Here is a 144179-nt window from a genome sequence, read left to right as displayed (position 1 = left end):
AGAAAATGCCCTACAACTGGACCTCATGGAGGCACTTCCCCAACGGAAGCTCCTTTCTCTGTAATAACTCCAGCCTGTGTCAAGTTGACACACAAAACCAGCCAGTACAGTATCGAATTTAGATGGATGGGGCTGGGAGGCGGTTCAGCACTGTCTTCTAGGGCAGTGGCTCTCAAGCCTCCTAATGCTGTGACTCTTTAACACCCATGTGGTGGTGACCTCCCCACCCCCAACCATAAATTATTTCACTGCTACTTCATTACTGTCATTTTGTTGTTAGGAATAAAATGCATGATGTGTAGGATATCTGATAGGTGACCCCTGTGAAACGGTTCTTTGACCCCCCAAAGGGGTTGTGACCCACAGGTTCGAAGCACTGCTCCAGAGTGAGGGGATGTGAGTCTGAATCCTTAGAACCTTGCACAAGTTGGACCAAGATGCTGCGTCTATAATCCCAATGTGGGTGTGGTGACATGGGAGGTGGAGACAGAAGAATCTTTGGAAGCTCCAGGTAAAGGAGCTGGGTTGTTAGGGTCAAGAACTGCCAGAGAATGATACCTCAGACTCAGATAGTATGCAAAGACAAAGAGCGTTTATTCAGCAGAATAACCTGTATGCAGGGGTCTCCCCATTGGGAATGGAGACTCCAAATGGACTCTCTTATTGTCAGTGAGGGGAATTCCAGGGAGGGGTGTGTGACCTTTTGCCTTGATTGGTTAGCTCTGTCTCTAGGGGTCTGAGTAATTCTACAATTGGTTAGACTCTGGAGTCCTCCCTGGAGCGGGGCGGGGGCGGGGGGTGTCTCTTATTCATTCCAACTACCTATTCTTACTTCCGGTCAGATGACAAAGTGTCCTTGGGTTGGCTGCCTGCAGCTCTGGTTCGCTGACCATAGGTTCCTGGATCCAGGTTCTTATTTCTGGGAAACGGAAACTTTAGGCCGAGTTTCCCAAACGGTCAGTTTGTACCCTGTCATGGAGTTAGCCTGGCTCTGAGCTTAGGCCCTTCAGGTGAACACAGTAGCAAACAGCTAGATTTGGCAAAGTGCAAGGCAAGGGGCAACACCCGGGCCTGTCTTCTGACTGTGACACGTGATGAGCATGCATGTGCAGACACACACACACATACACACACACACACACACACACACACACACACACACACACACACAGAGAGAGAGAGAGAGACAGAGAGACAGAGAGACAGAGAGACAGACAGAGACAGAGACAGACAGAGAATGTTAAAAACAAATCAGAACAATTCATTCTTGCTTTTAAAAGAATGACCATCCTTGGAAAAGCCTCTATTGTTCAAGGTGCATAGCAGTGCTGGGCAATGTCATGGTTCTTTTGTTTGTTTTGTTTTGTAGATGTCTTTTCTCCACTTAAAGAAAGAAATTGTTCTATGCTTTTTTTAAGTTTAGATTTTTTCTAAGTCATGAATTTGTGTTTGATTTTTGTCAAGGGCTTTCCAATGTTTACATGAAAGTAGGCCTTCCCTTCTTTACTCTGCTAGTACCTTGTACTAATCTTTCAGATGTCTAATGAACCTACCTTCTTCAAATAAATTGCACATGGTCATGGTGCTTATCCTTTTTATGTGTGTCTGGGTTCTGTTTTTTTTTCTTAAATAAAGATTCTCATGTCTATATTCACTACAAATATAATCTTTTCATGATATTTTATCTAATTTTAATTTTAAAGTACTCATGTAATGAATTTTTTTACTTTCAGATCTTTTATTTAAAAAAACTTTAAATTTTTTTTAAATATTTTATTTTATTAGATATTGTCTTTATTTACATTTCAAATGATATTCCCTTTTCTCATTACCCCTCCGAAAACTCCCTATCCCACCCCCTCCCCCTGCTTACAAAACCCCCTCCCACTTTCTTGACCTGGAATTCCCCTACACTGGGGCATCGAGCCTTCATAGGACCAATGGCCTATCCTCTGATTGATGTCTGGAAAGGCCATTCTCTGCTACATATGAAGCTGGAGCCATGGATCCCTCCATGTGAACTCTTTGGTTGGTGATTTAGTCCCTGGAAGTTCTAGGGGTACTGGTTGGTACATATTATTTTTCCTCCTATGGGCTACAAACCTCTTCATGTCCTTGGCTCCTTTCTCTAGCTCTACCATTGGGGATGCCATGCTCAGTCTATTGGTTGGCTGTGAGCCATGGGTATTTGGATAATCCTTCTAAGAAGCAAATCACTTTGGTCTTCCTTCTTCTTGAGCTTCATGTGGTCCATGAGTTATATCTTGGGTATTCTGAGCTTTTGGGCTAATATCCATTTATCAGCTAATGCATATCATGTGTGTTCTTTTGAGATTGGGTTATCTCACTCAGGGCTTAGGGAGGGGGATTAAGAGAGTAGTAGAGAAAGAACTCAAGAAGTCTCCAGAGAGTCAAATAACCCTATTAAAAATGGGGTCCAGGGCTAAACAGGGAATTCTTAGCTGAGGAAACCAGAATGGCTCTAAAGCACCTAAAGAAATGTTGAGTATCCTTAGTTATCAGGGAAATGCAAATCAAAACAACACTGAGATTCTACCTTACACCAGTCAGAAAGGCTAAGATGAAAAACTCAGGGGACAGTAGATGCTGGAGCGGGTGTGGGGAAAAAGGAACACTTCTCCATTGTTGGTGGGATTGCAAGCTAGTAAAACCACTCTGGAAATCAGTTTGGCGATTCCTCAGAAAATTAGACATAGTACTACCTGCGGACCCAGCTATACCACTCCTGGGCATATACCCAGAAGATGCTCCTACATGTAATAAGGACACATGCTCCACTATGTACATAGCTGCCTTATTTATAATAGCCAGAAACTGGAAAGAACCCAGATGTTCCTAACAGAGGAATAGATACAGAAACTGTGATATATATACACAATGGAGTACTGTTCAGCTATTAAAGACAATGAATTCATGAAATTCTTAGGCAAATGGATGGAACTAGAAAGTGTCATACTGAGCGGGGTAACCCAATCACAAAAGAACTCACATGGTATGCACTCACTAATAAGCGGATGTTAACCCAAAAACTGAAAATAAACAAGTTACAATTCACCCAGCACAGGAAGCTCAAGAAGGAGGACTTAAGTGAGGGTGCTTTGGTTCCTCTGAGAAAGGGAACAAAATACTCACAGGAGCAATAAGGGAGACAATGTGTGGAGCAGAGACTGAAGTAAAAGCCACCCAGAGACTGCCCTACCTGGGGATTCATCCTATAAACAGTCACTGAACCCTGACACTACTATGGACAAGAAGTGTATACCAAAAGGAGCATGCCATGGTTGTCTCTGGAGGGGCCCTGCCAGAGCCTTACAAATACAGAGGCAGATGCTAGCAACCAACTATTGGACTGGGTGTGGGGTCCCCAGTGGAGGAGCTGGAGGGTGGTTCAGAGGAGCTGAAGGGGTTTACAGCCCCATGGGAAGAACAATGATGTCAGACGCCCCAAGACTCCCAGGGACTGAACCATCAACCAAGGGGTACACATGGTTCTAGCCAAAAATGTGGCAGAGGAATGCCTTGTCAGTCATCAGTGGGAAGAGTGGTCCTTGGTCAGGTAAAGGCTCAATAGAGGCCCCAACAAAGGGAAACTGAGGTGAATGGGAGTGGATTGGGTGGAGGGGCATATTTGTGGAGGCAGGGAGTGGGAGGAGGGGTTAGGGTCTTTGGGGAGGAGGGAAATAGGGAAAGGTTTTATCATTGGGAATATAAATGAAGATGATATTCAATTAAAAAGAGAGAGAGAGAGTAGTAGAGGCAGAGAAAGGTGGAGAGAGGGAGAGAGGAGAGAGGGAGAGGCTGTGACCATGTGGAGAGATGGGGGAAGGGACTGGGGAGAGAGGGAGCAAAGGGGCGAGAGGCAAGAGAGTAAGAGAACAAGAGAGTAAGAGTAAGAGCAGGAGCCTGGGTTTTCATCTTAGTCATTCTGACTGGTGTGAGGTGGACTCTCAGGGTTGATTTGCATTTCCCTGATGACTAAAGGATGTCGAATATTTCTTTAGGTGTTTCTCAGCTATCTGGTTCTCAGCCATCAGTTGAGAATTCTTTGTTTCGCTCTGTACCCCATTTTTAATAGGGTTATTTAGTTCTCTGGGGTCTAACTTCCTGAGTTCTTTGCATATGTTGGATATTAGCCCTCTATCAGATGCAGGATTGGTAAAGATCTTTTCCCAATCTGTTGGTTGCTGTTTGGTCCTATTGACAGTGTCCTTTGATTTGCAGAAGCTTCCCAATTTTATGAGGTCCCATTTGTCAATTCTTGATCTTAGAGCATAAGCTATTGGTGTTCTGTTCAGGAAAATATCCTCTGTGCCCATGTCCTCCAGGTTCTTGCCCACTTTCTCTTCTATTGGACTCAGTGTATCACGTTTTATGTGTAGGTCCTTAATCAACTTGGACTGAGCTTTGTACAGGGAAATAAGAATGGATCAATTTGCATCCTTCTGCATGCTGACCTCCAGTTGAACCAGCACCATTTGTTGAAAAGGCTGTCTTTTTCCACTGGATGGTTTTAGCTCCTTTGTCAAAGATCAAGTGACCATATGTATAGGTTCATTTCTGGGTCTTCAATTCTATTCCATTGATCTACCTGCCTGTCATTGTACCAATACAATGCAGGTTTTTTTTTTTGTTTTTTGTTTGTTTTGTTTTGTTTTGGTTTTGGTTTTTTGGATTTGGTTTTTTCAAGACAGGGTTTCTCTGTGTAGCCCTGGCTGTTCTGGAACTCACTCTGTAGACCAGGCTGGTCTCGAACTCAGAAATCTGCCTGCCTCTGCCTCCCAGAATGCTGAGATTACAGGTGTGTGCCACCACCACCCTTACAATGCAGTTTTTATCACTAATGTTCTGTAATATAGTTTGAGGTCAGGGATGGTGATTCCACCAGAGGTTCTTTTATTGTTGAGAATGGTTTTCGCTATCCTGTTTTTGTTTTTTTTTGTTTTTTTTTTGTTTTTTTTTTGTTATTCCAGATAAATTTGGAAATTGTTCTTTCTAACTCTATGAATAATTGAGTTGGATTGCATTGAATCTGTAGATTGCTTTAGGCAAGATGACCATTTTTACTATATTAACCGTGCCAATCCATGAGCATGGGAGATCTTCCATCTTCTGAGATCCTTTTAAATTTCTTTCTTCAGAGACTTAAAGTTCTTTCATTTGCTTGGTTAGAATCACAGTAAGGTATTTTATAATATTTGTGACTATTGTGAAGAGTGTTGTTTCCCTAATTTCCTTCTCAGCTTCTTTATCCTTTGAGTATAGGAAGGCTACTGCTTTGTTTGAGTTAATTTTATATCCAGCCACTTTGCTGGAGTTGTCTTTCAGGTTTAGGAGTTTTCTGGTGAAGTTTTTGGGGTCACTTAAGTATACTATAATATCATCTGCAAATAATGATACTTTGACTTTTTTCTTTCTAATGTCTATCCCTTTGACTTCCTTTTGTGGCCTAATTGCTCTGGCTAGGACTTCGAATACTATATTGGACAGGTAGGGAGATAGTGGACAGCCTTGTCTAGTCCCTGATTTCAGTGGGATTGCTTCAAATTTCTCTCCATTTAGTTTGATGTTGGCTACTGGTTTGCTTTATATTGCTTTTACTATGTTTAGGTATGGGCTTTGAATTCCTGATCTTTTCAAGACTTTTTTATCATGAATAGGTGTTGGATTTTGTCAAATGCTTTCTCAGCATCTAATGAAATGATCATGTGGTTTTTGAGTTTGCTTATATAGTGGATTACATTTATGGATTTCCATATATTGAACCATCCCTACATCCCTGGGATGAAAGCCTACTTGATCATGTTGGATGATAATTTTGATGTGTTCTTGGATTCAATTGGCAAGAATTTTATTGAGTATTTTTGCATTGATATTCATAAGAGAAATTGGTCTAAAGTTCTCTTTCTTTGTTGGGTCTTTGTGTGGTTTAAGTATCAGGGTAATTGTGGCTTCATGGAATGAATTGGGTAGTGTTCCTTCTGTTTCAAGTTTGTGAAATAGTTTGAAGAGTATTGGTATTAGGTCTTCTTTGAAGGTCTGATAGAACTTTGCATTAAACCTATCTGGTCCTGGGCTTTTTTGGTTAGGAGACTATTAATGACTGCTTCTATTTCTTTAGGGGCTATGTGATTGTTTAGATAATTTAAAAAGATCAATCTGATCCTGATTTAACTTTGGTACTTGGTATCTGTTTAGAAAATTGTCTGTTTCATCTAGATTTTCCAGTTTTGTTGAGTATAGGCTTTTGTAGTAGAATCTGATGTTTTTGTTTTTGTTTTTTTCTTTTTGGATTTCCTCAGTATCTGCTGTTATGTCTCCCTTTTCATTTCTGATTTTGTTGATTTGGATACGGTCTCTCTGCCCTCTGGTTAGTTTGGCTAAGAGTTTATCTATCTTTTTTTTTTTTTTCAAAGAACAAGCTCCTGGTTTAGTTGATTCTTTGTATAGTTCTTTTTGTTTCTACTTGGTTGATTTCAGCCCTGAGTTTGATTATGAATGTGGGTGCTCTTGCATTTGGAGCATACATGTCAGAATTGAGAGTTCATCTTGGTAGATTTTTCCTTTGATGAGTATGAAGTGTCCTTCCTTATCTTTTTTGATTACTTTAGGTTGAAAGTCAGTTTTATTCAATATTAGAATGGCTACACCAACTTGTTTCTTGGGACTATTTCCTTGGAAAATTGTTTTCCAGTCTTTTACTCTGAGGTAGTGTCTGTCTTTGTGCCGGAGGTGAGTTTCCTGTATGCAGCAAAATGTTGGGTCCTGTTTATGAATCCAGTCTGTTAGTTTATGTATTTTAATTGGAGAATCGAGACCATTGATATTAATAGATATTAAGGAAAAGTGATTGTAGCTTTCCTATTATTTTGTGGAGTTATGTTTGTGTGGCTCTCTTCTTTCTGATTTGATAAAAGAAGATTATTTTCTAGGGTGTAGTTTCCCTCCTTTTGTTGGTGTTTTCCATTCTTTATCCTTTGAAGGGCTGAATTTGTGGAAAGATATTGTGTAAAGCTGTTTTTGTCATGGAATACCTTGGTTTCTCCATCTATGGTAATTGAGAGTTTTGCTGGGTATAGTAGCCTGGATTGGCATTTGTGTTCTCTTAGGGTCTGTATGAGATCTCCCCAGAATCTTCTGACTTTCATAGTCTCTGGTGAAAAGTCTGCTGTAATTCTGATATGTCAGCCTTTCTATGTTTCTTGACCTTTTTCCTTTACTGCTTTTAATATCCTTTCTTTGTTTAGTGTTTCTTGGTGTTTTGATTATTATGTGATGGGAGGAATATATTTTCTCATCCAATGTATTTGGAGTTCTGTAGGCTTTTTATATGTTCATGGGCATCTATTTCTTTAGGTTAGGTAAGTTTTCTTCTATAATTTTGTTGAAGACATTTACTGGCCCTTTAAGTATGTGGAAATCTTCACATTCTTCTATACCTATATTCCTTAGGTTCGGTTTTCTCATTGTGTCCCGTATTTCCTGGATGTTTTGGGTTAGGAGCTTTTGGCATTTTGCATTTTCTTTGACTATTGTGTCAATGTTTTCTATGGTATCTTCTGCACCTAAGATTCTCTCTTCTATCTCTTGTATTCTGTTGTTGATGCTTGCATCTATGACTCCTGACTTCTTTCCTAGGTTTTCTATCTCCAGAGTTGTTTCCCTTTGTGATTTCTTTATTGTTTTTACTTCTATTTTTAGATCCTGGATGGTTTTGTTCAATTCCTTCACCTGTTTGGTTGTGTTTTCCCGTATTTCTTTAAGGGAGTTATTTATGTCCTTCTTGAAGTCCTCTATTAGCATCATGAGCTGTAATTTTAAATACAGATCTTGTTTTTCCAGTGTGTTGGGTATCCAGGACTTGCTGTTGTGGAAGAACTGGGTTGGTACGGTGCTATGTCACATTGGTTTCTGTTGGTAATGTTATCGAGTTTGCCTTTCACCATCTGGTTATTTCTGGGTGTTAGTTGGTCCTGCTGTCTCTGGCTGGAACGTGTCCCTCCTATGGACCTGCAAACCTGTCTCAGCACCCCTGGGAGACCAGCTCTACCCTGACACAGAGGGCTGTGGCTCAGCCTAGCTCCTAGGTGCAGATTGAGCCCTGAAGGCTCCTGTCCCAGCTGCTCTGCCACTCCTGTGTTCCCTGTGCTCCTGGTCATACCCACCTTACACAGAGAGTCTCGTGTAATGAATTTTAAATTTTTTCTCTCTCTACTTATTACACTTCTTTTCTCTCTCTTACTTACCTGTGAAGCATTGATATTCTTTCCTATTATTTATTTGTTTGGGCCATAATGACATAGTAGAGATGAAACCCAAAGCTTCACATGTACTAAGCTTGTGCTCGGTCAGTGAACTGATTCTCCATCCTATTTCGTTTTCAAATGTTTGGTAGAACTCACTAGTGAGGCCATCCTGCCTGTATCCTTTCTCTGTGCACAGATTTTAGTTGCTCATCCCTTAAAGAGATATACAAGGATGGATAAACATTACCCCTGAGTTTAGTCATGCATGCCCTCTCTCTGTATCAATTAATCTTTTATTTTTATAGATATGATTCCATCCATGTTAGGGCAATACAGATCTTTCTCTTATTTTTTCTTTTTTTAAAGCTAATAGATTACTTTAGAGAAGTTTTATTTATAGAAAAATGAGGAGAAAGCACATTTTCACATATTCTCCATATGCACACCACTCGTGTCCCTGTTATCACCACCTTGCTGTACTGTCACATAAGGTCAACAGTTTCCGAGAAGGCTAATTCTTGGTGCACATTCTGCGTTAGACAGGTGTTTAATGACGCGCGTGCTTACCATTGCAGTGCCACACATAGAAGTTTCACTGTTAGGCAGGGATGAACCTGATTAATGAGCCAGAGTTTCTCTGCACAACCAGAGGATTACAATCCCAGAGTCATCCTCTGTACTCTGACATCCTCCCTAATTTTCAGTCCATCACTTTTGATCTTTTAACTGTCTCCATTTTAAAAAAAAGTAGATTTATTTTATTCTATGTGTATGGGTGCTTTCCTTCGTTCTTTAATGTACTCCACATACATTCCTGGCATCCCAAAGGCCAGGAGAGGGTGTCAGATCCCGTGGAACTGGAGTTACAGATGGCTGTGAGCTGCCATGTGTGCGCTGGGAACAGCCAGTGCTCTTAACCAGTGGGCTTTCTCTCTAGCCCCCCCCAACTTTTTCCATTTTTAATATGTTAAATTTATTGAGACTTTCATATGTGCATATAATGTATTTCTATCACATTCACCTCCTGCCCTCCCCCACTGACTTCTCTTGGATTCCTCTCTTCGCACCCCCTTCCAAACTCCTGTCTTTTCTTCTTTGTTTTTATAACTTACTGTGTGACCCCTCCTTTTCTTTTCCAGAATGTCATGTAGTTGGGACTATATGCTATGTATCCTTCTGGGTTGATTAGTTTTATTTCACTTTAAGCTAAATCCAATTCTTCCTGTGGTTTGATGGCTTCTCTCTCTCTCTCCCTCTCTCTCTCTCTCTTTCTTAAAGGTTTACTTAATTTTTTATATATGGGAGTTCAATGTAGCTGTCTTCAGACATCCCAGAAGAAGACATCAGATCTTATTACAGATGGTTGTGAGCCACCATGTGGTTGCTGGGAATTGAACTCAGGACCTCTGGAAGAGCAGTCAGTGCTCTTAACTGCTGATATTGACTAGTATTCCAATGGCTGCATATAACCCAATGTACTTATTTGTTAGCCTCCTGAAGGACTCATTCTTCGAGTCCAGGTTTTGCAACTGTGAACAAAACTTCTAATAAATATCCAGGTACAGGCTTGCATTTGGATGTTTTCAACTCATTAGAATAAACACCCAAGGCCGCAGTTGCTGGGAGGTTTGGTAAGGATGCGTTTAGCCTTAGAGCTGCATAAACAAAGAGACCCGATTCCAGATTCCTCAGAATCCATGAACATGTCAGGTTAGTGTGTGTGTGGGGAGTCTTCCTGTAATCACAGCCTCAGAAGGTGGAGACATGGGAGATCCCAAAGAGCTGGCTAGCAAGACCGGCCCTATTAGTGAGCTCTGGCCTTGGCTCAGAGACCGTGCCTTAGCGAATAAGGGGGTCTTTAATGTCACCACTGTAAGGTTTTTCTAGTCAACAATAAATAAAGTGTGAACCTGTAGCCTCCTGCAGCTAAGGGAACCAAGGTCCCCCGGAAGGAGAGCTTGGGGCTGAGATAAAAGGACAGGCGGGCAAGAGGAATACCGCGCTAAGACAAGATTTCCGATCAAAGCTCAAAGTTTAATGGGGGGTCTCCAAATATATAGGGGGTGGGGCGAGGAACCCTTTCCACAGAGGCTGGAAACTGATCTGCAGACTGGTCGTTGCTCAGCAGGTGGCTAGGGCCTCTCAGGAAACTGCAGGTCCCTGAAGAACGATGGGCTAGAGCTCCACCCTGGGTGGGAAGTAGTGGCTAGCACCGAGGTCTGAAATTCCTGCTCAAAGGCTGAGGGGAGGGCACATAAACTGACTCTTTAAAAAAAGAAGGTAAAACAAGGCAGAAGGATGATCAAGGGAGATTCTGTGTATCAACCTCAGACTGCTGCACACGTACACGTGAACCCATACAGACATGAGAACACACCCACGCACACATGCATGCACAATTCACACATACTCAGACAGACAGACACGTGTGCGCGTGTGCACACACACACACACACACACACACACACACACACAAGACAAGAAAAAAGCTTAGGTTTAATTTCACACGCAGTGGATACATGTCCCTGTGTGCACATCCTCTGCCAGAATTTGGCCATCCTAACAGATGCTACAGGTGTCTCTATTGTCCTCGGGTGGACACGGCATTCTGATGACCTGATGTCATCGCCCTTTAGAGTGTTTCCTTGCGGTCTTTATTAGTTGTCTGATTCCAAACTCACTGATTTCCCCAGATCCCGTTTTGCTCTCAGTCCGTTGATTTCCACTCCAGCCTTCACTGTCTTCTCCCCCCCACCCCAACCCCCAGGTATAAATGTTTATCTGTCTGAGGTTTCTTTTCCTTTTAACAGTTTGTGTACACATGTGTGTGTTTGTGTGGGTACAGGGCCATGCATCCATGGCATGAGTGTGGAGGTCAGAGGACAACCATGGATGTCTGTCTTCAGGTTATCTGTTATTTGATCTGGGGGTCTCTTATTATCCTGTAGCTTTGCCTACTAGCAAGCTTCAGAAAGCCTGTTGCCATCTCCTGTCTCACCCTCACCAGAATTATAAGGGCTGCCGCCACACCCAGCTTTTCAATGTGGAGTCTAGAGATCAGAACTGCAATCCTCACATTTTGGAGGTGAGTACTCTACATTGGTGCCATCTCACCTATCCATTCATCTTTTTTTCTGATATGGGCATTTATAGTTCTAATCCTCTCCCCTAGCATTGTTCAACAATATGTTGTGGGTGGTCCTCATTTGATTAAATTTATTTGGCTAATTTCCTTTGTGATAACTTTGAATTGTAAGTTACCTAGAAGTAGCTTTTAAATGTTTGGATTTTATAAATTTCCTCCTGTTATTGATTTGTGGTTTAATCTTATTGAAGTCAGAGGATGTGATTTTAAATCCCTTTGCAGTTACTGAAGTCTATTCCATGTCTTAGCCTATCCTGAAGAGTATTTATATACATAAAAATAAAATACATCTAAATGAATAAGAATTAATCAGCAGAAAAAAAATAATTAATCAGCAGAGTATTGTTTTCAAAACTGAGATTTGGTGGGGGTAGTCAAAATAGGGTTTTTCTGTGTAACCTTGACTGTCCTGGAACTCACTCTGTAGACCAGGCTGGCCTCAAACTCACAGAGATCCACCTGCCTCTGCCTCCTGAGTACTGGAATTAAAGGTATCCGCCACCACTGTCCAGTTAAAAATGAGAATTTTTAATATTTTATAGGATCTCTCCTCTCCTCTAGCTTTGATCCTGAAATAGGCTGTGACCATCTTTTTCTTTGATCTAGAATTCTGCCATGATTGGAGAGATGGTCGAAGAAGGAACCATGAAAGCAGATGGTTGAGAAAAGTAAGATTTTTTTTCCTCCTCTAAGTTTTTCTTAGTTTTCTATTTATTTTAACATCTTCTTAAATGATTTTCCTTGCTTTTAAATTTTAACTAAAGCAGCCTGTTCATTTGTGACCTTCAATGACACTGGTTAAAACTTTCAGTATAGTGAGGAAAAGGAACTGCAACCACAGGGTCAAGTGTCTCTCCAGAGAGGGACGAGGAAAGCCAAGTTCTTTGTAGTTAGCCTTTCTATTTTTCTCAGACCCTCATGAATTGGATTAACATAATCATAAAACACAAAAACAGCTAAATTACAGTACTAAATTACAGTTTTCCCTTCCAATCATTTCCTCTTTTTGTCAAATTAGACAACGGAGAGATAAAACACCAAACACACAAACAAAACAGATACCTCAAACCACTTATTGAAAGCAACAAAATGGCACCCAAATACATCTGAAAATCAAGCTCAGAATAAACCAATGGACCATCAGCAAAAGCAAGAAGGTCCCATCCCAGAAAGAGCTTCCTAACCATCCACTTGGGGAGGCAATGTTAGAGGGCTGGGCACAAGGACCCATGCTGCTATCTCGTGTCTATCTGTGTGACTCCTTTGGTGAACATAGATTGTTTTGGGGGCCTAGATTTGTCCACACAGAACTGTCAACACAAAAATGAAACTCTCAACTCAAAGGGAATATTATTATGGAGTCAAATATGAGTGATCACTACCTGGGAACAGAGATTCCAATTATCTCAAATTATGTGTTCTACTGTAGATGTGTAGTCACATGTGATTTTATTAGTTGTAGAACAAAGAAAGCAAAAAAATATCAAGACAAACACATTGGTGGAGTACAATAGGTAGGTACAAACTAAGTAAATCTCTATTAGATGACCCAAGTGTTTTCTGGTGACCATCTTTGGCTTTCAGACTGCTGAAGGCTAGTGTTTTTCTAAGAGAATTGGATAGTAACAGAGACATTAGATCAGACATGGAAAAATGGCTTCTAAAGGAACTGAAATTAGCCCAAAGTAATTGGCTTTAGTCTATTATATTCTAACTCTACAACCATGAGGTTCAGTCACTTGGCCTGGTGGAATCCTTAAGATATGGGGCTCCTTAGTAAGTGTTTATGAGGTAGAGCCCAAAGGGCAGAGATTCATTCAGGTCATGTAAAGGCAAATGGATCAATATTTAGTTGAGCCAAGCCCTCCGTGGGGATGATGGGAAGATGCTTAGGGGTCCATGGCAATGCCTCAGGATGAAGAGGCAAACCTGATCACAGAGAACATCTGTGGATAATCTAAACAAAGCAGTGCCTTCCCGTCCTTGCACTGAACTCAACGTTGTTCTTTTGAGGAAGCATGTGATGGACTCTTTCCATCATGTATTGGTCCTTGCAAACATTTTACTTTAGTATTGCTTTCATTGCTGATTCCTGATACTATTTTGGACAGGCATTTGTGGGCTTTCAGAGATCCTGCCCTTCCTCTGTGGAAAAAAAAAAACCACAAAGATTTTATCACATGGGTGATACATCACTATCCTCTGAATGCTTACAGATTTGGAAAAACATCAGAATTTTAAAGTAGTATCCTACCTGCATGAAAAAGGGCTTAACCCCTGCCCGATACAAAAGGGCATCAAATGAAAATTTCAGTGCAAGAGGTGGGGTAGCTCCTTGTGAATCATTGTTCAGGAAGACACAGAGGCCCCTAAAATGACAAGGAGTATCACTAATGTATTGCTTAAGACACTGTAGTATATGAGGAAATCAACCTGGGACTGAGTTGAAAGCTCCCTTCTGGAAGGGTGACTTTTATTGTCACTGGGAGGTACTATCCAAGATGCTGAAGGAGCATTTCTGATAACTGGTTCCATGCAGATATGAACCTTATCAATATGTCAGATAAGATTTGCCATCTAGTGCAATAGTGGTGTGGCTACAATGGTTATGAACACAGCAACAGATTCCTGGTTGGATTTAAGAACTGCTGCACCAAGGAAATTCTGGTCCAGGACAAGCTTGTGATTTGGGGACTCATAGGCCCCATGATGGAAGCAAGTGCTACTGTCCGGTTGAGTAGAGCACCTGTCAAATTGCCCTCTCTCTAAACATTTGTGCTGATACCTTTAGAGTACTGCTGCTGTTTCACATTTGTTGTGGAAAAAAGTTTCTTGGGTGGTGGTTGCTGATAGATTGATTCCTCACTGGCTAAAATCTCAAGAACAGATGAAGGCTGGGGTGGCATCATCGTCCAATATTCAAAGAGGGATTATGAATACATCACCCCTTCCAAGGTTCAAGGAACCCTATAGAAGAAAGGATAGAGAGAATGTAAGAGGTGAAGAAAAGGGGACAAAATCTCCATCTGGTAGCCATGGCAACTAATTATTAGTGGAGCAGAAGGACAGACAGAATAATAGAGAGCAGTCAGATCTATGGCGATAGTCATGGGGCTATTTTGTAGATGAGTGCGGTAAACTCAAAGGATCTTCACTTGGGATTTAAGCCATTTGTCCTTTCTGTCTTTCCCACTTGTACCAGCTTCAAATGATCTTGGAAAACGCTAGAGCATTTAAGAAGTAGAAGGTTAATTGAAGGAGCACTCCATGATACAGCTTCCACGAGGACTACAAATTGACTCAGCTATTTTGAGGCACCCAAATTCTTGTCAGATACCCTTGCCCCATGATCCATAAAGGAATGGACATCGAGCCACCAGCCTGGTTTCTGGTGGAACCACACTTTAGTCTGTCATTGGTGTCCTATCTCAGACAAACAGGCATTTGTTTTCATCCTGCCTGTTACTGTAATAGTTATATTTTCACAATATATCCAAGTGATAAATGAGGAACAAACACCCTGTGTACACAGAACACATCAATAATCAATTTGTTGGTCCATAAATATGCATTTTCTTGTCCCAGGACCCAGAAAGTCAGCTGTCGAGGGAAGAAAGTCCACTCTGGGCTTCCTGGGCTTCCATCTTATTGTCTCTCTGTCTCGCTCTAGTTTCTGTCTTTCTTTCTGTCTCTGTTTCTCTCTCTCTCTGCATGTCCATGTCCATGTGTTTGGAGGCCAGATGGTGGTATTGTTGCCTTCAACTGTTCACCTCTCTGCCTTATTTATTGAGGCATGATCTGTCGCTGGGCCTGACGCTCAGTGACTTGGTTAGGGAGGTCAGCCAATGTGTGCCCGATGCCCTCCCCTCCCCTCCCCTCCGCCCAGCACTGTTACCAGGGTTACAGGAGCTCACTGCTGCACTTGGCTTGTTAGCTGGATGCAGGGGATTGGTGTTCTTGCAGGACAGACACTTTACTGACTGAACCCCTTCTTTAGCCCCTAAACTGTCCCTTTTCTAAATCTACACCCCCAGCTCCCCACCTCAGGAGGAAGTCAGGTTAGTATGACTTATTGAGAATGTCCCCAGGGATTCAAGATAGTTCCTTTGACTTGCTATAAAAATTCCAGGTCAAGTGTTCTTTGAAACTATTTTTTAAAATGTGTGTGTGTGTGTGTGTGTATTTATTACCCTGAGGAACAACTTGCCCTTATATTTCTTTCTAGGTGATTTTACTCTCCGTGACTGAAAGGTAACTTTCTACTATGTAGCTATGATTAGAACACTTTATCCCTATAGAAATCAAGATAAAGATAATTGTTGAGTATGAAAAAAGTTGCACAAACAAGGGAGGAGGAACTAAAAGAGCTTAGTATTGATGTAAGTCACCTGCAACAAAGCACACAAAGCCAGGATTTACTTGGCAGCAGTGTTAGTATTTCAGTGAATTAAACAAAGGAAGAAAACAATGTAGGCATAAGGAGCAAGGGCTCGTCAACGTTCAGATGGGGTTAACAAAGATGATGGGTTAACAAACTTTGTTAAATAGTTCTTTACGCAACGTGTTGAATGACAGAATGGGGCTGCACAAGGTTGGGTTCACTGAAGAATCTGTTTTCATCTGGTATCACTTAACACAATCGTGTTGTAATGACTAGTTTATGCCAACTCAATACAAGCTAGAGTCATCAGAGAGGAGGAAGACTCAATTGAGAAAATGCCTCCATAAAATCAGGCTGTAGGGCATTTTAAAATTAGTGATTGACGCGGGAGAACCCAGACCATTATGAGTGGTGCCATCCCTGGGCTGGTGGTCTTGGGTTCTATAAGAAAGCAGGTTGAGAAAGCCGCCATAAACAAGCCAGTATGCAGCACCCTCCACGGCCTCTGCATCAGCTCCTGCCTGCAGGTCTCTGCCCTGCTTTGCTTCCTGTCCTGAGTTCCTTTGACGATGAACTGTATTGTGGAAGGATAAGCTAAATAAACCCTTTCCTCCCCAAGTTTCTTTGATGTTTTATCACAGCAATAGTTTCATTACATTGTGTTTGTTACATAACTATTGGATATAGAAATTCTCAGACCGTTTCAGCGGTACCCATGTGTTGTACAGGTCCCATTAACATGATACCAGTTGATTGACATTGTACTAAGAATGATAGCTCTTTCTCCTTATCTATAGAACATATTTTCCCATTTATAAAGTGACCTGAAGTATAAACTTGTCCTTCCTTTGCAAAACAAATGAAGAAGAAGTGAAGAGCTGACCAGTTGTTCTTCTACCTTATTTTGAGGCAGGGTCTTTCTTCTTACACACTAGTTTCCTGCTAAGTCCTGCCTTTGCCCCTGTGCCACCCGAGGAATGCTGAGATTATAGCTGTGTGCCACTGCATCCAAGCACTGAAGCCAGCTCATCAGACTCATATGGCTTTTACCTGCAGAACCACTCCCCAGTCCCTATGCATCGTCTTTAAAAGCGGATGCGTAGTTTGCACCGGGTGGCCTACCTTTGTGTTCATTCCCCGGCCCAGCCTTGAATGCTTTTCATGGCAAGACCGCCTTTGGCCCTTTGCATTTGGATCAGAAAGATCCGATGGCAGTGTGGTTTAGTAGACACCATTTGAACATGTAGCAGAATGTTTGAAATATTTCCAGAAGGGAAGTATTCAGCATTAGCACTTGGCAGAAAAATAGATGCTTCTTGGAACTGGAGAGATGACTCAGTGGTTAAGAACACTGGCTTCTCTTTCAGAGGACCTGGGTTCAATTTCTAGCACCCACTTGGCAGCTCACAATGCTCTGTAATTCCAGTTCTAAGGAATCTAATAGGCTTACACAGACATACGTGATGGAAAAACACCAGTACAAATAAGTAGTAAACTTAGTTAAAACTTTGAGATATTTTTGCAGGTCTTTTTTTTTTTTTTTTTTTTGCTTTTATGTAATTTGGCCATCAGTTCTCTAATGTTAACTTTGTAGATATCAAACTGTTGTAAAGGCTGAAAGGCTGCTAAAGAGTGGCAAAAGGTAACTAAGAAACAAAGTTTTACTGGGTGTGGTGGTCCATGTTCGTTATCCTAGCACTGGGGAGAACGGCAAGAGGACCAGAAATTTAAAGCCATTCTTGCCGGACATATGATCATAACAGACTCAGAGATGGGGAAATGGAGCATCCCTAGAGTTCTACAGAAAGGGATGCCAGCAGAGAGAAAAGGCAACATGGCTGGTGTGATGATCTGATGCGAAACAGTGGTTTACGTGTTCTTTTCCTCCATAAGCCAGGACTTGCCCCCTTCCCAAATCTCACATTTCCTTGGTGTAGGACCCAGAGGCTTATCTAGTTAATAAATTGAGCCTTTGGGATTGTCCTCTTTTCTGATCATGGGGGCTCAATCACTCAGCAGCTGACCTGGAGCTTCCCACGTCCCTGAGTTCTGAGAGTCGTGTACCAGCAGCTGTGGCTGTAGTCGAGAGGGGCCTAGAGCCTCCTACTTATCCACCACTCTAATGAACTCAAAGCACACTTCATATTGGAGATGGACCATCTCAGTCTGTTTCTTACAGTCTCCAGCTATCATGGGGCTAGCCTGGGATACATGAAACTCTGTCTGAAATGCACACATGCACACATGCTCCTATATACGTAAAACTCAACATGTCCGGTCTATCTTAGGATGCTGATATAAGCAATTCAATTGATTTTAGCACACATATTTACTTATCTTTCTAAACTTATAATTTCTTTTGCCTTATTAATAGCTAGATTAATAGCTGGATGTCAGTATAACTGGCCAAACTCCCATGAGGAGATAGCTAGCTCCTCAGAATCAGAGAAGCTAACTTATTAAAATTTGTATTCAGGGGCAGTGAGGTTCCTCACCCATCAAAGCACTTGCCACCAAGTGCTTGATGACCTGAGTTTGGTCCTCAGAACATGAATGATAGGAAAAAAACATATTTCCAAAGACAATTACCAATTGTCCTCTGATGTCCATATGAGTTAACACATAGATACACTAACTAGCAAGCTAACTAAATGGAAGGAAAAGAAAGACCCAGAGCTAATGGATGGTAAAAGCCAAAGGTTAGGGTTTGAAGTCGATTCCGTGGACTTGTTGGCTAAACTTGACTGCCTCAAGCAATGGGTAGTATGAATTTCACTGAAGTTCCTCTGAGGACTGTTTCCAAAACCACGTGCATGCCTTAGGATGCCCTTATGCCATGATCATGTTGTAAATGTCATAAACTCCGAAGATGCTTGTGATGGCTTGTATATGCGCATCCCAGGGAGTGGCATTATTAGGTGTGGCCTTGTTGGAGGAAGTGTGTCACTGTGGGGATAGGCTTGGAGATCTTCCTCCTAGATGCCTGATATCCCTTGGCTTAGTTTTGATGAAGGGACTTTTAAGGCTTAGAGAAATTGCAATGCTAGAGTAGAAACGTTGTGTAAAACCTAATCCTCCACAATGGGAAGGTCCAGAAGGTATGTCCTTCACCAGTCCTATAAGACTCAAACTGGTGAGAGGGGCACCAGCACATTTGAAGAATTTTGTTGTTTCCCTTTTCCATGTGTCAGACCTTAGGGTTGGAGATGCTGCTGAATTAAATGAATTAAATGCAATTAGATGAATTAAATCCAATGGGTTTAATTGGGCCCTGAGGTATCAAGGGCCAAGTGGCAACATTGAATTACCAGAGACAAGGTGATCGTAGTTATTATAATGGACAAGGTAGACAAAACAATGTTTATAATGACATACCCTGTAATGGTCAACACAGGAGAGGTGAAATTTATAATGGCATGAGTCATTTGGACTTTTGGTGCTGGCTAATCAATCATGGTGTTTCCAGTCATGAAATAGATAGGAAGCCTATTGCATATCTGTTTGATCTGTATAAGCAGAAAAATTCTCAAACAAATGAAAGAAAAGTCTACATTGGATTGTGGCAAAAGGCAATCTTGGCCAGGGAATCAATTTCCAGACTTGAGCCAGTTGCAGATCCAGAACCCCTTGAATGAAGGGGTGACCAGGTTTTAGGTGTCTTATCAAGATCCACCTTGAGGATAGATCTTGATAAGACACCTAAAAGTTTTGCTGTTAGTCTTTCTCCAATTCTTCCCCAGAAGGACTTATAGCCTTTTACAAGGGTAATTGTACACTGGGGTAAAGGAAATGATCAGACTTTCTGGGGTCTATTGGATGCTGGTTCTGAATTGACACTGATCCCAGGAGATCCCAAGAAACATTGTGGCCCTCCATTTAAATTAGGGGCTTATGGAGGACAGGTGATTAATGGAGTTTTGATTGATGAGCAACTCACAGTAGGTCCAGTGGGTCCCCGAACACATTCTGTGGTCATTTCCCCAGTTCCAGAATGTATAATTGGGATAGATATATTCAGAAATTGGCAGAATTCTCACATTGGTTCCCTGACCTGTGGAGTGAGGGATATTATAGTTGGAAAGGTGAAATGGAGGCCTTTAGAGTTGCCTCTGCCAAAGAAAATAGTAAATCAAAAACAGTATCGTATTCCTGGAGGAATTGCAGAAATTACTGCCACGATCAAGGACTTGAAAGATGCAGAGGTGTTGGTTCCCACCACATCTCCCTTTAACTCCCATATCTGGCCAGTGCAGAAGACAGAGGGATCATGGAGGATGACAGTTGACTATCGAAAATTAAATCAGGTAGTAACTCCAATTGCAGCTGCTGTACCAGATGTAGTTTTGTTACTTGAGCAAATTAACACATCTCCTGGAACCTGGTATGCAGCTATTGACCTGGCAAATGCCTTCTTCTCAGTGCCTGTCCATAAGGACCACCAGAAGCCGTTTGCTTTCAGTTGGCAAGACCAGCAGTATACCTTTACAGCTTTGCCTCAAGGATATAATAACTCTCCTGCCCTGTGTCATAACTTAGTTAGAAGGGATCTTGATCGTTTGTCTCTTCCATAAAATATCACATTGGTGCACTATATTGATGACATTATGCTGAGTGGAGCAAGTGAGCAACCACTTTAGACTCATTGGTAACACACGTGCGTATCAGAGGATGGGAAATAAATCCAACCAAAATTCAAGGACCTTCTATTTCAGTGAAATTCTCAGGAATACAGTGGTGTGGGGCATGCAGAGATATTCCTTCTAAGATGAAAGATACGTTATTGTACCTGGCCCCTCCCACTACCAAGAAAGAAGCACAATGCTTAGTGGGTCTATTTGGATTCTGGAGACAGCACATTCCTCACTTGGGCGTGTTACTCGGGCCTACTACCCAAGTGACTTGGAAAGCTGCTAGCTTTGTGTGGGGCCCGGAACAGGAGAAGGCTTTTCAACAGGTCCAGGCTGCTGTGCAGGCTGCACTACCACTTGGACCAAATGAGCAAGCAGACCCAATGGTACTTGAGGTGTCAGATGCTGCTTTGAGCCTCTGGCAGGCCCCTGTAGGTGAATCACAGAAGAAACATTTGGGATTTTGGAGCAAAGCTCTACCATCATCTGCAGACAACTGTTTTCCCTTTGAAAAACAGCTCTTGGCCTGCTATTGGGCCTTAGTGGAAACTGAATGTTTGACAATAGGACACCAAGTTACTATGAGACCTGAACTGCCCATCATGAGCAGGGTGTTATCAGACCTTCCAAGTCATAAAGTAGGGCGTGCACAACAGCAGTCTATTATCAAATGGAAGTGGTATATACGTGATCGGGCCAGAGCAGGTCCTGGAGGCAGTACATATGGTATTACAGTTTGTTTGGAAGAAGAAATGGCCAGATGTACGATTGTTCACTGACTCATGGGATGTAGCTATGGATTGGGTGGATGGTCAGGGACGTGGAAAGATCCCAATTAGAAAATAGGTGAAAAAGACATCTGGGGAAGAAGTATGTGGATAGAACTCTCCAAATGGGCAAAGGGTCTGAAGATATTTGTGTCCCATGTAAATGCTCACCAAAAGGTGATTTCAGCTGAGGAGGAGTTCAATAATCAAGTGGATAAGATGACCCGTTCTGTGGACAGTCAGCCTCTTTACCCAGCCATCCCTGTTATTGCCCAGTGGGCACATGAACAAAGTGGCCATGGTGGTCAAGACAGAGGTTATGCTTGGGCTCAGCAACATGAACTTCTACTCACCAAAGATGACCTGGTTACAGCTGCTGCTGAATGCCAGATCTGCCAACCGCAGAAACCAACACCGAGCCCCAGATATGGCACCATTCTTCAAGATCATCAGCCAGCAATCTGGTAGCAGGTTGACTACATTGGACCACTTCCCCCATGGAAAGGACAACATTTTGTTCTTACTGGAGTAGATACTTATTCTGGTTATGAATTTGCCTTTCCTGCACATAATGCTTCTGCCAAAACCACCATTGGTGGACTCACAGAATGCCTTATCTATCATCATGGTGTTCCACACAGTATTGCTTCTGACCAAGGAACTCATTTCACAGCCAGAGAAATGTGACAGTGGGCCCACGATCATAGAATTCACTGGTCTTACCATGTTCCCCATCATCCTGAAGCAGCTGGTCTCATAGAAAGATGGAATGGCTTTCTGAAGATATAGTTACAGTGCCAATTAGGTGGCAACAGCATGGAGGGCAGGGCAGAGTTCTTCGATGGCAGTATATGCTTTGAATCAGTGTCCGATATATGGTACAGTTTCTTCCATAGCCAGGATCCATGGGTCCAGGAGTCAAGCGGTGGAAAAGGTGCCACAGACAGACCCAGTCAGGCCTCCTCCCATGGGAGAAGCAGGGTCCCAATACTCAGGTAGGTAAGGAGTCGGCTGAGTGACAGACAGACACAACACACCAAAAAGCGGTTTGAATATGCTGAAAAAATTTTTTTTGTTTTTTTGGATTTTTTTTTTTTTGAGACAGGGTTTCTCTGTATAGCCCTGGCTGTCCTGGAACTCACTCTGTAGACCAGGCTGGCCTCGAACTCAGAAATTTGCCTGCCTCTGCCTCCCAGAGTGCTGGGATTACAGGTGTGCACCATCACTGCCTGGCGCAATTTTACTTCTATAAACATCTCAGATATGTACACATGATTTAGGAACTACTTTTTTACTTCATGCCAGATTACATCAGGTGATGATCAAATGGGGACTTACATATTTACAACTTGAAACTAAAAAGCACAGAGCCAGAAGTGGTTTTTGGGAATCTTTTGGTACCCAGACAGTGGTTAATCAACCCAGACTTGAGATCACTCTATACTTAGAATTCTGCCAAGCTGTAGTCTGAGCAAATTTGCTGTAGCTAGTAAATTTTATTAACATTTTATGGCCACTCAGGCCAATTTGGAACTGTTGTCCTGAGTCTTTGTGGAATTTCCCTGTTTACTGGAGGAGCCCACCTACACCCTCTGAGTAAGTAATGCTTCCTACCATATATTACAGTTGTTGGAATTCCCAGACTACTCTCCTTGACTTCTGACACACCTTCCTGGTCTTTCCCTACCAGCTGTTGAACTTTGATCCTTTCACTATCCACTGTATCTGGATTTCTCACAAACAACTCTTCCTGTTGTAACTGATTCCTTACATCTCCAAATATCTTATTCTCTTTCCTCTTAACTCTGAGTAAAGCTTGGAAAAATGGGGGATCTTGTGTTGAACAGTTCAGGAATCTTCTTTAACCCAAGTCTGGTATTACCTGGTGCTGATCATCAGGTTCATTGGCATCAGTCTTTGTAGGCCCTGGAGTGATCATGCTATCAGAAATGTTTCCTGGAACATCCCTTGGGCCCTTGATCTACCATGATCTGGCCAGGTTGCATTATGTTAACTATTATCATAAAAATCAAGAAAGACAAGGCACAGAACCCAAATTCACAGAATTTGATCAATGCACTGTAACAGTTCACAGAAGCAGGATGCCAGGGACCTCCGGGAGGCTAAGTTCCGAGGAACACACGTCTTAGGTCTGAAAGCACGACTTTTCGCCATGTCACATAGACTCCACTGGAGTTGGTATGGCAAAAAGGTAATAGTTCCACTCACTATCACTCCTAGTTATCCTCTAGGAAAATTTTTATTTCCTGTCCCCACAACTCTAGGGGTTCTGCTGGTCTAGAGGTTTTGGTTCCAGAGGGGGTAGTGCTCCTACCAGGAGCCACAACAAACATTCCATTGAACTGGAAGCTCAGACTTCCCCCTGGCCATTTTGGGCTTCTAAAGCCCTTAAACCAACAGGCTAAGAAAGGAATAACACTGTTAGGAGGGGTGATAGATCTAGATTACGTTGGGGAAGTTGGATTGCCTTTCCACAAGGGAGGTAAGCAGGATTATGTCTGGAGTGCAAGAGATCCCTCAAGGGATCCCTTAGTCTCTTAGTACCACCATGTCCTGTGATTAAAGTCAATAGGAAAGTACAACAGCCTAATTCAAGCAGGATGACAAAGGACACAGACCCATCAGGAATGGGTCAATCCTCTAGGAAAAGAGCTAAGACCTGCTGAGGTACTTGCTGAGGGTGAAGGAAATACAGAATGGGTAGCAGAGGAAGATATTTATAAATACCAGCTAAGGTCATGTAACCAGTTGCAGAAATGAGGATTATAAAGTAACACGAATGCTTCTGTCGTATTTTGTTAAGAGTACAGTGTGTGGTGGCGCACGCCTTTAATCCCAACACTTAGGAGGCAGAGGCAGGCAGATTTCTGAGTTCGAGGCCAGCCTGGTCTACAGAGTGAGTTCCAGGACAGCCAGGACCACATAGAGAAACCCTGTCTTGAAAAACCAAACCAAACAAACAAACAAACAACAAAAAAAGAATACATTTGTCTTTCTTCCAATTTCTTTAACATCAATTGGTATTTAAGTAGAGACACTAAAAGAATGTTCCCAAGGGACATTGCCCCATTGTAAATTTACAAATGCGTTTGTGATTGTATGAGGAATAGTTATATCATGTTGGGCATATTCACGACCTTGTTATTGTTTCATGTGGATCTGAGATATTATTTATGTCAAGTTGACAAGGGGTGGATTGTAGTGGCTATTCCTGGTTGTTAACTTGACTATATGTGAAATGAAACTACAATGCAGAATTGGAAGGCTCACCAGTTTTCCTAATCTGGAAGCTGGGAGATACAAGAAGTTTCTGACCTGGATCTTGGCATGGACATCTTGAGGCATAGTGGCTATGAATTCCAGAAGATTAAGACGAGATCTCTGAGTTCAAGGTCATCTGGGTGGTGGCACACACCTTTAATCTGGGCCACACCTTCTGCTGGAGACCTACATAAGGACATTGGAAGAAGGAAGGTTCGCTCTCTCTTTGCCTGCTTGCCTTGTGGGACTGAGCAACTGGAAGTCCTTGGACTTCCATTCACAGCTACTGCTGACCATTTTGGGAGTTGGACTACAGACTGTAAGTCATCAACAAATTCCCTTACTATATACAGACTAAGCATAAGTTCTGTGACCCTAGAGATCCCTAATACAATGCATTGGCCAGAGGCATAAACATCCCAAGATTTTAAAAAAGAAAAGTGGCTTTCAGGCTAGATAAGACAGGCTTGTGAATTGTCCCTTTCTCTCTTCTGAAGGTAACTTTATGGGCTGTGTGCAATACTGTCAGGAAACGGCAGTGCGGTATTATTTGTGAAGACAGGTGGAGAGACAGCTTTGCCTAACAAGGGTCCAAAGCCAAGAAGGGGTGGCTCAGACCAGATCCCAGGTCCGTCCCACCTCCTCAGTCAACAGTTTATGTTTAAAACACTTGGCTTCCCCCCTTTCTTTCTTCTTATTAACAGTTTCTGAGCTGTTACTATGAACAGGTTCTGGGCACAGTTTGAAAAAAATCTCTAATAAAAGCTATGAGTTTGAGAGCCACCATAGTGATTTCTGCTTGGACTTAAGGGGTCTTTGGATTCTGAAGTGTGATTGCTAGGGCCTTTTAGAACAATGCCCAATTTCTTTCAAAATTCTTAGGTTACTATTGCTGTGAAGAGATACATGACCACCACAACTTTTTTTTTTTTTTTTTTTTTTTTTTTTTTTTTTTTTTTGGTTTTTCGAGACAGGGTTTCTCTTTGTAGCCCTGGCTGTCTTGGAACTCACTCTGTAGACCAGGCTGACCTCGAACTCAGAAATCCGCTTGCCTCTGCCTCCTAGAGTGCTAGCATCACAGGCATGCGCCACCACCGCCTGGCAACTAAAGTCTTTTTTTTTTTTTCTTGCTTCAACTTCTCACTTTAGGGTTTAGACCTGTGTTCTGAGGGTTAAATAGTAGGCTTTTATTTACTTGGTGTCAGTCATGTTAGCTTGTCACCCTATCTAATTATTTTTAATGAGTATTGGTTTGAGCAATAGACACTATGGGAAAAGAACTTGGTTGGAGTCTGTGATATATTGTTCTTTTTATAGAGATAACTTTGTTTTGAGGTAGTTCCATGCTGGGTCTAACTTCCTGTGAGAACCAGCATACTCTTGCTCCTCTAGGATCTAATCCTGGGATTCCAAGCCAATCCAGCACTCTCAGAAGGACTGCTGACCTTGGTGTCTCTATCCTTATGTGTCAAGCACCACACTCTTTTTTCCAGCCTCTCTGTTCCTTTCATTGAATCAGGCTATGCACCATAAAAAAGTCAGCATAGCCTGATTCGTCTTCTCTGGAGTTTGGTCCAGTGGCTTTTAGAGCTCCTCAATTCCTAGAGACTGTTCTAGGCTGGAGAGATTCTATCTCATTGCCCAGAGTAGGCGAGCCTAGCACACTGTGGGCAGCACCAACCCTATGCAGGTGGGCCTGGGTTTTGTAGAACAGGTAGCTGAACACAAGCTAGGGAATAGTCCAGAAAGCAGGATTCCTCCATGCTTCAAGCTCCGGCCTGTGTACAGAGGCTTTCTACAGAGGTGCGACCCAGCCAGGTGAGAGAATTCTGCCAGAGGGAAGAGGGTGGAAGCAGGGAGGAAAGTCACTTCTGCTGCCACAGCTTGGTCTTCGCCATGTCATCATCTTGGTTACCCAAGACGTCCTGTTCTGAGTCGGGTCGGGCTGGGCCCGTGAAAGGCCAACTAGCTAGCCTGGGAGGAGTGCAGCAGAGTAGACCTCTTCCCAAGTGTTACAGCTCTTATGACAGAAGCTCTCGGACGACGAGTAGTTCTCGCACACCTTTAATAATAATCTATAGGATTCAAGATTGGACTTATATACTGTTTTGGGAGTGAGTCAGGGTTTGACAGCAGGTACTTCTCATTGGCTTGGACTGAGAACTTGGGGAAACCTTATTTACATGTGGGAAGGCTTGGTGCTGCTCCTACAGTGACCGATAGCCACATGCCTCTCCTGCAGGGGGCTGTGGGGCTGTAACTGGAGCCAGGGGCCCAGGGGACATGACCAAACTCCTTCAGTCCCATGTAGGCAGAAGTCACCTATCAGGTCACCGGGGTTCAAGGTCAGTGCTCGACCTGGGACCAGGCTACTTGTGCACAGCTCACCTCCTGACACCTTATCATCCCTCAGTGATGGACTACACTTACTCTGGCCTCCATCTTCAATGGCCTGTTTTTGAAGTTCAAGTCATTGTAGTCAAGTGCTTATATATACTTTCTGTTTCTGGCTTCTACGCTAGAGTGGTCTGTCACACTATTATGTTACATACTTGTTCTTTTCATTGCTTGATATCAGCTCATCATAAGCATCAGGAAGGATCGACTCACTCATTGTAGCTGTATAGCTGGGATGTCACAGGCTAGTAGGAGCTCAGAGGACAGATAGGGCCAGGGAGATGGTCCCATCTCAGATGGTAAAGTGTTTGTTGTTATGTAAGCATGAAGACCTGAATCTGGATCCCCAGTACCCAGGTAAACGCCAGGAGTGGTGGTGCATGTCTGCAACCCCAGCACTAGGGGGTGTGTCATGGGGTTCTGTGTGGAGTCAGTCTAGCCAATTGCTAAGTTCTGGATTCAGTGAGAAACCTTGCTTCAATGAGTAAGGTGGCTTGTGATAGATGAAAGACATCTGACATCAAGCTCTGACTTCTACACATAGGTAGGTGTACACATGCAGAGAGACATAGACAGATGGAAGGGCTTGCAGTATTCAACCTATTTAAAGGTAGTGTGACTGCTGGGAATGGTGGGACACATCTTTGATCCTAACCCTTAGGAGGCAGAGGGAGGCCCTCTATGGAGATCAACCTGTTCTCCACAGCATGTTCTAGGACAGTACTACATAGAGAAGGAGGTTAATAAGAGAACCTAGGGGAGATCTAGTTTCTCAGAGAATGACTAGGCCACTGATTTCCTGACTCAAGAAAAATGCCAGTGGGTTTTCATCATGAGGGCCAGAGTCTGAATATGAGCCAAGATTAAGAAATGGAAATCAAGCCAATCTTCCAGGTAAGACTCTCATCAGACTGGACTTGAATACGAACTTTTTCTGCATTGCAACACATACCAATCAGGGCAGTACAGTTTTATATCCTGCCATTATACGGTAAGGTTGATCTCTACAATTTTAGATTTATTTTGCTTTGTTTTCTCACACAGGCTCTCATTTGTAGGCCTACCTGGCCTGGAATTCTCCGAGTTCTGCCTCTGCCATCTGGGACTGGTACTGGGCACCACGCCCAGCCTATCCACTGCTTTCTGAGGCAGGCTCACTCACTGAACCTGGAGCTCTTTGATTTGGTTAGGCTGGCTGGCCAATCAGCTCCAGAAATCCACTTTGCTTGCCCTCAGTCAGCACTGGATTCAAGATACATGTTTAAATACCTAGCTATTACACAGGTGCCTGGGATCCAAACCCTAGACCTCATGATTATCAGCAAGCACTTTATGGATGGAATCATGTCTCCGGCCCCTCCACAGCTCATCTCTTTCTAGCATGGAATATTTGTCTAAATGCTCCAGACTGTTCATTGATCCGATTTTATGAACATAACAGATTTCTATGCTAAAATTTTAATTTGGGAATCTAGGTGGATAATAAATCTAGCATAAAGGCTGTGAAGGTGGAGGAGATGGCTCAGGGGGCATACTCTCTCGCTGTGAGGACGAACAGAGTTCAAACCCCCTGCACCCATGTGAAAGCTGAGTGTGATTCTCTTGTCCCAGTAATGCCAGCATCAGGGACAAGGCTAGGCAGATCTGAGGCGCTCACTAGCCAGCAAGCCTACCTTCAGGTTCAGGGAGAACCCGCCTCAGAAAGTGAGGTGAGGAGGAACTGAGTAAGGCTCCTAACTTCCTGCTCTATAGTCCTCACATGTATGGCATCCAGGCGCACATATGCATACATACTGAGAGGACTGAATTAGCCAGAGCAGGCCGACTCCATGGTAGGCTGCAAACTGGCAGTTTGGGGGGCTAGGCTTAAGTTTCTGTTTCCCAGAAATGAGAACCCAGATCCAGGAACCTGTGGTCAGACAGCCACAGCCCCCAGCAGCCAATCTGAGGAAGACACTTTATCATTTGGCCTGAAATAAGAATAGGTAGCTATGAAGAGTAAGCAACCCCCTGGGAGGTCTCCAGTGTCTAACCAACTATAGAGTCAGGCCCCTAGAGACTGAGCTAAAGGTAAAATGTCACACACCCCTCCCTGGAATTCCCCTGACAATAAGAGCTGGGCCTGAGAGTCCACCAGGGGTCTCTCTCCCAAATGGGGAGACCCTGCATACAGGAAATTCAGTTGAATAAACACCCTTCACTTTTGCATGCTATTTGAGTCTGGGGTGTCATTCTCTGGTGATTCTTAAGCCTTAACAATACCATATATATGAATATAAAAATTCAAGGCAGAAAGCTGTTTCTCAGGATATACACGTATAATATGCTCAAATTCATTATGTAAAAAGTACATCCTTTGCCTTTAATCCCAGCACTGGGAGGCAGAGGCAGGAGGATTTCTGAGTTTGAGGCTAGCCTGGTCTACAGAGTGAGTTCCAGGACAGCCAGGGCTATACAGAGAAACTGCCTAAAAAAACTAAAAAAAAAACCTAAAAAACAATGGTAACTCAATCTCTGGGCACAGCAACTAGAATGCTAATCTTCTAAGCCATATTAAAGCTAAAAATAAAAGCAAAAACCTTTTTAAAAAATACAGTTTACCTTTGCAAGGCATTCAAGACATGTCTTCCTATGCATAAGATTTCTATCACTTGAACCCTGGTGAGGGTCCAACCAGCATCTCCAAGGACAACTTCCACTAGGAGTCTTTATAGGTGTGTCCTGCTAGCCACTGTTCCCACCCCCATCCAGTGGTGTAAGGAATCCAATGAACAACTAAACACTTTAACTAACACATCTACGTTACAGTCCTAAGGTCAGAGGTAGCTATGTTTTGGGAGAGGGATACAGTTACTTATTTTAAAAGATGCTGGTGCTAAGGAATTTACTGGGCCCAGCTATTTGTACAGATTATGTCCTCACAGCAGTCCAGCAATACCACATTATCCGACACTTGCACTTACAGAATCCCAAGCTATAGTTTGAGACTACTGTTCAATGGAACAGCCACTAGCTATATAAAGCTACTGGGAGCTAATCATGTGTAGTCAGCCAATTTCTAGAAAATAAAACTACAAGTATTTTAACTATGTTAAAGGTATATAGCATTTATCATGTTTAAGATACAACACACAGATTAACCATTATATCCAGATATTAACAAGCCAGACAATATTAAAATAATTCATTTTTAATTTTCAATAAATACTTACTACACAGTCATATCCCCAATGATAAATCAACTGTTCTGAGTTAGCAAGAAATTAGAAAATTTTTATAAGAAAAAAATGATCTATTATACAGCATTAAGAATAAAGCTGTCGGTCGGGTGGTGGTGGCGGCGGCGCACGCCTGTAATCCCAGCACTTGGGAGGCAGAGGCGGGTGGATTTCTGAGTTAGAGGCCAGCCTGGTCTACAGAGTGAGTTCCAGGACAGTCAGGGCTACACAGAGAAACCCTGTCTTGAAAAACCAACCCCCCCCCCCAAAAAAAGAATAAAGCTGTCTGAAGAACTCAGATTTGACACACCTGTGGCAAGTTTAAAAGAACATGAATCAAAACACAGTATCAATAGATGCATATTCTATAACCTCAGTCTTTACATATGCCTGTTCCGGGACACCAACCTTAGCACTGACTCCTCTAAAGTGAGCCCGTCATGGCGCCCTTGGCACCACCCATCACAATTTTGGTTGTTGCTGGGCACGTGGCCCACATCTTTAATTCCAGTTCTTTGGAGACAGAGGAAGGTGGATCTCTGAGTTCTGAGGCTAGCCTGGTCTACAGATTGAGTTCTAGGATAGCCAGGGCTACAGAGAAACACTCCTCCCCATTCCTCCCCAGTTTTTTTTCTTCTTTTGGTTGTCTTGACAAAGGGGTGCTAATGCTACTAAACACCTAACACAAGCCAGACCCCTACAACAAGATGACCCAGGCCCAGCTGTGGTAGCATCAAAGGTTTTCTCAACTCTTTTAAGGTGGAACTCACGCCCATCTTTGTCACCATGACTGTAAACAGATTTTGCTGAATAGCTCATCAGTTGCCATAACCATCAAAAGTAACAGTTACCTTTAAGTAGTAAAATAATAATTTCAGGATGGTTAAAGCACAAAATCAACTGGAAATGACAAAAATTAGTATACAGAACTGGCCTTGTATTCAGATCTGTGAGTCAAACAGCCAAGGGCTCAAAGCAACTGTATATTAACATTTGATCTGTACTGCACATGCAGACTTCTTATCATAAAGCACAGTTCCACAATCATTTACAGTAGCATTTACACTGTGTTCAGTGCCACAACCGCGCCAGAGATGAGGTGAAGTGTGGGGGAAGACTGTATAAGTTATATGTAAATACAGTATCATCGTCTTCAGACTTGAGCATCCAGAGTATTGGTTATTCAGGATTCCTGAGATTAATCATCCTATATGAAGACTGAAGGAACCACTTACTTTCCTCTGAGCCTGCTCTGTCTGTTATAATTGTTGTTACAGTTATCTTTAGGATTAGGGACTCAACAACCCATGACATCATGCCTGTAAGGCAATCATGGTATCACTGAGCTGTATCCTGAGCCCTGCCCATTTAATCTTGTAGCGCTGTTTCAAAGCAGCTAAGCAGTGTCTTCTGCTCAATTTCCTGCCATATGATAAAAATCTAATGCTATAAAAAACACTAGGCAATTAGCAAAGTGTTCTGAAAGTGTTTGTCAAAATGTAAAAAATGAATTCTCATTATTTCCTCAATCCCGTCATTGCCAGGTATCTGGACAGGCTAGATTAAGTTTTACTCATGGCATAATTTTGCAGTAACCCCTCCTAAAAGTCTTTTACAAACATCAGTGTATATATGTGTGTATATATATATATATATATATATACACACATAGACACATGTATATATATATATATAATATAAAGCTGTAAATCAGCTGAGTTCTTCTTTTCTCAAAACAAATTCTGATTCTAAAATACCTATGTATAATACAAGGGAGCCCAATTTAAAACCAAACCAAACCATTCTTACTAGGTAGAAAAATTGTCAAATCATTAACACATTCACATTCTATGTATTTTCTCATGGTCAACAAATGGACTCAAATGGTTTAAGTTATCCCACCATTTAAAGAGGAAGGTATCTGAAATAATCTTAAACCACGGAGTTAACTTAATTTCATCACTGGCTGCCTTCTTCAAAATTTCTTTGAGTTCTTCCTTTGATACATAGCAATAGCTTTTAATCTCGTTGGGATCCGGATTCAAGGTTACATTCTTCCTCAGAAACAAAATGTAATCGATTTCATGTTCGCCCCAGATACCATCAGATTGGGCCTTGTAGTAAATTCTTGTCAGATAATTCATTTCGTTTAGATCAACCTACAACATGAAAAGAAAAATCAGATAATACTACTACTGATGAGGTCAGAGGGGTGCATGTCTTTAATCCCAGTACTCAGGAGGCAGAGGTAGGTGGTTCTTTGAGTTTAAGGCACAGTGAGTTCCATGCTAGCCAGGGATGTACAGTGAGACATGTCTCAAAAACAAACAAACAAACAAACAAACAAACAAACATCAAGAATCAAAGAGAAGGAAAAACTGACTAGTGACAGATGCTAACCTAAAATTAACACATGCCAAGAATATCTTATTACTGTCTTGAGTGTCTCAGTTTTTTATTCCTGAGACCAAACATAAGTTAACTTGTTTTCAACATTTTAAAAAGCAGTTATTCAAACTAGAATGCAGCACCTGTACTTTAAAGTCGCTATTACAGAAAAGCATTTGCCGTCCAGCTGCATAGGAGCCACTGTGTCTCCCTCTTCAGAGGATGGTTCAGTCAGCATGGTGGCACACTCCTTTAGTCCTAGCTTGCTGGCTGGAAGCAGAAGCAGGCAGATCGCTAGGATTCAGGACTAGACTGGTCTAGACAGTGAGCTTTAGGCTAGCTAGCCCTAAAATTTGCTTCTTAAAATCACAGACATAGTTTTGTTCAAGTATACAAGGTAGGCTATTATAATTGATCAAATCAGAGACGAATGTTTTCTTGTGGACATCCTTAGGACCATGAGCCATGGGTCTGAATGAACTGATCTCCCTGGAATTGTTCCATTCCTTCTAAAACCATTTTCTATCTATCTCTCTCTCTGTGTGTGTGTGTGTCTACCTAACCTATTTTTGAGGCAAAGTATTTTTTTTTTGGTTTTTGGTATTTTTCGAGACACGGTTTCTCTGTGTAGCACTGGCTGTCTTAGAACTCACTTTGTATACCAGGCTGGCCTTGAGGCGAAGTTTTACCATGTAGCCCTGGCTAGCTAGAACTCTCTACGTAGATACAACTGGCCTGAAACTCTGACCATCTACCTCTGCCTCCCAAGTGCTGGGACTTAGCTCCCGAGGGCTTGCAAAGCACGGATGAAGGACAGCTTCCATCCCCAGCACCATGGTGTGTTTCTGTGTTCTTAGTACTAGGAAAACGAATGCGGGCAGATCATCAGATCAAGGTCATCTTCAGATACAGCTTAAGTCTAAGGTCAGCCTGAGCCACATGAGATCCATGGAATCTCATAAATAAATAAATAATAAAATAAAATAGAGCCGGTGGCCCGACGGTGGTGGTGCACACTTGTATGTATCCCAGCACTCTGGGAGGCAGAGGCAGGCGGATTTCTGAGTTCGAGGCCAGCCTGGTCTACAGAGTGAGTTCCAGGACAGCCAGGGCCAGACAGAGAAACCTGTCTTGGGAGGGGTGGGGGAAGGCGGGTGGCCAGAAAGAAAGCTCAAGAGTTAAAAGTGCTGTCTTGTCCTTCCATAGCACTAAGGTTTGAGTCCTAGCACTCACACTGCAGCTAATACCTGGCCTTAACTCTAGTTCCAAGGGATTCAACTTCCTCTTTTGGCTTGCTCTGGTACTGCATGTAGGGAAAAATAAACATAAAGTAAAAATAGTTATTATTATTATTTTTAAAAAGAGGCTGAATAGATGTCTCAGCAGTACCTACCAGAAGATTCAGATTTGATTCCCAGCACCCGTGTGCATGTGTGTGTGTGTGTGTGTGTGTGTGTGTGTGTGTTGATCTAAAATCCTCTTTTCTAGTGTCCTTGGGCACCAGGCATATATATGGTACACATAAATGTTGGCAAAATGCATACATATAAAATAAAATAAACAAATCTAGGAAGCTTTTTTTTTTAAGAGTGAAATAAAAATTTAGCTGGATTTGGAATGTGTACCAATAATCCCAGCATTTAGGAGGCAAAACCAAGCAAATTGCTGGTTGGCCAGCAAGAGCTGTGCAGTAAGGCACTGCCTGAAAAAAACCAAGACACTAGAAATGCACATATTATTCCTTCTTGAAGGGCTGATTCCATAAATCAGGAAGTTAGAAAACACAGACCATGCACTACTGTAATCCCAGCGACTGGGAGGCTGAGGCAGGAGGATCAAGAATTTAGGGCAAGCTTGGACTACATGGTTAAATTCTATCTCAACGTTATTGGCCTGGAACTTAAAGAAGAGCACTCGCCAAGAACTTACATAACTCTGGGCTCCACTCAAAGCATTGCTGAAACTTTCTTTGGTAATTTTGCAGTGTTAAGATGCTCAGGCCTGCGCTGGAGGCCTGCCTGGAGGCTGTCTGATAGTGAGGAGAGTGAGTACCTCTTCCAAGGGAATCCCCAGCTCAGCCTTTAAGCGCCTCTGTGCGGCTCGCTTCACCCCGATGGCGTTGTTCTCTTCCAGCTCACCAGGGTTACTCAAGGGATGACTACAGCAACTGTTGGTGAAACAACCTGGGAAACAGTAATAAGAACAAAGAAGAAGTTTTCCAAGTCCTTGAGAGACCAAGGAAAAACTTTTATGGGTAAGTTTTAAAGCTTTCTTAATCAAGATCAAAGTATACAGATAGTTCAGATATTAAGATTACACTCATTAGACAGGATTATTTAATATGAAACAGAAGTTAAGCCACGTGCCTGGCTGTTCCTTTGGGACCTTGGCCTTCAGTCAGGTTAAATAGTTCCCAGCAAAACCTACATTACTCATTATGTATACTAACCTGGAAAGGTGATTTTAGCATCTGATCTCTGCTGTAACAGGAGCTTGTTTTCAGTATTAAACAAGAAGACACTAAAAGCTCGATGTAGTAATCCTAAAAGCAAAACAAATACGATTGGTCAGATTTTGCTAGCTATTTGTACAGTTTTCCCTCCTGCAGTTGAGAGTATGATTAACACTTGCTGATGGTTCTGCTGTTTTCCAGTCTTCTGACAGGAAGTTCTCTGTGGCTGTTATGGAGAACAGTTCTAGAAAACCAGCACCAGAGTGAGTTCTAGAAACTCTGTCACCAAGGGAAAGGAACGGCAACTTTGATGCATGTCAAATGCTCTTTCTTTAACCCAGACTATTTGGTATCCTGCTCTGTGTGTGTGTGTGTGTGTGTATAGGTTCATATTTCCCTTCAATACCTACTCCTCTTCAGAAAGACAGACTTGAGAACTACAATAGTAGTCTATTCCTTACGATCCAAAATAATTCTGAAGCAGCATAGTGGAGGGAAATATGACAGGAGAGGTAGAGAGGTAGATCTTATTTCTATACCATTTAACTGGGATGAAAGGTTAAGGGAGCATTCAGAAATGGCTCCCCCAATACTTGTGGGGCAGATTTCTGTGACAACCAGCCAGTCAGAGCTAACCCTCTCCAAACCCCAAAAGAGAAAGTATTCCTTTTATCTCAATATTTTTCTCAGCTAAATGTCTAGACAATTCACTTTATAACAAAGTATGCTTTAAGACGGTACCTTTGTTGATGTTTTCATTCAGGTGACAATTTTTCTTAGTATCAGCCCCAATTTTATTGTCATTTTCATCAATAAGAATACACATCTCTGCTAGAAGCTGAACCTGTTTTTCATCAAGATGGCTGGTGTTTATTTCAGGCATTGTGACAGAATGTCTGATCTGACCTAGAACACTAATATAGAGAAAAGTCAGTGTATTACAGTTTTCTAAACGGCATAGAAATGTAGTACAGACATTCTAACACAAGCACTGTTAGAAGTGAAAGTGGACTTCAACTCACAGGACTTATCTACAACATTCATAAACTAATTTAAAATCTTCTCTAGGGTAGTTTTCAAACGTGCGCAATTACTAAATTCTCTGAAATAACATCTTTAACTCATAACACCAGGATATAAAGAATGAACTTCACGACCACAGAATATAAAGTGACATTTTCTCACCCATTTAAAGTACAAATGTACATCATCAAACTCAAGAAAAAGATCAAGGAACACACAGGAGAAGCGCTTCCGTCTCTTTATAAAACCCACGCGGACATTTGCCAACCACAACACCTGCAAATCTCTCTTAAACTTAGAAAAAAAGCTTAGGAGCAGACCTATTTATTCATTTTTGGAAGGAGACAAGTGCTCCACACTGGAGGGAAGAACAGATTTTTCTCAAGTCCCTTTTTATAACTCAACTCCCCAAGGGTTATGAACCACACTACATTTCTCGACTGCTGGATCGCTCCTCAGGGCGTTTCCATAGACAACCCTGAAAACGCGAGGGGACTCGGTCGGCCATCCAACGCTTTCTAGGACCAGGCACCCAGGCCCGAACGACAAAGGCCACCATGGCGAGCCAAGCTGGGAAACCGTGCCACTTCAGCTTCATACAACCACCCCACCTGTGGTCCCCTCTCGCCATCCTTCCCCAAATAGAAGGGAGGCTTACCAGAGATTCCAGCTAGAGGTGCAGAGAAGCTGTGCGGAGCTCAGTACTTCAACTCTCTCCGCAGCATGCTCCGCCCCCAGGCCCCGCCCCCTAACAGCATATCCAATCGCTCGCACCAGTGCCCGTCCGCGCCACATGCCTCCAGCCAATTGCCAGTCTAGCGTAAGCCTGACGTCACGACCGCGCCAGGTTGGCGCGTGGTGGCACCACTTTCCCTGCGCGTGGCTCTGAGAGACACACTGGAGTTGTCCTGGAGTGATTGCGGCCCTGGGACCCGAGCGAGGGTGTTGGCGACTCCCGGTGGAGGGCCGAGACGGTCCGCACGTCTAGCTGCCTCGCGGTGGGGAAGCTTCCTTACTGGGGAGGGTTCTTGAGGAGGGTTCGACTCGGTCGGTCGCCAGCCAATGGCACCTTCAACCATGCCCGGGCACGCCAATCAGCTGGAGACAAGGCTAGGGCGGGCCCCTGACTCTGCTTAGGTGTATGTGCGTGATGACGTCAGACGCCTTGAGGCGCGTGCTCCGATAACTACTGTTTTCTTACTGGAAATCCCTGTGTGTTGGTCTTGATGGAAATTAAGAAAAGTCAAGAAATCATTGTTAACGTGTTAGTTTGGAAGCTTTACTCCTGCCTGCCTAACATACTCTTCCAGTCTGTTTCCAGTAAGAAGATTCTGTAGATCTGCAGTATCGATAATTCCTAAGGCGCTTTGCAATGCGGAATAGTTGTTCAGCAAAGTTAAATGAAGTAGTGGCTGATTGGGGAAACAGCGTTTGGATTGCATTAATTTGACCGTCATTAGTCCATCATGTGACAGTCTATTCTTAATAAATTCAGTGACTCAAGGGATACTACAGATTATATGTGAAGTTTTGTAAATTTGGTGGCACACTATTAAACCCCAGCACTCAAGAGGCAGAGGCAGGTAGATCTCCTGAGTTTGAGGCCAATCTGGTCTACAAACTGAGTTCCATGACAGCCAGGGCTACACAGAGAAACCCTGTCTGGAAAAAACAAATTAATTATTGCATATGCAATTGGGGGAACGTTCATGTCTCAAACAACCAAGTAAATAAATGAACAAATAAAATAATAATTATTATTAGTTATAGTAATAATAGTTGTTATAAGATGTAGTATGATTGTGAAAAAGTTCATTTAATCTATTATACCAGAAGTATTATTTTTGTAGTGTTTATGTGTAGTGTGTGCATTATGTTCAAGTGTGTGTTCAAGTACATAATGTCTACCTCTTTTGCTTTTTATTAACATTTTATTTTCGAGTGGATGTGGGCATAGCACAATGCTCAGAGGCTAGTGGAGGTTAGAGGACAACTAAGAGTGTCAGTTCTTCTTCCAGCAAGCAAGCTCAGGTCGTCAGGGTTGGGGGAAGGCATCTTTACCCTCTAAGCTATCTCACCAGCCCCTCCATCTTACCTTTTGAGAGAGGGAATCTCACTGAATTTGGACCTCATTGATTTAGCTAGATTGTATGGCCAGCAAGTCCTCACACCTCTGCTCCCAGTTTGGGGTTGCAGATACTAATGACATGCCTGGCTTTTTCCATGGGTGCAGGGGATTCAAGCTCAGTCTTCACACTTTCACCTTTTACCCGAACCCTCTTCCCAGCCCAGTGCCTATGGAACTCAAGTGCATATTTCCTATGTATGATTTTGTAATATGCTTGGCCATTTGGAAAATATTGAGTTACTGAATTAAGCAAGTCTTCCAAATGTTGACACATTTCATTATTCATTATCACCAATAATCTTGAGACACATTAGGCCACCTTCCCCTAGCATGGGGGGCGTCTAAGGAGTGAAGCACTGTTGAAACACTGCTAAATACTATTAAGTCATTGATAATGGTAATAATAATCCTTTCTTCTAAATATTTCTTTTAATGTTATTTTTCGTTTATGTGAGCTGAAATCCGAAGTGGGGGTTGATTGCCTAATTGGCAGATAGCCCCTCTCCTAGGATGTTCCTATCAAGATGGGGAGAGGGCCACATGAGAGAAAAGACTTAGCCATGAAGTACTGGCTGTTCTTTCAGAGGACCGCCCCCACACTGCAGATCATAACCATTTGTAACTCAAATTCTGGGGGTTCTGAGACCTCTTGCCTTCAGTAACAACAGGCTCATACATAAATTCAGGCAAACATTCATTCATATAAAAATTTTAAAATCTTAAAAAAAAAAGTGGGAGCATTTTCTCAAATGACCAAACTAAAGGCCTGTGACTGGAATTTTTGAATACAAGATCTTGTGCTATACACTGTAGGCTAAGCTGAAAGGATATAAGTAATCCGGATTAGCCTTGAACTAATGGTTCTTTGTCGAGGACAGTGATTGAAATATCATGTAGCCTCAGGCTGGCTTTAAACTAGTAGTGTGTCTCTCTTGCTGACGAAAGTATTTGAGATGTGGTATAGCCTTAGGCTTCTCTCGTATTTCCCAGTTTGCTACCTGGGCTTCCTAAGTGCTGTGATTTCGGGCATACACCATGTTTGGCTTGACATATTTTAGCCTACTATGTTTGTTTTTATTTAATATAAAGAATGCTAGAGAAAGGGGAAGCATTACAAAGATAGAAGCCCAAGAATAGGTACTTTAGCTGTGTTTATTGTTGAAGGTTAGAAGGAAGATAGTTCTAGACTCTGATACTTCAGTGAAACTCAGCAACATTTCATAACTTCAAACTGGATTACTGGCCTTTAAGTTCTCAATACTTCATGGTTATAGTTTCCTGGGGATTCCTTGGCTTTTCAGGTCCTTTCAACTTTAATCCCAATTGTTAGATACTCTATTTTATTTGAACTTTGTAGAGGGCTTATTTGGAGAGTCCTGCACTCTTTTTGAATTGGCCTTTGTGATATAGTACTTGCTTTAGATTTGTATTTCTGCTTTTGTGTCGGAATCCCATTCTGGCCCCATCAACAGCATTAAGAACACGAGTCTAAGGTTCAAAGGATAAGCAGAGGTGAACAATATAGGGGTTTAGAAATATAATCCTTACCTTTTTTCCTAATTACATGATTGCAGCGTGTAGGCCTTGAACCTTAGGCATTATCTCAGGTCTTTTCTTCAACTATTGCAATTACACTATGGTTTTGTAAGCAGTTTTATGTTTTTTTTAAATGTATTTATGGGTGATGAAGCAAGAAGCAAAGTGGCAGAATAATCCAACCAATAGACGGAGTTTTAAAAATCTTAAAAAAGAAATACACATTTATGGAAATTCTTTTTTCTTCTTGTTCATGGTTTGGATAGAGAATTTCCCACAATGGCCATGTGTTAAGGCTTGTTCCCCAGTACAGCAACACAGCCGGGAGTCAGAGGTTGAACCTGGGGTCATGTTATCATGAGCATTATGATCTTATCAATGGGTTAATCCCCCTGTACTGGCAAATGATGGAATTGTTAGGAGCTAATGGAAAGTTTTAGGCCAGGGCCTAGTTGGAGGAACTTACTTCTTGAGTCCATATTCTTGAAGATTATGATTGGTTTCTGCCTATGCCCTTCTGGCTTCAGCAAGGTGGTCGGTTTTGCTCTGTCCTGCCCTATATGTCATGATGACTATCTTCCTGTTTACAGACTCAAGGTCAACACAGTGTCATGACCACAGACTGGTACTTTTGAAATGAGGAACCAAAGTCAATATCTCCTCCTGTTTGTGTTCACCACAGTGGAAAGCTCATGAGCACACTCAGTTTGAAAACTAGTTAGTGAGTGTAACAGTAAAATTTTAAGCCCCTCAGAGGTGTTATTATAGCCATTGTTAAAGACTGAGCCTGGGGCCTCACGCGTTAGGTGAGCAGTCACCACTAGGCTTGGCACCCATCCCTTTATTTTCACTTTAAAACCTTTGAGATAGATTCTCACCAAGTTTCCCAGGATTGTCTTCAACTCACTCTAGTCCAGACAGTCACTGGACTTGTGGTTCTCCCATCTCAGGCTCCTAAGTAGTGTGATACAGACCTGAGCCCCAGGCTCATAGATGCTTCTATTACCTTATGACCTCACTTTATATTTTTTGAATATTTGGAATCCTTTAGGAAGAGGGGGAACAATGAAACATGTGAGTGAGAATATTCTTGAAATATGAAGGTTGGGGAGATGGCTTAGGTGTTGAAGTGCAAGCATGAGGACTTGACCTTTATTCTCAGAACCCACATTTAAACAGATGAGCATGAACTGGATCTGGTGATACACACCTTAATCTCAGCAGTCAGGAGGCACAGAGACAATTGACTTTTGAGTTATGTGTTCTACCAGCCAAGGCTACATAGTAAAACCTGGTCTCAAAAACAATCAACAAGCTGGACAGTGGTGGCGCACACCTGTAATCCCAGCACTCTGAGAGGCAGAGGCAGGCAGATTTCTGAGTTCAAGGCCAGCCTGGTCTACAGAGTGAGTTCCAGGACAGCCAGGGCTATACAGAGAAACCCTGTCTCGAAAAAAAACCAAATCCAAAAAAACAAAAAAAAGTAAGTGAAAGCAATCAACAAACAAAAATTGGGGATGGTGGGATATTCTGGTAAACCCAGAGTTCTCAAGGTAGAGATACATAAATCCCTCAGCCTCTGTGGCCAACCAGCCTAGCTTCCCTGATGATCTCCAGGTTAGTGAGGTACCTTCTCTCTAGTGAAAGGTGGACAGTGCCTAAAGAATGCCATCTGAGGTTGGCCTGTGGCCTAATGTGTGATTTCTATCAGTGGGATTACTATGGTATTAGCAAGTGGTGAAAGGTAAGAAGGTGGCCTGCTGGAGGAGGTAGGCCACTAAAGGCTTACCTGGGCTATAGCTTACCCTGACCCCTCCTCATTGCCACAGCTCAGAAGCCTACAAAACCAAGGACAGAGCCTTGAAGACCATAAACAAATCCTTCCATGTTGAAGTTGTTTCTGCCAGGTATTTGGTGACAGAGTCATAAAGCTGGTGAGTGGAGAAAGCAGAGTTACTGCTGTGGTTATCTGACAATGTTGACTATTTATTTGTTTATTCTGACTCTCACTGCGTAGTTCAGATTGGCCTGAAACTATGGATAGCCCAGGCTTGTCTGCATCTGGTGATCATTCTGCTTCAGCTTCCAAGGTCTGGAGTTACAGTTTGAGCCGCTACACCTAGTAACAACGTGGTTCTTAAGTCTTTGGTATTGTTTTGCAGGAGGAATTTGTTAGAGTTTGGAGTTGTACAGAGCCATATTGGGGTGTCATGCCACTTGGTAGGAACTCATTGATCAAGGTGAACTTCTCCCAGCCTTTGTTGAGCAGGGATTCCTGTGCAATTCGGGATCCTGCTCTAACTAGGGTGGAGTGCTCAGAATGAAGGTCAAGTTCATTGTTCCTCCAGGTCTACCAATTCCTGAATTAAGCAGGTAACCCTCCCAGCTGCCTGAGCTGTGGAGCCAAGATCCACCAGACAACTTCCCCTGAATTCAGCCTGGAGTCTGGGGGGAGGGGCTTGCCCAAACTGTTAAATGGTCTGACCTCGATTAAAGTTAGGGCCTCTATTGGTCAACTATAAACTATCATCCTGGCCCTTGTTCTTTTTGCCGTTTCCCATCCATCCCTCAGCTTCTGTTCCAGGAACCCAGTTTGCAGTAGCTGCAGGCAGCTGCAGAATGCAACATGGAGTAGTCTAGAGAAGGCCTAGGATGTTAGGTTATTCTGTATGAACTCTGTAGACCAAAATGCAATAGAGATGCAGACAGGAGGTATTGCTCTGGAGGCCTCTAGTAGTTACATACATTTCAAATACTCTATTGGATACCACCCCAGAGGCCACTCATGTTACGTTCTAGCTAAGAATTTGCCTACTTTTTGCCTACATCCTGAGACTTTCAGAGGTGCAAAGTTTAAATTAAGCAGAGAAAATTTAAGACATCTTAGAGTCCATACTTTGGGGTATGAACTGGAGTATCCTCCTTCATACTGGAGGATTTTAAGTCATATTTACAGTGGGAACTGGAAGCCAAAGAAGAGGAGGAATATTTAAGAAGCAGGCAGTTTGGCCAGAGGAGCAGCAAATTCATGGCTATGGAATAATAGGGTATGGTTCTTGAGGAGATTTGTTTGCAGGAAAACAGACTGAACCTTAGATCTTTATGTTAAGCAAAATGAGCCAAACTCAGAAGGACAAAAAGTACCATACTTTCTACGTGGAATGTATATTTAAATTTATCCACACGTTTTCACACACTGTTGAAGGGCGTACAGGAGAAGAGGGACTATGATAGGGAGAAAGGAGTTTAAATGCAGGACAGTGGCAGCAGACGGGCGAGTAGTGGGGGGCAGCATGAGACCAACGGGGACTGTTGGAAGAGAGGAAGGAGACCAGTGAGGAGAGGGAATGGGAGGAGCACAGAGGCCAATAAATGGATGTAAAGAATAAGCTATAGTGTGTGTGTGTGTATGTGTGTGTACACTTGTGTTACAATGAAACCATTATTTTGTAGGCCAACTAAAAATTTACTTCTTCGTATGCCCTTCAACAATGTGTGCAAACGTGTGGATAAATTTAAATATGTATTCCACATAGAAAGAAAATTAGGTGTGGTGGTATGCATTTGTACTCCCAGCACTTGTATTTGTTTGAGCTGGGGTTTCAAAATTCTTGGCTACATAGTGAGTCTAAAGCTACCTTTGGGCTGCATGAGATCCCATCTCAAGCAAAGACAAAACAACAAACAAAATGAAAAGATATCTTGTAACGTGCACTGGGACAGTAGAAAAGATGTCTTCAGAACATCAGGAATTGGCAAACTCTACCTATCATAGACTCAGGTGTAAAGCTGTAAACCCATTTTGACGTTTTATTGAGATTACTGCAGAGCCATGAGGTATAGGGCCACCTCAAGAAATACTTTTCTGCGGTTAGCCAACCAGAATCTGATGCCAGTTCTGTTAGACCCAAAGGGTCTGGATCTCTGTGGTTGAACGTGGCACTGTCCACATGATGCTGCTTCTGCAGGCTTACAGGATGCAAGAACAATGTAGCCATGGAGGATTCCACCAATATTTCACAGGAAGGACTCAGAGGACAGGAGATGTTTATCAGGTCAGGATCCCCTATAGACAGTCTCTGAAAGATACAGGAAGCTGTCAATGTGAAACTTAAGCTGCAATAGAGACCCTGGAATGCTAGAAATATGGAATATTTGCTAAAGAAAGCCATTGTGATCAGCCAAAAAGAGAGGTATGTAGGCTACAGAAGGCTGTCAAAGTCCCACTGTGTACACCAGATATGGAGACACACACTTTTTTCCATTAATTTGTTCACCTTTTATCCCAATCGTAGCCTTCCTTGCTTGTAGTCTCCCCCTTGCATGACCCTCCCCCCATTCCTCCCTCTGAAGACCTCTGAGAAGGGGTTGGTTCCTCCTGGGTACCAACCCATCCTGGCACCTGAAATCACCGCAGGACTCATCCTAGATTAGGAGAACAGGACCAGTATGCAGGCAGCAGTGAGGGCAAGCCCTTGGACTAGTTGGGGGACCCACATGAAGTCCAAGCTGCACATCAGGCACCTATGTTGTGTGCGTCGGGGGCTAGGTCCAGCCCTTGTATGCTCCTCGGTTGGTGGTTCAGTCTCTGGGAGCCTCCAGGGTCCAGGTTAGTTGACTTTGTTGGTCTTCTCATGGAGTTCCTATCCCCTCTGGATTCCTCAACCCTTTCCCCAACTCTTCCACAAGCCTTTAGGGAGTTACACATTTTAATGCTTTCCATGCTGAATTTTAGTATTGTTTTGGTCCAGTCCAAATGCATGATTCTGAATGTATGACAAGAGTCATGCAATTCTCTCTCTATATGGGAAGTATACAAAAAGATGAAACTTGGGACTTATACCTCGGATTCCTCCTATTCATCCTTGTGTCCTTGTGTAACAGCAATATTCGTTTCTTTCTTTCTTTCTTTCTTTCTTTCTTTCTTTCTTTTCTTTTCTTTTCTTTTCTTTTTTTTTTTTTTGCCCTTGAATGTTGGAAGATGTAACTTGTTTTTATATGGGCTCATAATTAAGTTTGTTTTGGGTTTCAGAAGAAACTTGAATTTAATTATTTGAGATGGCTGTTAAGATAGCTCAGCTGTTAACAGTAAGAACTGCTCATGTAGTAGACTTAAGTTTGATTTTTAGAACTATGTTTAGATGCTTATAGTGGCCTATAACTCTTTTTTTATTTTCTTTTTTTTTAGGGTTTGGGGGTGGAGAGTTGAGAGAGGAGAGGGGGGAATGGAGGGAGAAAAAGGGAGAAAGAGGGGGGGCTATAACTCTTAAGAGATCTATACTATCTTCTGGACTCCTTAGACAACTATATTCATGTGTTCACACACACACACACACACACACACACACACACACGAACATTCTTTAAAAATTATAGATCCTGAACTTAGTCTTTGGAGCATACATTGGAATTGTTACCCAGTTTGGAGACGCTTGGGAGTAGACTCAACACACTTAGCATTATGAGGTAACGATGAGTCTTTGGCGGCCAAGGACAGAATGTTATGGTTTGAGTACAAAATGATCCCTACAGGAGATGCTACTTTGGAAGAGTCAGGGAACTCTATAGGTGGGAGTCTAAGACCAGAGATAAGCCTTTAAGAGTGTATTATTCCTGGCCTCTCCTTGCCTTGTTCTTTGCTTCTTGTCTGACATTAGGTGAAGAATTTCTTCTGCCAAATGTCCCTACTACTATGATATCTTGCACAAGTATCTATGAAGTAATTTCCCTGAAACCATGTCCCAGAAGAAATCATTCCTTCCCTTTTTTTTTAAATCAAGCATCTTGATCATAGCAATGGAAAACTAACACAATGTCATAATGTTTGCATCTCAATACTGTACTTTATGAAGATTCTGTTACTTAGGTGTTGCCATGAGATCTTCACAATAATGTCTTTGTATATAATTCTGAAATGGTAAAATGTAGGATTTGGAATACACAATACAAGCACACTGTGCATGAGTAACGCCCCTTTAATTCAGGTTCACAATACAAGCACACCGTGCATGAGTAACGCCCCTTTAACTCAGGTTCATACAGCACTTTTTTATTTATTTATTTTTTTTATTTTTTTTATTTTTTTTTTTGGTTTTTTCGAGACAGGGTTTCTCTACATAGCCCTGGCTGTCCTGGAGCTCACTCTGTAGACCAGGCTGGTCTTGAACTCAGAAATCCGCCTGCCTCTGCCTCCCAGAGTGCTGCGCCACCACCGCTCGGCTTTTATAAGCTCTTCTTTTTTGTTTTTTCATACAGCACTTTCTAAATTCCTAATATTATGCAAAGAGTTTCATTTCTGCCTCTTACTCTGTGAGTTTAGGCTGTTTTTTTTTCTTTTTCTGTTTCTTTTTCTCTTTTTCTTTTTCTTTTTCAGGAAAGGGTTTCTGTATAGCTCTGGCTGTCCTGGAACTCACTATATAGACCAGGCTGGTTTTGAACCCAGAGATCCTCTCGTTTCTGCCTCCCAAGAGCTGGGATTAAAGGTATGCATTAGTACTGCCCTGCTGATTTTTTCTTTAAACTTTTAAAATCTTATGTGTATGAATATTTTGCATACATGTACACCGTATGTGTGCCTCCTACCTGAGGGGATCATTAGAAGGCATCAGAACCCACAGAACTGCAATTATAGATGTTGAGGCTTGCTCCTTTTAACATCACTGGAACCCTTTTGTATCCAGTCTCCATTTTGCTTATAAGGTGAAATTAAGTTTAGGTTCTCAGACTCCACTTTCCAGAAGTAATTATCCATAGCTGACACTAAAGAATGCTACTAATAAGTCAAAAAGTTATGATTATGATACTTATGCTTTGTAATTCGATGCTCTGAAATCCCTGTTTACCACACCCTTCTTACCTCTCTCAGGATCATTAGTTTAAAGGTTAGCAGACACTTTTGTCTAGTTAGGCAAAATTTTGTACTGCTCCCCCCTCCTTATCTTTTAAACCTTTGAACCTGATTTTTTCTATAAAAAGCCTGCCCTAAGAACAGACTGGTACCACAAAATTAGGTTCCTGAGTCCTTTTTGTGGTCCTGATTGATCAGTCTTGGGGTGTGTGTTCTATAAACCATTTTTGCTTACCTGAGATCTGTGTTCCAAATGTGATACAATTTCTGAACCCCAACAACAGTCAGTTGTAACCTATCATGTGGATGCTTGGAATTGAAACTGGGTCTTCTGCATGAGTACTGAGTGCTTTTAACAAACAGCTACCTCTTAGGGTTTCATTGCTGTGAAGAGATGCCAAGCCCACAGCAATTCTGACAAAGGACAGCTAACTGGAGCTGGTTACGGTTCAGAGGTTTAGTCCATTATTGTCTAAGAGGGAAGCATGGCATCATGCAGGCAGACATGGTACTGCAGAAGATGCTGAGAGGTCTACGTCTTGATCTGAAGGCAGCAGGAGACTCACTTGCCAGACTTGAACTTCTGAGACCTCAAAGTTTGCTCCCAGGCATGCACCCTCTTAACACCCCACCTACTCCAGCAAGGCCACATCTCCTAATAATGCCACTCCCTCTGGGCCTATGGGGGCCATTTTCTTCAAACTACCACATCCTATTTTGTGTGTGTGTGTGTGTGTGTGTGTGTGTGTGTGTGTAACTCTAAATATACCAAAGATAAAAAGTACTTCCATTAAAAAGGATCTTAAGTGGCATCCAAATGCAGCTGCTCTGTTGTAAAGCTGGTGGAATGTTACTTGGATCTGGAATTGTGGCTTACAGCACTTTTTCCTGGATATCATTAACAGCAGAATGTCTTATGCATTCTTTTTTAGTTAAAATTTTCTTAAATAAATATCACAGCCTCCAAGTTTGACAGTAATTTCTCTGAAAAGCCAAATCTGTTTCCTTAGTTCATATTTATAGAATTGTTACTAGTGATAAGCTTTGAATATTATATTTAATATACAAGTAACCCCACATTTTCTTGTACAGAATGCTTTGGTTATTCGAGTCTCCAAATACGATAAATTTGTTTCTTTTCTAGCAAACATTGCATTACTGCTTGAAACTTGAATCTGAACCTTTAGTTTTATTTTATAGGAAGAATGTTTATCCATATAGAAGGAAAATACTTTGATGCTTTTACTTTATGTGAGTTTTAAACATCCAGTTAAAGTTGCGCGTAAAGACAAGGTTGTTTATGTAATCTTTCCAGTCTGTTATGTAGGTCTTCCTAACCTAGATTAGAAGGGGGAAAAAAAGCAGCTCAAGTCCCACCTTTTGCAGCGAACAGCTGATTCTGTTTTCCCTTCTTAGCCAATGGTGATCAGATATTTCAGAAGGAAAATGGGTGAGTCATCTTCTGCAGATAAGCTGAAATATTAATAGTTCTATCTCCACCAGGCTCTTCTGCAGCCAGCTAACAAGGCTCCCATTGAGCCTTGCCCGAGAAGCCATTCCTAGCAAGTCAGCTTGCAAAGCAGTTGGATTCGAGAGATTCTGAAACTGATTACGTTAAATAGTTCACTTGACTTTGCATTTTAATAGATAATTTTCTTTTCCAGTTCTTGGCTTGTGCGAGTTTTTAGGACAGATGGACTTAAAACCTGCCTGACCGTGAACCCCTCACCGGAACCCCTGCAGTGGTAAGTACCCACGGTCCTGGAGGCTGCGTGTGCTTTTCCCATGTTACCAGCGCTACGGGGACTCGGGGAGCAATTCGTGCAAGGATCGCATGTACCGTTAGTTTGTGGTGCAGAATTTGGGGTCTATTAGTAGTTCCTGTCAGCATCTTGGGACAGCTCCTAACAGGGAAAGCGCTGATCCTACTTGCGCCACCAGGGGACGCCATACTCGTTCTGCAGTCACTCGCTGGGTCTTGGCTCAGCGCACAGCTAGGCCACAGTCGAGGTCTCCAGGAACCGCGTCAAAGCTAAAACAAGAGACTGTCCGCGCGGAACAAGCCTGGGGGACTGTGCGAAGGAGCCCAGGAAAGAACTTCCGCAGCCGTTGGGCGTGGGGCGGAGCTTCCGGTTTTTTTTTTTTAAGGAACATATCTGAGGCGGGACTTCCGCAGTTACCGGAAGTGCGGGCGCGCCAGTTCGGGTCGCCGGGTCGTGTCAGTGCGGGAATCAGCGGGTTTCATTTTTTTTTTTTTTTTTTTGACTGCTGTGGGTCTGTCCTGCGGGCCTCGACGGGGAGGGGGATCTACGAACTGAGTGCGACCTAGGCTGGTTCCAGGCGGACGCGAGTGCTGTTGCTGTGACAGGTGACGCCATCTTCTCAGCTGTTCGGCTTGGCATCCTTCTTGGGTGCTGGGGATGTGAGGTGTCGGGGTGGCGGTGGGGACGAGGCGTCGAGGTGGACGAAGGATACAGTCCTAACCCTGCGCGCTCTGTCTGGCTCCCTGTGTACTCAAGTGGCGTCTGCCTAGCTGCTTGTGTCCTGTGGGAAGCCCAGGGTTTTCGAAGATGGTGGCCTTCGATCCCTCAAAGACGGGGTATGGCCTCTGGGAGGGAGGAAGGAAGGGTGGGGGGCGGAGAGTGAGGGGTAAGCAGATGCCGAAGTGGTAAAGCCCCGCCACGCCTTTGTTTCTCTTTCTGAAGACTTCTCTTTTTCTTCCCAGTACACTACCATCTCCGAAGTTTTAAGGCATCTTAATGGGCCAGTTTAACCAAAAAGTTGCATATTCCAGTGCACAGGCCATTCCAATTAAGGAGCAGATAGAACCGCACGATTGATCAGGTTCTTAGAGGTTTTATCATCTAACTTGAACTCTTCGACGTTTCTTGTGCTTGAAGACTAGGACCGTTAGCTCTACACCACTCTCTTGCCTGGATGTAGATTGCTAGGCAATTTCTTTGAAGTTCTGATGTCTTTTCTTTACGTTGATTATTTTGGCCTACAAAGAATGCCATCAAAGCATTACTGAAACCTTTTTTTTTTTTTTTTTTTTTTTTTTTTTACCTCTAAGCAGTACAGCAGGTGATAATAAACCTCCAGGATACTTCTCCTTTTTTACTATGCTACCTTCCTTGCTGTTTTGGTTACTTTGCTGATCACCTTCAAGTGTTTGTAAATTCTCTTTGACATCTAGACCCCATACTTGAGCATAGTATGTGTAAGTATGACCTGACCAAAGTAGGTAGAGGCCTTCTATTAGCGTTGCCCATGGGAGACAGCAGGGTAGTGGCCAGTGGCCACATGTACTAACAGTGTGACCTTGGTGTTTTGGCAGCTACATTTTTGCAGTTAGAAGTGTGTGTATATCAAACCTTCTTGCAGAAATTTCTGGACACAAGACCTAAGTATGTTTCCTTCGGTTTTCTTACTGTGTTGATACTCCTTTTTGTATAGGTATGTTAGTTTGTTAACTTACTTTGCCCTTGCTCTGAGCTAAAATCCTTGGGGTTGGGTATTCTTCAGCAGTGATGCTAGAGTTTTGTTAGTATCCTGTCCTGATTTCTCCAAGGAAAGATATGCTCTCTAGATTTGAATTTCTTCTTCTTCTTCTTCTTCTTTTTTTTTTTTTTTTTGGTCATTAAGATAAAAAATTCTTCGTGGTAGCATAGACAGGTCAGTGTCACCCTTAGACTTAATAAGTGTGCATCGTGTGCCTTCGTCTCATCAGTGACAGAACATTTTAAGTAACTTAATTCTGGTGACAGATTTCCAAGGTTGCTTGTAGAAAGCATTCTCTCCTCTGTCACTGGTTAGATATTGCATTGGTGTTTCAGCCCTCTGGAAGTTAATTTTAAAAGAATTATTAAAATAAACACTTAAAATATTAGTAATATTAATACCTTTATTGAATTTTCAGATGTTCAGTGACATTTTATAGTTTATGGTACCATCTGCAAATTTTATAGCCATTCTTTTATGTATAACCAACATTTTTGAAATAAACCAGGTTTTTTTCTTGTTGAAAGAAAATTAAAATTCTTCCTCCAAGATATGAAATGGAGAATAATGTTTTATATTATTTCAAGTAAAAGCATAAATTAAGAGTTCATTGTATTGCTTGTAAAAACCACTTGAGCAGGCTCCCTTTTTGGTTGTATGTACTTAATAACAATCTGATGCTGTGGGTAGTAACACCTTGCTATTTAGCATACGTACTAAATAGAGCCTTTGAAGAGAGCTAAGTGTTTGTGGGTGCTGCTTAATGTTACACCATTTGCCAAGATGGTGAATTAAGTATATTAACAGTGTGTGCAGAGATTTTTTTCATTTGTTAAATATGTTGCACTAAAGCTGGACATGTATTGTAGAGAAGAGGATATGCCTATGACAGCATGTAATAAGGAAAATGAGTTTGACAGGCCAGGTAGTTAAAGGGTGCAGGAGGAAACTATATTGTAGCTTTACATTTAATATACTGATCTGTCTTATTGAATTGGGTGAATTAATGTGAGTGTTTTGAAAGAAAGTAATTACCTTTTGGAGCTTCAGATTTCTTTCTTTTAAAAAACATATATAGGTGAATTAGCACATAATAAAAGTAACTTTATAAAATAACTTTTTTTGGTGTGGTGCTGCTGCCGAAACCCAAGGCCTTAGCCATGCTTAGCCGTCTCCTTCCCATGAGCTACAGCCCACCCCAGATCTAATTTCTCTTTTCTTCTGTGACACAGTTCCTCTCTGTGTAGCCTTGGCTGTCCTGTCCTGGGACTCTCTAGGTACACCAGATTAGACTGGCCTTGAACTCAGAGATCTAACTGCTTCTACACACCCCCTTTTCCCCAGTGCTGGGATTAAAGGCATGCACTATTATGCCCAGGTAGACCTATCTTATTTTCAGAGTGAAAGAGTTTTCTGAAAGAGTTTTCTCTCTTTAGTTACCTTTGTAATAGTGAATTTAAATATTCTTCACAGTGGTTTTGTGTGAGGATCAGTGCCTCTCTGTATTTGTTGAGCAATGTCAGTTTCATAAGCAACAGTCTGGTAGCTTTTCAGCCTCAGGTCTACCCACAATCGGCTTTCTCCCTCCATTCTCCAGGCTTTCTGTTTGCACTTGTTAGCTCGGGTTCTGTGTTTCAGTATTTCTTTTCCAAGTGATTACTACCTTGTGTACCTTCTTGCTAGGATAACAAACCCCAAACCTCTGAATTTTTTAGTAATCCAAACATTTAGTTAATTGTATTTGCATGAGTGCCTTGTGAATACAGTGGCCACAGAAACCAGAAAAGGAAATCAGATTCTCTAGAGCAGAGGTTCTCAATTTGTGGCTTGTGACCTTCACAGGGGTTGCCTAAGACCATTGGAAAACAAAGATATTTACATTATGATTCATAACAGTGACAAACTTTTAGTTATGAAGTAGCAATTAAAGTAATTTATGGTTGGGGCCATGACTACATGAAGAGCTGTGTTACAGGGCTGCGATGGTAGACAGGTCGGTCGAGGTGACTCGAGTCGGAGTGGTGTGGTGCCTCACTGTCCCTGCCATGAACTTGGATCCTCTGGAAGAGCCGCATGGCTTCTCAGCCTCTGAGTCATCTTTTATTTTTTTGAGACAGGGTTTCAGGTAACCCAGGAAGCCTTGAACTCCCTTTTCAGCCAAGGCTGGATTTGAGTTTTGATCCTCCTGCCACTTTCTCTCTAACTTTTTTGTTAACACATGGTTAGTACATGTTAGTACATGGTTTGGAAGCTGTTTTAGTTAGGGTTCCCATTGCTGTGAAGAGACACCATGACCAAGGCAACTCTTATAAAGGACAACATTTACTTGGAGCTGGTTTACAGGTTCAGAGGTTCAGTCCATTATCAAGGCAGGAGCATGTCAGCGTCCAGGCAGGCATGGTGCAGGAGGAGCTGAGAGTTCTACATCATGTTCCAAAGTCAAACAGGGGAAGACTGTCTCTAGGCATCTAGGAGGAGGGCCTCAAAGCCTACCCCCATAGTGACACACTTCCTCTAACAAGGCCATGATTCTCTTCAACAGGCCGTACTTCCTAATAGTGCCACTCCCTGCCCCAAACATATTCAAACCAGCACAGAAGCCTTCATATAATTTCATTTTTTGATGTACTGTGAGTGGAAGGAAATGATAGTAGGCACTGGAGTAGTTACTTTTCTTATCACTGAGGCCAGCTTTCTAACACAAAGCAACTTAAGCAGGGGAGGTTTGTTTTGGTTCACAGCTGAGAGGAATGCAGCCTGTCAAGGCGTGTTGTCAGGAACGCTCCAGTCCAGGGTGCCAGTCAGGAAGCACACAGAGTTGGTGCTCTGCTAGCTTCCTCCTTCCCTCTCATTGAGTTCCAGACCCCAGCCCAGAGGTGGTAATGCACAGAGCTAAGATGTGTGTCTTGCTCTCTAATCTTTTTCTCTCACAGATAAAATCAAAAGCGTGTCTCATTAATGTCCTCTGTATTTAGTTCAGTTAAGTCAGCAGGCATAGGACCAGTACAGATTGCTGGGGGGAAAGGTAGAGGTTATAAATATGGAGGCAAAAGTAAAGATGAGGATGTTTTCACAGAGAAAGACTGAGAACAGAATAGAGCTACTGAGAGGAGCTGGTGTTCCTAGTGTGGGAGCTATAGGTACAGAGACTGAGTTTGAAGTTGTGGGTGTAAACATGTCTGGTAGGCCTAATGCTGGTTTTGGCTTCCACATTACCATTTTGTTTAACCCAGAGGCTAGCTTTCCTAGGTATAGTCTGCTTTTCGGGCTATTAACCTTAACATCAGTGGCTGTTAGAGGAAAAGATGCTAGTAAATGTCATATGGAAAAAAAAGCACCTGACAAGTTTCTGGGTTCCAAAAGTGATTCATTTGTTCAAGACAACTAGATGCCTGTGATGCTTGGGGCGAAAGATGACAACATATCCTAGTTACAGAAAATATGAGGCAGTAATGGGAAATAAACCGTGTCCATACTGTGCAGAAGAGCTGCACACAGAATGCTAAGATGAGAGCACTTTGATGTCTCCTGTAATTAGACTAGATGAAGAATAGGCTCTCAGATAGCAAGTAGGGTCTTGCACATTCTGATTGTGGCTCTAAAGCTACTGCAGCAGCAATTAAAGAAACAGTCAGCCAGTTTTCTTGAGGAATAAATGAAGAACTTTAACTGGATGTTTGACTACATGGTGGAAACTGCATTTTCTTTCCTGTCTACTGTTCTGTCAGTTGTTTCCAAACCTTCACACATAGGAATTATAGGTGAAAATCCTAAATCCAGGATTCTTATGGAAGCAAAGGTCAGTTGACAGCTGTTGCTCTACTAAAGAGAGACTAAATATTGTCACTAGTTTACCAAACTTAGCATGTTGCATGCCTGTGTGTTTGCTAATAACATACTACCAGCTTAGAGGCCCCTGGAATGATAAAAGATCTTTCCTACTTTCCCACCACTGATGAGGTTAGAACTCTGGAAATAAAAACACTGCTTTGGGGGAAAAGGGGGGTTGGGGAAAACTAAAAAAAATTTCCCATAAAGAAAAAATGAAGTACAGTTAGGAGCACTGGACATTATACATAAAGCGAATGGAAGATTGAAAGATAGAGAAAGGTAAACAGACGGCCTGGGTAAGTCCCAGGGGTCTGAAAAGTGAGGCACAATTTAGTTTCCTTTTCCGTTACATGTTCCTAGTTTGATGTTGTAGAAGACTGCAGCCTAGGGACAGCAAAGGGCTCAGGCAAAGAACAGTACAAAACAGAAGAAAGAACGAAATCAACTACATCTCTGCATGGCAAATGGTGATGGCTCAGCAGTTCAGAGCACATGTTGCTCTTCCAGAGAATGGTGGTTTGATTTCTAGCAGCTACATGGTGGCTCACAACCATCTCTAATTCCAGCCCCAGGGAATCAGATGCCCTCTTTTGGCCTCTGTGGGCACTAGGCATACATGTTACACACAGGCACACACGCAGGCAAAACATTCATAAAATCAAAAGGGGCTATCTCTCTGTACTGGCAAGGGAGTTGTGGGGACAGTAATGAGCATTCTCAGCCATGGCAGTCTGAGTGAGAGCCACAGAGGGGGATGAACTATTGTGCTGCCACTCAGAGGTAACTGGGAGCCTTCCTCAGATGATGGCACATGCAGACGGAGCCTTGATTCCATTTCTGCCTTCGGTAGTCACCTGGCAGCAGTAAGCACTACTCCTCTGTCAAAGCAGTTCTAGGAAAGCCCTGTGGTAACAGATCCCAAGACTGAGAGCATCATGTCTAAAAGGTCATGGTTTCAATTAAAAATAGTTGGTGTACGAAGAACCAGGAAAATCTCAAATTCAAATGAGAGAGAGAGGGGGGGGGAGGGAGGGAGGGAGAGGGAGACAGAGACGGAGAGAGGAGGGAGGGAAGGAGGGACGGAGGGGTAAACAAAATGCTGGCAGATATGGCAATGATTAGAATTATTGATAGGAATTTAAAATTTACCATCTTAAAACATTTAAGATCTAAAAATCATGCAACTACAGACATTTGATTTTTGACAGGTATTGAAAACATATATTTATGCTGGGAAAATTATATATCCATCCACATGTAAAGGATTGAAATTAGAACCTTCTACCCTGTCAAAATCTACTCAAATAAATTAGAGATCTTCATGGAAGATGGGAAATTTAAAACTGCTAGAGGAAAACAGTTCAAGACACAGTCATAGTCAAGAGCTCTTTGATCAGGACTCTTCAGTTATTTTGGAAACAATAGCAAGGACTGACAGATGGGGCTTCAGTAATTAAAGGGTGCTTTACAGCAAAAGAAACATCAGAGTGAAGAGACACCATCTAGAATGGCAGGATATTCTAGAATATTCATCTAACAAAAGAGAATATTCAGAATATAGAGAATTTTTAAAAATTACATACCAAAAAAACAACACAATCAGTAAAGTCAATAAATGGAAAAACAAATTGAACAAATACTCCCCCCACCCCCATCCCCAGACTGGGTTTCTCTGTGTAGCCCTGGCTGTCCTGGAACTCACTTTGTAGACCAGGCTGGCCTCGCAAATACTTTTTTTTTAAAGAGAATTTTTACTCTTATCTTTTTAAAATTTTATGTGCCTTGGTGTTTTGCTTATATGTATGTCTGTGTGAGAGTGTCAGTTTTCCTGGAACTGGAGTTACAGGCAGTTATGAGCTGCCATGTTGCTGGGAATTGAACCCTGGTCCTCTGGAAGAGTAGCCAGTGCTCTTACTTGCTGAGCCATTGCTCCAGACCTAAACAAATGTTTTTCAAATGAAGCAATGGCTAATGTTCAACATCTTTATCCATCAGTTACCTGCAAATCCAAACTAGTTTGAGATTTTGTTTTACTCAGTTAGAATGCCTATCTTAGTTGGCTTTCTTCTTTCTTCTAATTTCTCCTTCATTCTTCTTTTTTGTTTTTTTGAAACTGTTCATGTAGCTCTGGCTGTTCTGCAACTTGATCTGTAGACAAGGCTGGCCTCCGACTGGGAGATCCCTTGCCTCTGCCTCCAAGTGCTGGTATTAAAGGTGTGTACTACCACCTCCTGGCTCTTAGTTGGCTTTCTATTGCTGTGATAAACATCATGATCAAAAGCAACTCTGGGAAAAACGGGAATATTTGACTTATAGTCTGTTCCAAAGCAGGAACTCAAGGTAAGACTCTGGAGATGGGAGCTAAAGCAGATATTCTGGAGGAGTGCAATTCACTGGCTAGTCCCCTTGGATTGCATAGCCCACTATGCTTTCTTATTCAACCCAGGAGTGGTACCTCCCACAGTGGCTCATCAATCTTGGAGGTTTACTCACAATTAAAAGTCCTTCTTCCCATATATGTCTAGATTTGTGTCAAGTTCTATCAACCAGTACACCTATCTTCAAGAAAAACAGAACAAAAGAAAACAAAACAAAAAAAACCAACCAACCAAGTGTTGTTTAGGATGTAGAGAAAAGGAGAATTCTGTGTTGGTGGAAATATAAACCAGTTCATTCACTATCTAAATCAGTGGAAGAGTCTTCAAAAAGCTAAATATGTTTTATAAATAGTATTGTGTGGTCTAGTTGTACAGCTCTTGGATATATATTATAGATTTGGGCCTCTGGGTGACAGCATTCTGTTTCTTGTCTTTTTCTAAATGTGCATTCGAGGGAATGAGCTTGAGTTGTCAGCCTTACATGTTTCTATCTGCCAAGCCATTTCCTTGTCCCCAATATAAAAGTCTAAACATGTTTAGGTAACCTACAAGAAAGTAGAGATAAAAGAAGAATGATTTTCATGGGTATCAGTATTGATCTTTATTTGAAAATAACCAATATAATTAAACCCCGTGTAGGTCAACAAAGAAAATCTATGACCTCATATTAATTGGCACAGAAAGCATGACAATTCAGGACTTACTTGTGAAGTAAGCTCATAGAAAAATAAATGAGAAAGAAATATCAACTGGGTAAATAATTGTAGAAAATTTGTAGCTAGCTTTATTCTCGGGGTGAAGGCATCCTTACCTTGAAATTGTAAAATGTCTAGCCAAAAGTATATGGAAATAAGACTTGCAAATTAAAAAAAGTCCTTGTTCTTTCAGATGGAACAGTAATTTACATTTAAAAATATAACAAAATAACCTACAGAATATTTTTTCTAAAATTTATAAAGAAATTCAGTAAGAATGTGAGATACAAGCTCAATACACAGTAATATTTTATATTTTTGTGTATTAGCAGTTAACATATGAAAACAGAGGAAAATAGTGTTAAAAATGTTTAAAAACTATAAAAAAGATATTGTAGTGAATTCGGTTGTTCATTAGCAGTAAACTGGAAACTGATGACAGTTTAATGTTTCATCAGTTTGAAGCCCCAAATTGATCAACAGATTTAGCAAAAACAATTTTTTTTTTTTTGTTTTTTTGTTTTTTGTTTTTTGAGTTAGGGTTTCTCTGTGTAGCCCTGGCTGTCCTGAAACTCACTCTATAGACCAGGCTGGCCTCAAACTCAGAAATCTGCCTGCCTCTGCCTCCCAAGTGCTGGGATTACAGGCGTGTACTACCACTCCTGGCACAAAAATGATTTTTAAAGTTACAGCAAGAACTAAAAAAAGGTTGTATGGGTGGTTTGCTTTCATGTATGTATGTATGTACCATATGTGTGCCTGGTGCGGGTGGAGGCCAGAAGGCCTCATCCTCTGCAGTGTAAGCCACCTCGTGGGTATGGGGAATTGAATTCTCAGGCTCTTAACCACTAGGTGATCTCTAACCCACAAAGCAGCAGTTTTTGAGATTGAAAAAAAATCCCACTGATTTAGAGAAATTTTTTCAAAATTAGAAGGCTAGATTAAAGAACCAGAATAGCCAAACAGTTTCGAGAAAGATTTAAACAAGAATCTCTGTAACTGACCTTAACACTTGAGTTCTGTATTGTTTCATTACCTGAGTAAGAAATCCTCACCTTGTCTGCTGATTATTTCAATCTGCTGTATCAGAAATGAAGTACTTGTTTTCCTGCTGTTATTTAGCTTATTGCAGGAGTGACCAGGACACTACCTTCTAGAAGTAATGCCCACAGAAAGCGGAAGTTGTTCAACTGCTCGCCAAGCAAAACAAAAGCGCAAATCTCATAGCCTTTCTATACGAAGAACTAACAGCTCAGAACAAGAGAGGACTGGACTGCCAAGAGAAATGTTAGAAGGACAAGTAAGTCAGCATTGGTCAGTGCCCACTGTAAAGATGACTGTCATGCGTAAAGTGTGATTGAAATAAGCTAATGCATGTAGGTCTCGGAAGCCGAAGAAAGGCTTACACTGCCAGACAGAGCACAGGCTCTCTCTATGTAGTCCTGTGTGTCTTGGAACTTAGTATATAGGCCAGACTGGCCTCGAACTCATAGAGACCCACCTGCCCCTGCCTCCCAAGTGCTGTAATTAAAGGCATGTGCCACCATGCCTAGCTAAGGATAATATATTTATAGCAAAAAGATATGGTATGCCAATTACAATAAGGACTCAGTTTACTTTACAGGTTAGTTGTCTAGATTTCCCAGCCAGATTTTTTGTTTCTTATGCTCTCAAGAAAAGGGAAGAATTAAAATTTTGATGCTCTTTCTGCTTCTGAAGTAACTTACCTTTGTCCTTGTCTCTGCTATATATAGTGAATATACCGTCTTTTAATGAATGTACTAATACATGGCTAATAATGTTGTTTGCTCACACTTTTCTAGTGCCTTTTAGATGTCAAAAATGGTAGGATTTTTGAAGAATATTATGAAATCTAGATAAAGTAGGCTTTATTATAATAATTATATAGTGATGCCTATATAAGACTGCACTTATACTTTTGTAAGCGGTTTTTTTTTTTTCACAATTAGACTGTATCAGCCATAGTGCTGTAGGATAGGAAGACTAGAATACGAGGAGTTGGCCTTTATGAACATTGGATCTTATGAGAACCACATAAGAACTTCCTGCATGTGACTTCTCGTATATAAATCCTATATTCAATACTTTAATACTATTGGCAGTAGTGCTCACCTAAGAAACCAAAAGGATTAGGGCCTGCCATAGGGTTGATACAGTGTCGCTGCTGAGAAAATAAGATTGTCTTTAGTAAATAATGATGGAAGGTTGCTGCTTGGTCAGTGCAGGCTACTTTTTATAAGTTTCCCCGACCCCCACAGTGTACACACACACTATTTTTTTTTTTCTTTCTGTTGTTTTGAGAGAGGGTCTTGTTATACATAGGCCAGTCTGACTTTGAACTTGGCCTTGGAATCCTTTTGTCACAGTTCATGCCTTGGGATTATAGGCATGCTGGGTGTTATCTTGCTTTTGCCTAAATGTTTCTCACCTACAGTTGGTTGACTTTACAGTTGTAGGACTTTGAATTTAGAAGCTCAGCTCTGCTCTGGCTACTTTATACAGAAAGTTATATTTTAACTAGTGATGGATATAAAAAACATAAAAATAGCTTTGACAGTATTTACCTTTGCTAGATTATAATAAAGTACTATAAACTAGGTAGCTAGACAATGTGAATTTTTTCTTAATTCTGGAGGATGAAATCCAAGATGAAAGGCCTCCCAAGACCTCACTTGTAGCTTGTGACTGTCACCTCTTGCATCCTCGTGGTCTTTCCTCTGTATGGTTTCCTTAACTTGTACAAGAACACCAGCAGTCATAATCCTTAAGGATTGCCATTATGACTGCATTTTACTGGTCACTTCAGTAAAAATCTTGACCTTTAATATACTTACATTCAGGGGCATTCAGGTTTGGGGCACAATCAATCCATTTGAGAGTAAAACTACAACTTCGTGGTAGGATTTCTTTGATAAAGGTACCACAAGGTGGATATAATGTAGTCAGTTAAACTTGGTGTGGCTTAAGATTTAAAATATAGATTAAACAAACATGAATTACATTAAAATTTAAAAAGTCATATGTGGCTGGTGGCTACTAATTGGACAGTATAGCTAAACAATTTTAGATGGTTCTTGAAAGTTTTTTGATTTACTTATATTTCTGCCAGTGAAATTCTGCTTTGCTGGCATATTCTAGGCTTGTTTTAGTGTGGTCTTCCATTGTGATGTAGTAAAAGGTGATAATTGTAGCTCACAGTAACTGTTACAAGGTGATACACAACTCTTTTCACCTGAGCAGCTCAGACCTGTGCACTGCTCCTATAGTTCTCTGAGTTTCCAAGTTAGCTAAACGGTGCTTACTGTTTACTGAGTATAGTTATTTGAACTGGAACCAGCCAGCATGATCTGTGAGTGGCCGGTGTGAACCTCCTCTTTACAGGAGGGAAGAGAGTGTTAGTGTTTGACACTGCAGCTGGCATGGTGGGTCTAAGTGGGCTGCTGTGGGAGAGGAGAGACTCTTTACGGAGTCGTCTTAGTCACAGTGTAGCAGTGCTCTCTTGGTTAACTGGGGACAGTATCAAAAAGAAGGTGAAGGTGAATCTCCATGGTACTATACATTAGGTTAATGCTCTGTATCTGTAAGTTGTAAGTGTTTTTAGAGGGATGTTAAGATTGCCGTGACTCTACCAGAGTCATTATTTAAGCTAGCATGTATATGTATATATTTTAAGTGGTTTATAATTTATGTGAGAATACATAATTATTGAAAAACTTAAAATGTGGAAATGTTTACTTTTAACTTGAGGTAGACATTTATTTATTTATTTATTTATTTATTTATTTATTTATTTATTTATTTATTTATTGTATGTGAGTACACCATTGCTCTCTTCAGACACACCAGAAGAGGGTATCAGATCCCATTACAGATGGTTGTGAACTACCATGTGGTTGCTGGGACTTGAGCTCAGGACCTCTGGAGGAGCAGTTGGTGCTCTTAACCACTGAGCTATCTCTCCAGTTCTTGAGGTGGAATTTAACAAAGATTGTGTATGTGAATACTTTTTAAATTTGTAGTTTATCAGGTCAATAATTGGTGCTGTATAAAACTTGAAAAATCACTTGAAGATTATACTAATGTTACTTAAATATTGGAATAGTAATATAGAAGTATTTGAGATTTTTATTTTTGAAATATAGTTTTTTTGCTGGGGAGGGGTGGAACACATACTAATTATTATGTAGATAATGCCCTTGTGGAGAAGAGAGTCGAATTCCTAGGTATATCATTTAGTCTACTGTTTAGTGTTTGGGAAAAGTAAATTATTTTGTGAACTTACTTGGTCCTTGGAAGTGTTCATGTTTAACTTGGAAATAGTTGAGACGCTGCTGCTTCCTGTGGCCTTCACTTTGCTTCAGAGACTGTAGTGGGAGGGGCGGTGTACAAAGGTGTGACGTAACGTCTGTGGCCGAGTGGGGACCTACAGTATATGTTGACATTTTGTTCCTTGTAGGCAAGATTTTCTCCCGCATCCCGTCTTTATAATGTCTTAGTCACAGAGTTATAGGAAGTCTCTAGTTTGTTTCTGTTGAAGCACAATGGATCTAATTAGGTTGTGAAGTACTTCTTGCTCTCAGTTTATATAGTCCATCGAAATAGTCAATTGAAATACTTGTTGTTTATGTTTGTTTGTCTTTTAATAACATGTAGTATAGTCTAAAGGCTATTTGTAACATAGCTTCACTTTGGGGAATGGCCTTGCTTCTCTACAAATTTGGGAAGTTTTGAATAAAGTAAACTCATGTTCCCTCTGTGTCAATGCAAAACAGAGCTTTTTCTTCAGCGGGAAAAGATTTACTCTGAGTCTAGTATGTGTGAACAAGAACACAGATCATGTTCACCTGTATAACACATCCTGTTGTGGAAAAGGGTATAGGCCTTTTGTAGTCACATCTCCTTCAGACAGCTGGTAGGCAGGCTACAGCAAAGCAGGGCAGTCTTTGCTGTAGGTTCTGGATGTTCTGATAGTCTTAGCTGTGGGTTTGGTGAATGCTTACAATGTGCACAGTTTACCAGTGCACTCTGAAAGGTCTACCTAGCAGTCAGGATGCTCGGTAGACACGAGGTGGATAGTAAATGGTCGTAAAAAAGAACGGAAGGCAGTTTCAGAGCATTTATTTGGGTTCTCAATCTGAAACCAGATGTTTGGTTTTTCAGTTAGTCATTAAGATCTACAGCCTATATATGGTTTCTTTGGAGAACTATGTTCACATGTGTAAAAGGAAAAGTTGTTATTTTGTGCTGTTAAGTCTTTTATTCTTCTAGGAATACATTTTGGTAATTGTTTCCTTTGTACAAACTTGAATCTTAACTGTTGTGAGTCTTGGGGATTGGACCCATGTTTAGTACCTGCTCGCACTGTGCTACATCCCTAGCTAAATTTTAAACTCTTGAAACCTTCGTGTGTATAAGAAATTAAATATATGATGTTGAAAAGAGTTTAAGATGAATGATACTTCACTTTGAAAGCAGTATATTGTTGCCTGGTATTAAATTGATTTATTCATTTATTTTAAATAAAAAATATTTCTCTTGTGCAGGATTCTAAATTACCATCCTCAGTCCGCAGTACACTGCTGGAATTGTTTGGCCAGATAGAAAGAGAATTTGAAAATCTTTACATCGAAAACTTAGAATGTGAGTATCTCCTGTCTTAATATATTTTTAAAAATTATTACCTATCCGTTGAAGTCTTTGAGAACAGTATTTGTGGGTTGAGATTCATCACTCTGTTCACTTTCTGTTCTGTTGTTAAACATACTGACTTAATCATATTACTGGGGCTGGAGCAGTGGCTCAGCTGTTAAGAACATTGGCTGCTCTTCCAGAAGTCCTGGGTTCAGTTCTCAGCATCTATATGACACAACCGTTTGTAATTTCGGTTTCGGATCATCCGGTGCCTTCTGACCTCAGAGGGCACCAGACATTTGTGTAGTATATGGTCGTCCATGCAGGAAGAACAATCATACAAATAAAATATATAAAAACCCCCTTACCGTTCTGTGGGCCTTGTATGATTCTTGCCAGGGTGATGTTGAATCCTGGCAGAGTTGTGTTCCTTTCTGGAACCTCTAGGGACAAACATTTCCTGCTTATTTCGTATGGTGATAGAATGCGTAAATTGCGCTTTAAGGACGGGCCCCTTTGTCACTGCCTTTGGCTCCTGTGCCCATCTCCTTTGGTGATGTGATGGTTCCTTTTGTTTCTTCTCTGACTTGCCTTTCTGTGTGTTCTAGTCCTAAGAATATGTGATTTGATTGACCCCCTAGATAGTCCACGGTGACCTCCCTACCTGCAGAACCCCTGAACTTAGTGGGTAACACATTAACAGGCATCATAGGGCTGGGCCCTGAGAATCTTTGAGGGGGTTATCAGATCAAACAACCAATTGTAGTTTTATACAAAATTAATACATTTCATTTTTTTATACACCAAGCATACCATAACCTCTTTTGACAATTTCCAAAAACATGTTGACGTATTAGAAGTAAATCAAAAGAATGTTGAAATAGCTTCACTTTAGTTTTTTTTTAAATATATATATATAAATTCCTATATGTGCTTAAAAAAAGGAAATTATTATTTTTTTCTGCTTTGAGTTCTTATGGTATTATTATTATTATTATTATTATTTTTTAGCATGAGTAGTCTTCTTCTAGTTTTAGATGAGACCAGATATGTTAATGCTTCACCACTAGGAAATTAATGTCTTTTATTCCTTTTGGTGTTGTTATTGGGTAGATTTCATGGGGAGTGTTTATAACATGTGTACCATTTAAATAAACTATCACGGAACTTTGTGCTTTCTTTACTGTAAGAATTGCATGGACACTAATAAGCAGCAGTTAAATTGTAGGCTGTTTTGCATCTTTTAATTTCTGTGGTTAGATCAGCCATGAAGTAAATGCAATCTTGTCTCATTCACCCTTTGTTCTTTGAAGATTTAATGTTTTAATACTGGGTTCTCCATGTTAACCTTCATCTTGAGAACTTAAAAGAACAACAGAGATCCCAACCTTATTACAAAATAAGTAATATGTATAGCATCTGATTTCAGGGGGTGTTTTATGTTTAAGAGTTTTAATAACTGAAATATTTTTGGTGTTTTCATTATGATTTAAGACATTCTTGTCACAAAACAGTCCCCCGGCCTCTTACCCCACCCCAGTTAAAAATAAATCTTTAAAAATTACTAATGTTGGCAGGTGCTTTGACTCTGTGTTGTCTAGCATTTAGAGAGTTTTGTAGCTTCTTGGTGCCTGTAAGATAAAGTCCTTGTTGCTTAGTCGGGGTGCTGGATAGTTCCTTTGTCCTTAGCCTATTCCTGCCCTTGATTTGTTTTAAACTTTGGTCACAAGTATCCTACCATTCCAGGAGGCTTCGTGGAGCTGTGGCTAGCTCCTGGGTGGACATGTGTGAGGCAGGGCCTGGTGGTGCTGACTTGTACTTTTAGGGCGGTTTCTGTCTGGGCAAGTCTTCTCTCAGTTTCACAGTGAGGAGGCCTGAGGGTATTCCCTAGGTCTTTTGGTAGCAAGATGGATCATAGTTTTCTGTATCTTCAGTTACTCTTTTCTTTTTAATGGTCTATTTTTTCTTCTCTCCTGACATACCCAATCCTGAATTTCCTATTAATTTTTCATTCTGGAATGTTAAAATCTTTGATATACATAATCCACATGTAGATATTTTTCTGGAGTATGTACCAATAGTTACATATTGTTACTATGTTTTTTCCTCACTTGCAGTATCTGCAGTTAAGCTATAAATATTTTACTGAATTTTAGGCAGTATCAGAATGTTTTTAAGTGCATGAAACTAGCAATAAGAAAGCTGTGCTGAGTAAGAATTTGGATGTGTGCATGTGCTGTGGTTGAGGCTCTGAGAGTCACATCTTCACAAGGTCACAAGGGTGAAATCTTTTTTTTTTTTTTTTTTTTTTTTTGGTTTTTTGGTTTTTTGGATTTTGGTTTTTGTCGAGACAGGGTTTCTCTGTGTAGTCCTGGCTGTCCTGGAACTCACTCTGTAGACCAGGCTGGCCTCGAACTCAGAAATCCACCTGCCTCTGCCTCCCAGAGTGCTGGGAGTACAGGTGTGCGCCACCACCGCCCGGCCAACAAGGGTGAAATCTTAAAACGGCTTTCATGTAGTCAGTCTAGTGCGGCCCTGACCTTGAAATGTAGCTGAGGAGGACCCTGAACTTCTGATCTCCCTGTGTCTACCTTCTAAGTACTGAGATTGTTGGCATCCACAGCCAGTCTGTACAGTGTGTGATGAAACCCAGGTCCACCCACCGAGCTGCATCCCCAGGCCTCACTCTTTGTTCCTGGAATGCTGACACCAGTGTTTGGAAAGTATAAATTATCACCTTGCTTTTTAGAATATTCTTTACGTCTTTGTTTTGAGTCCCAATTCAACAGTCATATGTATTTGATTGAGTTTACAAGTGATGAATACATTTTTATATTTAAAAATGTTTTTATTTCTAGTGCGCCGAGAAATTGATACTCTTAATGAACGTTTAGCTGGTGAAGGACAAGCGATCGATGGGGCAGAATTGAGTAAGGGCCAGCTCAAAACAAAAGGTAAGCTATTTATAACGTATTGCATGTAGATTACCTACCAAGGACACTAGGGTGTCATGAGGGACACTCACTATTGCCTTCTGCTGCCAGGCAGACTTGGAATACACAGTGCAGGTTTAGGGCAGATGAGAAAGCCTGGCTCCCTGCTAGTGCTGCTGTCATCCCGTGTCTCGGTGCTTCCCTGTCTTCCATAGCCGCATGATGCAGTGCTGTGCTTCTTGAGTTTGAAGGTGTTTGACTGTCGATTCTGTCTCCACAGCCAGTCACAGTACTAGTCAGCTTTCTCAGAAGCTCAAGACCACCTACAAGGCTTCCACCAGCAAGGTATGCAAGGCCCTGGCTCTGGAGCCAGTCATGTGGTGCTTGCGATGTGCAGATGTGTACTTTAACTTGCATATTTTCCAGTTAGAAATGTGTAATAGAAAGATGTCTGGTTTCTAGAAACAACCATTGCCAAATGGCTATAGTATATAGATGCTTAAATACTAACTTAGATTCTAACCAGTGAGACTTATGTATTGTGCATTAGCAATTTTTTGTAATTAGAAGAACAACATATTTTGTATTGCTAATTGGCTTGATAAAATATGTGGATTCATATAAACAAATAATGGATAAATATGTGGGGTGAAAGTTCTATCTGGCTAAAGTTACGTTTTCATGATTATTTGTCTATTGTCTAAGTGAGAGAAGGAAGCGAGGGTGTGCTTGTGAGGCAGGTCGGGCGTCAGGGCTTCCTTCCATTGCCTAGGACTGATGAGGTGGCAAGGAGTTCATTGTTTGCAAGGCTATTGTATAATAGTATTTTAAGGTAATATTGTACATATCTAATTTGGAGTATTTTGAATATATAAAAGATAAATCAATTACCTAACTGGTGAATGTAAAAGGAAAAATTGAAATTTGTACTATGATTACATAACTATTACCAGCTTTTCTTTTTTACAATTCATTGTCTTGGACCAACAGTCATTTCACTGAGGTAAACTTCAGTTAAGAGGGCAAGTCTAGCCTTTCTGCCTGCTCCCTTATTTAAAAATTCTTGGCAATTTTTATTTAGGAGAGAACATAAGTATTGTTGATATTTTGCTACTGTGTGCTTTGATAACATCTGGTATGTAAATTGCTGTTTCATCAGATTTTTGTTTGTTGTAATGTCTAGTTCATCTTACTTTTGAAATTTGTAATTAACTTCAGTTTTTCTTCAAAACAAAGTGCAAAATTATGTTCTTCATTTTTTTTGGTTACATTATCTCGAATTAAATAGATTGTTCTGATGTTTACAATTCTGTGTATACAATGTGTAGTCTTATGATTTAAAACTTTCTGGTTATTTCTAAAGTAGAGGAAGATATGCTTATATATAACAGTCTTTTACCATGAGCAATAAAAAAACAAGGTTTGGACAAAGGTAAGGGCATGCACAATAGTATTTTGCTTTAAAATATATTAGAGTTCTACAATCCTTAATGGCAGACATTTTAGGATTAGAATATGTCAGAAGCAAATTCTATGAACTTTACAGCAATTTGTACACTGTATATACTCATCTTAAAAAATAATGAAACGCAGACATCCACATTGAAGAAATAATTTGGTAACGATATATTCTGATTTGTACCACAGCATGGATTCTTGGTATTAAAGCTAAGCACGAATGCAACAAGAACATGCTACACTCTAGATTCATTACTTGCCCTCCTTGTGACTCAGAGCCATGAAAGGCAAGTAGCATGTTGGTGAGACAGTGGGAGGCAGAAGTGTCTGAAGTCACCCGCAGAGCTTCCCTTCCCTGGGCAGCTCCTGACTGCCTGCTGATGCTTATGGGGTGGGATGGGGGACACTCTACTCTGAAAACCACTTTAAAGAAGCCTGTGGAAATGCTTGCAAATATTCTTTAGAAAGTATCTTTTGTCGTGGAAAAGGACCTTTCTGATTTGCTTTTAAAGTACTTTAGGCTGTGTTCTAGTTAAAATGATTTAGGATTATTGGAAAACATCATACCATTGTTTATTCTGCTGTTCTGTCCAAATGTTCCTTCTAGTAATTCAGTTGTGTTGTTGGGTCTCTTTGTAATCTTGACCAAGCCAGTGTTTGTTTATTGTTTGTCTGTTTTATTGAGACAGGGTCTCTGTGTACTCCCTATGTAGACAAGGCTGTCCTTTAGAGCTCAGAGATTCTCCTGCCTCTCCTCGTGACTGTTAGGATTAAAGGCGTGCTCTATCATGTCCTGGCTTAAGTCAGTGGTTTTCCTTTTGCTTTCTTTCTTTTTTTTTTTTTAAAGCATAATGAGCATATACAAGTAGCATGTGAGATGGTATGCCACAGTATTTATGAGCATCATGTTATCCTGTATCTAAGTAGTGTCTTCCATTCTACCCTGTGAATGGAATAGGTATGTTAGGTAAGAAATGTGGCTCAGAAGTTTCTTATACTAGCATTCTTTATATTAGAAATGTCGAGAGACTTGGAAAATGTTATTTACCATAATTTATGATGGTGGCAAATTTTATGTGGTCTGTGACTTCTCTCCCCCCAAATGTAATAGTGTTCAGCATCTCAGTGGTGTTTTCTGTAAACAGAAGCTCTTATACATTGTAAAGGGATCCTTTTGTTGATTTTAGGAGGGAGACTAGCTTTCAGAAAGGTAAGATGGCAATGATGGGTTTGAGGTTTGAGCAAGTCCTTCTGTGTTTCCTGTAAAGTTTAAAGCAAGTTAAATAGAACTGATTTATATCCCTTGTGAAATGTCAGTCTCTTCATTGAGCTATCTGCTTTTGTCTTTACTGTGTTGGGGATAATCTGAGAGCACATTCCTAATTGATGTAACAGATTGTATCTGCATATATTTATGTAAGAGTAAATTTATATACATAACCTAGGCTCTGCAAAATTATTGTTAAAAGCAAGATGTATGAATTCATTAAATTTCGATTTTGTTTTATTGCCTGATTTTATAGATTCATTATTCTTTATATTTTTTCTGATTTACTTAAAAGTTGAAACATTTTTGAGAGCAGCTTCATGACTATAAAGTTTAACGAAAATTTTGCATTTAGTTTCTTCCTCACTTTATATTCTTCATTATAAGGGAAATGAGAATTGTTTGTTATGTGTCATTAAATGGGACAGTATCTTACTGTGTGTTCCTCATCTGTATCACCTCATGTCTGTTTCCATTAGAATATGAGCTTCTAAAAGGCCTTTGTATCTCTTAGCTGTCTCTCCCTCTAGTGTGGCACGTGGCTTCAAGCAAGTGCTCAATAAACAGTCTTTTCCAAACCTCCTCACTGTTACAAGTGTGGTCTTTTGATTCCTGTTATAGCATGGACTTTTTTTGTTTTGATATGCAGTTGGTATGAAATGATCAAATTCAGGAAAAAATGAAAGTTCTTTTGTGAGCACACTCTTTAGTGTTAGTAGGTTGGGGTATTTTTCTTTTCCCTCAACTTTTCCATGTCTGTCTCTGTCTCTCTCTGTCTGTCTGGTCTTTGTCTCTCTGTCTCTCTATGACTCTCCTTCTTTGACTATCTCTCTTGGTCTCTATGACCCTGTCTCCCTGAATGTCTCTTTCTCTTTGTGTATGTTTTAAGGATGGGGAAATTTTGTTTGATGATTGAGATTTGTGGATGAATGTCTTGCAAGGCCCATCTGTGCCTTTCTTCTGTAGTGAGCCAATGGCTCCCTACCTGACTTCTGTCCACTGGTGGATGGGGAAATGTTTCTGAAGCTCGGTAGCAAGCTGAGTGAGACCAGCCTTGCTGTCTGAGGTGTCTCAGTTCTGCCCAGGCTTGTACTATACTCTGGTAGCATTTATAATATTCAATTAAGTCACTTACACATTTTTTCAAGATATCTTTTTGCTGTTTGCCTTTTTTAACTTAGAGAAATTTAATTTAATAAGTTTAAAAGTGCTTCTTTTCTTCTCAATTTAGATTGTCTCCAGCTTTAAGACTACCACATCAAGGGCCATCTGCCAGCTTGTGAAGGAGTATATTGGCCACAGGGATGGCATCTGGGATGTCAGTGTTGCAAGGACACAGCCTATTGTTCTTGGGACAGCATCCGCTGGTGAGCCAGACACTGTTGCAGCTGGCTTGTTAAGCTGTGACTTTGATTGAAAACTGATGCAAGTGGCTTTCAGTTGGCAGTAGCAGAGCAGCTCCTGGAAACAACAGTGTGCTGGGAGAGTCATGAAAACTAAAGCTTTTGAGTCCACTGTGGCAAGATATGCCAAGTCCTTGCACTCATGGTGGAGGCAGGAGGACCTGAAGTTCTAGGCCAGCATGGGCTGAGATATAAAATCTCGTCACACTGTCTCTCAAGCCAACAACAAGATGAAGAGGAAAGAAGGAAAAAAGAAAGGAAAAGCTTTTGTTTTGACTTGGGAGCACCTGTTTTTTTCTGAGACCCGTAGTCTTCCTTCATAGTAGTCTTATGGGTGGATGTCACGGCCAAGGCTGGACTCCTGTTTTTTGAGGAAGGGGATGCTTGGCTTTAGCTAAGAATATATTATGTGAGGATATCAGTATCTGGATGGTAGGAACAACCTGGTGGGATATATTTTAAACATTAGATTATTATTATTATTATTATTATTATTATTTTTGGTTCTTTGTTCTTCAAGCCAGAGGTGCTTCTGATTTGGGGGCAGGTTTGTCATTTTTCTTCCACCAATAAAAGAGTTATGCTAGCAACTGAAAAATGTGTATTTTCTATCCTGTTGTCAGAGGAGTTTGCTCTTCAGGGGTCACAGGTCTCACCATCAGCACGGTAGTTTATGAAAACTCAGATCTAACTAACATACTACCTCTTCAGATAAAATTGCTAAAATTAAAAATGATGGTTGGCTGTTGAAACCTAGTTAGAGTGCTTGAGAGTTTCTTTTTCTGTTTGAAATTGTTCCCGTACTTTATACATCTTGGATGGTTTGTAAGTATTAGTTAAAAAAGAGGGGATGACTTTTATAACATTTCTGAAATTTTATTTGGATGAGTGGTAACTATTTCTTCTCAGAACTTTCTTTCCCTACTTCGTGCCTGTGCGAGGATGAAGTCCAAAGGAATTGCCCTTACTTCACAAAATTGAACTGAATTTGGAGACTAATTGATTTTGAGAATTACAAGATGTTCTGGAAAGCCTAATGCTTGGATAAAATAATGGAACTATGGTATAAATGGCTTCTGTGTGCCAGTTGCACATGTGATGGGCTTTGTGTAATGGTCTAGTAGGAAACCAAGTCCATTTGTCCATTTCCAGTTCTGTAGCTTCAAAGACAATCCACAGCCTCATGCTTCTCTGATGGTGGAAATTTTCTTAGTTCAGTAGAGTCAAAGGTGCAGGAACTGTTTGGGTGCTGGAGAGATGACTCAATGGTTAAGAGCACTGGCTGTTCTTCCAGAGACCCAGCACCTGCTCAGAAGCTCACAACTGTCTAAGTCCAGTCCCAGTGGATCCAGTGCTCTCTTCTCTACTTCAAGGATACGGCATACAAAGGCATACATGCAGGCAAAATGCTCATCCACATAAGATGAATTAAAATAACTGTTAGGGGTCATGTGACTTACCATTTTTAAAGTATTACTGTATCTTTAGAGGGACTATAAAATTATTGATGGCTAAGCTATGACTTCTTCATCCTGTAGATCACACGGCTTTATTGTGGAGCATAGAGACTGGCAAGTGTCTTGTCAAATATGCCGGCCATGTGGGCTCAGGTAAGCATTGACCTCAGTGAGCTCAGTGATCAGAAGCTGTATTTCACCTGGTGATTCTTCTAAAAATTATTCATAGCACTAAACTGTACTGATAGAAAGTTTTATACTTGATATAAAATTTTAATATTTTTTTGGTCAGGGTACAGTGTAATGTAGTCAGAGACTAGAATTAACTGGTTTTTACTTTGTATGAGTAATAAAGGGAAAAAAACTTAATGCTTAAGTGTGCTATATATTAGTCTACCTTGTATAGCTTTATAATTATATATTATAAACTATGTGCTAGAGATTAATCTGTAATACTTTGGTCAAACAAAATAAAGGATGCTCCCATTGATTGTTTGACTCCGTAGTTTATAATATTTTATAGGAGTTCCCTTTGGCCTATTCAGTTCTACCTGAGTATTAATAGTATTCTGACCAAATTTTATTTTTGTACTTTTCTCCTAAATATATGTAAATTTCTTCCATCTAGAATATCTTTATCCACTTTTTGCATGGCTGATTACCTGTTCACTTGCCTCCTCTGTCAGCTACCACTGTTCTTTAGCTTTGATAGATAGGCTTAGTATTGGGCACTTAGGTCCATGAATGCACGTGTGTGTGTGTGTGTGTGTGTGTGTGTGTGTGATTTCTTCTCCACTGTGCCTTTGATGATCTTAATAATTCATAGAAATCAACGAGACAAAAGCTAGAACATAATATGAATTTAGTGATGAGACAGTCCTAGGGAAGGAACTTGGCTTCCCAGCTACGTGGATGCTGGGAGCTGAACCTGGGTTCTTTATAAGAATAGCAGGAGCTCTTAACCACTTAGTCAGGTTGCCTCCATTTTCTTATAGAAACTTTTTGCTTTAAGTCTTTTGAAAGAGTCTTTTGATGGTATGTAAGATCCCCACTCATTCTAGTCCTGAGGTGTTTTTTTTTTTTAAATCCCTAGATTAATTTATATGTGTAGAGTGGAAGCCTCTGCTTCAACTGGACTCCAGCATGTTGTTAGACACGATCATTCTCCCAGTGGAGAAAAGGGTATAGTTTGATAGCCACAGAGAGGGACATGTCTTTCCTGAGAATATCTCTATTCCCATTGGAGTGCAGCCTGTGCAGTCGTAGCCATGCGTCAGTCCTCAGTCACTGAAGCACATTTCTGCCAGCCTGGTGGCCTCTGTGACGAAGGCTCTAACCCCTAGACCCCAGCTCTTCCTTAGCTCTTCGTGCTGCTACTTGTCTCTCTTTCTTAAGTTTTCCTTTCTTAGTTTATGAATACAGTGCCTAAAATATATTATTAATAACTAGGGACTCAAAAATATAAAATTTTATAGACCATGTATTACATTCTCCATGTTTTAAAAATATTTTAAAATATATTTATTTTATAATTAATAAATATTTATTTTTATTTTTGTGTAGTGATTTTGTTCAAAAATATATATACCATATGTGTGCCTGGTGCCAAGTTGGTCAGAAGAGGGTATTGAATTTCTTGGAATGCAAGATAGCAGCTTGTAAGCAGCTACGTGGATGCTGGGAGCTGAACCTGTGTTTTCTATAGAGGAGCAGGAGCTCTTAACCACTTAGCTATCGCTCTAGGCCCCCCCACCCCCGCCATTTATTTTTAGCATTATAGCTCACATTTAATATTTATGACAACATTTTTATACATTATGACAACATTATTATAGCTCTACTATATTATTTATATTTCAGTATTGAAAGTAAATAGAATTCTCCCTCCCTTTTTACCATAGTTTCTTAGTAAGCCACCATTTTAAAGGCATAGCTAATAAAATGCACTGATAAAATTTTTTGAGATTTGGCAGAATTTTTATAACATTCTGTTCAAGCGATAAGCATTTCTTTGTGAAGCAGAGTCATAAAGGTTGGTTCTTCTTAGCTCCCTGGTTAGATGAGTGGTGGTTTCAGTCTACTGTAAAACCTGGGGTTTGCTTTAGGAAAGTCGTAAGCACGGAGATGAGCCTAGAATCTTTTTAGTCCTTGACCAGTCTCAGTGAGATGGGTGCTTGCTTGTTAATGTGCTGACTGTCCATTCATCCATTAGGATAATCCATCTGAATACAGGGAAGGAAGGGCGGCAGAGACTGCTGGGACTCTGTGGGCTGGCTTCTGCTTTTTATTAAGAAAATGAACGCTTCCTCGGGAAACATTGCCAAAACTTACCTTTGAGTATCCTGAAGGTGGATAAGACCATGAGAGGACAGAATTGAATCCCCAGCATTCTTGGGTCTGGTTAAAATTCTCTCCTGTGGTCTCATTTGTCGCAGACTAGATCAGGGTTCTGTAAGCTGGGGAAGATACAGGGCGAGACCAGCGGCCAGGGTCTGTGCACTACAGTGTGCCTTTGTTTCTTGTCACATAACCTCATTTCCTTTGTTTATCCTGATTTATTTTAACTCGAAATTACTTAACCTGTGTATAAAAGTAGATTGGTAATATTCTTTCTTGTATATCCTATAACTTTGCAAGTTAATTTATATTTTAGTCTTTTTTATTATACCTCTGTTTTAACTTATACATTAATTCATAGTTTAGTCAGCTCAGAGAATCCAATGAGCTATCATAATTTTTAAATTTATTGTTAACTTTGTAATACATATAATAGTTTAATATCAGTATTATGTATTTGTTATCTTATCCTTTTTTTGTAATATTTTTATTTTGCAGTAAATTCTATAAAATTCCATCCCTCAGAGCAGTTGGCTCTTACTGGTATGTTGACTTTTCTTCTTTCTTGAATTAAATTATTAATCCTAAAACAGCTATAAATTTTATATTCTTTTGCTAGTACTATCAGAGTTATCCATAGTACTTATGAAAGTTAGATATTTTATGGATTGCTTTATTCCTTTTTAAGTCATTTACCTAAGCTTCAGTAGCTTGTATGCATCCTGTGTAGTAGACTCCAGCAGTTGGGGCACACTCCCTTAATCTCAGTACTTGGGAGGCAGAGGCAGATACAGGCAGATTTCTGAGTTTGAGGCCAGCCTGGTCTACAGAGTGAGTACCAGGACAGCCAGGGCTATATAGAGAAACCCTGTCTCAAAAAAAAAACCCATCCAAACCAACCATCAATCAATCAGTCAGTCAATCAATCAATGAATCAATCAATCAAACAAGTAAAAGCATAGCTTCATTTGCTGCTTTTGGAAAGCCTTTTGTACTGAGGATTATTTCTATAAAAATGTTTTGGGGTACAGGTGATCTTGGAGAGTATATGTTGGCTTTGATGGGCCAGAAGTTGGCATACTTCTGAAAAAGACCAGTTAGGAATAGTTATTTTTGACAGACCATATGATACCTACCTTGCTTTTGTAGCATGAAATTATGTCTCTGTAGCAGGTGAAGATACATGACTCTCCATTTATTAAAAACAGGGATGTGTCTGTGCTTTTCCCATGGGCCATGTTCTGCTGACTTGTAGAGTCTACAAGCTGAGATGACAGGGTGGGTACTTTGTGTAGGTAGAAGTATTAATGAAGGAGCCCACCATGAGTCCTTCCTGTGTGGTGTACAGTGATTACTCCTTTGGGTCAGAGTCTTTTTACATGTGAGAGAATATAGTGGGAAGGTTCTCTAAATCATTTTCCCAGTCCTAGGTGATCATAGCCAAGATTTACCTTACTTTACAGATCTGAGGAGTGAAAGTGGGGAAGACCCTGAAGGTATAGTGTATGATCGATAGAGAGAGAAGACATTAGACCAGTGGCAGTTGGATGTCTTTAGATATCAACCAAAGGCTTAGTAAGGAGAGATAAAACCAAGTGGTATCTGAACAAGGAACTAGTATGAACTTTGAGACAGCTAAAGGAGAAAAGAAAATTAGACTGCCATTCTTACTTAGTGTTGATTGAAGAGAAATTGGCAAGTCAGACTATCAGTTGATTTCGGCCATTACAGATTTACTTTCAGCTCATGGTAACTTCTTTAGGTAAGTTTTGCAGCAGTGAAGAGAAGATGGAGGACTGAGAGTAACCATTCTGGAGAGGAAGGGGGGCTTCAGTGCCCTGTAAGGTTGTTCTTTCTCTTTCATTCCTAGTCAAAGCATTTTCTTGTCAACTTCTGCTTCAGGACTAGGAAAGCAACACTAAAAGGAACAGAAGTAAAAATGCTTATTGTAAAGTCCTGCTAATAATGAATGGATAAAAGTATCATTCACTTTCCCTGAAACACCTCAGACTCGGTTATAGTCATAAGTGTAATGCAATAGAATATTTATTACATAGACTAAAGTCTCTTTATGTACTTTTTAATCTTCAGAATTTTTCTAAAATGAAAGGTGAATATTTTCTTTAGTAATAGCAATAATAATCCTAATTTTGTACATGTATTAATAGCCTTGTACAGTCTGAAATTGCTATTTAAATAAAGTATATTCATTTTACTAAATGATTATTAAGTTAGAAAAGTATGATTGATGTTTGGCCACAGATGTAAGAAAGAGCACATTTATGCATGGTGTGCCCTGTGGATAATCTTCCCTATTTGCCTCTTTAGCTTCTGGAGATCAGACTGCTCATATCTGGAGATACGTGGTACAGCTTCCAACCCCTCAGCCTGTTGCCGACACTAGTGTAAGCATGTTTAGTCGTCTGACAGATCTCTGTTGGTATATTCATGTCGCACTCTGATGTTTCAAATTTCAGAATAAGCTGGTGGTATCTGGTATGGTCAAATGTGGCTTAAGTGACCTATGTTTTGAAAGATTAGTGTAGCTGTGAACTGTGAATTTCATCAGCCACCTTAGCAGACAGATGGGGTGAAGGAAGCAAAGCATAGGGAGAGATGAAGACTGTCAGAGTGCCAGGTTTTCGAAGCACCAGGAAACGGACAGAGTACCAAGGATCTGAAAGTGTTTAGTGATGAAGAGACAGTCACCCCTGTCTGTCATAGTCCTGAGGTTGGCTCTTCCTCATTTTGAAAGGGCTGACTTCTTGGTTTCCATCCTCCTTGCCTTTCTGTTTTATTTTCCTCTTTCTCTCCCTCTTTGTTTCTTTTTAAGAGGCAGGGTTTCACCGTAGCCCAGCTAAGCTGGCCTTGAATTTGCATTGTTCCCCAGCCTCCTTAGAGCTGGCGTTTTAAGCCTGAACCATCTATCTGGGTTCACTTTGGTTTGGGAAGGGGGCAGGATGCCATAGCCCAGTGCCACAGCAGGGGTGGGGCTGCTCAGCTAGCTGTCATTGGTGAAGAGGCTACCTTAGTGGATCTAAAAGGTAAAGAATGGAGCCCAAGAGCATTGCTGTTGAGACTTAGATATAATAGAGTTTGCTTTGCTGGACTTGGGGTTTGTTTGGGAGCTTCTGTTCTTCCATTCTTTTCTTTTGCTCTCTTTGGAAATAGAATTACCTGTCTTGAACTTCTGCAGTGTTATATTTTATATAAATATAACTTGTTTGTTTTCTGGGGGCTGTAGCATATATACGCATTTTTTCCTAGGCATGAATCGTACCTTGATTTTCATGCAGACCTCCCAATCTGAATGGTATTATGTTAAGAATGAACATTTGATTTTAGCGTTAATGCTCGAATGAGTTGATATTTTGTGACAGAATAAATATATTTTTTCAGTGTAAAAAAGCTCTGTAATTTGGAGGCACAGGGTTAGAATGTTATGGATGGTGTCTTAGTTAGGGTTTCTATTGCTGTGAAGAGACACCATGACCATGGCAACTCATATAAAGGCAAACATTTCATTAGGGCTGGCTTATAGCTGCAGAGGTTTAGTCCATTATTGTCATTGTGGGGTGCATGGTGGCAGCATGCAGGCAGACATGGTGCTGGAGAAGGAGCTGAGAGTTCTACGTCTTGATCCCCAGGCAGCAGGAGGTCAACTGGCTTGACCATCTAAGACCTCAAAGCCACCTCCACAATGACACACTTCCTCCAACAAGCTCACACCTCCTAAATAGTTCCCTCCCTATAGGCCAAGCATTCAAACTCATGAGTCTATGGTGCCTCCTATTCAAAACACAATTGGGTATTTGTGTCACTCCAAAATTTGTATGCTAGTGTGGCTTTAATTAGAGGAAGTATCTTTAAGAAAGTAGTTCAGGTTAAATGAGATCATAGTGTGGAGCCCTGGTCTGATAATATTAGTGTTCTTCAGGCATCAGTGACCCTGCTTTCTTTTCTCCCCATCATGTGAAAAGCAACTGTTTGCCAGGCAGGAAAAGACCATTCATCAGAAAGCAAACTTGTTGGTACCTTTATCATGGACTTCTGTTGTCCAAAATTAATTTACATCATTTCACCTTCTAAAACATGAGATTTCAGTGTTTTTTCCAAGCCTTTTTTTTTTTTAAATGGGGTCTCTCCAATGGAAAAGATCCTTAATACTACCCAGGGCCCAAGCCATATACATGGTCTTAAATCTCAAATCCTTTCCTTTGTGTGTTGCTTGTTTGAGGAGCTGAGGAGATAGCTCCATCTGAGGTATTTATTTCTTACCTTTTTCTTTTCCCCCTTATAGTGAAAAGCCTATTGTGCTCAGTACTGTAAGCCAGGAGTCTAGCAGTTAACAACTTGTCATGAAGTTTGGAATTCTCTGTGACACACTCTTTTTATCTCCCTGCTCGGTTTCTAGCTACTCCATGAAATCTTATGGATTCAGTTATTCAGTCTTTTTCTGTGTATTGGGAAACTGTTATACAGCATTCAAGAGACAGACAAGACAGTGTGTCAGATGTCACAATATTCCTTGTTGAAGCTGTGTTCAGTACCTAGCCAAAGAGATCCTTGTCCACAGAGCCATCCAGAGCTGTGCATCAGTGCAGGTGTAGGGTTGTACAACTGCACTCTCGGGTGCAGGTGTGGGAGCTGAGAAACCTCATGACAAAGAACCACAGTTCCATCAATAGCACAGCTCAAAGACATCCAGAAACAGCCCAGGGCTCCAGCCTTGCTGCAGCGTTCCCAACAGGCACTTCCGGTGATTGTAGAAGCCCTTCCTGTCCCGATGTGTTTATATGCTGGGAGTCATTGTTCTCTCGACCAGCACAGCCTGGGAATGAAGCTCTCATCTCATGCAGAAGGGAACCAGTTTTGGTCGACCTTTAACCTTTTCACAGTTTTTTAGGCTCTCCATGTTTTAGCCAGTTGAATCTAATCTAGTGGGAGCCCACTATGGCTCCCTTTTCATAACTCACCAGTCATCTTTCTAGAATAGTGGATATGCTGATGCGTCAGAGGCTGGCTCCCTTTTGCTTTTGAGATGGAGTTCTTTCTTTGCAGGGCTTCCCTTGTTCTTTTCCTGTTGTTTGTCTCACTGTTTAACTCTGGGTGGCCTTGACCTTATGGTAGCTTTGCCTCAGCCTCCAAAGTGCAGAGATTATAGGCATGAGTTATTGCATGCTTAGACTAGAGGGTCTGCTCTGGTTTCCCTTTGTAAATGTTTATACTCCTTCCGAACTCTAGCCATACTGAACACGGCTGTGCTTAGAGCTTTATAGTTGCACAGTCTTTCCTTTGCTAGGCTGCACCTGTTTTCCCACGCTCTCCTTCCTTCCCCTGTCCCTCATGTGTGGCTTCCTTGAAGAGTTACACTACCCTGTGTACTCTGATGTGCCCAGCAGTCTTAGCAGACGTTAGCCTAGTCTGGTCATTCCTTGTGCATCAGTAGAGGAAGTTCTCCTTCTTCTTCTCGATGGTTTCTGCAGTGCTTCCCTTTAGAACAGTTCTAACACCAGCACACGTTTGCCCCAGAGCCCTCTCAGAACTATTACTCCACTGACTTTCCTTCCCACACCAATATCTTTAGCAGTGTCTGTGAACTTTCACTCTTTTTTCTTGTGAGTCCCACTCTGTCTTGCTTAGTGTCCCCACAACTCTGCTGGCCCTCAGTCATCAGTGTTGCCTTCCTTCATGGTTGCTCATCCAGTAAACCCTGAAGCTGCTTTGGAGATTTGAACACACCCTTTCCTCCTGTTTCTTCTTTCCCTTAAATCTTGTTGGGTGGTTTTCCGGTGTTCTACCCACTGGTGTAAGCGCGGGTATGCTGCTCAACTGTTGTTTTCTTATACTAGTCCTAACTGGTCTCATTCAGCATCTGTGGCTTTAAGGACCAGCTGCTGCTGTGGGTCTCAGTTTGCATACTGACTTTCCTCTTAACTCCAGACTTTTATCAATACCTTGCTTTCATGACCCGTATCTGCTATTGGGTTCCGGGTGTCCCCTAACCTGCTGCTTTTGTCCTGTTGCTCATCTCAGCTGTGCTGTCACCAGTCACTCAGGAGTTTGGACTGTAGACTTTAAATTGTCTTCAAGGTGTGTGTGTGTGTGTGTGTGTGTGTGTGTGTGTATTTGTGTTTTCCATGTGGATATCTGTGGGCAAATTCTGAAGCTTTCCTGAGAAGGTTATATTAGTCTTCTTACTACTACTCACATCTAGACTTCTCTCTCCTATACTTACATTTTCCTTGGTTCTTCCTGGGGCTGGTGGCTTCAGCATTGATTTATGTTACCTCAGTCTGTAGACTGCAAGTCTAAAGAGCAAGGTTGGTTTATTCTAAGGCCTCTGTCCTTGCCTAGCAGGTGATCACCTTGTCACTGTGCCCTGGCATGATCTTTCCTTGTATGTGTCTCTATAGTAATTTTTTACTGCAGTACATCAGTCATGGTAGACTGGGTCCTACACTCAGCCTAATTTTAATAGCCTCTTAAGGGCCTTTTTTTTTTTTTCCTACTAGGGTCACATTCTGAGGTCTTGCAGTTGAGGCTTTGGCATGTGAGTGTGTGGTTGATACAGTTCAGTGCATAGCAGCCTCCACTCGTTTTCCTGTGTTTAATTCAGGTAACATGTCTCTCCTCAGAAGTGATGATCTTTCCACCACTTGCAGACAAGAGCAGAGCCCTTTCCATGGTCTGCCAGGCTCTCTATCCCACCTGCTATATTGCCCTCACCCCACCTCTGTGTCCCTTCCCATACCAGTGAACCCAGCTATGGAGCAGAGTAAAAGGACTTTATACTTGTATTTCTACCTGGAAGGATATTGCTTCACTATCTGCACACCTTTCTCCTTTGTTCTCCATAGTGGGACTCAGTTGTTGTTAGTTTTCAGTAATTCTGTGTAAGACAGCAGCCCTTCGGCTGTCTATCTCTTCTGCTCCCTTTCTTCTTTTCTTCAAAGTGCTTACTCCCACCTGATTGTGTATGCAGCACGGTCCATACCATGTGAGTGCAGATGACACGGATGACATACTTCTTGTGGATTTTGTTCATGAGATATATGCTCAAGCTAGTATGTACACACATATGACATTCATTCTCACACTAGCCACTATGTGTATGTTTTGTAAGTTTGTGTGGTACCTCTCTCCTATAAAGACAGGGACTTTGCCAGTTGTATTTATGCCAGCTTTTTATCATTTAAAGTAAGCATCATCTTCGGTATGACCGATGTCCTCTGTCTTCTCTGCCATATAAACAGCATGACAGTTTAATCAATGTTTATTGAACAAATAAACAGTTTCTTGAAGAGCTGGACTGTAGACTGCTGTTACATTTTTATGTTATCTGGCTTTTAACAAAAGATTTTAATTGATACAGGAAAATCAAGTGATCTCTCATTGTTAGAACAATGGAATTATAAGTTATTATAATTAAGAAGTTTTTAAAGTATTTTAAATGGGCTCCTCAGAATCAAAATGCATTTTGTATTGTGAAATATTATTGGCTTTTAGTGTACTTTTAAAATTCCATACTGTATTTCTAATAAGCGGTAAAATGGAAAATGTTGAAAATTGCTTTATTTGCTATTTTATTGATTAGTGAATATGAATTTTAATTCTTTCGGTGCCCTAGTGGCTTTAGTATTTTTCAGGATATTATAACTAAGACTTTTATAGCTAAGATTTAACACTGAGAAAGCATTCCTTAAGCATTAGTTACATAGTAGATGCTATGCTCACACTGACCCTAATGCTGCCTAAATCTAGAAAGATAAATGGTGTAGCCTTTTCAGAAAAAAACTAAAGATTCCTACAAAGACTTTTTTTCTGATTTTTACCCATAGCAACAAATTTCTGGAGAAGATGAAATAGAGTGCTCTGATAAAGATGAGGCTGACATTGATGGAGACGTGTCCAGTGACTGCCCTACTGTCCGAGTCCCACTGACATCTCTCAAAAGCCATCAGGGTGTGGTTATTGCTGCTGACTGGCTGGTTGGTGGGAAACAAGTGGTGACAGCCTCATGGGACAGAACTGCCAACCTGTATGATGTGGAGACATCTGAACTTGTTCATTCTCTGACAGGTACCTTGCTGTGAACATCTAAAATTCTTCCTAGTTGGGCTGTTTTTGTGTCTGAGCTTATAAATTACTTCCAGGCCAGGAGTCTCTTTAATGCTCTTGGCTCTTTGGTTGTCATTCTTGGAGATCCTTTCTGATTGATTAATAGAACTCTTTATAGTTGGATGTATTTTACCCTTAGCGTGTAATATTTCAATATTTGAAGTATGATTGTTGTATTGGTATTCTATTTCTCTTTGATACCCTCCCCCACCCCTTTTAAATAAACTTAAATAACAGGCAGGAGTCTATTAACTCCATGTTTCCTTGTCAGGCCTTCTATGTCAATGGAGACTGCTCCTCAGCTGTGGGTGTCTACTTGGTTGAAGTGAAGGTGCAGCTTGGGCAGGGTCTCTGGGACTTGGAGTTCTTCCATGTTTACTGATTCCTGGGAAAAACCATGCAGGTTCTTGTACCATGTGATTGGGGCTGTATTTCATCTTCAGATTAACTGTAGCATGTAGTATTTCGATATTTGAAGAATAATTGTTTTATTGGTATTCTGTTTCTCTTTGACAATCTCCCCCCACCCCTTTTAAATAAACTTAAATAACAGGCAGGAGTCTATTAACTCGATGTTACCTTGTCAGGCCTTCTATGTCTGTGGTGGCTGTGGGTGTCTACTTGTAGTGGTCAGTTAGGGTCTATTTTGAGCATCCGGGAGTCCTAGGAAAGGCTCCTTCCCATAGCAGGATGCTGGCTTCCAGGCCAGAAGGAGCTTGCTTCTGTTGCCCTGGATTCTCTAGCTTCTGGGTGGACTTTGGCCTTTTAATGGTTTCAGCTGTTTAGACCAGGCCACCGAGGACAGCATTATTATTATTATTATTATTATTATTATTATTGATTAACACAAAGTTGACTGATTTAGGGACCTTAGTTAAATATGTGGTATTTTCTTTGGTTTGGTGTATATTCCATTTATAGACAGATATATTTACAGGGTTTGCCTAGATGCAAGACAGGATGTTCTAACAGCCTATAAAATTATACCATTAGCAGTTATTCTTGTTGCAGTCAGCCTGTTAATTTGTCTGACTCTCTAGCTGTTAAGACCAGAAATTGAGTTATGATGTATCTAGTTCCCTACTCTTTTATGTAGATAGCTGAAGGGACTTCAGGCATCTGAGGAGATAGCCTTCCACAGCATTTATGTAATTCTTGAAGGTTTACTTTTCCATTGGATATTTAGTGGTGCTCGTAAAGATGATGGATGTTTTTGACTCTTGTGTTTTTAAAAAAGCTTCACTCTCACTGTGTGTCTGCAGGTGGATGACCTTATGTTTCTGTTGTATTTGGTTGTAGGGCATGACCAGGAGTTAACACATTGTTGCACTCACCCCACCCAGCGGCTCGTGGTGACCTCCTCCCGTGACACAACTTTCCGTCTCTGGGATTTCAGGGACCCTTCCATCCACTCTGTGAATGTTTTCCAGGGACACACGGAGTGAGTTACAGTTCTTTAGAGATCTTACCTATGTATCAAAAAAGTTTTATAGGTTGCTGTTGAAACTTTAATCTTAATTTCTACCATTTGAAATTTATCTCTTTTTCATAATGATCGCTCTGTCTCTGAACATTTTGTTATGTGTTTCCAAAGGCATAGAAGACTAAAAGAAGGCTCTGGTGGTCTTTCAAGAAATCAAATGGGATTGAATCTGGCAGGGGCTGGGGGTGGGTGACTCGATAAGGGAAGAATCAAGAAGCATCCCAACATGGTTAGTGGGAGCATAATCCCTGTTATCTGTTAAGGGGCCCAGTTTAAGCTCTTCCCGGCTTACAAGTTATTGTAATAAGTCTTTAAAATTAATTGATTAGCAAATTAGGTTAATTTAGACTAGCAAACAAAGTACCAGGTTTAATAATGGCATTGCCATAGTCATGTGTCATACTTTCTCAGATGTTCCCCTTTCCCCATCTGACTCCTGTGCGTCTCCCAGCTTGCCTCCGTAGGCTTCCCTCTTAGACACACTCCAGCACTCTCTGTTCCCACCTCCTTAGTGATCTACTTCCCAGTCCCCAACACTGAGAGGAAGGATATACACCTGTGGGTATACACACATGCATACACAGAGCACATGGCTCCACTGAGAGGAGGGTTGTACACCTGTATGCGTGCGCACAGTCTAGTGTGTGCCCTCTCACTTCCCTCAAGCAAATGAAGCACGAGGCTGCCTCAACACAGCTCTTCCACAAACAGATCTGCTCTTCCATAAACGGATTTGCCTTGGTCTTTTCAATAAACAAGGAGATTGTTTATCTAGTTCCCCATGACACAGCTAAGGCAGGTCTCTCCCTGGAAAGTTATGTCTTCCAGTTTGGAGCTACTAAAGTGACACTGAGACACGTGGCTGTCTTTTTCCCAGCAGCTTTCATCATGTGAGCTTAGCATTGATCGCTGCCAACTTAGTCCAAGAGTGTTGCACCAGGGTCAGGGTTCTCATTCTGCCATTCTTCTTACCCTCACTGGCCAGCCCTTACCCTTTAAGAGTAAACACAGATTTCTGGATATGCTTGTCATTTTGATCATCTATGTCTTTCATTGTCATTATAATTTGGGCTCTTGGTGCCACTGAACCTTCTACAAGTCCCCTGGTCTCTAGACATTGCTGTCCTTTTCCTGTGGTAGGATGATGCTCTAGGCTGGAAAATAGCACTGCATTTCACTCAGTTGGTTCTGCTAATCTGCACTGGAGCAAGCAAAATCTATTAGAGATTGGAGTTGGGTCAAGACAGTTGTACTTGAGCTAGGGTAGAACAGATGGGGGTCACAGGGAGACTGGCTAGCTTCTTCTTAACCATGCTTGCAAGGATGGAATAGAAGTTGTGGGGAACTGGTGAAGGCTGGAGCATTGTGTCCAGATAAAGGTACAGATAGCTAGGGTTTTATACGTCCTTGGTGTGCCTGGCCAGATGTCGTCAGAGTTCACAGGTTGGATTTGAGGTTGTAGGTCTTGGCAGGTGTCATCTTCATTCCAGAGAAAGTAAGCTATGAGAAGCCAGGAGGCTGCCTGGCTTCAGGGACTTTGAATTCTAAGGGAGTGAGTGATCTTGGTCAGTTTCTTCTGGTGTCTTCAGCTTGCCTCGTGGTGGTATTTAAAGACTTAAAATTCACACTCTGGTTATTTGAAACATTTTTATTTGTTTCATGCTTTGAGAAGAGAATATATTTGCATTACTGGTAACTGATGGAGGTGTGTATTACAGCTTTTAAGGTCTTGCTGTTACATGAACTAGCAGCTGTTTTAGCAATATGAGGAACATGACTGGTTGTGACCTCCCCCCTGTAGCTTCCTTTTTAGAGCAATGTAGCTGTTATCCTGGAACTCACTATATAGACTATAAAGACTAGATTAACCGTGAACTCAGAGATGATCCTCCTGCACTGGCTAAAGGCATGGGCTACCACATCTGGCCGAAGGAGCCCTTATTTATTTATTTATTTATTTATTTATTTATTTATTTATTTATTTATTTATTATTACCTTTTATCGATTCTTTGTGAGTTTCACATCATGCAGCCCAATCCCACTTGTCTCTCCATCCCTTCATATTTGCCCCTCACCCTTGCAACGCCCCCTAAAAGAAAAACCAAAAGAAAAAGAGAACCCAAAACAAAACATAAAAATGAAATCTTGTCACTTTTATCTTCTATCCACACACCTGTACTTGCAAATGTTCATTGCAATGAGTCATTGGTCTTGTTTGAGGCCTCTGGCTTCTACTACACTATCAGTACCAGATCCTCACTAGGACTGCTCTCAGATATCCTGTTGTTGCCCTGTGTCATGGAGATCCTGCAGCTTTAAATCTGCAGGACTGACTTCTTCACACCATTCATTTGTTTATAGATAAGGTAGGTGTTGGGGCGGGTCAACTCAAAGCCCTGAATCTGAGCCTAGATGGTAGCTGAATTGGTCTCCTGCACCCACACTACCAGGGCAAGCTTTCCAGCTCTGCCTTGGGCTGGCTCAGCCAATGCTACAGTCGGCAAAGGGCAGGGTACCTCTCTTGAGGAGTCCTTATTTTTAATAAATACCAAGGGTTATTTCATAGGTTTGTTGCCCCCCAACCCCAACCCCAGGCACACAACTTGAGACAGGATCTCTTTATATATAGCTCTGGCTGTCCTGGAACTCACTTTGTAGATTAGTCTGAACTCAAGGTCAAAGATCTCTCTCTTGCTAAATGTGTCTGATTTTTAAAATAGGGACCACGAGTAGGCTTAGAGTAGATGTATCTAAGTCACATGAGCCTTGCTTCCCAGCCAGCTTTTCTGAGATGTAGGATGGTAGTTAGATTGGCTTTAACAACAGGATAAGTGGAAGTTTTAATGAGAGTAAAATACGTGAATCCGACTCCTCTAACCCAGATTATTTACTTTTTTCTCTTTTCTTTCTTGATTAGCCATATGTTAGCATATTGCATTGATGTATATCAAGCATCAAAATGGTTTTTCTTTGGTACTAATTTCCTTGTTCTATCAAAAGGATAAATTTACAATTTTTAAAAGACCTTTCTGGATTGGCAAGAGTTAGCTGGATTCTTTTGCTTCTAAATTTTGTGAAGTTGGCTCAGTGGTCAAGAGCATTGGCTGCTCTATAGAACACGCAGGTTTGATTTCTAGTACCTACACAGTAGCTCAGAAAAGTCTAAAACTCTAGTTCTAGGGGATCCAAAGCCCTCTTCTGGCCTTCTCAAGAGATGGACAGACATGCACACAGGAAAAACACCCATACACATAAAATAAAATTAAAAGAAAAAGAAGTTTAAAAAAAAAAAAGATAAACCAGTTGAGTTTAAAAAGTACCCTCTGGCCTTTCTCATGTAGGTTTAGGACTTGGTCAGCAGATGGAGCTATAGCTATCTTTATTGAACATGAAATATTTCTAGTGCTGATCAGTAAGCCATAAGCTTTTAGAAACACTTCACATTTAGAAAAACAGGAAATGAGACATTTCACGTGGTTTTATCTGAGGAATCTTCATAGTGACTTTTGCCTTCTCCCTTTGCCATGGATCCCGGAAGCTTGAGCCTGGACAGCCAGCCAGTGGGCAGGCAGGGCATGCAGAGTGCATCTGTGAGCCAGCTGTAAAGGACATGCTGTCATCAAAAGCCAAGTCGGTCTAACTCCTCATCAAGAACAGAACAATGGCCAGGGTCTGCAGTGTGTGTCCTCTTCAGTCATTTAGTTTGCTGTTCTGAACATGACTTAAGAAAATAAGCTTGACTTTCCTCCTTCATCACTGTGGGTTCACAGAGCTCTGCAGGCTCCGCGGGCCCCTCTGCAGTGGGCTGTAACATGCTCTGTTTTGGAAGACCCTCTGAAGGAGTACATGGTAAGGGCTTTCACAGTGCTATCTTCCAGTTTAACAAAGATGATCTTCTGGAGTCTTCACTAAGTTCAAAGTCAGATTCTCGACTCTTATGTTTGCTGTTCTTGTTTAGCTCTAAAAAGTTAATTGACTTTAAGAAGGTTGTTTAGTGAATCTTTGTTTGGAGAGAGACAATATTTCTACAGAAGCCTTTCTCTCTTTCATATTTCATATTAACATGATATGCAACTCTTTTGAAAATTATATTTTAAGGTATGTTCTTATGGGAATTCAGCATAGAACCAATGCCTTTAATGTGGATAGTTAGCAACTGTCCAGTTAATCTGAATTTCTGTATATTGGGTTTTCTTAAGGCAAGGTATAGTTATATAAGCATCAAGATTGTTAGCTCAATTTTGTGATCCAATTTCTCAAGGAATTGTTTCTCAAGGAGAGTTTTTTTTTTTTTTCCTCCTTTCATTTTCTATTTCTGTTATCCCTATATTTTTCTGTGGCTTGGGTACCTTTTTGAAAAACTAGGGTTTGAGATATAAAGCTTCACTGTAAAATAAAAAACTATAGCCAAATGGTCCCTTGAGAATTATACTGCCATTGTTAGGATTCTGTCTAAGCTCCACCCCACAGTTGCCAGGCAACAGCCAGGTAGGCCTGGTCCACTGTAAGTGGGGCTGCTTGCCCCCTCCTCCCTCTTGTGCTCTCTCTCTCTCTCTCTTTCTCTCTCTCTCTCTCTCTCTCTCTCTCTCTCTCTCGTGTCCCCTTGCTCCCTTGCTCCCTTTCTCCTTATTCCCTGCCCTCTCTCCACATGGCCATGGCCAGCCTCTACTTCTCTTCTCTCTCCCTCTCTGCCTCTTCTACCCTCTTAACCCCCACTCCCCATACCCTAAGTAAACTCTGTCCTATGTTGTACTGTTGTGTGGCTGGTTCTCGGGGAAGGGAGGCCTTGGCATAGGCCAGCAGAGGCTCCCCCTCCCCCACACCTCACCACACCCCCACAGAACATATCTTAATATTTCTTTCTTTTTATAATCACAATAGTCATTATGTTTGCTGAGTACAGAGTGAGCTCCTTGATGTCAGCTGTGTGAAACTGGGAGGCTTTTACTTTTATCACACGTTTTTGATGTGTTGTATTGATTTTCTTTTTTTCTTTTCTTTTTTTTCTTTTTTCTTTTCTTTTTCTTTTTCTTTTTTTTTTTTCTTTTTTTTTTTTTTTTTTGGTTTTTTGAGACAGGGTTTCTCTATGTAGCCCTGCCTGTCCTGGAACTCACTCTGTAGACCAGGTGGGCCTTGAACATAGAAATCCACCTGCCTCTGCCTCCCAGATGCTGGGATTAAAGGGGTGCGCTACCACAGCTCGGCATTGATTTTCATCCTATATCTCTTCATTATAATATGAAATCTACCATTGTAGTATTTATTGAATTTAAAGGTGTATCTATTACTGGGTCAATCTTTAATATTTCTGTGAATACCAGTTTGAAGAATAATTTTAGGTATTCTATATGGCATTGTTTTACTAGTAGCAGGAATGCAAAACTGATGCCTTGCAAAAAAATAGATGATTTCTTTGAAAAATTTGATATAGGACTTTCAGGTAGTAGCTGAAATGATTGTTTTCCATTAATTTCTATCTTAAATATCAAGAGCTGGCACGAAAATTCAGTGCTTTTCTTCTGACTTGGCCCTTTTGTATACTAATGTGCTCTTTACTTGGTAGTGTGATTTAGTGGCCCAAGTATGTGCTTCCCAAGCCGGTGTCCCGCTTCATCTAGCGCCCTCTGGGGCTGGTCTCTGCCCAGGCCTTCCTTGAGCTCTGTGGAGCGTGGATGATACATGCTCATGCCAGGGTCTCTTACAATTATGGAGGTTGTTAGGTTAAATCCTCTTACTCTTCTTTGAAATAGCTGATTATCTGATTGCTTATAAATAATCCGAGGCCCTGGCTCCAGTGTCAGATTCATCCTCTTGGTACCATGGTCTTGTTTACATGCTTGACATTTTCCCTTTCCTCCCCACTCTCCTGTTTGCTCCTGTTCTGAACCTCCCTTTCCCTTGCACTCCCTTTGTTCTGTTTCAGTTACCGTGAGAAGGAATTGACAGTTGAGGCAGTCACTGGTCATTAAACTTCCTCCACGGGTGGCCAATGACTACTTTATACCCGACTGACAATTTGTTTACAAGTATGAATAAACTTTGGCATTGAGAACAGTATGAAATTAGCTCAGCATGGATGAGTATTTGAGAATAAAAGGTTTTTTGTTTCTTTTTGGTGTTTTCTTAAATACAACTGTAGCTTTATTTTCAATGTGAGCTTTGGTGATTTCTTCTAAGGAAACTGAAATGCATCTAACAAAACAAAAAATTATCTTAAAATCATGATTATTTTGAGGTTATTAAATGTATGCCTTTATTGGTAAATATCCGGTAGGTAGGAGGTAGTTACTACTAAATACTTAATTCTAGATAGACTCAGCAATGTAGAAGTAGCTTTGTATTATAGCAGCAGCAATTTTTTTGCTTTTAAGAAGGCATATTTGGAAAAATGACATTTTTACCTAGATAGCAGTCTGCTTTAATTAGAAGTATGTTTTGTTCTTTGTCAGACTCAGCCTGTGGGAATCACCGGGTTATAGGCTAGAGAGAAGTGGGTGGCTTCCTGCTGTTGAGCTGCGGCAAGATTGAGATTTTAGAGGATGGTACTTATTGTTTATTTTAATTATTTGTTTAAATTTTTTTTTTGGAAACAAAGTTTTATGGAGTCTCTCTCTCTCCCTTAATAACTACCCTTAAATCTATGGTAAATCTCTTATTTTAACTAGGGCTGTGGTTAAACTGAATGTACAGCTGAGGATCAGACTGCACTTGTCACTCTCTCCCCGTGCTGGGATCACAGTTGAGCGCCACAATGGCCAACTTGGTTTTAGACTCTGCTTTACTGCTGGAGCCTGCCGTCACACTTCTGTGTGAGGGAGTGTGGAGTCACGGGTACCAGGAGTAACGCTGGAGGGTAGGGGCAGGATAGTTCCAGAAGTGTGTTCACAAGAAAGCGCACACTAGAAATGACTGAGAAATAAAATGAGTTGTAAAATTACAGTGGCCTCAAAATCACATCTGAGTTTTCTTTAGGGGTCCGGCCCTTAAGAGGCTATCCATGTGCCATCGATGGTCCTAACCTTAGCACCGACTAGACTCTGGGCTAAAAACAAGCAAACAGATGAAATTGGGAGGAAATGGTTAATAAGGGTTAGGGAAAGAATGGAGGAGAGGGAATGGTGAATAGACTTGAATAAAACACATTCTTTAGCTGGGCGGTGGTGGTGCACACCTGTAATCTCAGCACTCTGGGAGGCAGAGGCAGGCGGATTTCTGAGTTCAAGGCCAGCCTGGTCTACAGAGTGAGTTCCAGGACAGCCAGGGCTATACAGAGAAATCCTGTCTCGAAAAAAACAAAATCCAAAAAACCAAAAAAAAAAAAAAAAAACAAAAAACCAAACAAACCCCCAAAAAACCAAAAAAACCACATTCTTTGTATGTATGAAATTCTCAAACAGTAAAAATAAACAAATGAGTAAATCAAGGCAGAAAATAGCCAAGGGCTAATGGGAAGGTATGAACTTCTGTTTTTAGGTTTTCTTTGATTTTTAAGTTTTTATTTTGGCTCAGGGACTAGCTGGTTGTAAACTAGCTGAGGATGGCCTTGAACTTCTGACCCTGATGTCTCCACTGTCTGAGTAGTGGGATCTTAAGTTTGCTACTACGCCCAGTGTGTTGTTTCTGAGGATGGAACCTAGGGCTTTGTGCATGCTGCTGACAAGTACTCTTCCAACTGTACTACATCCTTAGTCCGTTTTCTCAGTTTTATTATTAGCTTAACCAGGTTGTACAAGCTCACAGAAAATGTAGTGGACAGTTGGCAGAAGTGGTGCCTACCTGTGCTGCATTGTGCTCAAGTGTGAAGTGGGTAGGTTTTTTTAACTTATTAATTATGAATAAATGACCAAGATATCAGTCACATAGTTGCTGTACAAGCCTGTGGTGGACGTTGGATTTACAGTTGTTTTGGAGGGTTGTGGATGCCATTCTGCAGGCGTTTCTGGGTTAGTGGGCAGGTCAGCTCGCCTGAACCAACAGCTGTCAGAGTTCCTCACGTGTGCTTGTTCTGCTACAGTTTGAGTAGGTAGTATTGATCCAAGTGATGCATCTTAAAGTTGCTTCTTAGTCAGAATATAGTTTTCAAAAGTAGGAGATTTACCTGTGCATCTTGCTCTTTTTAAAGTCCTCATGCTGTAATATTAGTACTTGGGAAACTGCAGCAGGAGGATGTTGTTTGAGGCCAGCTTTGGCAATATTGAAATCCTGTCTCTTACCAACCAAAGAAATGGGTTGGGCTGTTCAGAAACCAATAAAAGCAAGTATCAAAAGGAAATAAGTATGTTTTAAGTGGATGCATATTAGTTTCTGAACATTAGCAAAGTACTACCATCAGGGCTTACCACAAACTAGAATGTTCTGACTCCCTGAGAGCTAAAAGGTATATGCAAGGACAGGTGGGAGTCTTGTTTGCCTTTTTTTGGAGACAGGGTTTCTCTGTATACCTATGGTTGTTCTGGAACTTGCTTTGTAGACCAGGCTGCCCAAAAATTCACAGATTCACCTCCTTCTTCCTGAGAGCTGGGATTAAAGGTATGTGCCACCACACCTGGCCCAACTGTAGGTAGAAACTACTTTGTATTGTGTAGAACCCAGAGTAGGAATGAAAGGAAGTGCCTAAGGCTCCAGCTTCTGGGTGAAACATGGTAGGGATATTGGTATTACAGCCAACACTGACGGACAGCCAGCCACCTAGCTAGACTGCCAGTCACAATGGCTGCTTCCTTCTTGAGCCAGTGACTGCCCATATTCTCTGCTTTGCATACGAGCTGCAAGGTGCTGGTACTCAGTAGTGAATCAGAATAACAGCATTTAGCTGCCATCTTTGGGGAGCCAGCCATTCCACAGATGTGATTCCTCTACTAATCCCTTAAGAACTATACCTTTGAAAAGGGCTTCACTCTCTATGTCATGTTTGAGTAAAGCCCTTGCTTTACTATGGATGCCCTGAGGAGCCCTGTCTGAGTCACGTTGTTCCCACAGTAAATGGACTGGTGCATTCTGAGTGTTGCATGTCCGTTTTGTCTTCTGTTTTGGCGTTTCTGAAGTCAGTTGTGGTTCTTTATGTTAATGTCTGTGGTGATTTGAATAGGGATGGCTACCATAGGCTCATATTTGAATACTTAGTCATGGAGGGGAGTGGCACTGCTTGAGAAGAATTAAGAGGTGTGTCCTTGGTGGAGTAGAGTTGTATTGGTGGAGGAAGTGTTGGTGGAGGCCACTGGAGGTGGGCTTTGAAGTTTCAAAAGCCCAAGCCAGATCCAGTGTCTCTCCCTTACTGCTCCCTGTGGATCTGGATGTAGGAATTGTCTGCTGCTTCTTTAGCATCATGTCTGCTTGTGTGCTGCCATGCTTCCCACCATGCTAATAATGGACTAAAACCGCCAACTGTAAGCCAGCTTCAATGAAATGTTTTCTTTTGGTCATGGTGCCAGTGGAACAGTGTCTAAAACAATGTCTAATGATACTTTTTTTCCGTCCTCATTTTCTCCACTTGCTGCTTCTTATATGTACACTAAAAGCAATAAATATGTTTGTATGTGTGTGTATATATACCTATACCTATACCTATACCTATATCTATACCTAATCTACCAGGGTGAAAAAATATTGGTGATCAAACTCTGACCCTGATATGATAGGGGAAACATTCTGCCACTGAGCTATTTCCCTGGCTGCTCCTAACATTTTTAAGGTAGTGTCCTAGGGTTTCCATTGCTGTGAGGAGACACCATAACCAAGGCAATTCTTACAAAGTAGCCATTTAATTGAGGCTGGCTTACAGATTCAGTGATTTAGTCCACTATCATCATAGCAGGAAGCATGACAGTGTCCAGGCAAACATGGTGCTGGAGAAGGAGCTGAGAGTTTTTCATCTTGGTCTGAAGGCAGTCAGGAGAGACTCCTTCTGCAGGCAACCAGGAAGAGGCTTTCTTCTGCACTGGGTGGAACATGAGTGTAGGACCTCAAAGCCCACCCTGACAAAACCACACCTCCTAATAGTGCTACTTCCCAGGCCAAGCGTATTCACACCACCAAGGATGACATGTCAACATATGTCAATTCTGAGTAATAGTTTAAGGTACATTCCTATAAAGCAAGGATTTGAGTGTATGGGTGTTAGGTATTTCCTTCTGTATTATAAAATGGGTCAAGAGCATACAGTTTTATACTACTGCTTAGTCTAGAGAGCACTGAGATAGATGAGTACTGCTGCTTAGTCTAGAGAGTACTGAGATAGATGAGTACTGGTGCTTAGTCTAGAGAGCACTGAGATAGATGAGTAATGCTGCTTAGTCTAGAGAGTACTATGATAGATGAGTACTGGTGCTTAGTCTAGAGAGCACTGAGATAGATGAGTACTGCTGCTTAGTCTAGAGAGTACTACGATAGATGAGTACTGGTGCTTAGTCTAGAGAGCACAGAGATGAGCACTGTTGCTTAGTCCAGAGAGCACCAAGCAGAGTGCTGATCTAGCACTGTGGTTTGACATTTTTACAGTGGCTCTGCTTCCCTTTGATCCAAGATGATATGCTTTTCTTCTGCTTAGTTAATAACTCCAAAGGGCTGTAATTGTGTCTGGAGTGTTGCGGCCCTAAGGTAAAACTTTGTATGTATTCATAGTAGTAAGTATAAATGGTTTCAAAAATGTAGTTTAATTTGGTTCATAATAAAAGTCATTTGCCTAATTTTGAAGGGAAGCGGCCGTTATCTTGTAGGGTGTTAGTATTTTGTAGCTTTTCAAATAACGTTTACTGTGGAGAAGGTTTTTAAAAAGTAAGGTACTATATTTGTGTCAGTATACATCTTTTCCAAGAAGGAACTGATTTGAAACATGTCATATATTACACAGCTGTGAAATTTCACTAGGAAAAACACCTATCTTTGATGAATGGTGTAGGTATGAATTGCCATTTTAAAAGAATGAGACAAAGTTAATTTCTGGAGTGTGAAATGGGTAGTTACTGGCTGTGAGGTGGAAGGCAAATCTCTGGGCAGCTACCAGCATGGCTGTCAGGCTAGCCGTAGGGCTGCATCCTGGTCTCATGGCTTGCTCCTTTTGGGGGGTCAGGCATGGGTTTCTGAGAGGTTTGTTGCAGAGGTCTAAAGGTTTGTTTTCAGATAGATCTGAGCACTTGGGAGAGCAGAGGGAAGCATCATAGTGGCCATGTTATTGTCAGGCAGAGGCAGATGGTAATGCTGGTCTCTGTGGCTTTTGGTGTTTCCTGGAAGTTGGGTGTGGAAGTCTCTTCAGGTAAACGGTAAAGGGAAGAAGTAGGCATCAGAGCTGGGTAGTGTGGAACATTTGCAGGTATAGCAAGGACAGGTCAAGGAGCATGAGGCCCATTGCATCCTCTTTGGAGAGGCAGGTGTGGAATGTGCAAAGTTGCCGAATTAGGTTGTGGTTTGGGGGAACACAAAGTCAAACAGGCTAGAAGGCATTGAGGAAGTTTACAGGGATGTCATAAAGATTACAGATGCATAGCTAACTTTGAGTCTACTAGAATATAGTCTGGACTCTGAAACTTTTTAGGAAGAAACCACTGGTACTGTGACTGCCATCCCTACCAGTCAGCACTGGTAGGCCCTGGGAAGGTCTACATTATGCAGAGAATGGCAGGGTGGCTATCTTTAGCAAGTTGATTGGCCTGTAAGTGTCACTCATTGTGATATCTAGCCCTAGCTTAAGAGCGCATGGTAGCCCCAGCTTGGTGAGCATGAGCAGGGCACGAGCTTCCCATGGCAGGGCTTCAGTCAGCTCCCTTCCCTGTTCCTAGGGCAGCCACATCTGAGGGTGGGCGGTGGATGGAGACACATTTCTTTTCTAGGTTGGAGGGCAGTTCTAGAAATTTCTGCCAGCAGTCTGATGTATGGTCACACTAGGGTCGTTTACCCATGGTGGTACCATCATGATTGTAAAGAATGGAAGGCTTTGATGTCTGTGCAATGGTTGCCTCTCAAGTATCAGTCTTCCAGTAACCAGAAGTAGATAGGGTGAATTCTCCACATGCTGGGGTCAAGTACTCAGCTGTGTTCTTGGCTTGCCCTCTTGAAAGATTCCTGTATGAGAGAGAGTTGTGATAATAACCCATTCGGAAGATTTTTTTTGTGGGCTTGTCCTTTTGAAACAGAGTCTCACTCTGTATGTAGCCTAGGTTGAATTGTACTTAATTATGTAGCACAGGCTAACTTCAAACTTCTGGTAGTCCTTCTGCCCTACTTTTGATTATGTGAAGAACTGACATGCCTAATTTCATTCTGAACTTTAAAAATGTCCCTTTAAAAGTGATGTCTTATTTTCAGTCTTTCTTCCTTGCCTAAGCACAGAACCCATGGGTCCTTCTTGACACCATCTTGTTATTCCCTTAGCCTTCCCAGTGAGAGGCAGAATAGAATAAGTGCACCTTGCTTTAGAGTGTTCTTACCAATTTGTTGGTAGATCTATTTCTGTCTGTGGGAAGTTGTAGTAGATGTTCTACACACACATAAATTGCACACATATGGAATACACATTGTACTCTACCACCTCTGAGAGGTTTTCTCATGGTGTCTGGAGCTTATTTCTACTTGTGGCTCAAGATGTAGCTAGCTGTTTTCAGCATACACAGTTCAGTGTTGGATAGAAGAAATAACCCATCCTCAAACTGGGAATCATTTTGGTCAGCTTCCTTGTTTTGGGGATGAGGGCCTTTCCCAGGCCCTGGAAGACTCACTGCTGACTCAGGACTGGGCACAAGTACCCACCTGGACTGGGCACAAGTACCCACCTGGCCTATTCTGCTGCGTGGTGCCACTAGTGACTTGTCTTCTGTTTATTCAAGCAGGAGTGATTTTTTTGTTTTTGACATTTAAGGTTTTTGCTAATCTGTTAATATTTAAGAGTAAAAAAACTTATACTGTAGTGGTTTCACTTTATCTATCTAGTGAATAAATCTTGTCTTCCTTATATTAAGATACTTATTCTGCATCGTGTGTGTGTGTGTGTGTGTGTGTGTGTGTGTGTGAGCATGAGAGGGCACTCACATGTGTCTGGAGGGCACCGTGAAAGTCAGTTCTCCCCTTCCTCCATATGGGTTCTGGCAATCAGAGTCAGGCTGTCGACTTGGTGGCAAGCACCTTTTCTCTGCCCAGCCATCCTGTCAGCCCAAGCATTATATTATGTTAAAAGTTGTTATAAAATGTAATTTATAATATTTAAAAAATAGAACCTTCAAAGTTTTATATATAAAAATGAATTCATAAGAGCTGCTCTTGAGATGCTGGTCAGTGTTAACTGACCGTCAGTATTGTGTGTTCAGAAAATAAATGGGAAGTTAAATAATTTAAAACCAAGGGAGGTCACTTCTTACAATGCATTTATTGTTCAAACAATGCATTTATTACCACTTTCTTTAAAATTATCAATATATTTAAAAATATTCTAAACTACTTTAGAATAAAATAAAGTACTCTATATAATGTTTTTAAGTCAGAAAGACCAGATTTCAAGAAACACCAGATTGACCCTTGATATTGCAAGAATGCCATTATAGTTTGAATATTTTTGTTTTGCTGAGGGAGGTCACTTTTCACTAAGTTTAAACAATATATTTGTTACCCATTTATTTAAAATAATTGATACAATTAAAATATTTAAACTTACAATGTTTTTAAGTCAGAAAGACAAGATTTCAAGAAAGCAAATAAGCATTGACATTTGATGTTGCATGAATGACATTATCATATGAAGCCTTTTGGTTTTTTGAAACAGTTTCTCTTTGTAGCCCTGACTGTCCTGGAACTTGCTCTTGTGGACCAAGCTGGCCTTGAACTCATAGATCTGCCTGCCTCTGCCTCCTGAGTGCTGGGATTAAAGGTATGTACCACCACTGCCTGGCTTATTGTATGAAGCTTAGTATTTTAACTTTTTAGTAATAATTTTAAATAGATTTGTGTTCTTAAACTGATGTTTGTGAGCTACCATTTGTGTTCTGGGAACCAAACCTGGGTCCTCTGCAAGAGCAACAAGTTCTTTTAACTGCTGAGCCATCTCTCCAGCTCTGTGCATATTTCTTTTAAAATATTTTTGAGATTAGTATAATTAAAATATATCATTTCCCCTAAATCTTCTTAGGTACCTGTCTTTGTTCTCCTTCACATTCATGACCTCTTTGTTATTAATTATAATATGAATATATTTTATATCCATAAAACAACTCCCAAAAGATGTTAAGGGGATTAGGGAATTTGCTGAGATTGTTCTCCTCATAGTGTCAGAAGCTGTAACCACGGCTCACCCACAAGACTGCCTAAGCATGAACTGAACAAGGACAGCAGTGGACATGCACAGTGGACAGTGGAAGACCCACATTCTTTTAAAAGATGGATTGTGTGTGCTGGCACCCAGAAGCCTGTGCTCTAATAGGGGATGTCCTGGACAGTTGTGTTTGTACTTAGGGACTGCTTACTGTCTGAAAACACCGGATCTACTGCTCCACAGATAAAAAATTGTTCTTTTGTAGGATCGTAAAAAAAAAAAAGGATGGTAACCTGGTAGTGGGTTTTGAGGTGATGCCAGAAAGCACCCACATTAGCATTTCATGGGCCAGCATGTTCCACATCATATATTTTTTTTCTTAGCTGTGAAATTTCAGCAGATTGTTATGCAAAACAGTTTTGTGTCTCTGTGTGACTGGGAAGACAGCTGTTAGTCCTAATGAGGAGTGCTAGCATTACAGTATTTCCGTTGATTGAGACCCACGGAGGGAGCAGAATGTTCCAGATCAGGCAGTGGTGTGTAGTGAGAAGGTACCATACTGTCAGCTGGAAGTACATGCTCGGCTGCTCTCCACGACAAGATAAATGAGTTTTGCTGGAGTTTGGCAGAGTCTGAGCTTTTCCAGTGAGTGGTTGTAGTTCACTAGCCTCCCTGTGGGACTCATTGGCTAAGGGTGCCTTTAAAACTACTGCCTCTTTGCCAGGTTTTTCTTTTGATGTCCTACAATACCTGTCAGGATTGTGATTTATTAAGAACCTAATGACTTCTAGCATTTCATTAACATAGGGTCAGATGATCTTTTGTTGAGGCTTTTTTCCCTTTGTATTAATTGAGCGAGATGCTAGCTGAAATTTAACTTGGCTAAAACCTCCTAGAATATATTACAAACAGAAGTCAATGGATATCTTTACCTCATGCCTTTCAAATCTCTGGCAGTATAAAAAGGTTTTTAAATGTTTCTGTAACCTTTGCTATACCTCATTTAAAGTCAGGCCTTATACTGTTATTTATTTAAATAAAGAATATATGGGGTTGAAGAGAGGACTCAGCAGTTAACAGTACTGTTTCCTCTTCCAGGGGACCTGGTTTCAGTTCCCAGCACTCACATGGTAGCTCACAGCTGTCCCTAATACTAGTTCTAAGAGATCCAACACCCTCATACAGACATAAACACAGACAAAACACTGATGCATATAAAATAAGACTAATCATCAAATAATACAAATAATATAAAGGGGTCAATCATGATTTACAGGTTTGTCTATATGTCCATTTCTCCCAGTATCATCTATTTCTGTGTATTATGTGCCATTTATGCCCCATCCAGACGTAGTGCAGTGTTTCTAATGCAGGTGGTTTTGTGAGTCTTGACTGTCACATGTAGGGAGGAGGTGTCCACTGGCATCAGATGAGTGGAGGGAGGAAGGCTGCTGTGTGGACACGCCTCAGTGTCCAGCATACCCACTGTCAACAAGTAATCCCACCCAGTACCAGTTCTAGTTGAGTAATTGGCACGGGCAAAATTGTAGTGCCAGTGCCATGGCAGAGACTGTCTTGCATAAGGCAAGATTATTAATGTGAAAATAATTTTACAAACCCAGTATTCACCCTGGTTGTGTTCTGGGGCCTCAGTGGTGTACCATGGTTTATTGTCAATCAGGTCTAGTTGAAAACCTTTTGATTTTTGGTAGATATATTGGTGGTGGTGTTTAAAATCCTTGATTAATGTAGTAGAACTTAGACTTAATTAGAACTTAGTTATGCCTATTCAAATTAATAGTTTTCATAACTTGGACCTAGTGATTGATTAGATTCCTATCAAAAGCCTAAATAGAACATAAAATCACAGCCGGGCAGTGGTGGCGCATGCCTTTAATTCCAGCACTTGAGAGGCAGAGGCAGGCGGATTTCTGAGTTTGAGGCCAGCCTGGTCTACAGAGTGAGTCCCAGGACAACCAGGACTGTACAGAGAAACCCTGTCTCAGGAAAACAAACAAACAAATAAACAAACAACAACAACAACAAAAAAAACCCCAAGAACATAAAATCACATCTTAGTACAGATTGTGGAATAGGATCAAGTAGCATTTAAATTGGAATTTCTGAGTTCTAAGCAGTTAATATGTAAATAATTTAGGATACAGAAACAAAGCTTTTGTTTCTGCAAATTAATGATTTGTGGGGATAAAAATATATAACCAAGCTTACCTGATTGTCACCTTGTAGGGTAACATATGAGTGGTGAGTCCTCACGTGGAAGGAATGGCCCTGGGTTTTGTATTGGTGGGAGGCAGCTGTCGAGGTGAGGATGGAGTCTTGAGAGGCTCCCGCATTGGCATCTTTGGATCTGCTGATTTGAGCATGTGGAATCAGGCAGTGTTGTGCTTTGTGTACCAATCCTGGGGAGATTAGATATTAAAGCATTAACCAACATGCACAGTTCATTCTGTACCAGGCAGGAAGTAAGGCCTGCAAAGTCCTACTACACAGATGCATGGTAAGATGGAGACTTACCTACATGAAGTCAGAACAGTTGCATTCCCTGGAATGTCAGATTGCATTTTAAAGGATGGACAATCAGTCTATAGTTCCTGGGAAGTAGGCTTGTATCATAGTTTCCTACAGAACTTTCCAGTGAAGAGAGGTGATTGTGTTGCGGTGTTTTTTCCTTCAGGTACCATTTTATCATTTTAGTCATTCTCAACAAATGGTTGGTGACTTTGGCTTGAAAGGAGGGTCTGCATCATATATTAACCAAGTAGGCCATGGCTACTTCTAACCAAGACAACTTTCCTAATGACTGGTGGTGGTGGTGGTGGTGGTGGTGGTGGTAGAGGAGGAGGAGGAAGTGGAGGTAGAGGTGGTAGAAGAGGTGGTGGTGGTGGTAGTGGTGGTGGTAGAGGAGGAGGAGGAAGTGGAGGTAGAGGTGGTAGAAGAGGTGGTGGTTGGTGACTTTGGCTTGAAAGGAGGGGCTGCATCATACATTAACCAAGTAGGCCATGGCTGCTTCTAACCAAGACAACTTTCCTAATGACTGGTGGTGGTGGTGGTGGTAGTGGTGGTGGTGGTGGTGGTGGTAGAGGAGGAGGAGGAAGTAGAGGTAGAGGTGGTAGAAGAGGTGGTGGTGATGATAGAGGAGGTGGTGATGGTGGAGGAGGAGGAGGTAGTGGTGATAGAGGAGGTAGTGGTAGAGGAGGTGGAGGTGGAGGAGGTGGTGGTAGAGGAGGAGGTGGTGGAGGAGGTGGTGATAGAGGAGGAGGTAGTGGTAGAGGAGGTGGTGATGGTGGAGGAGGAGGAGGTAGTGGTGATAGAGGAGGTAGTGGCAGAGGAGGTGGTGGTGGTGGAGGTGGAGCTGGTGGTGTGTGCATACACACTTTGAGGCTGCAGGTCAATATCTAGTGTCTTCGTCACTCATTTGCACTTCACCTTAGTCTTTGAGACCAATTCTTTCACAGATTTCACAGATTTCAGAAGACTTGGTGGCTAGCTAGTTCCAGGAATCCTCCAGTCTCTGACTCAGGCCTAGGATTACATGCTGCCATGCCTGGCTTTTTATATGGGATCTAGAGATTGAATTTGGGACTAGTGCTTGTGTGACAAATATTTTATTGACAGAGCTATCTTATGGGTGTATCTTATTTGGAAAAAATGTCAGTTGAACTTTGTCACTTGTGAATTACCTAGTGTTTTCCATAACTCATGTGTTTTGATTGAATTGGAAATTACAGTTTATTCCACCAGACCTAAATGTATAGACATTTGGCAGACTATTTAATCTATAGTTTTCTAGTAATGTCTCGCTGCATTGTCCGAGGATGCTAGGACAGAGTAGACAGTGCATTTTCCTCCTTTGTTGGTACAGAAAGTAGGGGTCTTTATTTAACATATTTACAAGGAGAGTCGGAGACACAAGCACAGGCTTGCAGAGTAGCGGACACTGTAAGCGTGCACATCTCCAACCCCCTTGCCCTCTGCCGCTCCCTCTGGATGCAAAGCTTTGTGTAGCATGTACTGTGGGAGGTTGTTTGGTACATCCTGAGCTCTAACTGTTGATGTGTCTAACCTTTACTTGTAGCACTGTGACCTCTGCTGTGTTCACTGTGGGAGACAACGTTGTTTCAGGCAGTGATGACCGCACAGTAAAAGTCTGGGATTTAAAAAATATGAGATCTCCAATTGCCACAATTCGTACAGACTCTGCCATTAATAGGTAAGGGTGATTGTAATTTAGTTTCTTGTTTGAGGAAGAGGGTTCAACCTCTTGGGGAAATATATTTTATTCTCTTCTGTGATTTCAGTATCTGCAAGTACTTAAACATAATCAGTGTGTAGCATGCCAGTGTATTAAGACAAGAGTCAGAAAGGCCTTTGGTAGCCAGATTTTTTAGGGCTTCATTAACTTACTTAGAGGCTCTGCCTGCTATTGGACTGTGTGACTGTATTATACATGTGTGTGGAATCATTTGTGACCTGCCAGTTAAGTGTGCCTTAGTCTCTTGTCCAGTATCATAGGCAGACTTCCCCTGTGGTTTACTCGTTTAGTTTGTCTTAAAATGTGAATTATTTTCTGTAAATTCAAAATGCTACACTGTCAGTTTTATACAGACTTGTTTCTATGTCTTCTTTGTAGGATCAATGTATGTGTTGGCCAAAAAATCATAGCCCTCCCCCACGATAACCGGCAAGTGCGATTGTTTGATATGTCGGGAGTGAGACTAGCACGGCTTCCCCGGAGCAGCCGGCAGGTATTGGTTACAGTGTGTTCATTAGGAACAGCAAAGGAGAATTTGCAGTTCCATGTTTCATATCAGTGGTTCCTCAGAGAAATACAAACAGGCCACATTAAAACATTTCGAAGACATAAAAATTAACTTTAGCATGTGTTTTATGAGATGATGAGCTAGTCACAGATTGGTGGGAACTCCTGGAGATGGGATACCTACCTCTACCTCCAACCAGAGAGACATCTTCCTGTGGTGGCTATCACCAGAAATAAAAGCTCTATTTTCCTTATAAGTTAGGGAATTGTTCCTTGCTACCATCAGATGTGAGATATAGGAGTTTGGTGGGTGCTTAGAAGAGAAAGTAGGAAATAGTCTCAAACCAAAGTTTTAATCATATATTCAGCAAAGTGGGCTACTTATGTGTGTCCTAAAATTACTGTTGCTATATAAAGAATGCTTTTGTGACAAGACTTAGGACAGTGTGTGCTACTTTATTATTCTGATGATTTTTTTCCCCCTCAAGAAAGTAAGGAGTTCTAAGTTGATCTGTGGTCCTAGTTGTAGAAAATTCTATGTAGATTATCTGTAAAATATTCAAGTTTGCTGGAATTATAGAATTTTTTGGGCCTGGGTTTATTCTTTCTTATATCAATATGGGAAATGGGGTTCTTTTAAGATTAATGAATAACATAACTTTGTTTTAGACCTGTAATACTTCTTCATATAAGTGTAATTTTAGTATCATAGCCTTACAGCTAGACATTGCTGGTGTCCTTTTGTAGCTGCTCTCACCTGACTAGTTTTAAAAACAGAAAACCAAAACAGAGCTTGTACAGGAAGCTTGTGTCCTTCACTACTGGGTTTTGAACCTGGATTAAGTATTTGCTACTCTACTCACTGCTACTAAGTATTTGCTCTACCACCGACTCCTATTCCCAGCTCTTTAAGTCTTTCTGCCGGACAGGACAGCCAGACAGTATTGTTTTAAGTTGCCTAGGCTGGCATCAGCCTGGCATCTCTTCCCTGAGCTCACTAGATTACAGGTGTGCGTGCCAATGTCCAATGAAAAGGACAGCAACTTTAAAATGTTTTATTTTGGGGATAGTGTAGGATGCATGCTATGAGAGCTGCAGGGTCAAAAGGTCCTGAGGTCCTGTGATTTCTGATAGTTTGATTTCTGTAGGTTTGCAGATATGATGGGATCCTGAGTGGCTAGAGTCCCTGGTCTTTTAATGAAAGAATGCCTGTTGTGACCATCCACAGTCGTGTTGAGTGATCAACACCATTAGTGGATCATTCCTGTCTCTGGGTGCTTGGTGCTGTGACCACACGATGTGTGGATATTCCCTTTTCCTCTTCAGTGAGTCCTGTCAAACAATGTGGCTCTCAGCCCCTCCCTCAGGAGTTCTTAGCAAATGGACATTTTCTTTCACCCATTTGTCTAGTACCTATTTTTAGTATTCTGTGACAATACCCTATACTTACTTTCAAGTAGTTCCTGTACTTAGGCATGGCTTTATTGCCAACTAGTGGATGTAGATGTGATTTCTTCCTTTTCTTTAAAAAACAAAAACCAAACTCTTAGCAAAGAATCAACAACATCTTCATAATAGACCTGTCACACAGTTTTATTGTGTGTTTTTAATAGTTTTTGCAGCATGGTTGAGTTCCCTGTATGTATAACCATTATTTTTATTGAATGTTTTTACAGTAGAACATCTTGTCCTGCTCTTGCTGAGGAGTTCTTTTACGTGATAAATACCTGTCAGTTTCACTCAGTTCTTATGCTTCATTATATAACTGTAGCATATTAGATCTATTGCATTAATTTATGGGTAATCCCTGATGTGTAGTGTATAGACATTCTAAGTGTTGGGTATTAAGTGCTTGAATATCTGTACCTACACAATGTATCACACTGTAAGTTTTGTAAACTGTTTTGTAGTAATTTCCTCCAACATTTTGATATTTATTTAGAAATCCCGAGAAATCTATTATTTAGAAACAATAGATTTTTATTCATTATTGGAACTATTTACTAAATGGCATTTGAGGTCTTTGAGTGAATTTGGTTTAGTGAGTATGAAAATATATCTTCTAGCTTTATTTGTTCATTTAAAAAATTTCAAAGTGGCTATCTTTCTTTGTGTGTGTCACTATAAGCATACCCATTTTCTCACTAGACTAGTCATGACTTTTGGTCTGAGCTCCCCCCATTCACTCATCCATCCCAGTGGTACACATTGTTCTACCAGCTTGCTTCTGAAAGCCTCATGCCATGCGTAGTAGGTTTTGGTTCCCTTGAGTTACATGTATGTTGAGTTTTTTGCTGTTAAATTATTCATTTAAGGAATGTAGCTAGTGTGGCACTAGTTTTAAATTTTGTTTAAGAAATAATGCATTAATCTTGCTTTGTGTGTTCCTTCCTAGGGTCACAGACGGATGGTGTGCTGCTCAGCGTGGAGTGAAGACCACCCCATATGCAATCTATTTACTTGTGGGTTCGATAGGCAAGCTATTGGGTGGAACATCAACATTCCTGCATTGTTACAAGAAAAATAAGTCACTGATGTTCCTTAGCTCGAAGTTTGCCATGGACTTTTGATTCATGCAGGCACTTCTGCATATTAATCAGCCATTATAGTGAGAGTTTGACCCTGGGAAGGGTGCCTTGAATATGTTCTTTTCACATTGTGCCCAGCTTGCATGAAGTGTACAGAGAGATGTGTAGTTCTGTGTTTTATTTTTGTTGTGTATATTGGCATCCTCTGGTCAGTAGAAGTGGAGCTCACCTCCCATGTAGCATACAAAATGCTTTGAGTTGTTGAAGCTGACAGATGAGCAGTAGGGCATTACATTACATTGTGGGAATCAAATGTGAACTGTGTATCTGTTGTGAGGCATAAACAGTCTGTTATGTTGTCGGGAGTAACTATACATAACTACCTTGTCCTGGGAAGACTGCAGAGCTCATTTGCATTGGCTAGCAAGAGGCAGGACTGACAGAGATTTCATACTTGGTTTATGTGAAGTTGTAGAATGTGCTGTTGTGTAATTCCATTTCAACTCTTGACTTCTGTTCCAGTTCTGTAAAAGTAACCTGGATTTGCAATGTTTGTGCAGAATTTCTTTTGAGAAGAAAATGTTTCTGCTATTTTATAGAAAATGATTTCAATCTCTTGAGGTCTCATACAGGCAAATTTTAAAATATGATTATTCTAATCACTGATTTTTAGACATTAAACAGAATTCAAAGCACTTTAATTTATAGCTGTGGTTATAAACAGTGTTTAGAAGTTTCAAATGATTTATCCATTGAATGTGACTTGACCTTTATACAAAGGCCCTGCTACCTGAAGACAAATATTTATTTTCTACATCTTTGGTTTTCATATTTCTAAATGGATTCACTTCCTTGGTGGTGTTTGAGAGCCAAGAATGCAAATAAATGAGCACTACCTCAAAATAAATATTGGGAACCCTTTGGAGTCTCCTGCTGTGTGGGTAAAGCACTTGCTCTAAAGCTGGAATACTGAATTCAAGGTGGAAGGCAAGAGAAACAACCACACCCCATGCCCCTTGAAGGTGAAAGGCTCTCTAGGTAGCCTGGGAAGGGAGAGCCATGGCGGACAGTTCATGGGCGACCAGAAGCGCTTGTCATGAACAGCTTGGGTACCTCTCAGCGCCAGTCCTCCTACTGCACGAGTGAGCCTTTTGTTCTCGCCTTCTAGAGATCACTGTTCATCTGATGTTTGTAAGTTTGTGTTTCTTACAGAGTTACAGTTTTGATAAAGAAACATCTCAGTTGCTGCCCCTCATATGTTAATCCTTTCTATACCGCCCTTTGGAGAGTGACTAGGGTGGTTACTTCACCTCCCATCCCTCCCCCAGGCCCTGGCTTTCTCTTTGGGTGGCATAGGAGGGCACCTGAACTAGTAAGTGGTAGGAAGTTTGATGTAAGATGTGTAATGTGCATAGAACATTTGGGTGGCACTTTCCAGGAGTGAGAACTTGGTTATTGACGTTTTTGATTTGGGCACCAAGGTTGCTGATCTTAGGAACTTTGTATCTGATTCGTTCAGAGAGATTCTTTGAGCAATTTTTTTTTAACTTAAAAAAAAAAAAAGAGGTTGTATTTTTAAAGTCTGACTATTTCTGATCACCAGTCTTCACCATGATATAGTTGAGAACTGAGTCAGGCTGGTCACTGTAGTTGATTAAAATGTTAAGAGCTAGCTCTGGCTGTCTTGAATGTATTTTGCTTGATGGTGGAGTACTGTGTAATGATGTTGCTGGTGGCCTGCTTTCCATCCACACAGGGTTTCCATATCCCGTCCATTTCCACTCTTTTCAGAGTTGTTAATGTTGGTGACAAACTACGTTCTTATATTCTTTGCTTCTTAATCCGAAAGTCTAGGTATAGTTAGGAACATTGACAAAATGTATGCAAATACAGACAGCAAAATCAAACATAAGACCTACCGGACACAGTTTTGGAGCTTTAAAAAGCCTTTATTGGTGATCATTGACTTGTATACAGACTAGTGACCTTCACTGCCAATGGCTGCTGATTTTCTTTGGCTAACTGGAGGGACCAGCCTCTGACATAGAAATGAGGCTCCCCACTCACTTCCATGAGGGCAGAAGATCCTAACGGTGCTCGAAGAGAGGGCTTAGGAGCAGGATGTGACTTATATTAACTGCTGTTTGTCATCTGTTTTCAACCCACTGCTGCTGTGACTACATAGTGTTATCTTCAGGAGTCTGTGACTGGCACAGGCTGGAGCCCATGAGCACTTGCGGGCCCTGTGCATGTGGCTAAGGGACGTCATGCGGTCAGCCACAGCTAATCTTAGATTAGAAATAGTGTTTAGAATTAGGAACACTATGATGTGCTGGAGTGTCCAGAATTTCATTTAATAATGGAGGGGAAATATGTGGTTACTAAATGTGCATTAATACAAAATTTCCCAAGAGATTTGTTGGACAGAATATCCCTGCCCCCCCACTGTAACTGAAGCATACCAATTTCTGTAGAGTCAAAAGAGCGTTGTACATATTTGGGAATCTGAAGACTATGTAAATCATTTGTTACTTAAATCTGTGAAAAAAGGTTTTATTTTTTTTGTTTTTGTTTTTTTTTTTTTTGAGGGAAAAGTGCATTTATAAGTGTTCTGTGGAATCAGTTATCTTTACTGTATTGATGTAACTGTTTGTAAATGTTCATTGTCTTCATTGAAATACAAAGTTCATTAAAACATTTGTGTTCCATAATTACTATTATAAGGATTTATGTCATTGGGAGTCTTGTGTTCTTACTCCTCCCCTCATGTGTTACTCTGTGAAGCATAGCTGTCCATAAATTGAGTGAATTGCTTATAATGCTTGTTTGAAAATATTTTTATCTTAGACATAAAACCCAGTTATATTTCTTATCCTTTTATTTTGCAGGTTTTGTCAGGATTAAAAACAAAAAACAAAAAACAAAAACCTTTCAGAACTGGGAATATTTCACATATGCACAAAGAGCATGGGCCATGTCGTGGAAAGGAGCTGAAAATGAAATCATGAAGGTTGCTAGATTTAAACTTAGCTTCATTAAAATAGCTTTTGTTAAGCAGCTTTGGTTAAAATAACAGTAGATTGCAGGGATCTTTGGCATGCTGAGCTGTCCCGACCCGCAGGACTGTCAACAGGGTCCCTGGAACTACCTAAGAGGAAGGCGAGAAACAAGAGACAGACAGCAAGTCTGATTCTGATCAAGCTGTCAAAATTTTTATTTTACACAAGTCAATATAAAGTGAAGCTTAACAAGGTTTGGGAGGGGTAAAGGGGGAACAAGCTCAAGGGGTTGGCATCATTTCTAAGAAACAGTTTCTCATAATTTCTGGGTAAAACTAGTTATTGCTGCTGGGATTTTGGCATGATAAAGGGGGTCATGAGGAGGTGAAGTGGAAAGGGGTTGCTATAGTAACCTATCCACAGATGAACTTCAAAAGGAGGGGGTTTGAGATCTATATGAGAATGGTTCCTGGCATGGAGATCTAAGTGAGAATGAGTTCTGGTATCTAGATCTCCTGGCATTGAGATCTAGGTGGGCATGGCTCTTCGTATGGAGAGCTCTTGGCATTGAGATCTAAGTGAGGATGGTTCCTGGCACTGAGCATTCTATGTGAAAGAAATGATAACAGTATTTTAGGGATTCATGACTTGTGGGCCTAGATAGAGAGGCATTCAGTAGCTCTATCACATCATTTTAGCCAAGAAACCTTTGTGAAGGTGATGTTTAACCAAAGCCTAAATGTTATAAGTAGATAGGAAGTTGCAGAACCATTTTCTGTAGGTTGGTTGCTGCATGCAAGGGTGGTCAGAAGGAGCTTGGTGTGATGCAGGTACCAACCACAGTGTGCCAGTGCATAGGGTGAAGTGAGTGGCCTGGGAGAGGTACCATCTCACTCAAAGGCCTTGGTACGAAGTGTGGACTTCATTCCCCATCTATTGCTTCTTCGTTGGAGATGGGGTTGAAGCTTATTTTGGGGCTAACACAGGTCCTTCTTGCAGGAAGGAAGCATTACTTTAGCCACAATCCAGAATGTATCCAAAGAGCTGCCTATTCTAGCTTTGTGAATGCATTTGTCAGGGTCTCTAAGATGTTTAAGATACTGATGGTAAGGATTTTCCCTTTAAAAAACAATACATTAGGAAATTTCAATCATGTGAGATATTAAGTTAGCATTGCTAAATTAATTTGCCCTTTTTACTCACAGATACTTTGTCACCACCACTTAGCACTGTCACTACAGTGTTGGTACTGTGCCCACGCCTCAGCCACAGGCACATAGTAGGAACAGTACCTTCTTTTCTATGGCCAATACAGATTCTCCCTCGTACTTTTGGACTGAGAATTGGTTGAGCCAGTTTCTCTCTTAAGTCAACTGTAAAGCTCCAGGAATTATCAGTGATCCTGGTTATAATTTGAGTGAAAGATAACAGGGAGTGTTTCTAAGTGTGTTCTTAGCAAGGAGACACACATGTGAAGAATGAGCGTGAAATAAGTTAGGGAAGAAATGGTTTTAAAATGAGCAAAAGACTCCAGCAGACATGTTACTGGCTTATTAACTTTCTCTAATTAGGACATTTGAGTTAGGGATAGCAGTATTTTTAGATTGGTAAATGTGTATTTCTCCAGTAGAATCACTTAAAATAGCAATGAAAACACATTGTGGGCTCCAGTGTGGCTCAGTAGTTAATAGTGTTTGGTGCTCTTTTAGAAGACTAGAATTTGCTTCACAGAACCCACATTGGGCAGCTGTCAACTGTCTGTAACTCCAGCTCTAGTGGAACTAATATACTCCTCTGGCCTCCTTGAACAAGCAGGCACGTACACACAACACATTAAAATAATAGAAAATGGTTACTCAGTCCATCAGTAACTACGGAAAGTAGTGTTAAAGAAAAGACGTGTGTATGTGTGTGTGTGTGTGTGTGTGTGTCTGTGTGTGTGCACGCGCGTATATGACTGAATATGTCAAAAAGAGCACCCATTAAAAATTAATTAACCATGCTATAAAGGATTAAGAAAATTATGTTAAAAGTAAAGGAGTTTTTGCTTATTTTAAGTAAAATAATGGGTTTCTTTCTTTCTTTTTTTTTTTATTGCAACCATTTTACAATCCCACCAGCAGTGGAGGAGTGTTCCTCTTTCTCCACATCCTTGCCAGCACCTGTTGTCTCCTGAGTTTTTTGACCTTAGCCATTCTGACTGGTGTGAGGTGAAATCTCAGGGTTGTTTTGATTTGCATTTCCCTAATGATTAATGATGTTGAACATTTCTTAAGGTGTTTCTCAGCCCTCTGAAGTTCTTCATGTGAAAATTCTTTGTTTAGCTTGGTACCCCACTTTTTAATGGGGTTATTTGGTTCTCTGGGTTCTACCTTCTTGAGTTCTCTGTATATATTAGATATTAGCCCTCTGTCGGATTTAGGGTTGGTGAAGATCCTTTCCCAATCTGTTGGTTGACGTTTTGTCCCTTTTGACAATGTCCTTTGCCTTACAGAAACTTTGTAGTTTTATGAGGTCCCATTTGTCAATTCTTGATCTTAGAGCATAAGCTATTGGTGTTCTATTCAGGAACTTTTCCCCTGTGCCCATGTCCTCAAGGGTCTTCCCCAGTTTCTTTTTCTATTAGTTTTAGTTTGTCAGGTTTTATGTGGAGGCCCTTGATCCATTTGGAGTTGAGCTTAGTACAAGGAGATAAGAATGTATCGATTCGCATTCTTCTGCATGCTGACCTCCAACTGAACCATTTGTTGAAAAGTCTATCTTTTTTTCCACTGTATACTTTCAGCTCCTTTGTCGAAGATCAAGTGACCATAGGTGTGTGGGTTCATTTCTGGGTCTTCAATCCTATTCCATTGATCCGCTTGCCTGACATTGTCCCAATACCATGTAGTTTTTATCACTATTGCTCTGTAGTAAAGTTTGAGGTCTGGGATACTGAATCCCCCTCAAGTTCTTTTACTGTTGAGAATAGTTTTAGCTATTCTGGTTTTTTTGTTATTCCAGATGAATTTGAGAATTGCTCTTTCTAGCTCTATGAAATGCTATCCACTACATAAACAAACTCAAAGAAAAAAACCACATGATCATTTCATTAGATGCTGAAAAAGCATTTGACAAAATTCAGCATCTTTTCATGTTAAAAGTCTTGGAAAGGATAGGAATTCAAGGCCCATATGTAAACATAGTAAAAGCAATATACAGCAAACCGGTAGCCAACATCAAACTAAATGGAGAGAAACTTGAAGCAATACCACTAAAATCAGGGACAAGGCTGCCCCCGTCTCTCCATATCTTTTCAATATAGTTCTTGAAGTCCTAGTTAGAGCAATTAGACAAGATAAGGAGGTCAAAGGGATACAAATTGGAGAGGAAGAAAAACTATCACTATTTGCAGATGATATGATAGTATACTTACGTGACCCAAAAAACTCTACTAGAGAACTCCTACAGCTAATAAACAACTTCAGCAAAGTGACTGGCTACAAAATCAACTCAAGCAAATCAGTAGCCTTTATATACTCAAAGGATAAGCAGACTGAGAAAGAAATTAGGGAAATGACACCTTTCACAATAGCCACAAACAGCATAAAGTATCCTGGGGTGACTCTAACCAAACAAGTGAAAGATCTGTATGACAAGAACTTCAGATCTCTGAAGAAGGAAATCGAAGAAGATCTCAGAAAATGGAAAAATCTTCCATGCTCATGGATTGGCCGGATTAATATAGTTAAAATGGCCATCTTGCCAAAGGCAATCTACAGATTCAATGCAATCCCCATCAAATTAATGGGTTTCATTCATTGTGAGACATTGTAAAAACAAGTAAGGTGAAAATCAGTAGTCACAGCATAAGAGTTGTGTAGGATGGTAAATCAAAGTTGTATATGTCGATAGCAGAACTGGAAACTGGACAGCAGGTAAGAATGGGAATGCCAGACAACTAACAAGGTGGGAAGACCAGTGAACAGGAGTGAGACCAGTCCTTAGACTGAAGGGTCTGCTAAAGATATTGACTACTAGAACGTTTACCTATTGTTGGCTGGGATAGGAAATACTGCAGTGACTTTGGAGAGCCGTATGCTACAGCGTTTCTTTCTATAATCCAGCAGTTACAAGATGAAAACATTTGTGGGACAGGCATATACAAGTGATGGTAAGTCTATACAGTCAAATATTACTATCAGTTAAACCCAAGGAACTTCATATGGTTATCCTGCCATTTTTGGTCTTTGGACCCTTATGGTGAGTGAAAATGTAACCCTTTAAAGACACAAGATGAAATCATTTTTGTAAGGCACAAACCAAATGAAATCAAACCTTATCTGTCTGTCCATCTGTTTGTTCACCTGTCTGCCCATCCATCCACCCACCCATCCATCCACCCATCCACCCATCCACCCATCCATCCATCCATCCATCCATCCATCCATCCATCCATCCATCCATCCATCCATCCCTCCCTCCCTATTATCTATCTATCTATCTATCTATCTATCTATCTATCTATCTATCTATCTATCTATCTATCTGTCTGTCTGTCTGTCTGTCTGTCTGTCTGTCTATCTATCTCACAATTATACATCTATCTCTCATCACATAGGAACAAAAATGTAAAATTTATTCTGACATTTTCTAGGCTGGCCTGGTCTGGGTAGGAATGTAGGAAGGTAGAGAAAGCTCGGGCTTTGCAAGTTCCATGCTTAATTTGTGTAAAGACAAGTTTTAAGTATGTGTGCATGTGTGCACATGTTATAGCATACATGTGAAGGTCAAAGGACTTCTTTGTGGAGTAGGCTTTCTCTTTATGCTTAGGTAGCTTGTTGGGATTGAACTCTGGTCATGAGGCTCACTCACTAAGTGCTTTTACCTGCTGAGCCACCTTGCTGCTCCCATCCTTATTGGTGTTTCAGTTTTTCTTTTCTTTCTTTCTTTCTTTTTTTTTTTTTTGATTTTTTTATGCAAATAATATTTTTTTATTCGATATAATTTTTTATTTACATTTCAAATGATTTCCCCTTTTCTAGCCCCCCACTCCCCAAAAGTCCCGTAAGCCCCCTTCTCTTCCCCTGTCCTCCCACCCACCCCTTCCCACTTCCCCGTTCTGGTTTTGCCAAATACTGCTTCACTGAGTCTTTTCAGAACAAGGGGCCACTCCTCCGTTCTTCTTGTACCCCATTTGATGTGTGGATTATGTTTTGGGTATTCCAGTTTTCTAGGTTAATATCCACTTATTAGTGAGTGCATACCATGATTCACCTTTTGAGTCTGGGTTACCTCACTTAGTATGATGTTTTCTAGCTCCATCCATTTGCCTAAGAATTTCATGAATTCATTGTTTCTAATGGCTGAATAGTACTCCATTGTGTATATATACCACATTTTTTGCATCCACTCTTCTGTTGAGGGATACCTGGGTTCTTTCCAGCATCTGGCAATTATAAATAGGGCTGCTATGAACATAGTAGAGCATGTATCCCTATTACATGGTGGGGAGTCCTCTGGGTATATGCCCAGGAGTGGTATAGCAGGATCGTCTGGAAGTGAGGTACCCAGTTTTCGGAGGAACTGCCAGACTGATTTCCAGAGTGGTTGTACCAATTTGCAACTCCACCAGCAGTGGAGGAGTGTTCCTCTTTCTCCACACCCTCTCCAACACCTGCTGTCTCCTGAATTTTTAATCTTAGCCATTCTGACTGGTGTAAGATGAAATCTCAGGGTTGTTTTGATTTGCATTTCCCTAATGACTAATGAAGTTGAACATTTTTTAAGATGCTTTTCCGCCATCCGAAGTTCTTCAGGTGAGAATTCTTTGTTTAATTCTGTACCCCATTTTTGAATAGGGTTGTTTGGTTTTCTGGAGTCTAACTTCTTGTGTTCTTTATATATATTGGATATTAGCCCTCTATCTGATGTAGGATTGGTGAAGATCTTTTCCCAATTTGTTGGTTGCCGATTTCTCCTCTTGATGGTGTCATTTGCCTTACAGAAACTTTGTAATTTTATGAGGTCCCATTTGTCAATTCTTGATCTTAGAGGATACGCTATTGGTGTTCTGTTCAGAAACTTTCTCCCTGTACCGATGTCCTCAAGGGTCTTCCCCAGTTTCTTTTCTATTAGCTTCAGAGTGTCTGGCTTTATGTGGAGGTCCTTGATCCATTTGGATTTGAGCTTAGTACAAGGAGACAAGGATGGATCAATTCACATTCTTCTGCATGCTGACCTCCAGTTGAACCAGCACCATTTATTGAAAAGGCTATCTTTTTTCCATTGGATGTTTTTAGCCTCTTTGTCGAGGATCAAGTGGCCATAGGTATGTGGGTTCATTTCTGGATCTTCAATCCTGTTCCATTGATCCTCCTGCCTGTCACTGTACCAATACCATGCAGTTTTTAACACTATTGCTCTGTAGTATTGCTTGAGGTCAGGGATACTGATTCCCCCAGATTTTCTTTTGTTGCTGAGAATAGTTTTAGCTATCCTGGGTTTTTTGTTGTTCCAGATGAATTTGATAATTGCTCTTTCTAACTCTGTGAAGAATTGAGTTGGGATTTTGATGGGTATTGCATTGAATCTGTATATTGCTTTTGGCAAAATGGCCATTTTAACTATATTGATTCTACCGATCCATGAGCATGGGAGGTTTTCCCATTTTTTGAGGTCTTCTTCCATTTCCTTCTTCAGAGTCTTGAAGTTCTTGTCATACAGATCTTTCACATGTTTGGTAAGAGTCACCCCAAGATCCTTTATACTGTTTGTGGCTATTGTGAAGGGGGTCATTTCCCTAATTTCTTTCTCAGCCTGTTTATCCTTTGAGTATAGGAAGGCCACTGATTTGCTTGAGTTGATTTTATAACCTGCCACTTTGCTGAAGTTGTTTATCAGCTGTAGGAGCTCTCTAGTGGAGTTTTTTGGGTCACTTAGGTAGACTATCATGTCGTCTGCAAATAATGATAGTTTGACTTCTTCCTTTCCAATTTGTATCCCTTTGACCTCCTTATGTTGTCGAATTGCCCGAGCTAGTACCTCAAGTACAATATTGAAAAGATAAGGAGAAAGGGGGCAGCCTTGTCTGGTCCCTGATTTCAGTGGGATTGCCTTCAAGTTTCTCTCCATTTAGTTTGATGTTGGCTACCGGTTTGCTGTATATTGCTTTTACTATGTTTAGGTATGGGCCTTGAGTTCCTGTTCTCTCCAAGACTTTAAGCATGAAAGGATGCTGAATTTTGTCAAATGCTTTTTCAGCATCCAATGAAATGACCATGTATTTTTTTTCTTTGAGTTTGTTTATGTAGTGGATTGCATTGATGGATTTCCGTATATTGAACCAACCCTGCAGTCCCAGGATAAAGCCGACTTGATCATGGTGGATGATCGTTTTGATGTGTTCTTGGATTCGGTTGGCAAGAATTTTATTGAGTATTTTTGCATCGATGTTCATAAGGGAAATTGATCTGAAGTTCTCTTTCTTTGTTGGATCTTTGTGTGGTTTTGGTATCAGCGTAATTGTGGCTTCGTAGAAGGAATTGGGTAGTGTTCCTTCTGTTTCTATTTTGTGGAATAGTTTGAAGAGTATTGGTGTTAACTCTTCTTTGAAGGTCTGATAGAATTCTGCACTGAAACCATCTGGTCCTGTGCTTTTTTTGGTTGGAAGACTTTCTATGACTCCTTCTATTTCTTTAGGCATTATGGGACTGTTTAGGGTCTAGTTGGTCCTGATTTAATTTTGGTATTTGGTATCTGTCAAGGAAATTGTCCATTTCCTCCAGATTCTCCAGTTGTGTTGAGTAGAGGCTCTTGTAGTAGGTTCTGGTGATTTTTTGGATTTCCTCAGTTTCCTTTGTTATATCTCCCTTTTCATTTCTAAGTTTGTTAATTTGGATACTTTCTCTGTGCCCTTTGGTCAGTCTGGCTAAGGGTTTATCTATCTTGTTGATTTTCTCAAAGAACCAACTCCTGGTTTTGTTGATTCTTTGTATGGTTCTCTTTGTTTCTACTTGATTGATTTCGGCCCTGAGTTTGATGATTTCCTGGCTTCTACTCCTCCTGGGTGAAATAGCTTCTTTTTGTTCCAGGACTTTCAGGTGTGTCATTAAGCTGGTAATGTATGCTCTCTCCATTTTCTTTTTGGAGGTACTCAGGGCTCTGAGTTTTCCTCTTAGCACTGCTTTCATTGTGTCCCATAGATTTGGGTATGTTGTGTCTTCATTTTCATTGTGTTCTAAAAAGTCTTTAATTTCTTTCTTTATTTCTTCCTTGACCAAGGTATCATTGAGTAGAATATTGTTCAGTTTCCACATGTTTGTGGGTTTTCTGTTGTTTTTGTTGCTATTGAAGACCACTTTTACTCCATAGTGATCTGATAGGAGGCATGGGATTAGTTCGATCTTCTTATATTTGTTGAGGTCTGTCTTGTGACCAATTTGTCTTGGTCGATTTTGGAGAAGGTACCATGAGGTGCTGAGAAAAAGGTATATTCTTTTGCTTTAGAATAGAATGTTCTATATATATCTGTTAAATCTAATTGGTCCAAAGCTTCAATTAGTTTCATTGTGTCCCTGTTTAGTTTCTGTTTTCCTGATCGGTCCATTGAGGAAAGGGCAGTGTTGAAGTCACCCACAATTATTGTGTTAGGTGCAATGTGTGCTTTGAGTTTTAATAAAGTTTCTTTTACGAAAGAGGGTGCCCTTGCATTTGGAGCATAGATGTTCAGGATTGAGAGTTCTTCTTGCTGTATTTTTCCTTTGACCAGCAAGAAGTGTCCCTCAGAGTCTCTTTTGATGACTTTGGGTTGAAAGTCAATTTTATCTGATATTAAAATGGCTACTCCAGCTTGTTTCCTGAGACCATTTGCTTGTAAAATTGTCTTCCAGCCTTTTACTCTAAGGTAGTGTTTGTCTTTGACCCTGAGGTGTGTTTCCTGTAAGCAGCAAAATGTAGGGTCCTGTTTATGTATCCAGTCAGTTAGTCTGTGTCTTTTTATTGGGGCATTAAGTCCATTGATGATAAGAGATATTAAGGAATAGTGATTGTTACTTCCTGTCATTTTTGACGTTATTTTTTAAATTTGATTGCTTAACTTCTTTTGGGTTTGATGAAAATCTTGCTTTTTCCAGGGTGAAGTTTCCCTCCTTGTATTGGTGTTTTCCTCCTATTATCCTTTGTAGGGCTGGGTTTGTGGTTATATATTGGGTAAACTTGGTTTTGTCATGAAATATCTTAGTTTCTCCATCTACGGTGACAGAGTTTTGCTGGATATAGTAGTTTTGGCTGGCATTTGTGTTCTCTTAGAGTCTGCATGAGATCTGCCCAGTACCTTCTAGCCTTCATAGTCTCAGGTGAAAAGTCTGCTGTGATTCTGATAGGTCTTCCTTTATATGTTACTTGGCCTTTTTCTCTTGCTGCCTTTAGTATTTATACTTTCTTTGTTTAGAACATTTTGTGTTTTGATTATTATGTGATGGGAAGTATTTCTGTTCTGGTCCAGTCTGTTTGGAGTTCTGTAGGCTTCTTGTATATTCATGGGCATCTCTCTCTTTAGGTTAGGGAAGTTTTCTTCCATAATTTTATTGAAGATATTTGCTGGCCCTTTAAGTTGTAAATCTTCACTCTCATCTATGCCTATAATCCTTAGGTTTGGTCTTCTCATTGTGTCCTGGATTTCCTGGATATTTTGGGTTACAAGCTTTTTGCATTTTGCATTTTCTTTAACTGTTGAGTCCATGGTTTCTATGGAATCTTCAGCATCTGAGATTCTTTCTTCTATCTTTTGTATTCTGTTGTTGATATTTGCATCTCTGTCCCCTGATTTCTTCCCAAGGCTTTCTATCTCCAAAGTTGTCTTCCTTTGAGTTTTCCTAGTTGTTTCTACTTCTGATTTTAGATCCTGGATGGTGTTGCTTAGCTCCTTCACTTGCTTGTTTGTGCTTTCCTGTAATTCTTTAAGAGATTTTTGTGTTTCCTCTTTCATGACCTCAGCCTGTTGACCAAAGTTCTCCTGTATTTCTTTAAGTGTTTTTTTGCATTTCCTCATTATTGGCTTTTGTATTCTCCTGGATTTCTTTCAATGATTTTTGTGTTTCCCTTGCACGGGCTTCTAACTTTTGATCCATTTTCTCCTGAATTTCTTTAAGTATGTCCTTCATGTGTTCCTGTGCCAGCATCATGACCAGTGATTTTAAATCCAAATCTTGTTTTACTGGTGTGATGGGGTATCCAGGACATGCTGGTAGAGGAGAATTGGGTTCAGATGTTGCCATATTGCCTTGATTTCTGTTAGTGACGTTCCTGCGTTTGCCTCTCACTGGTGTTAGTTGGTCTTGTCAATACTGGACTCACCAGTGCAAGCTGCCCCTTCCCAGGTGGCCTCTGGTGCACAGCTTACCTCCTGCACTGCCTGGCGACAGGGTGCTGTTGCCCAGGCTGTTCAGATCCCGAAGCAGACACCCGAAGGCTCCTGCTGGGGCCTGCTGGATTCACCGGAGCACACCGAATTCTCCCAGCTGGCCGCCTGGAAGCCCCTCTTGCCTCCAGTAGGACCTGGAGATGTAGTGTTGCCGCCCAGGCTAATCTGGATCTGGAAGCGGAGAGAGCTGAGGGCTCCTGCCAGAGGCCTCAGGATTGGGACCCAAGCTCTGGGCCACAGGAGCAAGTCGTGTTACGAGCTCCCAGACTGCCTCTGGGTGCACACCGGGTCTCCCGCACTTCCTGGAGACCAAGCGGCACATCGACTTCGCCCCGCTGGCCACCCGGAAGCCCCTCTTGCCTCTTGCAGGACCTGGAGATGTGGTGTTGCAGCCCAGGCTGATCTGGATCCTGAAGCGGAGAGAGTTGAACTGAGGGCTCCCGCCAGAGGCCTCAGGACTGGGACCCAAGCTCTGAGCCGCAGGAGCAAGCTGCGCTGCGAGCTCCCAGACTGCCTCTGGTGTTTCAGTTTTTCATAATTCAAAACAAATGTTTATTCCTTAAGTATCATAGTAGTATATAATTAAGAGTAATTTTTAAAATTAATGTGTACTATTTTAATTGTGTATAAAGTGAATGCTGATACTTTATGATGGCCTCTTTTGAGTTTATCATCCAACCCCATTTTATTCACTTCAGATATTAGTTCTTTGTTTATGAACACCTCATCCCCAGTCATTCAGTTTGTATCTATTCCATAAGAGGTTATGAAGCCAATTTTGTGTTCTTGAAAAAAATGGTTACTAAGGAAATTGTACAAAGGCAGTATGCTATATCCTGTGTCAGAATTGGGTTGTTTCCCAATACATTTTACAACTTCGTGTGTCCGGGCAGGAAATGTAATAAGGATTTCATTTACCAGGTGTGAACATAAAACAACAAAGTAGTTTTCTTATGTCGCTCTTATACTGAGACTGAAGATCATTTCAGATCTGGGAGGCAGTCCAAGAATTGTGTCGCGCAGAGATGTGTATTTCTTCTTTCAGTGTGTGCTTTGGGAAAACAGCATCTTAGGAGTAGGTGGGGGATATTCTGCAGTACCAAACCATTTTCTCCCACACACATGCTTTACACATGTTTTCTGATTCCAAAGTTGATTCTCCAATAATATTAAAATGTTCTTGCAGCAGGGTGGGGGTGTAACAGCTCAAGGGTATAGTGCTTGGGTTTCATCCCTAGCCCTGCAGAAAAATGTACAGTTGGTAAATGTATTTTTCTCCTGTAACTAATTCTTGTTTACAAAAACGGAGGGGAAGCTGTGCTATGCTGTCATTGACATGTGGCACTAAACAGAGTTAAAGTATTGAGTTTGATGAGGTTTACTGTATTTATTTACCCATCAGCACACTCTATGCTCTCTTTACCCATCACTGTGCTCTCAGCTCCCCTTTCTCTCCCTCCTTCAACTCTGACTCCATCTCCCTCTTCTCTCCCTTCCTTCCTGTCTTGCTGTGTAGCCCAAGGTTCAATCTGAGCTCATAATCTTGCATATTAGGATTGCAGATGTAATACAAGATTAAATGCCTGTTCTGTCAAAGGTTCATTTGCCTATTATTTCTTCAAATGCTTCATCTGGTCCTGACCCTTGCTCTCCAGTGGCCCCGTAATCAGTGGACTCTTTACTCCTCTTTGTCCTCATGTTTTATTTTTCATAAATTTTCATTTGTTTCTTCTTGAATACTTTATTCTGTGTTTATAAAAACGTTTTATATTTACCCAGGCATCATGGTACATGCCTTTGGTCTCAGCACTAGGAAGGCTGAGGCAGAAGGATCTTTTTTTTTTGAGGCCAGCCTGGTCTACATGGCCAATTCAAGGACAGCCAAGGCTACAGAGAGAGATCCTGTCTCAAAAAAACATTCCTTCCTTCCTTCCTTCCTTCCTTCCTTCCTTCCTTCCTTCCTTCCTTCCTTCCTTCCTTCCTTCCTTCCTTCCTTCCTTCCTTTCTGTCTTTCTCTCTTTCTTTGCTAGTTATTATGTATATTTCATGGCATATATGTGGAAGTCAGAGGACAACTTAATGAGAGTCTTTTCTCCTGTGTAGGTTCTGGGACTAGAACTCATGTCAGACTTAGAAGAAAGCATTTTTAACCATTGAACCATCTTACTGGGCCAATTTTAGATTTTTAAATTGACACATAAAATATATGTGTTTAAATTGATGCTATATATAATATACACACACATACACACACAAACACACATGTATGGAGTACCATATGATGTTTGGATAGAAGGATATATATATATCCCAATATATATCACCATATATGTATGAAGTGCCATGTGATGTTTGGATATGAAGGTGCATTGTATAATATTCAAATTGGTAAATATATCTCTACATATTCTTGCTGGTAATCCTAGTTCTTAGTTATATATAGATTTTGGTTACCTGCAGTCACTCTGCTCTAAACTAACTAAACTAATTAATTATAACAGTATCATTGACTGGCTTTCCTCATCTCTTCCTTCCCTCTTCGCTGTCCAGCGTCTGGTCTGCATTCTACTACTCAGCTTCCAGAGGACCAATCTTTTTATATGCCACATGTGGGGGGAAATTGTGTACTGTTTACCTTTCTGCACTTGCCTTGTCTCACTGGATTCTATTCATATTAATGCAGATAACAAGATTTTATCTCTTTCAGTGGCTAAAAAGGATTCATGTGTCCGTGTGTGACTATGCATGTCTGTGTGTCTGCCACTGTGACTGTGTGTTTATATGTGTGTTTATCCCTGTGTGTGTGTTCGTGTGTGTGTGTGTGTGTGTGTGTGTGTGTGTGTGTGTGTAATGTACTTTCACTGTTGTGATAAAATACCCTGATAGAAATTAACTTAGAGTTTACATTTCCGGGTTATATCCAGGAACTTCAAACAGCTGCTAATCATATCACGTTCACAATCAAGAGCAGAGAGAAACCAATGTTTTTCTCAGTTGTGCTGGATTTCACTACTTTTGCACTCCAGACCCTCTGCCTAAGGAATGCTGCTGCCCACAGTGGGCTGTGCTTTCGCCAATAATTTACTCCTGACAACCATCTCTTGCAGATTTACCCATGGGTCAACATAATGCAGATATTTCCTTGTTGAGAGATACTTCCCAGGTGATTCTAGATTGTGCCAAGTTGACAAAGGAAATCGTTATGGTTGTGTTTACTTAAACCAATTAATACTTCTTGAAAATTTTGTCTGTATGAAACATCAAAAAGTCACTTTCTGAAGAATGGATGTATACTTTACAAATGTAAAACTGAATTTAAAAGAATTGTAAAACTCACAGCCTGAAAAGAGCTGAAATCTGCCTCTGTTCTGACTATGCACAGGGCTGATTCAGTAGGAAGGCATGCAAACATGATACTCATGAATACTCCCGCTAGCTGTGGGTGGCGTAGGATCCCTGTGGATTTCTGAAAAGTCGCTATATTCTGAGTGCAAAACTCTATCAAACCTATATTCCCATTCACATCTCTCATCCCCTGCTGATACCATGGGCCACACAATGTCGTCAGCAGTGGGGCTATTTCATGATGCTCCAGTGTCAGGGTTGTCAGAAACAGACTTAATCATCTCTAGATATGTTAAGAGTGAGTAAGGAAGCAGCACCTGTCATAAACGGAGGAGTTACTTGTAAGGAGAGACGTTGAAACGCAGTCATGGGAATGCCCTGAACTACGCTTGGGTCCTTTGGAAGAGCAATGAGCATTTGGGCCTTTTGTATGACTTGCTCATTGCAGAATTTTTAGAAGGTACTGGTGCTGTGGCTTGAATGTGACGGTCCCTGAGAGGTTTGTAGGTTTGAACACTTGGTTCCCATCTGGTGACACTGTGGAAGGGGGTGAGGCCTTGCTGGGAGAAGTGGATCTCTGGGTGTGAGCCCTGAGCTTTTATACCTTGGCTCTATTTCCTTTCCCTATCCCCTTGGACTGTCCACCAGAATAGACCCTTACTTTCTTAAATGGCTTCTTGTCAGTCACTTTGTCACAGCAGTGAGACAAGTAAACTGAGGTAACCCGTCAGTTACTGCATCAGCGTACTTAAAACACTGTCACTCCTGGCTCATGCCGCCCCAGTGTTCACTTAAGATTGCTCAAATACTTTAATGGCTACTGTAGTAGTGCTGTTGGTTATCAGAGTCACTGCATTGAGAAGCTTCTGGAAAGTCAGTGAAGTACCTCTGTGTAGCAGAATTTTCCCTATCCAATCACTTTAAATATTAATACAACAAGAAGTCTGTGACTGGACAGGGAAAAGGGAGGTGGAGTGAAGAGTTGCAGAGACAGGGAGCACAACACGGGAGAAGAGAAGGAAGAAAGATGGAGGACTAACGGGATGATTCAGATTCCAGATAGCTTTAAATGGCCACAGGCAGCTACAATATCATATAGGGGTAGAATAATTGGGATAACTTGTCTAATCTAGGTGGGCAGCTTGTATCATCAATTGGCTCTGAAATTATTGAGTGGGCATCTTGTGAATTAAAAATGTATTGATATATAAATCTGATTGATTCATTATAAGCTTCTAGAGTTTTGATTTCATGGGTTACTGGAATTTGGGACCGCCGACCACAGGGGGTTTATGGCTGAGAAGGTATGGGCGACTAGGAGACAGGGGAACCGGAGGAGGGAAGACCACCAACTGGGGCTAGCCAGAGGCCGCGAGACCGCCGGGAAGGGATTAGCTGGATGTAGCATAGAAACTTGCCATTTTTAAAAATATTTCTCACAACACGTCTGGTTATATCTGTGAAGGCATTTCCAGAGATGACTGGTTAAGAGAAGAGGATGCATTCTGAATGTGAGTGGTATTTCTATGATGATCTCATAGGCTGGAGACACAGAAGAAGACAGCTGGTCTAGCAGAAAGGAACTCACCCACTTAGGTACTACTGAAATAGAAGCATTATCTAAGCAAATTACAACTTGATCCTCCTACCCATCTTGAAAATATTACCAGACAAAATGCAGCCAGAATTTCCATATTTCATTTAGCTGGAGCTGAAAGACAGGGTTCTGTTTGCATGGCTGAGGTGTGATCTAGGGCAGCCTGGGCAACTCTAGGTACTTTGCTCAGTGACATTAACCACCTGGCTCTTGAAGGATCGTGAGTGTCCTTCAAACGGGTGCCAATCATCCCCTAGATGGTATCTCCAGAGACAGCTTCTACACTGTCAGGCATGTCAACCCATCTTCTGTAGTCTGTGTGTGGCCAGGAGAGCAATGAACACAACTCAGGACACAATTATAACATTATGTTATAATTATATACTTAAAACATTATTATATACTTAAAACATTGTGACATTTTTGGGTAAATGTACTTTTGATGTTACTCAGTTGCTCATCCCATCGGCACAGACTTGTCAACATTGTCATTTTTTGATGTGATCAGGTTGCATATATCTGGTAGACTTTGTATTGGAGGCTTTTTACGCACCCCCCCCCCCAATGACAAATACTATAGCAGGAGAAATGTTTCCACAGAACTTCGTTCTCAAAAATTTCAAGGCCACAGAGAAACAAAGATTTCTACAGTGAAAAGTCTGCATTTTTTTAAAAAAGATTTATTTATTGTTATATGTAAGTACACTGTAGCTGTCTTCAGATGTACCAGAAGAGAGTGTCAGATCCCATTACGGATGGTTGTGAGCCACCATGTGGTTGCTGGGATTTGAACTCAGGACCTCCAGAAGAGCAGTCTCTTAACCGCTGAGGCATCTCTCCAGCCCCCAAGTCTGCATTTCTATCACGTAGCCTTTGTGGTCAGTATTTTGCATTCTTGGGGCAGGGGTGTACCTTAGTGGTAGGGTTCTTGCTGAGCACAAAGCCCCTAAGCTCAACTCCTAGGACCCCCACACAAGTCAACAAATAAATAAGTAAATATCATCAATATGACCCTAATTTAAAGAGCATCAAATTCCTTTAAGTGCCCTGGCCACATTTCTGCCTGGCTCCGCACAGACACTGTCTTAACCTTGTGGCCACCATAATCATGGCTGAAGGAAGCCGATGCCAGAGTGGGTTTCTATGGCAGTTATCAGTGTTTTCAAATGTCGTGGGGTGGAAATTGCTTTACTCAGCACTGTCTAGGTCTAATCTGCACATTAGTCCTGTCTGCAAATCAGTGCCTGGTGGGAAAAAAGCCCACCCCCATCTACTGGGACCGAGGGACTCTGGCAGCCTCTCTGTGGAAGAGAGAGAAAATAAGGGCACAGGGAATATTTTCTACCATCTCTGCCCTTTTGAAGCCATTGATCCTAACTGACAGCAGGGACATTTTAACTGGTCCCAAGAGCCTGTGTGACACAGGAGGCCTGGCCTGGGTCTGGAGTGTGTGTGTGTGTGTGTGTGTGTGTGTGTGTGTGTGTGCCTGCCCAGAGGCAATGGCCAGCTTTGTCTTCAGGCTCCCTTTCATTGTTGTTTGACTCTCCTGGGTCCTCAATTCTCTCTCTGTCTCTCTGTCTCTCTGTCTCTCTCTGTCTCTCTGTCTCTCTGTCTCTCTGTCTCTCTCTCTCTCTCTCTCTCTCTCTCTCCCTCCCTCCCTCCCTCCCTCCCTCCCTCTCCTCTCTATCTCCCCTCTCTCCCTCCCTCTGTCCCCCTTACCTCACCACTCCTCTCCTCTCCTTTCCTCTCCTCTTTTCCTCACACATTCACACAAATACCCACTACACAAGTATCCACATACACAGGTAAGCATAAGCATGTACCGACCACACAAACACACCTATACATGCTCACAGCATACTTACGTAGACATAATGTGGTAGTTTGAATATAAATGGCTCCCCAGGGAGAGGCACTCCTGGGAAGGACTAAGAGGTGTGGCACTGTTGGAGGAAGTGGGTCACTGGGGGTGGGCTTTGAAGTTTTAAAAGCCCAAGCCAGACCTAGTGTCCCTTCCTCCCTGCTGTCTGTGGATCCAGATTTAAAACTCTCAGCTGCTTCTCCAGCACCATGTCTACTGGTGTGCTCCCTGCTGTGGTGAGAACGAACTAAACCTCTGAAAATGTAAGCAAGCCCCAGTTAAATGCTTTTCTTTATAAGAGTCGCTGCAGTCATGGTATCTCTTCACAACCATAGAACAGGGCTGAAGACACATTGTATATACTATACAATGGTCATACATGAGCATACATCACTGTACACATATATAACCTCCGAGTGCATACAAACTGCATGTATGAATATAGGGGAATAGTCACCTAGAAGCATGTTTGAGTAGATACATGTACACATGCACCACAGAAACATGGCAGAGGTGCCCGCATGGCTCTTTCTGTTTCAGTTGCAGATACCCAGGATACCACCTTTCAGCATGTATTGTATAGTCACGTAGCCTATCCAGCACATGTCTGCTCCTAGGAACCTAAGCCAGGTGGAGCTGTGCAAAGCACCCTCACCAGATGGAGCCTGGGATGGATGTGCTGCCTTCCAGGATGAGTGTGTGGCTAGTACGAAGAGGTGAAAAGATACTGTCGGAGTGTTGTGGAGCTTTGTAGTTAATCTACAAAGTAATAGGAAGAAGAGTTGGGAAGAAGGCCTGGGGAGTCCCCAAGGTGTCTTATTAGGCTAGAAGTCATTAGAGAGAGGAGGGAGGAAATGGGGGGAGGTGGGGGACTAGCTTAGCTGATGGAGGCTGCGGGTGAAGATGCTGAAATACATTATGTCAGAAGGCATCCTCATGAGAAGCAGAGGACAGAGTCTCCATGAGAATATCAGCTCCTTCAGAGAACTAAATTGTATTTATCAGATATGATAGTTTTCATGGTCCAGGTCAGGAGATTTAGGAAAAACAAAAGGGTAGAGTTTGAATTGGTTCATGGTTTAGTTAGGGTTTTACTGCTGTGAACAGACACCACGACCAAGGCAACTCTTATAAGGACAACATTTAATTAGGGCTGGCTTACGGGTTTAGAGGTTCATTATCATCAATGTGGGAGGGAGCATGGCAGCATCCAGGCAGGCGTGGTGCAGGAGGACCCGAGAGTCCCACATCTTCATCTGAAGACTGCTAGGAGAAGGCTGGCTCCTGCATGGTTAGGATGAGAGTCTTAGAACTCTCACCCACAGTGACACGCTTCCTCCAACAAGGCCACACCTCCAAATAGTGGACTCCACAGACCAAGCAGATACAAACCATCACAGTTCAATAGTTTTTCCTGAATCATGAATTGAACTGATTTTCTAAAATAAGATACACTCTGCACTTTTAGAGGATGTATTCTGTTTTGTTTATGATAAAGAGAGGGTGTACCCTGGGTGGCACACAGCCACATGGACTAAATAGGGACCTTAGTGCTTTTTAAATTAGTGACTTTTCTCATTGGTGTAGGAAAATTCCTGAGTTGAAATGCAACTTGAAGAAAGAGATTATTTTACCCGACAGTCTGGGGTGTGGCCACAGCACAGCTGTCACTGTGGCAGCTGGAGGCTGAGACCTCATTGCACCTTCACTCAAGAAGAAGAGAGAGATGAATACTTGCGTTCAGTTCATCTTCTCTTTTTAAACTTTTACAAATGTAATCCGGAGCCCCAGCGTGTTGCCAGCAACATTTAAAGTACATCTTCTCGAGGAACCTCTCTGAAAAGACCCCCATAAGCCCGGGGTCTTAACTGAGGCTGAGGCTCCCATGTACCGATCTCTGTAGGCCCTGCTGCAAAGCCTCCCACCCAGCCATAGAACGATGGCCCGCAGCTCTCTCAAACCGTGGTGCAGCCTCCGTGACCCCTGGACAACTGGATTTTTTTTTAAAGATTTATTATTATATGTGAGTACACTGTAGCTGTCTTCAGATGTACCAGAAGAGGGAGTCAGATCTCTTTACAGACGGTTTTGAGCCATTATGTGGTTGCTGGGATTTGAACTCTGGACCTTCAGAAGAGCAGTCGGTGTTCGTACCTGCTGAACCATCTCTCCAGCCTGGACTCCTGGATTTTGCATGCTTACAAAAGCAGCACCCTGTGGATAACTCGGTCAGCTTCTGATGCAGAGCTTGTATGCTTCACATGGCTGTGTGGACTTTGTGCTTCTTGGCGGCTGAGCTTAGGGGGAGCCACCCTAAGGTCCCTAGGTGGTGTCTGTTTGAGACAAGATTAATCCATGTAACGGTTCTGGCTGTCCTGGAACCAGCTCTAGACCAGGCTGGCTTGCCTGCCTCTGCCTCCAGAGTGCTGGGATTAAAGGTGAGCACCACCACACCTGGCTTCCTAGGTAGTTATTTTTAAGCACAGAACTTTGGTGACATTCTAAGTTCTGAGTCTCTTCATTCGGAATGAAATAGGATTTTCTTATGTTGGAGTCTTGTCCTTAGGATGCCTTTCCTAGAAAGGGTGTTGATTTCTCTCTAATGGTGTTAATCCCTTTGTTAATGATGGCTGCTTTCTCCATGTTTGCCTCGTTGCATCTTAAGACTCACATTTCGTTCCTTGCCAAACCTTTTTCCTGTCTTTCTGTTCTCCTGCACCACAGAGCTGGGCCGTGACCATGCTCAGCCTGGGCGTCATGCGTCCTCAGCGTTTCCTCCACCAAGCAAGCAGTCCAGTATTTGTTATTCCCGTCTCCATTTAGTTCTCAGGACATGTGCAGAATACAGCCAGAATTTTTGCCAGATCATAAAATGCACAGCTTAGTCCAACGCCCAAGAGGACCCTTGTCCCCTCTAAAACATCCCGAGCCAGGACCTCTCTGTGCACATCTCTTCACACTCTGGTCTTCTGCAGTGACACTATAACGTCCCATTAAGCTTTCTGTTTGTAATATTTTCAGAGGTGCAAACAGTCTCTCCTCTTCTTGTAAACTAGTAAAAAAGAAGTTTTCTTATGAATGGTTACTACAGCAACAGCCTTACTCTCCGGTCTACATCAGTTACTTTTCTTTTTGATGTGGCAAAAGGCACGGCAAAAGCCACAGTCCTCCATGGCAGGGAAGGCATGATGAGGCACACGACATGACCGCTGGTCAGATTGTGTTGCCTAGTCACATTGTGTCCCTGGTCTGGGGGTAGGGAGGTAGGGTGGAGAGTGAGGAGAGAGAGAAAGGAAAGGAGAGGGAGAGAGATGGATTCTTGTGCTTGGCTTGCTTTATTACCCACCCTCCGCCTTTTATTCAGTTTAGGATCCCTGTCCTTGGATGGTCCACTCAGTTAAACATCTGTGGAGATACCTCATAGATGTGCCTCAAGTCCCTTAGGTAAGTCAATCCAGTTCAGTTGACAATGATGAGTAACCATTGCACCTTCCTACCCAAACAGCTCATAAAGCAAGAGCAGCAGTGAATGTCTTAAGAACAGTGCCACCTGAATTCAGTTCTTGACTTAATATGGGAACTGACTGGATGGTGGGAGCTGGCTGTGTGGAAACAGCAGCATCTCCAAGGGATGGGTGCTGTGGTTTGTAGCTATTGGGTGAGGTGCAAGACAGATCTAGGACTTTACCAGGCCATCTACCAGTACTGATTGCTTATTGGGTACCTGAATGACTTGGCCAGATCCCTCAGTTGCAGGTTCATTAAATCTGCAGCTTTCAATGGAAAAGCATTGACTTTATTCTGATTATGCTCTGGATTGGGACAGCTCCAGCCTTAGGAAAGGCCAGAGTGGGAAGTCACCATCCCCAAGAATGGCAGCTCTCACGTGTTTTGCAATGTCAGTCACAGAGAGATTTATGCACCTTCCACAAAGACCCAGAGATTTTCACCTGGGAGGGGGAGGGGTGAGAGGGACAGCGGGATGAAGTGGCAGAAATACATCATATATGTGAATGGAGTGAAGCCTTTTTTTAAAATAAGAAGAAATGAAATTAAAGGGAAAATTTCCAGTAGTCTGCCATTGTTCCTTGATACCCCTTTAAATTTAGAGGCTTATGGTGGCCTTTCCTGAGTTTCCTTTTTTTTTTTAAAGCTTTATTTATTTATTTATTTATTTATTTATTTATTTATTTATCATTATACATAATTACACTGTAGCTATCTTCAGACACACCAGAAGAGGGCATCAGATCTTATTACAGAGGGTTGTGAGCCACCATGTGGTTGCTGGGATTTGAATTCAGGACCTTCGAAAGAGCAGTTAGCGAGTGCTCTTAACCGCTGAGCCATCTCTCCGGCCCCCTTTACTGAATTTTCAAAGTAACATTTGTAAACAAAGATTACATTCCATAAAGAACCCCCTAGAGAGCTTGATCAAAAGTGTGATGGTAGCCAGGCGGTGGTGGCTGTAATCCCAGCACTCTGGGAGGCAGAGGCAGGTGGATTTCTGAGTTCCAGGCCAGCCTGGTCTACAGAGTGAGTTCCAGGACAGCCAGGGCTACACAGAGAAACCCTGTCTTGAAAAAACCAAATCCAAAAAAAAAAAAAAAAAAAAGTGTGCTGGTGAGGCGGAAGGCTCGGTGTGTACAGACTCTGGTCACCAAGCCTGAGGGCCCAAGTTCAGTCCACAGGACCCATAGCGGATGGAGAGAACCGATTCCTGAAAGGCGTCCTCTGCCGTGCATACCAGTCCGTATGCTGTGCCATGTGCAACCCCCCCCCCCCACACACACACTACGCCATAAATAAGTGAAACAAATGTTCATAACTGTTAGTGGAGCAAACTCACCAGCCAGGGCATGGCCTCTGCTCCTTCATTGGTTCACACAGAAGGTGGGGACGTCCCAGTTTGCAAAGGGGGATACAGCTGCTGGGCAGCCGAAAGAGACCTGCGCCAAGCTGTGCCACGGCGAGCCACAGAGGAAGGTTTTTCTCTTCCAAAAACTTCAGGTCCTGTGAGGAAGAGAACCATGTTTTCCACTGCAACAAACTCACTTTCTGAATGACTGCTTATTGAGGTCACACCGTATCCGTATGGTTGGCATTTTGTACATGCGTTTCATGCACATGCACAGAGATTTAAAACCTCCCAGTTTCTGCATTGGAAAGCTGAAACTGTCCCCATGAGCAGCTGAATGTTCACCTTATTTAGAAACTTCAGACTGATATACACAATGGAGTACTATTCAGCCATTAGAAACAATGAATTCAAGAAATTCTTAGGCAAATGGATGGAGCTGGAGAATATCATACTCAGTGAGGTAACCCAGTCACAAAAGATCAATTATGGTATGCACTCACTGATAAGTGGATATTAGCCTGGAAAGCTGGAATACCCAAAACATAATCCACACCTCAAATGAGGTACAAGAAGAAAGGAGGAGTGGCCCCTGGTTCTGGAAAGACTCAGTGAAGCAGTATAAGGTAAAACCAGAACAGGGAAGTGGGAAAGGGTGGATGGGAGAACAGGAGGAGGGAAGGGGGCTTATGTGGCTTTCGGGGAGTGGGGGGCCAGAAAAGGGGAAATCATTTGAAATGTAAATAAAAAATATATCGAAATAAAATTAACAAAAAAAAAGAAACTTCAGACTGTTGTCTCTGGCAATGGATGAATCAAAAGTTCCCCAACAGCCTGAATCAAATTTCTCCAAACTCAGAACACAGCTTTATGCTGATGGAAAATAGTATGAAGGGACTCCGTGTGCTGCTTGGGAAAGCGGAGAACAATGCTGACCTGACTTCACCTCTCTAATGTCACGGCGAGCCCAGTACTAGTTAGCACCGCAGCATGAATCCCAGAAAGGACATGTGATGTAGTTCTGAAAATCATGGAAATAACTCGTATAATCATGTGAATAACTAGTGTAATATTGCCATAGGTAAAGCATTAAGTGGCTTCATTCTTGCACCAGGTAATGTCTATTACCTCGCCAAGAGGAGCCAAGTGGGAGAGAACAGAACCTTAGGATTTATCGGAAGTCTTGGCATTCAAGGTCAACCTCCATAAAATGTAGGTCAAGCTCAGCCAGAAATGCTCACAGAGACACAGTATTTTGGATTACTTGCTTTCTTTCTGCTTGTTTGGGAAGTGGGAAATTGCTTTTTTTTTGTGAATATGCATACATGTCAGGTGTAGAAAGTAATCTTGGCTGTGGTCCATATTTGAGGATTTCCAGTGAAAGTAGGAGTTAGATCACACTTTGTTCTCACAATTTCATGCACGTGTGAATGTGTGTGTATGTGTGCATGTATATATGTATGTCTGTGTATGTATGTATGTGTGTATGTAGTTATGCATCTATGTATGCATGTGTGTATGTGTGTATGTACGCATATACATGTATACTTGTGTTTGATACATAATATCATGTGTGTATGTATGCATGTGTGTATATGTATGTATGCATGTATTTTGTGTGCATGTGTATGCATATATTCATGTTTGTATGTATGTGTGCATGTATGTATGTGTGCACGTATGTATGCATGTATGTATATATGTGTGTATGCATGGGTATACATGTATGCATGTGTATGCATGTATACATATATCTATTATGTGTGTATGTGTATGTATGTGTGTGAATGTGTATATGTATGTGTGTGCATGTGTGTATATGCATGTGTGTATATGCATGTGTGCATATGTGTATGTGAGTGTGTATACCTCATGTGTGCATGTGTGTGGAGGCCAGAGGTCAATGCTGTGTGTCAGTCCTCAGGTGTCATCCACCTTTTTTTTTGAGAGAGGACTCTCGACAGCTTAGAGCTTGACAAGTAGGCTGCACCGGCTGGCCCCTGAGCCCCAGGATCTGCCTGCCTGTCCAGCACTAGGATTGTGACTATGTATCATTACCTTTGGACACTGAGCTGAGGTCCTCATGCTAAAGCACTTTGCCCATTGAACTTCCTCTCCAGCCTCTCCCAGTGTTTCTAACATTTTGTGGCCCAAGTCCTGGGCTCTTTGCAGGGTTTTCCTAATAACTGTCGAGAGAGTGTGGCTGGGTGTAGAGAGAGGAAAGCTCTCCATAGATCTGTTGGGCCACTTCAGAAGATTTGAAATTGCCTACCACAGACCACTTGGCAGATGGTCTGTCAGAGCCCACGATGAGGGCTATGAAAGACTGAGAGAATTCACGACCTCTTCCTGACTTCTGGCTAACATCAGATAGAACAAAAGCCCAGGGTTATGGTTGTTTGGGGCTGGAGGGTTGGCTGTACAATTAAGAGCAATTGTTGCTCTTTCAGAGGACCTAGGTTTGCTTCCTAGAACCCACTCAATGCCTCACAGACATCCATAGCTCCAGGTCCAGAGGATCCAACACCATTTTCTTTCTTTCTTTCTTTCTTTCTTTCTTTCTTTCTTTCTTTCTTTCTTTCTTTCTTTCTTTCTTTCTTTCTTTCTTTCTTTTTTTCTTTCTTTCTCTATCTTTCTGAGCTCTGCATCTTCATCTGAAGACTGCTAGCAGAATACTGGCTTCCAGGCAGCTAGGAGTAAGGTTTTTTTTTTTCATTTCTTTCTTTTTATTTTATTTCGATATATTTTTTATTTACATTTCAAATGATTTCCCCTTTTCTGGCCCCCCACTCCCCGAAAGTCACATAAGCCCCATTCCCTCCCCCTGTTTTCCCACCCACCCCTTCCCACTTCCCTGTTCTGGTTTTGCCTTATACTGCTACACTGAGTCTTTCCAGAACAAGGGGCCACTCTTCCTTTCTTCTTGTACCTCATTTGATGTGTGGATTATGTTTTGGGTATTCCACTTTTCCAGGCTAATATCCACTTATTAGTGAGTGCATACCATGATTCATCTTTTGAGTCTGGGTTACCTCACTTAGTATGATGTTCTCCATCTCTATCCATTTGCCTAAGAATTTCATGAATTCATTGTTTCTAATGGCTGAATAGTACTCCATTGTGTATATATACCACATTTTTTGTATCCATTCCTCTGTTGAGGGACATCTGTGTTCTTTCCAGCTTCTGGCTATTATAAATAGGGCTGCTATGAACATAGTGGAGCATATATCCTTATTACATGCTGGGGAATCCTCTGGGTATATGCCCAGGAGTGCCACCACCTTTTTCTGACTTCTGAGGATGCCAGGTACACACGTAGTACATACACATGCATGCAGGAAAAACATTTATAAGCATAAAATAATAAAACAATTAAAATCTTTTTTAAAAAAGGTGCCTAAACCCACACACTTACAGACTCTGAGGTCAGGTTCACTTTTGAGATCATCTCTGTATGCAAATCACTGCCCTGAGGCTCTGAGTTCACACATTTGGCTCTCCCTAAGCTCCCTGGGCCTGGTGCAGTCGGGACAGAGTATTTCCCCAAGAGCCCACCAGAGGGCAGACACGCTGCCAGGTCTGCCGGAGAACCACTGGCTTTCTTAGAAGTAGGCTACAATATATTAGTGTATAATTTATGTGCCTGTAGGCACTGTAAGGTAATATAATTGGCTTGTCAGAGCAGCGGCGTTGTTTGCTTTGAAATATGCCCATCAACAACCGCTCTTAAAGCTGTTGGGAATGTGCTAGGACTTTTGATGCACTGATTTAGCGAAGCCCCTCAGGCTTACCTGGACCTCACTCATTAACTTTTTTCACATTGTGTTTAGAAGTACAGAACAAATTCATCAAAAACAGTGGCGTGATTTTTGTTTCTCAGCCTGGAAAGCGCTCTTGCTACTGCATGCGATGGTTTCCCTTAATAAATAGATGATTATTTTTAGGATGTGATGTGTAACGGGTATCTGTCCCAAGGAGGGTAATGGAGAAAGGATGTTCTCTCCAAAGCTGGCTCGGAAAAGTTTAACAAAGCGGAGTGTGTTAGCTCATGCATTCGTGCGTGCGTGTGCACTCTCTTACCGAAAGGGAGAGAGCGCCATTTTCTGAGCCTCCATATGGGATGCCTTCTGGAGAAAAAAAAAACAAAACAAAAACCCTTCTGTTATCTGTCAATACAGACACCTAAGTGAACAACTCCTAAGCCATATACGGAGCTGCTGAGTGCCATCTTGCTGGTTTCCCTCTCTCCTTATCTCTTAAGGGTGAGCGGTGTGAACACATCCCACAGGGAACTGGGTGCTCAGAGAATGCATCTTCACAATGCTACCACAGTGGACCTCAGTGGAAGAAGACAGACAGGAAGGAGCTGGAGCTTAAGAGCACAACCCCCACCTTTGGGTCTTCTGTGGTTATACCCACGGTGGCCAGCGAACCCTGGAAATAGGGCTTACATTCATCTAAGCACAGTAGGGAGGTCACAGAGGAGTGTGCAGAGGAGCTAAAGGCTTCGGAGTCAGTCATGGTTAGTGTCACTATCAGATCAACTAAATTTTTGAATCTGCTGGAAGGCTCACCCCTGGGGGTGTCTGTGGAAGGTGTTGTCAGAAAGATTTAACCGAGGGAGGAGGGGAAACCCATGCTGAATGTGTGCAGTGCTGTCCCAAGGGCTGGGGTCCTGACTACAGATGCAATGTGACCAGCTGCGTCATGCACCTGACATCCTTCCTATCGTGATGTGCTGTGCCCGCAGACTGTGGGGTAACATGAACGCCTTCTTCCATAAGTTGCTTTTGTCGGAACAGTGAGAAAAATAACCAACAGAGGAACTTTGCAAGGAAATAGGACCACACAAATACAAAGATGGGAAGGAGTTATCTCCTCCTGAGATAAAAGCATCCTTCCTTGGGTTCCCAGCGGCCAAGGCCATCTACTCCTCCTCACCATCAAAACCCATGCTTTACCATTAAAGGGACACTATGTTCACTGGTCAAAGGGGTCCTTTATTATTTTACTTTTATTTTGTGCATGTGTGTGAATCTGTGTTTCAGTATATATGTGAGTGCAGGTGTCCTTGATGGCTGGAAGAAGGTATTGAATCCTCTGGAGCTGGAGTTACAGGAGGTAAATATCCACCTCCTTTGAGACAGGATCTCTCATCGGCCTGGATCTCATCAACGTAGCTAGATCAGGGTGGTCAGCAAAACCCAGGTATCCTCCTGTCTCGGTCTCCCCTCGTCTGGGGTTACCAGCTTGGGCCAACACTCCTGGCAGCAGTAATCATGATGATTCTCTTGTTTCAGATTTTTCTAGAAAACTCAGGGTCTTGCAACACATGGTGACCTTAAAAAACAATCTGTATGGCCAAGTTCAGCACTCTAGACCTCTGGGATGCAGATTTATCTGGTGTTCTAGTGACAGGCTTTGACAAAGTCCCCTTTCCCTGTGTCATGTGTGAAGAAGCATTTACCTATCATAGGGACGTCACTCTTTCTCAGGACTTCTGTGTTCTGTAAAACCCACCTGCCTGTTTCCTGCAGCAGAGCACCGTGCTAGCCAAAGGTAGCCTTGCTCATCGTCTCTACCTCCAGGCAGCAAGCACAGGACCTCGGGTCTCAGAGGTGCTTAATACCGTTCCAGGAAACCCTCAAGCTACTGCAAGTGCTCATTTGTTTTTCCTTCCTGAGATTGCATGAGAAATTCCACTCCTGTTGGTGGTGTGCGGCAATGAGCTTCTGAGGCCATCTGGTGATTAATTTCAACCTTCAGAATGTCCTGGCTCTGCTTGTCCACATCTCACGCTCTGGCCTCCTCTCCACACCTTCAGGAGTCCCTGGGGCCATTGCTTGCCAGGTCTGTGAGGGAATTTCGGAAACCTGCCTGACACTTTGCTTTATTTTGAAAAATGACTCAGTGTGGAGTCAGCTGTGGAGTGGTGCGTGGTGATTTTGTATGTCACACTGGATCCTGTGCCTGGCACAGGGACCAGCATCCCCAGGCCATGGTCCCAGTGGAGGGGCAGGAACACTAAGGAAGTCCTGTTGCTCTGGGGCCATCATGATGGAGACAGGGCTGTCTCCAACTAGTCTGAGCACAAACATCCTTATGAGCTCTCCATTAAGTCATCCTTGTTCTGGGCGCACAATGGAGATTTGAGGTTATGAACAACACATTATATGTCTATTTGTGTGCACGTACAGACACTCTTTTGGGTGGAAACACAGAGATTGAATGCATGCGTTGTCAGATAGTCACATGTTTGGTTATGTTTATAATTGGATTTGGCTTCCTGGGTACACGGGGATCCTAACCTGAGTTCTGCTACTGCCATTTTGATTTTAATTATTAAACATTTATTATTGTTATTTTTCTTTGGTGCATGTGCGTGCTGTGTGCTGTGCATGTGAAAGTCGGAAGACAGCCTTTAGTTGTCAAGCCAGCTCCCTCATTCTACCTCAGGCGTCCTGGGGCTCCAGCTCAGAGCATCAGGCTTGCCAGCATCTTTACCTACTGAGCCAGCTTGCTGGCCTTAGTTTTACTTTTAAAATTTCCTTCTGTGAGAATTTTTGCAGGTATATAATGAGATCCAGTCAGATCTGCCCATCTTTGTTTGTTTGTTTGTTTGTTTTTGTTTTTTTGGATTTGGTTTTTTCGAGACAGGTTTCTCTGCATATAGCCCTGGCTGTCCTGGAACTCACTCTGTAGACCAGGCTGGCCTTGAACTCAGAAATCCGCCTGCCTCTGCCTCCCAAGTGCTGGGATTACAGGCGTGCGCCACCGCGGCCGCCCGGCCCAGATCTGCCCATTTTATCGCCGGTTCCTTGCACATCCCCTCACTTCCGTCTTCTCTACCTCATGCTGCAGGGCAAGGGCTGACTTCTCTCCCCCTCCTCTTGTCCCCTTCTTTTCCCCCTTCCGCTTCTTCCTCTCTCCTTTCTCCTTTTTCCAGTTCTCTCCCTCTTTCCTCCCCTCCTCCCCTTTCCCCCCCTCCTCCCTCTTTTCCTACTCCCTCCTTCCCCTCTCTTCTCCCCCCTCCCCTTCTTCTTCTTTCCGCTCCTCCCTTCCCCTCCCCCTTTCTTCCTTCTCTCTTCCCCTCCCCCTCCTTCCTTAAGTCTAATTTGGCCTTCCCATATGCACGTGGATATGGGGCCACCCACGGGAGCTCGGTGAGCCTCTCCTGCCATCTTTGTCTGTGTGTTATCCATCAGTAGGGATCTGGTGTGAAATTGTTGACCCACTTGTATTCCACCAGCCATATGTTAGAATGATCTCATATTTGACATTTCATCAGTGCCTGGCATTTTCAAACGTTTAAATGCTGTATTAGCCTGGTTATCACGTAATTAGATTTACTTGTGGCTTGTAATTTGCATTTCTGCCATAACAGAGGTTTGGCTGATCTTTCCTGGTCTTTACTGTGAGCACCTCCCCGGTTAGTGATAGTATCTGCTTCACTTTTGCTGAGGTTGGACTTTTCTTCTTTAATAATTACCTGATATTTTGAAAACTGTAGGCTGTCCATATCTTCCATTCTACGGATTTAACATTTTTTAATCTATCAAGTTTACCAGTTTTTTTCCTTCACAAGGTTTTATTTATTTATTTTTATATCTTATCTATAAAATCCTTCCATAGTCTAGGAACTATGTAGTTTTCTACTTAATCTTACAAAGTATTTCTTACTCCAATACATGGTGAGATAGCTTTAGATCTTTAAAATAAAACAAATGATTTTTATTTTGTGTGTATGGGTGTTTTTACTGACTTGTATGTCTGTGCACTGAATGCATACAGTGCCCGTGGAAGCCAGAACAGGTCGTTCGACCTCTGGAACTATTGATGCTTGCAGTGAACCCTGGTGTCACTCCCAGCATCTGTGTTAGCTGGCTCACCACTACTGAGGATCACCGCCACAGGATCTGGCGCCCTGTTCTGGCCTCTGTAGACATTTTGCTCACATGATACCCCACATAGATACAACCACCCACATGATCTTTTCAAATATCAAACATTTTATATGGTGTCCAAAAAAGAAAAACCATTTTTTTATTGATTTCTAATAGGTAAATTTGCTAAGGGCTTGTTTTCCTTTTCCTTATGTTATATATGTTCGGATAATTTAGACTTACAGAAAACTTCTAAATATAGCACACTAAGAGAATTCCCGTGTTTACCCTTCTGGTGGTATCCACATCTCTTCATAACCAGAGAAAATTCATCAACGCCAACAGATCGACCACAGCCCAACAGGACAGACTAAGCTCTTCAGACTTCAGTTTGCCTTTCTGAGTTTTTCGACTCATATCTTTCTGTCCCAAGATTCCATCCAAGACCCCCAGACTGCACTTCACTATTGTGTCCAAAAGTGTCCAGGATTCCTCCGACACTAGCTTGGTCCTATTTCTCTGACCTTGATAGTGTTGAGGAGTGGTGGTCCTTTGATGTAAAGTCAGTTACTTTGGGGTTCTATATTGTTTGTATCACATTTAGACTAGGTTGTTGAGATATATTTTATGGAAGAATGCTTCATGTTCACAATATGATCTTGGGACACATCCTATCAATGCGACTTGCCAGTGGCAGAGTTAGCCTTAGTTGATGAGTTTCTAACCATGTCTCTCAGATGCCTCAGAGGGTAAAGATGTCTCTGCCATACCTGCTGACCCACAGTCCATCCCGGAACCCACAAAGTGGAAGGAAGGACAGAATCTACTTCATCCCTCAAAGTTATCCTCTGACCTCCATGGACACATTTGGCATGTGTGCACACACACACATATGCATACTTTTTTTCTATAATATCTAAGTATATATTTTAAAAACAGTAACTAGGTTTCTCCTCCATAGCTACCACCCCCCCCCATCTGTTTTTGGAAACAATTCTTCGACCTAGCCCTTCCTTAGAATTGGGAGCGTGGGTGAATTAATCTCTATCTTCTGTGAGGAAGATTGTCTGTTTTCAGCAATCATTTGTATTTTACATTGTTATGAGTAATTTTTAAACTTTTATTTTTATAAGTTTTGATGATAAGTGTGCATATGTGCATGTCTATGAGTGGGTATGTATAAATGTGTGCAGGTGCCAGCAAAGGCTAGAGGTGTACAGTCCCCCTGGATCTAGTCACAGGTGGCTATGACCTGGCTGATGTGGGGCCAAGAATCAAGCTCAGGTCCTCTGGAAGGACAGTCTTACCAGCCCCTCACCCCTTGTTTAAACAACCAGTTTATATATGTGTATTTGAATTATTTAGTGCAATGACAATAAGTACATCCTTTTCTGTACATCTACAGCTGTTCCATGCTTGGCTACTGGAAGTCTCTCTTTCAGATTGACTTCTCTGTTCCTGGAATCCACTAACCATTGTATGCATATGCACTTTCTTCTTTCAACACCAATACCTTCTGGTACAACAAGGTATTTGAGGCTCACAGTGCATTTTCCCAGTCCCTGACCTATGACTCAATTCTCTGTAGAATCACCAGGTGATAACATTTTCCTACTGAATGATGTCTAGAAACCAAGATTCAGGTGTTCGTTGTTTTCATTGCTGCAGAGGGGGATGGGGTCTATTACTTCTTGGCCACCTAGGTGGCCAGAACAAAGAAATATGCATACATTTTGTATGTATAAGCACACAACATGAGACCATACTGTTAAGAACAGTTTCCTTCACACGTCTTAGCTCAGTACCACGGTCAGGTGTGTGTCCCCCCAACCTCCATGCATCTCTCCAGGGGTCACCCACAGGGTGGTATTTAATTACCTGGGAATATTGGGTTTATTTGCTAGGAAGATCGACAAGTTTCAAGGAAACATTTAAGCTTGCTGGCCTGTTATGAAAATGACAATGAAGAGCCAGCTATGAGGTGCACGGATGGAGGTGCTCGAGGAACCCAAGCCCAGGAGCGTCTGTCCCGTGGTGGAGCACAACCCCTTGCAGCACATGGGTGTGTTCAAGCACTTGCTTCTGTGCTACATGTGTTCTATCACCCTTTATGCTCCCCAAATCTCCTTCCATTAACATCTTTGCCTTCATCCTCACTCACAGTTCCCTCTCTGCCTTCAGGCATGCCCACACACATAAGAGAATAGGAATATTATTAGTTTCCCCGTGCCTAGCTTATTTTACTTAACATAATGCTCGTCAGTTCTATGAGTATTCCTGCCAATGTCTGAGTGACTGAATACAATTCCACTGTGTATACGCACTACATTTTCTTTACCCTTTCTTTCCCCAAGTATACTGAAATTTCTAATTTTTCCAAAGGAAGAGTGTATTAGTTTGGGTTCTCTAGAGTCACAGAACGTATGGATAGTCTTTATATAGTTAGGGAATTTTTCAATGACTTATAGTCTATAGTCCAACTCCCCAACAATGATCATCAGCAGCTGTGGATGGAAGTCCAAGGATCTAGCAGTTTCTCAGTCCCATGAAGCAAGCAGGCAAGGAAGAGTGAGAGAAAGTCTTCCTTCTTCCAATGTCCTTATATATGTCCAGCAGAGGGTGTAGCCCAGATTAAAGGCTGTAGGTCTCCAGCAGAGGGTGTGGCCCAGATTAAAGGTGTGTGCATCCATGCCTTTAATCCCAAATGATCTTGAACTCGGAGATCTCCTTGTCTTAGCCACTATGCTTCAAGATTTCCATGCCAAGATCCAGGTCAGAAACTTATATCTCTGAGCCTCCAATTCTAGACTGTAGTTCATTCCAGATATAGTCAAGTTGACAACCAGGAATAGCCACTACAGAGAGGCTGTGTCTTTAAGGGCTCTAGAAAAGCTCAGGAAAGCATTCACTGTTGACGTTCATCCGTTAGTCAGATCTAACAGTGACGTCGAATCATGAGCACTTCTCTGTCATCTGAAGTTTTGGACCAGGCAGCCTTGCCCACTAGCACTGTGGACTCTGTGACACAGGGACTCTTACCCAGAGCTGTTTTCTTTGCACTCTTCTCCAATGACCCATAAAAATCATTTGATGACAAAGACAAGCTTCTTGGGATGGAGGAAAGTGCACCTTCTCGAAGCCAGCTGAAGATCCGCAGACACTGCCGCTGCTGGAACTGGCTTGGATTTCTTAGCAAATGCAGACCAGCCTGCTCAGGATGGGTTATGTGGTGTGGGAACCTTAATACTTTAGACTTTATAGTCACTGAACTTCACGAGTCGCCATCCCATCGATGCTTGAGTCATCACAATGCTCTGTTGTTGGTTCCTTCCCAGTTCTGCTGCGTTATCTCCCTGTCCTCACCTGGACTCTTGCCCCTCATCGTTTCCGGCCCACTCCCACATCACTTGCACTTTATCATCGTCCCCCTTCCTCACATGTGCGCTACAGCTCCACTCCCACTTCTGCACTGGCTCAGCTTCGTTGCTATTGTAAAGAACAGTAAAGCCTATCCACGCACAACCACCGCTGTGATTCTTTACACGATTCCAACTCTAATCAAGGTTTGTTTGGTTTTGGTTTTCAAGATAGGGTTTCTCTGTGTCCTGGAACTCACTCTGTGGACCAGGCTGGCCTTGAACTCAGATCTTCCTGCCTCTGCCACCTGAGTGACAGGATTAAAGGCTTGTGCCACCACTGACCAGCTATAATACAATTCTCTGGTGCATTAAAGTTCTCTTGTTTTGGACAACATGCTAATGTGTTCCAAGGATTAAGGGATGCTGTTTTGGCACACAGTGTGGACAAAGTGGGAATAACCTGGTTTTTACCTGATGTCTAAAAATAATGTCTTAGTTAACAGACTGGTGAAACATTTTCTTTATTTTCCTTCTTTCTTAAATGACAACAACAATAACAAAACCCAGCAAAATCACAAAACAACAAACCAAAACAAAACAACTGCACCGTCAATCTCTCACCTCAAAGGGGATAAAGGATAATTTATTCTCTCCTGAGTGACTATGGCCTGGGCACACAGTCTCAGGTTACCTCAGATTCTGTGTCCCAGTGTGGTAATGAATGACAGAACAAAGAGTCAGAACCAAGGCTTTTCTCAAACCACTGGTGGGAGGTGGAAGCGAAGCAGGTAGCCTCTGGCCTCAGACGCTGCCTCCAGACATTCTTGGCCCTAAGATGTTAGGTCAGACAAGCAGTGACCAAGGAATAGCAATGTTTCGATCTCTCCATGACAGCTGAAGTCCTCATCAGTTAAGCTTTGTGGACAGTTTGGTGGAAGGTGCAGCCTTGTTCCGTGAACATCCATTCACAATGACAACTCGCAGATCCAAGACTTTGGATTCTGAACGCCATTGTATATGCTTGAGGTAGTCATGCCGAGGCCGCGTTCTTCCCAGTTCTTTCTTCTTGCCACAACACATGAAACCTATTACTTTGTATGCTAATTAAAAATAAAACCACTGCTTTTTATTTTCTCCTGCATCAGTTTCCATGCTCTGCCTTCACTTTCCTCCCCATGCCTTTATCTCCGTATTTTCCTCAAATATCACCTGCCACTCACTGCTCCAGTCTGCTCTTGCTTGAAATGCTCTGATGATTTTTCTTTTATTCTCATTTGCTACACTTTCCACATTATCACTGAGCTATTATGGCTTTTCGTATGACTTCTATGCTGAATTCACTATTCAATTTCTCGATGCTTTCAAGTTCTGTTTAATCAACAGATCTGTCAACTTCTTGATACCAGATATCAGGAAGTACCTGCCTTAGCTTCATTTCTTTTTTGCTGTGATAAAACATCATGGCCTAAAGCAACCTGAGAGGGGGAAAGGTTTATTTGGCTCACGAGTTTGGATCTTGAAGACAAATAGGCATATTTGCTATTTTACACAGCATTACTTCTGACCAATAAACTCACTCCACTGCTACGACTGTGCAGGGTGTATTCTTGCTAGCAGGCAGGCAGGCAGGCAGGCAGGGAGGGAGGGAGGGAGGGAGGTGAGCAGGCAGGCAGGCAGGCAGGCAGGGAGGGAGGGAGGCAGGCGGGCAGGCGGGCAGCAGGCAGGCGGGTGGGCGGGTGGGCAGGCAGGCTAGCAAATTTTCTGATTCTTTTTAAATTAAAAAATATTTTATGTATATGGTGTTGTGCCTTCAGGTATATCTGTGTACCATGTCTGTCGGTGTCTGATGCCAGAAGGATGCATGGAGGGTATCATATTCTCTGGGACTGATTTATAAGTAGCTGTGAGCTGCCATGTAGGTTCTAGGAAATCGAACCCAGGTTCTCTAGAAGAATAGCTAGTGCTCTTAACTGTTCAGCTATTTCTTCTGCCCCTAAGATTTGCTTTTTTTTATGCAGTCAGGACTACCTGTCTAGGGAATGGTGCCACTAAAAATAGTTTGATCTTACCTCATCTAAGAAGGTAATCTACTACAAACATGCCCACAGGAGAACATGACCTAGGCAATTCTTCAATTGATATTTTCTTCCCAGATAGCTCTAGGTCAGGCTAACAGTTAGACAAAACCAGAATGGCATCTGTTCTTTCTGTTATTCCCAAGGACGTAGTCTTATGATTTGTTTACAGTAAGGATCAATAAATGTTTACTTATTAAAGAGCCTGGGAGAGATAAGGGTTACGGTGACTACCTTGAGTCATCTTTGCCAACGACCAGATGATGTTCCAGTTACGGTGGGAAAATGGGGATCATCCAGGAGAGTAGGAAGGGGGGGGTGAAGGGGGGAAGCACCTGTCTTGACTCCGACTCCATCATTACTGCTAGTTACTTACACATACTCGCTCACTCTTTCGCTCACTCTTTGTAATGGTCCTTCTACTAAAAAGTGAAGAGTTGGAGGTTCAGAGGTGAGTGAGGAAGCTTGCTGAATGCACAGCAGACAGAGGTCTTTCTGATATCAGCTGTCTTTTGTGAAATTATCTTCTGCTCATTGTGAGAAAACAACTCACACAAACATCTGGCACGAGGCAAGAAAAGCAGAGAAGATGTTCTGCAGCCCTATTATGTAAAAAATATCACTTAAGGGTAAAGCTGCAAAGTGGATCTCAGTCTGAGAACTTTTCTTACTCACTCCACCCTCCATTTTTTCGGATGGATGGACATGATGATCCGAATTTGATAACAGACCCTGCCATCCATAGAGTAGACCCTGTCTTCACAAGTGATCTTTCAGGGCGGTACTGGTTCTTTTGAAATGCAAATGGTGCTTCCCAGGGAACAGAAAATTTCAAGACACTAGTCTTTGATATTTATGCAAAGAGGCTTAATAGCTGGGTTAAATTTATGCAGTAAGGAGTTAGAATGATTTCCTTCAAAGAGAAACTCCAGCCAGGAAGAATGTGGAGCTCAGGGCCTGTGAGGACAAGGAGGTTAGGAAACAGAAAGGCCTAGGAAAGGCGGTGGGCACATTCCCTGAGCAGTAGGTTAGAGCGGGCCTCCAGCGAAGATGAACTTTGTTCCTAGACTCTCACCATACATGCTAATTTGGGATCTGCAACTCTAAAGTCTTCATATTCTGAGGTGGGGCAAGGTTCTTCATGTTAATTAAATATTTGCAGAAATATTCAGGCTTCCTGCTTGAGACATTGGGTGAGTGCTCCTTAGGAACTATGTTAGTGTGTGTGTGTGTGTGTGTGTGTGTGTGTGTGTGTGTGTGTGCGCGCGCGCGCGCGTGCATGC

At 41.7% G+C, this 144179-nt stretch overlaps 2 protein-coding genes across 4 annotated transcripts; one reads left to right on the top strand and one right to left on the bottom strand.

Moving 5' to 3' along the window:
• Positions 1–30038: 30038 nt before the first annotated feature.
• Positions 30039–36987, bottom strand: Idi1 (isopentenyl-diphosphate delta isomerase 1). The gene is made up of 5 exons (XM_052157100.1): positions 36604–36987; positions 35664–35836; positions 34920–35012; positions 34523–34653; positions 30039–32241 (listed from the first exon to the last, which is right to left on the bottom strand). The coding sequence occupies exons 1-5, from the start codon at positions 36738–36740 to the stop codon at positions 31924–31926; spliced, it is 852 nt and encodes a 283-aa protein (XP_052013060.1). The 5' UTR covers positions 36741–36987; the 3' UTR covers positions 30039–31923.
• Positions 36988–47973: 10986 nt separating this feature from the next.
• Positions 47974–107237, top strand: Wdr37 (WD repeat domain 37). Of its 3 annotated transcripts, none has more exons than XM_052156282.1 (14): positions 47974–48201; positions 57984–58161; positions 62426–62522; positions 65372–65467; positions 65727–65791; positions 69403–69538; positions 71113–71184; positions 73867–73911; positions 75697–75773; positions 81210–81450; positions 82789–82930; positions 101303–101437; positions 101858–101972; positions 104382–107237. In XM_052156282.1, exons 2-14 carry the CDS (start codon positions 58024–58026, stop codon positions 104511–104513), a joined length of 1491 nt encoding a protein of 496 aa, XP_052012242.1. In that variant the 5' UTR covers positions 47974–48201; positions 57984–58023; the 3' UTR covers positions 104514–107237. The 3 variants fall into 3 exon arrangements, with proteins under 3 accessions (XP_052012242.1, XP_052012243.1, XP_052012241.1); XM_052156281.1 differs by lacking the exon at positions 47974–48201 and adding an exon at positions 48636–48824; XM_052156283.1 differs by lacking the exons at positions 47974–48201; positions 101303–101437; positions 101858–101972 and adding an exon at positions 48635–48824.
• Positions 107238–144179: the final 36942 nt, after the last annotated feature.

This window comes from Apodemus sylvaticus, chromosome 14 (assembly GCF_947179515.1).
Source record: "Apodemus sylvaticus chromosome 14, mApoSyl1.1, whole genome shotgun sequence".
NCBI classification, from domain to species: Eukaryota; Metazoa; Chordata; class Mammalia; order Rodentia; family Muridae; genus Apodemus; species Apodemus sylvaticus.
The sequence above is the reverse complement of the archived record's forward strand: the minus strand, read 5'-3'. Positions and strand labels throughout refer to the sequence as shown.

Excerpts from the sequence above, each read along its gene's own strand:
- Idi1 (XM_052157100.1), bottom strand. The coding sequence starts at position 36,740 with ATGTGGCGCGGACGGGCACTGGTGCGAGCGATTGGATATGCTGTTAGG. Across the intron at positions 35,837-36,603 it reads ACCTCTAGCTGGAATCTCTG|TGTTCTAGGTCAGATCAGAC; the intron begins GTAAGCCTCCCT and ends TCTCTATATTAG. Across the intron at positions 35,013-35,663 it reads GAATGAAAACATCAACAAAG|GATTACTACATCGAGCTTTT; the intron begins GTACCGTCTTAA and ends TTTTGCTTTTAG.
- Wdr37 (XM_052156282.1), top strand. The coding sequence starts at position 58,024 with ATGCCCACAGAAAGCGGAAGTTGTTCAACTGCTCGCCAAGCAAAACAA. Across the intron at positions 65,792-69,402 it reads ACAAGGCTTCCACCAGCAAG|ATTGTCTCCAGCTTTAAGAC; the intron begins GTATGCAAGGCC and ends TTCTCAATTTAG. Across the intron at positions 101,973-104,381 it reads TTCCCCGGAGCAGCCGGCAG|GGTCACAGACGGATGGTGTG; the intron begins GTATTGGTTACA and ends GTTCCTTCCTAG.